The sequence below is a fragment of the Salvelinus namaycush genome, chromosome 13, assembly GCF_016432855.1.
Source record: "Salvelinus namaycush isolate Seneca chromosome 13, SaNama_1.0, whole genome shotgun sequence".
In the NCBI taxonomy this organism is placed as follows: domain Eukaryota; kingdom Metazoa; phylum Chordata; class Actinopteri; order Salmoniformes; family Salmonidae; genus Salvelinus; species Salvelinus namaycush.
In genome coordinates, this window is record NC_052319.1 from 34,045,765 (window position 1) to 34,173,369 (window position 127,605).

At 43.1% G+C, this 127,605-nt stretch overlaps 6 protein-coding genes and 1 non-coding gene across 13 annotated transcripts; 4 read left to right on the forward strand and 3 right to left on the reverse strand.

Annotated features, from left to right (window-relative positions):
- Positions 1 to 6,524: 6,524 nt before the first annotated feature.
- On the forward strand, positions 6,525 to 43,062 carry LOC120058104 (collagen alpha-2(IV) chain-like). Its single transcript, XM_039006579.1, has 44 exons — positions 6,525 to 6,548; positions 7,014 to 7,148; positions 7,270 to 7,314; positions 7,464 to 7,580; positions 8,477 to 8,545; positions 9,343 to 9,378; positions 13,887 to 13,940; positions 14,066 to 14,101; positions 14,193 to 14,234; positions 14,383 to 14,454; positions 14,566 to 14,610; positions 14,742 to 14,789; positions 14,914 to 14,949; positions 15,493 to 15,537; positions 15,674 to 15,737; positions 15,979 to 16,098; positions 16,332 to 16,481; positions 16,954 to 17,028; positions 17,115 to 17,266; positions 17,880 to 17,952; positions 19,316 to 19,422; positions 19,910 to 20,093; positions 20,719 to 20,769; positions 21,156 to 21,230; positions 21,332 to 21,430; positions 23,246 to 23,467; positions 28,750 to 28,911; positions 29,008 to 29,178; positions 29,911 to 30,054; positions 30,181 to 30,306; positions 30,446 to 30,627; positions 30,772 to 30,835; positions 32,884 to 32,958; positions 38,060 to 38,167; positions 38,276 to 38,383; positions 38,493 to 38,690; positions 38,798 to 38,914; positions 39,051 to 39,212; positions 39,555 to 39,653; positions 39,787 to 39,933; positions 40,101 to 40,217; positions 40,643 to 40,834; positions 41,056 to 41,342; positions 41,596 to 43,062. The coding sequence occupies exons 1-44, from the start codon at positions 6,525 to 6,527 to the stop codon at positions 41,848 to 41,850; spliced, it is 4,890 nt and encodes a 1,629-aa protein (XP_038862507.1). The 3' UTR covers positions 41,851 to 43,062.
- Positions 43,063 to 43,110: 48 nt separating this feature from the next.
- Positions 43,111 to 59,962, reverse strand: LOC120058460 (ras-related protein Rab-20-like). The gene is made up of 2 exons (XM_039007126.1): positions 59,496 to 59,962; positions 43,111 to 44,266 (listed from the first exon to the last, which is right to left on the reverse strand). Exons 1-2 carry the CDS (start codon positions 59,761 to 59,763, stop codon positions 43,674 to 43,676), a joined length of 861 nt encoding a protein of 286 aa, XP_038863054.1. The 5' UTR covers positions 59,764 to 59,962; the 3' UTR covers positions 43,111 to 43,673.
- Positions 59,963 to 62,798: 2,836 nt separating this feature from the next.
- Positions 62,799 to 72,416, forward strand: LOC120058461 (ATP-dependent (S)-NAD(P)H-hydrate dehydratase-like). 4 transcript variants are annotated; one of them, XM_039007128.1, is made up of 12 exons: positions 62,800 to 63,151; positions 63,254 to 64,247; positions 68,137 to 68,589; positions 68,800 to 68,947; positions 69,115 to 69,160; positions 69,255 to 69,343; positions 69,437 to 69,545; positions 69,639 to 69,689; positions 69,781 to 69,885; positions 69,966 to 70,086; positions 70,194 to 70,314; positions 70,479 to 71,436. In XM_039007128.1, exons 2-12 carry the CDS (start codon positions 63,764 to 63,766, stop codon positions 70,627 to 70,629), a joined length of 1,878 nt encoding a protein of 625 aa, XP_038863056.1. In that variant the 5' UTR covers positions 62,800 to 63,151; positions 63,254 to 63,763; the 3' UTR covers positions 70,630 to 71,436. The 4 variants fall into 4 exon arrangements, with proteins under 4 accessions (XP_038863058.1, XP_038863056.1, XP_038863059.1 ...); XM_039007131.1 differs by having other exon boundaries at positions 63,814 to 64,247; XM_039007130.1 differs by lacking the exon at positions 70,479 to 71,436 and adding an exon at positions 72,333 to 72,416 and having other exon boundaries at positions 62,799 to 64,247.
- Positions 71,556 to 80,594, forward strand: LOC120058462 (inhibitor of growth protein 1-like). 2 transcript variants are annotated; one of them, XM_039007132.1, is made up of 4 exons: positions 71,556 to 71,980; positions 72,333 to 72,497; positions 72,909 to 73,057; positions 79,746 to 80,594. In XM_039007132.1, the coding sequence occupies exons 2-4, from the start codon at positions 72,359 to 72,361 to the stop codon at positions 80,379 to 80,381; spliced, it is 924 nt and encodes a 307-aa protein (XP_038863060.1). In that variant the 5' UTR covers positions 71,556 to 71,980; positions 72,333 to 72,358; the 3' UTR covers positions 80,382 to 80,594. The 2 variants fall into 2 exon arrangements, with proteins under 2 accessions (XP_038863060.1, XP_038863061.1); XM_039007133.1 differs by lacking the exon at positions 71,556 to 71,980 and adding an exon at positions 71,987 to 72,176.
- A 650-nt stretch (positions 80,595 to 81,244) lies between these two features.
- On the reverse strand, positions 81,245 to 84,943 carry LOC120058463 (ubiquitin-conjugating enzyme E2 A-like). 2 transcript variants are annotated; one of them, XM_039007134.1, is made up of 6 exons: positions 84,546 to 84,939; positions 83,809 to 83,889; positions 82,839 to 82,864; positions 82,487 to 82,576; positions 82,292 to 82,380; positions 81,245 to 82,071 (listed from the first exon to the last, which is right to left on the reverse strand). In XM_039007134.1, exons 1-6 carry the CDS (start codon positions 84,587 to 84,589, stop codon positions 81,943 to 81,945), a joined length of 459 nt encoding a protein of 152 aa, XP_038863062.1. In that variant the 5' UTR covers positions 84,590 to 84,939; the 3' UTR covers positions 81,245 to 81,942. The 2 variants fall into 2 exon arrangements, with proteins under 2 accessions (XP_038863062.1, XP_038863063.1); XM_039007135.1 differs by lacking the exon at positions 83,809 to 83,889 and having other exon boundaries at positions 84,546 to 84,943.
- Positions 84,944 to 88,381: 3,438 nt separating this feature from the next.
- Positions 88,382 to 114,924, reverse strand: ankrd10b (ankyrin repeat domain 10b). Of its 2 annotated transcripts, XM_039007136.1 has the most exons (6): positions 114,562 to 114,924; positions 111,813 to 111,965; positions 109,362 to 109,453; positions 93,574 to 93,842; positions 92,819 to 92,941; positions 88,382 to 89,754 (listed from the first exon to the last, which is right to left on the reverse strand). In XM_039007136.1, exons 1-6 carry the CDS (start codon positions 114,757 to 114,759, stop codon positions 89,483 to 89,485), a joined length of 1,107 nt encoding a protein of 368 aa, XP_038863064.1. In that variant the 5' UTR covers positions 114,760 to 114,924; the 3' UTR covers positions 88,382 to 89,482. The 2 variants fall into 2 exon arrangements, with proteins under 2 accessions (XP_038863064.1, XP_038863065.1); XM_039007137.1 differs by lacking the exon at positions 88,382 to 89,754 and having other exon boundaries at positions 91,101 to 92,941.
- A 1,594-nt stretch (positions 114,925 to 116,518) lies between these two features.
- On the forward strand, positions 116,519 to 116,682 carry LOC120058583. The gene has a single exon (XR_005478034.1). It is a non-coding gene; the product is annotated as a U1 spliceosomal RNA (small nuclear RNA).
- The last annotated feature ends 10,923 nt before the right edge of the window (positions 116,683 to 127,605 follow it).

The following is a 127,605-nucleotide window of genomic DNA, read 5'->3' on the forward strand; positions in this document are numbered from 1 at the left end:
GAAACAGCAGAGTGAGCACCCCCCTATTCACATCGACGGGACAGCAGTGGAGAAGGTGGGAAGTTTCGAGTTCTTCAGCGTACACATCACGGACAAACTGAAATGGTCCACCCACACAGACAGTGTGTTGAAGAAGGCGGATCGTTAAGTGTTATTAAAGAGGCTGAAGAAATTTGTCTTGTCACATAAAACCTTCACAAACTTCTACAGATGCACAATTGAGAGCATCCTGTCAGGCTGTATCACCACCTGGTACAGCAACTGCACCGCCCACAACCGCAGGGTTCTCCAGAGGGTGGTGCGGTCTGAACAACACATCACCAGGGGCAAACTACCTGCCCTCCAGGACACCTACATCACCCGATGTCACAGAAAGGGCAAAAAGATAATCAAGGACAACAACCACCCAAGCCACTGCCTGTTCACCCCGCTACCATCCAGAAGGCGAGGTCAGTACAGGTGCATCAAAGCTGGGACCAAGAGACTACAAAATAGTTTATATCTCAAGGCCATCAGACTGTTAAACAGCCATCACTAACACAGAGAGGCTGCTGCCTACATACAGACTTGAAATCATTGGCCACTCTAACAAATGGATCACTAGTCACTTTATTAATGCCACTTTAAGAATGATGTTTACATATCTTGCACTACTCATCCCAGATGTATATACTGTATTTTATGCCATCTATTGCATCTTGTCTATGCCGGTCGGTCATGGCCCATCTATGTATTTATATTCTTATTTCTTCCGTTTACTTAGATTTGTGGGTATTAGGTAGTTGTTGTGGAATTGTTAGATTACATGTTAGATATTGCTGCACTCTCGGAACTAGAAGCACAAGCATTTCGCTACACTCGCAATAACATCTGCCAACCATGTGTATGTGACCAATAAAATGTGATTTGATTTTAAATGTGAAAGTCAAGGGGTATGAATACTTTCTGAAGACACTATAGAGGAAGATTCCCACATGCTATCCCATCCATCTTATTCTGGTCGTATCCTCCCATTGGGCAGTGTAGATTTCCTCACTCACTGTGAATTATATAGCAGACCATAAGGTATTAAGACTGTATCATTTATCATGTTGGAAAATAATCGATTTAATAGATTACAATTATGGACAAATACAGTTGAAGTCGGAAGTTTACATACACTTAGGTTGGAGTCATTAAAACTCGTTTTTCAACCACTCCACAAATTTCTTGTTAAAAACTATGGTTTTGGCAAGTATGTTAGGACATCTACTTTGTGCATGACACAAGTAATTTTTCCAACAATTGTTTACAGACAGATTGTTTCACTCATAATTCACTGTGTCACAATTCCAGTGGGTCAGAAGTTTACATACACTAAGTTGACTGTGCCTTTCAACAGCTTGGAAAATTCCAGAAAATGATGTCATGGCTTTAGAAGCTTCTGATAGGCTAATTGACATAATTTGAGTCAATTAGAGGTGTGCCTGTGGATGTATCTCAAGGCCTACCTTCAAACTCAGTGCCTCTTTGCTTGACATCATGGGAAAATCAAAAGAAATCAGCTAAGACCTCAGAAAAAAAATTGGAGACCTCCACAAGTCTGGTTCATCCTTGGGAGCAATTTCCAAACGTCTGAAGGTACCACGTTCATCTGTACAAACAATAATACGCAAGTATAAATACGATGGGGCCACGCAGCCATCAAACCGCTCAGGAAGGAGACACGTTCTGTTTCCTAGAAATGAACGTACTTTGGTGTGAAAAGTGCAAATCAATCCCAGAATAACAGCAAAGGACCTTGTGAAGATTCTGGAGGAAACAGGTACAAAAGTATCTATATCCACAGTAAAAACAAGTCCTATATCGCTCAGCAAGGAAGAAGCCACTGCTCCAAAACCGCCATAAAAAAAGCCAGACTACGGTTTGCAACTGCACATGGGGACAAAGATCGTACTTTTTGGAGAAAAGTCCTCTGGTCTGATGAAACAAAATTAGAACTGTTTGGCCATAATGACCATCATTATATTTGGAGGAAAAAGGGGGAGGCTTGCAAGCCCGAAGAACACCATCCCAACCGTGAAGCACGGGGGTGGCAGCATCATGTTGTGGTGGTGCTTTGCTGCAGGAGGGACTGGTGCACTTAACAAAATAGATGGCATCATGTGGAGGGAAAATTATGTGGATATATTGAAGCAACATCGCAAGACATCAATCAGGAAGTTAAAGCATGGTTGCAAATGGGTCTTCCAAATGGACAGTGACCCCAAGCACACTTCCAAAGTCATGGCAAAATGGCTTAAGGACAACAAAGTCAAGGTATTGGAGTGGCCATCACAACTCCCTAACCTCAATCCTATAGAAAATTTGTGGGCAGAACTGAAAAAGCGTGTGCGAGCAAGGAGGCCTACAAACCTGACTCCGTTACACCCGCTCTGTCAGCAGGAATGGGCCAAAATTCACCCAGCTTATTGTGGGAAGCTTGTGAAGGCTACCCGAAACGTTTGACCCAAGTTAAACAATTTAAAGGCAATGCTAACAAATACTAATTGAGTGTATGTTAACTTCTGACCCACTGGGAATGTGATGAAAGAAATAAAAGCTTAAATAAATCATTCTCTCTACTATTATTCTGACATTTCGCATTCTTAAAATAAAATTGTGATCATAACTGACCTTAGACGGGGAATTTTTGCTAGGATTAAATGTCAGGAATTGTGAAAAACTGAGTTTAAATGTATTTGGCTAAGGTGTATGTAAACTTCTGAGTTCAACTGTATATGATAGGGTATTTCATGTGTTTGTCAAAATCAAATCAATTTTTTTTGTCACATACACATGGTTAGCAGATGTTAATGCGAGTGTAGCGAAATGCTTGTGCTTCTAGTTCCGACCATGCAGTAATATCTAACAAGTAATCTAACCTAACAATTCCACAACTACTGCCTTATACACACAAGTGTAAAGGAATGAATACGAATATGTACATAAAAATATATGAATGAGTGATGCCCAAACGGCATAGGCAAGATGCAGTAGATGGTATAGAGTACAGTATATACATATGAGATGAGTAATGTAGGGTATGAACATTATATAAAGCCAGCTTCCGGCACCGACAGAGATGGCCGCCTCGCTTCGCGTTCCTAGGAAACTATGCAGTATTTTGTTTTTTTATTTCTTACACCGTTACCCCAGAAAATCTTAGGTTTTATTGTGTGTGTGTGTGTGTGTGTGTGTGTGTGTGTGTGTGTGTGTGTGTGTGTGTGTGTGTGTGTGTGTGTGTGTGTGTGTGTGTGTGTGTGTGTGTGTGTGTGTGTGTGTGTGTGTGTGTGTGTGTGTGTGTGTGTGTGTCTGTAAGTCAGAACATATACAGGATACATATGCAGGATTTGACATGTTCCCAGGCAGAGTTACCAGAAATAAAGGACTGTATACCATCATTCAGATAAGAGGTAGCCCATAGCTCATAGGAGTCAAACACAGTTGATTTTTATTTTACAGTAAAGTTTAGTCTCCCATAAACACTGGATGGCAGAAGAGAGTAGTGGTTGACTATGCGTAACTTTACAAAGCTCAAGAAGAAAGACATGTCTCTCTCTTATGGCCATAGGTTGATACCACAAAGTCATAACCAAGGTTTTGGGTGTTTCCAGTTCTCTCTGAAGTTATGCTTGGCAGTTTAAATTAGACTGCTGGCATAGGCAAGGATATGTAGCAGAGGAGGCTGGTGGGAGGAGCTCAGTGTAATGGCTGGAATGGAATCAATGGAACGGAGTCAAACACATTGTTTCCATGTGTTTCATGTGTTTAGTACCATTCCATTGAATCCATTCCAACCATTACACTGAGCCGTCCTCATATAGCTCCTTCCACCAGCCTCCTGTGATATGTAGTCTATGCATCTATATACAGTGCATTCGGAAAGTATTCAGACCCCTTCACTTTTTCCACATTTTGTTACGTTACAGCCTTATTCTAAAATGGATTCAATAAAAAAAATCCCACATTAATCTAGACACAATACCCCATAATGACAAAGCGAAAATATGTTCTTAGAAATACCTGGTTTACATAAGTATTCAGATCCTTTGCTATGACTCGCAATTGAGCTCAGGTGCATCCTGTTTCCATTGATCATCCTTGAGATGTTTCTACAACTTGATTGAAATACACCTTTGGTAAATTCAATTGATTGGACATAATTTGGAAAGGCTGTATATATAAGATCCCACAGTTGACAGTGTTATCAGAGCAAAAACCAAGCCATGAGGTCAAAGGAATTGTCCATAGGGCTCTGAGACAAGATTGTGTCGAGGCAAAGATCTGTGGAAAGGTACCAAAACATTTCTGCAGCATTGAAGGACCCCAAGAACACAGCGGCCTCCATCAATCTTAAATGGAAGAAGTTTTGAACCACCAAGACTCTTCCTGGAGCTCGGGGGAGAAGGGCTTTGGTCAGGGAGGTGACCAAGAACCCTATGGTAACTCTGACTGAGCTCCAGAGTTCCTCTGTGGAGATGAGAGAACCTTCCAGAGGGACAACCATTTCTGCAGCACTCCACCAATCAGGCCTTTATGGTAGAGTGGCCAGACGGAAGCCACTCGTCAGTAAAAGGCACATGACAGCCCGCTTGGAGTTTGCCAAAAGGCACCTAAAGCACTCTCAAACCATGAGAAATAAGATTATCTGGTCTGATGAAACCAAGATTGAACTCTTTTGCCTAATTGCCAAGTGTCACGTCTGGAGGAAACCTTGTACCATCCCTACAGTGAAGCATGGTGGTGGCAGCATCATGCTGAAGGGATGCTTTTCAGCGACAGGGACTGGGAGACTAGTCAGGATCGAGGAAAATATGAAAGGAGCAAAGTACAAAGAGATCCCTGATGAAAACCTGCTCCAGAGCTCTCAGGACCTCAGACAGGGGTGAAGGTTCACATTCCAACAGGACAATGACCCTAAGCACACAGCCAAGACAACACAGGAGTGGCTTCGAGACAAGTCTCTGAATGTCCTTGAATGGCCCAGCCAGAGCCCAGACTTCAACCCTATCAAACATCTCTGGAGAGACCTGAATATAGCTGTGCAGTGACGCTCCCCATCCAACCTAACCTTGAGAAGATCTGCAGAGAAGAATGGGAGAAACTAATGGGAGAAATTTTCCAAGCTTGTAGCGTCAAACCCAATAAGACTCGAGGCTGTAATCACTGCCGAAGGTGTTTCAACAATGTACTGAGAAAAAGGGTCTGAATACTTATGTAAATGTGATTTTTCATTTTTTATTCTTTATAAATTTGCAAAAATGTAAAAAACCTGTTTTTGCTTTGTCATTACGGGGTATTGTGTGTAGATTGATGATGGGAAAAAAACAATTGAATCAATTTTAGAATAAGGCTGTAATGTAACAAAATGTGGAAAAAGTCAAAGGGTCTGAATACTTTCCGAATGCAGTGTATGTCACAGAGCTGGAATCCGTGCCTTATATTCTGACCTACCTTATTAAATAACCAGAATTTGGAAACGGTTTATTGATTAAGTCTTAAGCTACCCGACTTCCTTGAATTCCTTTCAACTCCTAAATGTTTGTTCCTTTCACCGTGCTCGGGAAGGGGTGTGTCCACCAGAGCTGTGGTCGGGAGCGCCAATTATCATGGTCTTATTCCCCTGCTCAGATGTTGTATGCGTCAACCAGTGGTTGTGTGTTATGTCATCAACTGTGCCGTTGGGCACCAGATTGCTATAACATATGTTGTGGTTAGCTGATACGTAAAATATCTATCCAGGCGGTGTAAGATCTGGCATGCGTCAGCAACGTCTGAGCAGAGGAACACGAGGGTAATGTGTGTGCGTGGTAATGCAATTGCTAAATCCCAAGGGAGAGAGAAATGTGTACCCTGGCTTATTTGTGCTTAATGCAAGGTTCTACATAATAATAATAATAATAATAATTGTGATGTATATATTTATGTTAATTGAGAAATTGTTACCTGAATATAATGATTGTGATTTCATGCCTTTGTGGAAAGCATTGGTTTATAATTGGTGCTAATGGTATGGTCAAGGTGGGAGGTAGGCCAATGCCAGCCAGGGAGGCTAGAAAATACATTTCTGTCTAGGCCAACAGTGTTCTATCAGGGATGATTTAGGTCTTCTTCAGAGCTGTGTTTTAGTAATTGATTACTTTCAGTTAATCCGAGTTTATGTTTCTAGTCAAATGTCTACGTCCTGTTGCAAATAGATTTACATAGTGTACATTATTTTGGCGCCTTATTCCCACTTTGCTGAAAAAGCTCTCACCCTTAGTCCATGGGCCAGAGGGACAAATTTCACGTATTTGTCAACTTTGTGGTGGCAAAGTCTAATGATGATTTTCATTTAGTCTGACCCGGTGTCCACTAGATAGCACAGCCACAAGTAAAAGTGTGCTGTATCATAAACATGTTTTTTGTCTTATTGTAAGGTTAGGGTTAGGCATAAGGTTAGCAGTGTGGTTAAGGTAAAGGTTTAAAATGACATTTTAAGAAGAGAAATTGTAAGAATAAGCATGGTTTATGACTTTGTGGCTGTGGTAACTAGTGACCACCGAACTACCTGGGCTATTGAATCCATCTCTCTGCTTCCTCACTGTTCCCCCAGTCTAAACAGTGTTTCTCCACCTAGGCTTTTAGTAATGCCAGAAAACCACCACTGGGTGGAGTCTCACCCCCCCCCCCCCCCCCCCTGCGACATGTTTAGCTGCTGTAGATGTTCATATCATTTGACAGCCAACTCATTATGTAGGAGAAGTTGCATTGTTGTGGTGCTTTAACCTCTATTCAATACTAAACCCCCAGTTACCTGCCTGTAAGGCGAGTGAATGGCGTTTCTATGTTATTTTTATAGCATCAACTGGTGAGTTTAAACACTCTTTTCATCACATATACATTTGAATGTTAATGTCTCCATCCCCCAATGTATTTCTTGTCTCTCCTCTGTCTTTTGATGAACATGTCTGTCCTCTGTCTGTTGATTAACAAGTCTCTCTCTTCCTCAGGGCCAGCCTGGTCTTCTTGGTTCTCAGGGCCCCCAGGGGCCTTCAGGACGTCTAGGGGACCCAGGAGTCCAGGGAGTCCAGGGAGAGAAGGGCGACAGGGGCAGAGGAGGCATCATCGGCCCCAAGGGTGCTGTGGTGAGGAACACTGACTGGAGAATTATTCTCTAGAGATCTCAGACACCGGCCTGGTAGTATGTCCACTCATCGAGTTTTGGTATGGACTTATATAAAGTGAGTGTTTTTCCTTTCTCCGCAGGGGATGACTGGTGTTCCTGGGTTTTCCGGGTTGGACGGTATTCCTGTAAGTGGGATTAAGATGTTTCACTCCAAAAACAGATAAATAACAGACACACATGCCAAAAAAAACTTATGCTGTTGTTTTGTTTATTCTTTAAGAACTGTACTGATGTTGTTAAGGATACTCATGAACTCCTCCATGTCATCATCCAGGGCCACCCAGGACAGGCTGGGCCTCGTGGGAAACCTGGAGCAGACGGGTGCAACGGAACACACGGAGACTCAGGGTCGGCAGGTCAACCAGGCTACGATGGCCAGCCCGGGTATAATGTACGTATGATCCCAGTTGATGTCACCAGAGATGTTTGTAGAGAAAGAATCAAGGTTTCCACCTTGTAGCCTCAGATATTGATTAACTTCCTTTCTTTATATTTTCTCTTTTAATTGTGTACCCATCCCCCCCCCCTCTCTCTCTCTCTCTCTCTCTCTCTCTCTCTCTCTCTCTCTCTCTCTCTCTCTCTCTCTCTCTCTCTCTCTCTCTCTCTCTCTCTCCGTATCTCTCTCTCTCTCTCTCCGTAATCTCTCTCTCTCTCTCTCCGTCTCTCTCTCTCCGTCTCTCTCTCTCCGTCTCTCTCTCCGTCTCTCTCCGTCTCTCTCCTTCTCTCTCTCTCTCTCGCTCTCTCTCTCTCTCTCTCTCTCTCTCTCTCTCTCTCCGTATAACCTCTCTCTCTCACCGTATAACCTCTCTCTCTCTCCGTCTCTCTCTCTCCGTCTCTCTCTCTCCGTCTCTCTCTCTCCGTCTCTCTCTCCGTCTCTCTCTCCGTCTCTCTCCGTCTCTCTCTCTCCTTCTCTCTCTCTCGCTCTCTCTCGCTCGCTCGCTCTCTCTCTCTCTCTCTCTCTCTCCTTCTCTATCTCTCTCTCTATCTCTCTCTCTCTGTCTATCTCTCTCTCTATCTCTCTCTCTCTCTGTCTCTCTCTCTCTCTCTCTGTCTCTCTCTCCATCTCTCTCCGTCTCTCTCTCCGTCTCTCTCTCTCTCCGTCTCTCTCTCTCTCCGTCTCTCTCTCTCTCCATCTCTCTATCTCTCCATCTCTCTCTCTCTCTTCGTTTCTCTCTCTATCTGTCTCTCGCTCTCGCTCTCTCTCTCTCCATCTCTCTCTCTCTCTCTGTCTCTCTCTCTCTCCGTCTCTCTCTTTCTCTCTCTCTCCCTCTCCGTCTCTCTCCACAGGGTCAGGCGGGCAGGAAGGGACAGAAGGGAGACACTCTGGAGCTGAGTGTGTTCATGGAGCACTTCAGGGTGAGAGGAGAGGGCTGGAGGACTGTGGAATAGATCTGATATAGTATTACATACAGTAGTATCACCTCTGTCAGCGCTGTATGAGCGCTGTGTGACCTCTGTGTCCATAGTAAAGGCTGTTTTAAATGGAACATCATGTCAGTTGGGCCAGTAACCAAAATGACGCTGGATAAAATACCCGAGCCGATAAGGTGAAAAATCTGTAGATGTGCCCTTGAGCAAGGCACTTAACCCTAATTTGCTCCAGGGGCGCTGTACTACTATGGCTGACCCTGTAAAACAGCACATTTCACTGCACCTATCCAGTGTACGTGACTGCTTTTCGCATGGCACCGACTGGTAAGACGCTTCAGGAGGGTGGTCACATGTACGTGCTAGCAAGGCAGAGGTCCCGGGAGGAAATGGTACTCGCTAAGCAAGCAGTGTGACATCCTTTACACTGGTGCCGTAATCCTGATCTACAGTTGCGCTCAGCTCAACGCTGGGGTCGCTGTTGAGTAAGTTTGAGGGGTGATTGTAGCACATAGGGATGTGTGCAACTTCCTCCTCAGCCTGAAGTGTCACCACTTGCTCCAGTGAATAGCTAGCTTTTAATGTGGCGCCGACTGGTAAGACGCTTCAGGAGGGCGGTCATGTGTGCTAGCAAGGCAGAGGTCCTGAGTTTGCGCCAGGTATGGGCCGAATCAGGAGGAAGTGGTACTCGCTAAGCAAGCAGCGTGACGTCCATTACACACTCATGATGTACTCTTGTATTCTACAAACAAACAACCTCTTCTCTCTGTGTGACTTTTCTAAAGGGAGATTCAGGGCTGCCCGGATATCCTGGATTAGTTGTGAGTATATTTACATTGACTGCTGCTACTCACTGTTTATCATCTAATCATCTATACATAGTCACTGTACTACACTCTACATGTACACATTACCTCTACTAACTTGTACCCCTACCTACATGTACACATGACCTCGACTAACCTGTACCCCTACCTACATGTACACATTACCTCAACTAACCTGTACCCCTACTTACATGTACATATGACCTCGAATAAACCTGTACCCCTACCTACATGTACACATTACCTCGACTAACCTGTACCGCTACCTACATGTACACATTATCTCAACTAACCTGTACCCCTACCTACAATTACACATTACCTCAACTAACCTGTACCCCTACTTACATGTACATATGACCTCGAATAAACCTGTACCCCTACCTACATGTACACATTACCTCAACTAACCTGTACCCCTACCTACATGTACACATTACCTCGACTAACCTGTACCCCTACCTACATGCACACATTACCTCAACTAACCTGTACCCCTACCTACATGTACACATTACCTCAACTAACCTGTACCCCTACCTACATGTACACATTACCTTGACTAACCTGTACCCCTACCTACATGTACACATTACCTCAACTAACCTGTACCCCTACCTACATGTACACATTACCTCAACTAACCTGTACCCCTACTTACATGTACACATGACCTCGAATAAACCTGTACCCCTACCTACATGCACACATTACCTCAACTAACCTGTACCCCTACCTACATGTATACATTACCTCAACTAACCTGTACCCCTACTTACATGTACATATGACCTCGAATAAACCTGTACCCCTACCTACATGTACACATTACCTCAACTAACCTGTACCCCTACCTACATGTATACATTACCTCAACTAACCTGTACCCCTACTTACATGTACACATGACCTCGAATAAACCTGTACCCCTACCTACATGCACACATTACCTCAACTAACCTGTACCCCTACCTACATGTACACATTACCTCGACTAACCTGTACCCCTACCTACATGTACACATTACCTCGACTAACCTGTAACCCTACCTACATGTACACATTACCTCAACTAACCTGTACCCCTACCTACATGTACACATTACCTCAACTAACCTGTACCCCTACTTACATGTACATATGACCTCGAATAAACCTGTACCCCTACCTACATGCACACATTACCTCAACTAACATGTATCCCTACCTACATGTACACATTACCTCGACTAACCTGTACCCCTACCTACATGTACACATTACCTCAACTAACCTGTACCCCTACCTACATGTACACATGACCTCGACTACCCTGTACCCCTACTTACATGTACATATGACCTCAAATAAACCTGTACCCCTACGTACATGTACACATTACCTCAACTAACCTGTACCCCTACCTACATGTACACATTACCTCTACTAACCGGTACCCCTACCTACATTTACACATTACCTCAACTAACCTGTACCCCTACTTACATGTACATATGACCTCGAATAAACCTGTACCCCTACCTACATGTACACATTACCTCAACTAACCTGTACCCCTACCTACATGTAAACATTACCTCGACTAACCTGTACCCCTACCTACATGTACACATAACCTCTACTAACCTGTACCCCTACCTAGATGTACACATTACCTCGACTAACCTGTACCCCTACCTACATGTACACATTACCTCAACTAACCTGTACCCCTACCTACATGTACACATAACCTCTACTAACCTGTACCCCTACCTACATCCACACATTACCTCAACTAACCTGTACCCCTACCTACAATTACACATTACCTCAACTAACCTGTACCCCTACTTACATGTACATATGACCTCGAATAAACCTGTACCCCTACCTACATGTACACATTACCTCAACTAACCTGTACCCCTACCTACATGTAAACATTACCTCGACTAACCTGTACCCCTACCTACATGTACACATTACCTCGACTAACCTGTACCCCTACCTACATGCACACATTACCTCAACTAACCTGTACCCCTACCTACATGTACACATTACCTCAACTAACCTGTACCCCTACCTACAATTACACATTACCTTGACTAACCTGTACCCCTACCTACATGTACACATTACCTCAACTAACCTGTACCCCTACTTACATGCACACATTACCTCAACTAACCTGTACCCCTACCTACATGTACACATTACCTCTACTAACCTGTACCCCTACCTAGATGTACACATTACCTCAACTAACCTGTACCCCTACTTACATGTACATATGACCTCGAATAAACCTGTACCCCTACCTACATGTACACATTACCTCAACTAACCTGTACCCCTACCTACATGTATACATTACCTCAACTAACCTGTACCCCTACTTACATGTACACATGACCTCGAATAAACCTGTACCCCTACCTACATGCACACATTACCTTAACTAACCTGTACCCCTAACTACATGTACACATTACCTCGACTAACCTGTACCCCTACCTACATGTACACATTACCTCGACTAACCTGTAACCCTACCTACATGTACACATTACCTCAACTAACCTGTACCCCTACCTACATGTACACATTACCTCAACTAACCTGTACCCCTACTTACATGTACATATGACCTTGAATAAACCTGTACCCCTACCTACATGCACACATTACCTCAACTAACATGTATCCCTACCTACATGTACACATTACCTCGACTAACCTGTACCCCTACCTACATGTACACATTACCTCAACTAACCTGTACCCCTACCTACATGTACACATGACCTCGACTACCCTGTACCCCTACTTACATGTACATATGACCTCAAATAAACCTGTACCCCTACGTACATGTACACATTACCTCAACTAACCTGTACCCCTACCTACATGTACACATTACCTCTACTAACCGGTACCCCTACCTACATTTACACATTACCTCAACTAACCTGTACCCCTACTTACATGTACATATGACCTCGAATAAACCTGTACCCCTACCTACATGTACACATTACCTCAACTAACCTGTACCCCTACCTACATGTAAACATTACCTCGACTAACCTGTACCCCTACCTACATGTACACATAACCTCTACTAACCTGTACCCCTACCTACATGTACACATAACCTCTACTAACCTGTACCCCTACCTACATCCACACATTACCTCAACTAACCTGTACCCCTACCTACAATTACACATTACCTCAACTAACCTGTACCCCTACTTACATGTACATATGACCTCGAATAAACCTGTACCCCTACCTACATGTACACATTACCTCAACTAACCTGTACCCCTACCTACATGTACACATTACCTCGACTAACCTGTACCCCTACCTACATGTACACATTACCTCAACTAACCTGTACCCCTACTTACATGCACACATTACCTCAACTAACCTGTACCCCTACCTACATGTACACATTACCTCTACTAACCTGTACCCCTACCTACATGTACATATTACTTCAACTAACCTGTACCCCTACCTACATGTACATATGACCTCGAATAAACCTGTACCCCTACCTACATGCACACATTACCTCAACTAACATGTATCCCTACCTACATGTACACATTACCTCGACTAACCTGTACCCCTACCTACATGCACACATTACCTCAACTAACCTGTACCCCTACCTACATGTACACATAACCTCGACTAACCTGTACCCCTACCTACATGTACACATAACCTCTACAAACCTGTACCCCTACCTACAATTACACATTACCTCAACTAACCTGTACCCCTACCTACATGCACACATTACCTCAACTAACCTGTACCCCTACCTACATGTACACATTACCTGGAATAAACCTGTACCCCTACCTACATGTACACATAACCTCAACTAACCTGTACCCCTACCTACATGTACACATTACCTCAACTAACCTGTACCCCCACCTACATGCACACATTACCTCAACTAACCTGTACCCCTACCTACATGTACATATGACCTCGAATAAACCTGTACCCCTACCTACATGTACACATTACCTCAACTAACCTGTACCCCTACTTACATGTACACATAACCTCTACTAACCTGTACCCCTACCTACATGTACACATTACCTCAACTAACCTGTACCCCTACCTACATGTACATATGACCTCGAATAAACCTGTACCCCCGCACATTTACTTGGTACCAGGCCCCTTGTATATAGCCTCGTAATTGTTATGTAATTCTACTGTGTTACGTATAATTTTTACTTTATTTTATTGAGTAATTATTTTCTTAACTATATTTCTTGAACTGCACTTTTGGTTAAGGGCTTGTAAGTAAGCATTTCACGGTATTCAGCGCATGTGACAAATAACATTTGATTTGATTATGACGCCGTCGCCTTTCCCTGTCACTTTAACGTTATGGTACAAGATAGCCAGCATATTATACTATTGATATACTACATGTTATAAATTGCATTGCACTCTGACGTTCTCTCTCTCAGGGTCCTCAGGGTTACCCAGGTCGGTCTGGCTACAGAGGACTCCCGGGACCACAGGTTAGTGGTGTGTGTGTGTTTAGTGTGTGCATGCGTGTGAATGCATTGCTGTACCTTATACCATATACAACCTTCTGTGACATACTCTGTACTAGATACCTAATCATTCTTCTGGTTTGTCTCAGGGCCCACGAGGGTATCCTGGTCTTCCTGGGCCAAAGGTAAGGTCTATGTTTCATCTCTCGTACACAGCTAGTGAATGAGATAAACAGAATTCTAAGGATGTTTTAACCTGGTGTGTTTCCTGCTCAGGGCACCATGACCAAAGTGTTGAAAGGGGTCAAAGGAGAACCTGTGAGTGGCTACAGGCACTTTTATTAGATTTGTATATAGTTTCTACTGCCCAGCACTTCATGTGTTTGACTACAAAAAATAATGATTTGTCAATGCTGTCCTCATCTCTGCTGTAATTTTCTCACTGCACTTCCCTCTCTGTCCACAGGGTGATGCTGGAAAGCCTGGTCCCCAAGGGAACTCCACCCATTCCCAGATCGGTCCATTTACTGGACCCAATGTCAGTACAGCTCCACACTCCACTTTAATATGTTCAAAAACATACAATTAATATGGATGTTTTCCCAGTGATTTTGATTGTGTGTTGACTGAATCACTGCTCTGACTCCAGGGCATAAAGGGTGAGAAAGGGTTGAAAGGTGATACTGGTCCTGAGGTAAGTGACCTCTCCTCTCCTGTAGTCTTTATAACACCATGCTTCATCCTAACATGTGTAGTCACAATGGGACATGTTAGCACTGTAGATTATTGTTGACTAACTCATCTATGTTATCTGTTTCTTATCAGGCTGACAACAAAGGAGAGACTGGTGTTATAGGGATGCCTGGACAACGGGTTAGTATCATACAAATATTATACATACATTATACTGTATGCATTGCACATAAACATATTAACCTGCCCCCTGTCACTGCTTGTGACATACTGACCTGTTGAATGTTTATGTGTGTTCTTTCAGGGCATCGCTGGTCGGGATGGAGAGCAAGGACTGAGGGTATGAGTGTGTAGCCAAACAATGCCAAGACCTCTATATAATTCAGTGGAGGCTGCTGAGGGTAGGACGGCTCATAATAATGGCTGGAATGGAATGGTATCAAACAAAGTCATTTGATTCCATTCACTCCATTCCAGCCATAACAGACAGTTCCAGATATTATTATGAACCGTCCTCCCCTCATCAGCCTCCACTGATATAATTACACTAGAATGTTTGGTCTATGCATAGGTTTGTAGGGGCCAATAGAGGTGTTGCAGTTGCATCTTTATTCCTCTTGATGGTGCTGTTAAACACTTTGTCTAACTATCCCCCTTCCCTCCCCCTCTCTATTCATCTCTCTCTCTCTCTCTATTCATCTCTCTCTCTCTCTCTCTCTCTCTCTCTCTCTCTCTCTCTCTCTCTCTCTCTTTCTCTCTTTCTCTCTCTCTCTCTCTCTCTCTCTCTCTCTCTCTCTCTCTCTCTCTCTCTCTCTCTCTCTCTCCTGCTTCCTCCCTCCCTCCTGCTTCCTATCTTCCTCAATTCCTTTCTCTCTGTCTCCAGGGGGACCTGGGAGAACCAGGACTGATGGGCAGAGATGGTCAAAAGGTGGTCCTACAGTTAATACTCACATCAAAACACTGTTTTGAGCTTTGAGACACTAGTCCATTATAAACGTTCATTCAAATCCTTACACACAGAAACTATATAGTAGGTTTTAACAGATGGGTGTTGTGGCCTTTAGGGTGCCAGAGGAGAACCAGGGGAGCTGATTTATGATGATGGTCCCTCAGGAGGGCGGGACAGAGGTATGATTAACCAATCAAATCATCAATCATTTTTCTATCAACGAGTCAATTTTCATTCAAGTCAATCAGCTACACTCTCAACAAGTCTATCAATATACAGTATTGTCTTACTCCAGGTAGTCAACCTTTCATTGAATATGGGAGTTTTTATATTATGTTCCTTACTGTTATATTGTTATAACATTGATTGTTATATAGATATTGATTGGTGTCCATTTTGGGGTTGGGGTGGGTGGTGTAGTTGGTCCCCCTGGTCCTCCTGGACAGCTGGGTCCCCAGGGCCAGAGGGGTCTACAGGGGGAGAAAGGTATTCCAGGCCGCGCTGGACCTCCTGCCAGGAAGGATCATGATCAACAACAAGGTCAGTGCCAAACCCTCACTTATCCAGTCAGTGATCCGTAGTGTTACTTAGCTAGTAGATTTGTCTATTGCACTTACTATAATGTTAGAATAACAATTTTTTAAACTCTATTGTTAACAAGTCTTAAAACAAGATGATGTATGGTGTAGTTGTGTTTTGTGTTTTTCAAACGTTTGGTTTCCTCAGTAATCATTCATCCTCTCCTATCTCCCTCATCTTCTATGTTCCAACAGTGGTGGATCTGTGGGGTCCGTTCGGAGAGCCGGGGGTAAAGGGAGAGATGGGCGCACCAGGAGAGCTAGGTATCCCTGCCCTCAGCCCCGGACCCCCAGGTATCAATGGCCTGCCTGGGCTCGGGGGCCCACCCGGACCACCAGGATCATGTGAGTGTGGACATGAAAGAGATTAATGTTGATATTTTATTAAAATGTTGATATTTAAAGTAACTGTCCAGTGTTTCCAGATTTCTGTGAAAGATGACATATCATTAATTACAATATAACATAAAACATTTTTATTAAGTATGTTAAAAAGCTTTCCTGTGTTTGAATGATGTGGGTGTATTCCAGTCAATAAAAATATGAATGCGGGTAGACCGCTGATTGGCTAGCTCAGCCGACATCATGTTCTATGAGGAAATAGCAAGCATTTTTTAAATGGTCTGCTTGAGATACATGTTTGAGGTGGCGTTTCTAAATGGGGGTTTTTCTCTCCAATTCATACTTTGGCCACAAATACAAGTATAGTCAACAAAATGATTTGGGAGTTGACAGAATATTAACTTTTAAAAGTAAGATTTTTACTGGACAGTTACTTTAAGGATTGTTGTGGAGTGTGTGTATGTCTTAATATCAGCAGGGGCGGACTTCTACAGGGGATTTTCAGGGCAGAGAGGGCGGCCAGGCTCTGCGGGAAGAAAAGGACTGAAAGGTGCGTGTTCACAACGTAATGTGCATTTCTGCACTATGATCACGTTATGTGTTACAGTATAGCTGATCGGAATGTGTGTGTCTTAGGTGATCACGGGTTGTGCGAGTGCAACATTGTGCATTCCCCTCCGGGCCTGCCCGGCCCTGCTGGTAGCCAAGGCGACCCTGGAATGAGTGGCGAGGTTGGTCGGCAGGGAGAGTCAGGAGAGCCAGGACCCCGAGGTGTCATCGGACTGCCTGTAAGAACAACTAACACCACCTTAGCTTGACAACATCTACCTCACAACAAATATGCACTCACTCACACACCCACACACACAGACATATGCACATATACATTAATGCTACACACACACACACACACACACACACACACACACACACACACACACACACACACACACACACACACACACACACACACACACACACACACACACACACACACTGCTGCTGACACCACACCTGCTGCTACCAGACTTATTATGATTGCTAAATACTCCACAATTTAACACTTGCCCCCCAATCCTTCTTCCTCAAAACATGTGTAAATATTGGACTATAAATGGTGTATTTTTTGTCTTATACTTATGCTAAAATGTTTATTCTATGCTAGTGAGGCATTTACTCTATGTTCGTATTATTTCTTGTTGTCGAGAAGGAACCTGCAAATAAACATTTCTTTGGACGATGTATAGCATGTGTATCCCGTACATACAACTAATAAAACTTGAAACTTACAATAGGGCAACATTCATCATAAACACCCTTGTCTTTCTTAACTTGTCCATCAAATTCTCTCACTGGCTTCCTAATCCCTTACTCTATGCCCCCTCTCTCCCTCCTCCTCAGGGGTTCCCTGGTGCCACAGGACAACCGGGTCCAAAGGGCAGGAAGGGCGAGTTAATTCAGGCCAAAGAGAAAGGTGAAGTATTCTTATTCACTTTCTTTTCACACACTTGTACACCCTTTATACAGTGGTGAGTGTGACACACCATTATGCATGTAAGTCACAGGAGGTTGGTGGCACCTTAATTGGGAGAACGGGCTCGTGTTAACTTCTTGCCGCACGGATCCCTTTAGCGGGATCATTTTCGTAAACAACCGCTGAATTGCAGAGCGCCAAATTCAAAAATAATACTAAAAATATTTATAATCATGAAATCACAAGTGAAATATACCAAAACACAGCTTCGCTTGTTGTTAATCCACCTATCGTGTCAGATTTTGAAAATATGCTTTACAGCGAAAGCAATCCAAGCGTTTGTGAGTTTATCAATCACTAGACAAAACAGTAAGAACAGCTAGCCTCAAATTAGCTTGGTCACGAAAGTCAGAAAAGCAATAAAATGAATCGCTTACCTTTGATAATCTTCGGATGTTTGCACTCACGAGACTCCCAGTTACACAATAAATGTTATTTTTGTTCGATAAAGATTAGTTTTATAACCAAAAACCGCCATTTGGTTTGCGCGTTATGTTCAGAAAACCACAGGCTCGTTCCGGTCCTGAAAGGCCGGAATAATTCCAAAAAGGAAAATTCCAAAAAGTATCCGTAATGTTCGTAGAAACATGTCAAACGTTTTTTATAATCAATCCTCAGGTTGTTTTTAACATACATAATCGATAATATTTCAACCGGACGGTAACCTATTCAATACTACAGAGAAAGAAAATGTCGAGCTACATCTCTCGCGCGCAGGAACTAATCAAAGGACACCTGACGCGTTTTGAAAAATCTCTCTCATTTTTCAAAATAAAAGCTTGAAACTATGTCTAAAGCCTGGTCACAGCCTGAGGAAGCCATTGGAAAAGGAATCTGGTTGATACCCCTTTAAATGGAGGAGGGGCAGGCAACGGAACAGGGATTTTTCCAAATAAAAGGCACTTCCGGGTTGGATTTCCTCAGGTTTTCGCCTGCAAAATCAGTTCTGTTATACTCACAGACAATATTTTGACAGTTTTGGAAACTTTAGAGTGTTTTCTATCCTAATCTGTCAATTATATGCATATTCTAGCATCTGGACCTGAGAAATAGCCCGTTTACCTTGGGAACGTTATTTTTCCAAACATAAAAATTCTGCCCCCTAGCTGAAAGAAGTTAATAACTGGAGCGGAATAGGTGGAATGGTATCAGATACATCAAACACATGGTTTCCATGGTTTCCATGTTTGATACCATTCCATTTGCACCATTCCAGCCATTATTATAAGCTGTCCTCCCCTCATCAGCCTCCACTGGTGTAAGTGTATGTGTAAACTAGTGTGTTTGTGTGGGAACTCTACAGGATATGCCGGCGACCCAGGAGACCCAGGTGCGACAGGTGACCCAGGAATGCAGGGCTTCCCTGGGCCTATTGGGATCAATGGACTCCCTGGGAATCGTGGTCCTTCAGTAAGAACTCCCTACACTCATCGAAAGAAACGCGCTATCTAGAACCTAAAAGGGTTCTTCGGCTGTTGCCATAGGAGAACCTTTTGAAGAAGAATTTTTGGTTCCAGGTAGAACCTTTATGGTTCCAGGTATAACCTTTTTGGGTTCCATGTAGAACCCTTTGCACAGAAGGAAACCAAAAGGGTTCTAACTGGAACCAAAAAGGGTTCTACCTGGAACCAAAAAGGGTGTTCCTATGGGACAGCCAAAGAACTCCTTTGGAACCCTTTTTTCTAAGAGTGTACAGTCTCTCTTTCCCACCTCACAGTGTCACCACTTACATTCAGATATACTGAATATACTGAATTCAAACATTATAAGCACTAGATATCTACTTTATTTTTGTATTGATAATAATAGCTGTTTAAGGCAATGCAGCTGTGTAGATCTTTAGCATAACACTGAGGGATATGTTCTGAATATATGTATCCTGTGTTCTCTGTTCTAGGGAGATGCACCTGCTGGGCTCACTGGAGAAAAAGGTTATCAGGGCCGGCCGGGTCTGCCTGGGTTGTTGGGACAGATGGGAGAACCAGGACGGGTTCTAGGTGCCACTAAAGGGGTCCGAGGGTTGCAAGGCGATGATGGGGAGCGGGGTCATGCTGGTATCGAAGGTCGAGCTGGAGATCCAGGTGTGTTACCCTCTCCCTCTTCTGTCTTTCTCTCTCTCTTTCCCAGTCACTCTGACTCCTTCTGTCTCTCTCTCTCCCTCTCTTTCCAAATCACTCTCTCCTTCTGTCTTTATCTCTCTTGCGCATTCTCTCCGTCCCTATCTATCCTTCTCTCTCTCTCTCTCTCTCTCTCTCTCTCTCTCTCTCTCTCTCTCTCTCTCTCTCTCTCTCTCTCTCTCTCTCTCTCTCTCTCTCTCTCTCTCTCTCTCTCTCTCTCTCTCTCTCTCTCTCTCTCTCTCTCTCTCTCTCTCTCTCTCTCTCTCTCTCTCTCTCTCTCTCTCCTTTTATCTCTCTCCACTTCCGCTATTTGTGGGAACAACAGAAAGACTAGTTGCAGTTGTGGACTCCAAGGCCTTGTCATGAATGGGGGTGTGCGAGAAGTTCTTATACCCTTGTGTCCATGATCAAAATTATTCTTCCACCTTCATCTTTCCTCACCTCTCTCTCCAGACGGGCCCTGATGCAGTCCGTCTGCATCCCTCAATCCAGCCACAACAGTAAATGTTTTTTCTAACCCTTATTTTGAATGCATCTCTTTTTCTTTCTATCTCTCTCTCTCCAATCTCTCTCTCATTGCCATTGAAAGGAGTGTCTGGCTGTAGTCTGAGAGGAGATGGAGAACAGAATGACATCACAGGTAGCTGGACTAACAGCATTTTGATCAAGTTACTCTCCTTCACGACTGGTGCTTTGCTTCCATAGCCTTTGTGTCTTGGGTTAGCTTCCAGTCACTGTGTATAGAGTTAGAGTTAAATGCAGGTTTTTTAATGGTGTTTTTGTAACTGGTTTCTCCCCTCATAGTCTCATCTTCGGTTAGTTGGCTAATATGTATGTTATTTAATTTTTTCTATGCTCTGATTCCCAATCCACACTGAGCAACTGTATTGTCGAACCAATGCAAAAAGCAGGCAAAACCACTGAAGTGTGCAGTAGAGCAGTGAAGCAGCAGATCCAAAATGGCTGCTGTGAGAACCGTTCTTCTAGTAATTGTTGATACAATCTCTGTGTTATTTTTTTACTCAGGTGATTGCGATGCCATACCCGGACCACCCGGTATGCCAGGACCACCAGGACCCCACGGGTTAGAAGGTTTCCTAGGTAAGCTTTTAGCTTTTAGAATGAAAAACAGAAAATGTGTCATATGCCCTGTTTTTTTCCTGTCAAGATCCAAATTGTATGTCCTTTTGTCTGTGCTTCAGGTCTCCCAGGTCAAAAAGGATCAACAGGTCTACTTGGAGATAACGGGGCCAAAGGAGAGATAGGAGATCAAGGCAGAGGAGGGTCACCTGGATATCCAGGTGATGATTTTGCTGCTTTAACTGTTATACTAGGCTGTGTTTACAATGGCGAAAGAGCTGATCTGATTGGTCAAAAGACCATTTACTGGAAAAAAGATCAGAATTGGGCTGCCTGTGTAAATACCATGGCATTGTTGAATACTAATTTCTGATTGGCTTGAAGGGCATTCTAGAGCGTGTATTATACACATAGCATCAGAACAGATCACAGGTACATTTACTCCCACTTGTAATGGATGCAGGGACCGATTTAGGCTTGGAACATTTGCGCCTTTCCTACGCATTTCTCAGTATTTGGTATTCAGACATACATTATTCAGTCACGTAACGTGCTCTGTAGGTGTGGCTACCTTTTGCTCTCTGAATACATTTTATTAAACTGCTGAAAACCCTCCCATTTGCTGGCCAACAGATTTTCTGGTGGAGTTTTCATTCAATGGGGTTTTCAGTACATTTATCTTATACCATCCCTTTAAGTATGGTGTTCAGAATCGACAGATTCGCGAGAATATATTGAAAGAATGGGTTCAGAATATAGGGATCAATGAAAGAAATCCATCTAAATATATGCATATTCTTCTCCGTTTCAGCACCAATTGGTACATTTTAAAATACTCTGATCTTGTAGGGTATTTAGGGTTAGAAAAGTATTTATGAATCATAAAAAGACAGGTTTGGAGAGACTTTATGCACAAAATATATTGATGAATCAAAAATACAGTGGTTCTGAAAGTTGCCATATTCAGTTGTTCAACCCATAGTAGTGTTGGAAGATTAGTGTACATCAAATTATAATAGGGAGAATACTGTAAATTAGTAGGCTGTACCCTCGTCTATTGCCTGCACTAACCATCGGGTTCAAACTGTTACGGCTTGGTCTGCGCTCCGCTCCATAATGATTTAATTGGCATACATGTCTTTAAAAAATATATATTATCAGCTGTTACTAATGATTCTCAGCAACAACCATACGGCCGTGACGGCATTTACAGAGGAAGCAAATGAAGGTAAACAAAACAATGAAATTAAATGGAATGATAATGTATACCAATTGGAGGGGACTAACAGTAAATTGGCAGTTGAATATTTGTGGTTATTAGGCCTACTGATGGTTGATACTGATAGTGACTAATATTTAACATGATAGAAATAGGAAACAGAGAAAGTCGGGGTAGCCATATAATTTAGACATTCGATAGTGCCCATCCCTGCAAGTTAAAAGGCTGTACAATTTAAATGCTGCATAATGGCACAGCATTTAATAAACTTTACTATGGGAAACGTTTCAGTTTGCTGCCATATGACTGGTTTCACATTTGTCTCCAGAAATTATAAGGTAATACAGATCTAAAACAAGTGTAATTTATATTTATAATTCCCTTATCCAAATGGATTACTCATTTACCTAACTCTTATCAATAGCTTTTATCAAGTTGTAAATGACAGTGCATGGTTAGTGGTGTTATTTCTATAGGAAGAAAGTAGATGCTTTTTCCACTTGGAACAGGTAGGTTCGCTAGACGTTATTCATGGTTTCCTCGTCCGTGAAGGTGGTGCAATTATTACGGAATGAAGTCAAGGTCCGAGTATCTGTAGACAGACCTACACCACACCTTCATTTATTCGATCACCAACCCAAACGAATAGCTGGTGAGTAGCATGCTATTCTCATGCTTAAGTTCTAGGTCAGAATACACATAGAAAGAAAAGTGCATAAGAAGGGAATTACGTTTACACACACTTAACTTTGGTCGGAATCCGCCCCTAGTACTTTAATACTGGTGGTAGTTCTAATGGTCTGGTCCTCTCGCCCAGGTTCTAGGGGCCTCCATGGAGACTTGGGTCAGCGCGGCTCAAAGGGTAATTCTGGAACCCAAGGTCTGCCAGGTCAACAGGGTCGGAACGGGGAGCCAGGAGAGAAGGGACCTCACGGGGAGATCTGGGGAGCGTCGACCGGACAACCTGGAGAAGTGGGTCTTCCTGGAGAGCAGGGACCTAAAGGGTTCAGCGGAGAGCCTGGAAACGAGGGCTACCCAGGTGGGTACTAATACCATAACAAACTACAATTTCTCCACCTTTTCAAGAGTGCATTTGGAAAGTATTCAGACCCTTTCCCTTTTCCCACATTTTGTTACTTTACAGCGTTACTCTAAAATTGATTTTAAAATGTTTTTGCCTCATCAGTCTACACATAATACCCCTTAATGACAAAGCAAAAACAGGTTTTTAGAATTTTTGGCAAATGTATTCAAAATAAAAACAGAAATACATTGTTTACATAAGTATTCAGACCCTTTGCTAAGAGACTCAAAATTTGAGCTCAGGTGCATCCTGTTTCCATTGATCATCCTTGAGATGTTTCTACAACTTGATTGGAGCCCACCTGTGGTAAATTTAATTGATTGGACATGATTTGGAAAGGCACACACCTGTCTATATAAGATCCCACAGTTGACAGTGCATGTCAGAGCAAAAACCAAGCCATGAGGTCGAAGGAATTGTCAGTAGAGCTCCGAGATAGGATTGTGTCGAGGCACAGATCTGGGGAAAGGTAGCAAAAAATGTCTGCTATATAGAAGGTGCCCAAGAACACATTGGCCTCCTTCATTCTTAAATGGAAGAAGTTTGGAACCACCAAGACTCTTCCTAGAGCTGGCCGCCCAGCCAAACTGAGCAATCGGGGGAGAAGGGCCTTGGTCAGGGAGGTGACCAAGAACCCGATGGTCACTCTGAAAGAGCTCCAGAGTTCCTCTGCGGAGATGGGAGAACCTTCCAGAAGGACAACCATCTCTGCAGCATTCCACCAAACAGGCCTTTATGGTAGAGTGGCCAGACGGAAGCCACTCCTCAGTAAAAGGCACATGACAGCCCGCTTGGAGTTTGCCAAAAGGCACCTAAAGGACTCTCAGACTATAAGAAAAAAGATTCTCTGGTTGATGAAACCAAGAATGAACTCTTTGGCCTCAATGCCAAGCGTTACGTCTGGAGGAAACCTGGCACCATCCCTACGGTGAAGCATTCTTCGGGTCGGCAGGTAGCCTAGTGGTTAGAGCATTGGGCCAGTAACCGAAAGGTTGCTGGAACGAATCCCCGAGCTGAGAAGGTAAAAATCTGTCGTTCTGCCCCTGAACAAGGCAGTTAACCCACTGTTTCCCGGTAGGCCGTCATTGTAAATAGGAATTTGTTCTTAAATTACTTGCCTAGTTAAATAAAGGTCAAATAAAAAAAATGCTGGTGGCAGCATCATGCTGTGGGGATGTTTTTCAGCTGCAGGGACTTTGAGACTAGTCAGGACCTCAGACTGGGGCTAAGGTTTACCTTCCAACAGGACAATGACCCTCAACACACAGCCAAGACAACGCAGGAGTGGCTTCGGGACAAGTCTCTGACTGTTCTTGAGTCGCCCAGCCAGAGCTCGGACTTGAACCCGATCGAATATCTCTGGAGAGACCTGAAAATAGCTGTGCAGCAACGCTCCCCATCCAACCTGACAGAGCTTGAGAGGATCTGCAGAGAAGAATGGGAGAAACTCCCCAAAAACAGGTGTGCCAAGCTTGTAGCGTCATACACAAGAATACTCGAGGCTGTAATGTGCTTCAATAAAGTACTGAGTAAATGGTCTGAATACTTATTTAAATGTGATACTCTGAATGGCACTGGAGGGGATGGCTGCCGTTTTACGGGCTCCTAACCAACTGTGCTATTTTGTTAGTTTTTTCGCGTTTGGTTTTTTACTTATTTTGTACGTAATGTTGCTGCTACCGTCTCTTATGACCGAAAACAACTTCTGGACATCAGAACAGCGATTACTCACCTCGAACTGGACAAAGATTTTATATTTAATGAGTCCGACGCGAAGGATGTACTGCTTTCTCGGGAACGGGCCCAAATCCCCATCATTTGCGTGAATAAAAAACAGAGGTCGGGGCTGCATTCTGAGAATTTGTAGGCGAGTGAGTAAACCTCCACTACTATCCGTTTTATTGGCCAACGTGCAATCATTGAAAAACAAACTGGATGATATACGATCAAGACTATCCTAACAACGGGACATTAAAAACTGTAATATCTTATGTTTCATCGAGTTGTGGCTGAACGACGACACGGATAATATAGAGCTGGCGGGATTTTCTATGTATCGGCTGGACAGAGAAGCTATGTCTGGTAAGAGAAGGGGCGGGGTGTGTGTCTATTTGTCAATAACAGCTGGTGCGCGATGTCTGATATTAAAGAAGTCTTGAGGTATTGCTCGCATGAGGTAGAGTACCTTATGATAAGCTGTAGAACACACTATCTACCAAGACAGTTCTCATCTATATTCTTCGTAGCGTCTATTTACCACTACAAACCAATGCTGGCACTAAGCCCACACTCAATCAGCTGTATAAGGTCATAAGCAAACAGGAAAATGCTCATCTATAAGTGGCGCTCCTAGTGGCCGGGGACTTTAATGCAGACAAACTTAAATCCATTTGACCTCATTTCTACCAGCATGTCTAGACCACCTTTACTCCACACACAGAGACACATACAAAGCTCTCCCTCGCAATCCATTTGGCAAATCTCACCATAATTATGTCCTCCTGATTCCTGCTTACAAGCAAAAACTAAAGCAGGAAGTACCAGTGACTCGCTCAATACGGAAGTGGTCAGATGACACGTATGCTACGCTACAGGACTGTTTTGCTAGCACAGACTGGAATATGTTCCGGGATTCGTCCAATGGCATTGAGGAGTATACCACCTCAGTCACCGGCTTCATCAATAAGTGCATCGACAACATCATCCCCACAGTGACCGTACGTACATATCCCAACCAGAAGCCATGGATTACAGGAAACATCCGCATCGAGCTAAAGGCTGGAGCTGCCTCTTTCAAGGAGCGGGACACTAATCCAATCTCTTATAAGAAATGTTGCTACTCCCTCAGACGAACCATCAAACAGACAAAGCGTCAATATAGGATTAAGATTGAATTCTACTGCCTTCCGAGTGGCGCGGTGGTCTAAGGCACTGCATCGCAGTGCTAGGTGTGCCACTAGAGATCCTGGTTCGAGTCCAGGCTCTTTCGCAGCCGGCCGCGACCGGGAGACCCATGGGGCGGCGCACAATTGGCCCAGCGTCGTCCGGGTTAAGGGAGGGTTTGGCCGGCAGGGATGTTCTTGTCCCATCGCGCTCTAGCGACTCCTGTTGCCGGCCGTGCACAATGCACGCTGACACGGTCGCCAGGTGTACGGTGTTTCCTCTGACATATTGGTGCGGCTGGCTTCCGGGTTACTCGAGCGTTGTGTCAAGAAGCAGTGCGGCTTGGCTGGGTTGTGTTTCGGAGGACGCACAGCTCTCGACCTTCGCCTCTCCCGAGTCCGTATGGGAGTTGCAGAGATGAGACAAGACTCTAACTACTGTACCAATTGGATACCACAAAATAAAAAAATAAAAAATAAGGGGGTACAAAATTATAATTTTTTTAATATATTGAATCCTACTACATCGTCTCTGACGCTCGTCGGATGTGGCAGGGCTTGAAAACTATTACGGACCACAAAGGGAAACCCAGCCGCGGGCTGCCCAGTGACATGAGCCTACCAGACGAGCTAAATGCCTTTTATGCTTGCTTTGAGGCAAGCAACACTGACGCATGCATGAGAGCACCAGCTGTTCCGGACGACTATGTGATAACACTCTCGGCAGCCGATGTGAGCAAGACCATTAAACAGGTCAACATTCACGAAGCCGCGGGGCCAGACGGATTACCATGACGTGTACGCAAAGCATGCGCGGACCAACTGGAAAGTGTCTTCACTGACATTTTCAACCTCTCCCCTAGATGTTTCAAGCAGACCACCATAGTCCCTGTGCCCAAGGAAGCGAAGGTAACCTGCCTAAATGATTACCGCCCCGTAGCACTCACGTCGGTAGCAATGAAGTGCTTTGAAAGGCTGGTCATGGCTCATCCCGGATACCCTAAATCCACTCCAATTTGCATACCGCCCCAACAGATCCACAGATGACGCAATCTCAATCACACTCCACACTGCCCTTTCCCACCTGGACAAAAGGAACACCTATGTGAGAATGCTGTTCATTGACTACAGCTCAGCGTTCAACACCATAGTACCCACAAAGCTCATCACTATGCTAAAGACTTTGAGACTACAACGATGAGACAGCCTATAGGAGAGGTCAGAGGACTGGCAGTGTGGTGCCAGGACAACAACCTCTCCCTCAACGTGAGCAAGACAAAGGAGCTGATCGTGGACTACAGGAAAAGGTGGGCCGAACAGGCCCCCATTAACATTGACAGGGCCGAGAGTTTCAAGTTCCTTGGTGTCCACATCACCAACGAACTATCATGGTCCAAACACACCTAGACAGTTAGGAAGAGGGCACTACAACACCTTTTTCCCCTCAGGAGATTTGGCATGGGTCCACAGATCCTCAAAAAAATCTATGGCTGCAGCATCGAGAGCATCATGACCGGTTGTATGGCAACTGCTCGGCATCTGATCGTAAGGCGCACTACAGAGGGTAGTGTGTATGGCCCAGTACATCACTGGGGCCAAGCTTCCTGCCATCTAGGACCTATATACTAGGCGATGTCAGAGGAAAGCCCAAAAAATTGTCAAAGACTCAAGTCACCCAAGTCATAGACTGTTCTCTCTACTACCACACGGCAAGCGGTACCGGAGCACCAAGTCTAGGACCAAAAGGCTCCTTAGCAGCTTCTACCCCAAAGCCATACGACTGCTGAACAATTAATCAAATGGCCACCCGGACTATTTACATTGACACCCCCCCTATTTGTTTTTACACTGCTGCTACTCGCTGTTTATTATCTATGCATAGTCACTTTACCCCTACTTACATGTACAAATGACCTCGACTAACACATTGACTCGGTACCAGTACCCCCTGTATATAGCCTCGTTATTGTTATTTTATTGTGTTACTTAAAAAAATATATATACTTTACTTGATTTGGTAAATATTTTCTTAACTCTTTCTTGAACAGCATTGTTGGTTAAGGGCTTGTAAAGTAAGCATTTCACCTGTTGTATTCGGCGCATATGACAAATAAAGTTTGATTTTATATTTCTGTTTTTTATTTTTAATACATTTGCAAAAAAATCTAAAAACCTGTTTTTACTTTGTCATTATGGGGTATTGTGTGTGTAGATTGATGAGGGGGGAAAACTATTTAATCCATTTTAGAATAAGGCTGTAATGTAATAAAATGTGGAAAAAGTCAAGGGGTCTGAATACTTTCCGAATGCACTGTATAGTTATTGTAATGGCCTCGCTCTGCCCTTCTCTCTTAGGGATGGGTGGCATGCCTGGTATGATTGGGTTCAAGGGTGACGTAGGTCCTTCAGGTCTGCAGGGGGAGCAAGGAGGACCGGGAGCTGCTGGGAAGTATGGCTGGCCAGGTGTACCCGGACCGGCTGGTGTCCCTGGACCAACAGGAAGCACCGGACAACCAGGTCAGAAACATGACTGACTAACTTCTCTTTCTTAACTTTTTTTCTGTTTGCTTTGAAGAGATAGAACCTAATACACTGTGTATGTGTCTCTTCCAGGTTTGAGCGGAAACAGGGGTGATCAGGGGGACCCTGGCACACCAGGGCCCATAGGACTGAAGGGGACACTGGGGGAGTTTGGTAGTCAGGGCGCTGAGGGAAACACCGGAGACCAGGGTGACCCCGGAGTGCCAGGACCTACAGGACACTCTGGCCTGCCAGGGTTCAAGGGTAAGTTATTATACACAGTGGAGTCATGTTCTGTGCAATGTTCTACTTATAGAGTTAGTGGTCATATATGGTCAGACTCTCACAGTCCACATGTCATTTTCTAATGAATAGTTGATATGAAGATGCGATGTCACACTACAGTTTTGCAGTGAGGAATGAAATACACTGAGTATACAAACATTAGGAACACCTGCTCTTTCCATGAAATAGACTGACCAGGTGAATCCAGGGGGAAGCTATCATCCCATATTGATGTCACTTATTAAATCCACTTCAATCAATGTAGATGAAGGGGAGGAGACAGGTTAAAGAAGGATTTTTAAACATTGAGACACTTGAGACATGGATTGTGTATGTGTACCATTCAAAATATTGTTGTGCCTTTCTGAATGGGTTATGGTAGTAGGTGCCAGGGGCACCGGTTTGAGTGTGTCAAGAACTGCAACGCTACTGGGGTTTTCATGCTCAACAGTTTCCAATGTGTATCAAGAATGGTCCACTACCCAAAGAACATCCAGCCAACTTGACACAACTGTGGGAAGCATTGGAGTCAACATGGGCCAGTATTGTAGAGTCTATGCCTCGACGAATTTAGGCTTTTCTGAGGTCCAAAGGGGGTGCAACTCAATATTTGGAAGGTGTTCTTAATGTTTGGTATACGCAGTGTATATCATAACTAGATGCTGATGTGAGGACTATCCTCCTGACTTGAGATGTCACTTCCTGTTCCAGGTATCAAAGGGTCTCGTGGCATGTCAGGGTTTGGAGGAATGCCTGGTGTGTCAGGCCTGAAGGGCTTCTCTGGACAGAAAGGAGAGACTGGCAATCCCGGCGAATTTGGACAGAAAGGAAACATGGGCGACTATGGTTCAAAGGGTGAGACTGAACTGCCATTAGAATTGTGTGTGTTTCTGTGCTCTACTGCTCTCTTTCCGTCCCTCACTTTCTCTTTCGATCCTTTTATCTGATTTGACACTCATTCTCACCCCCGCTGTCTCCTAGGTGACCGTGGTCTGAGGGGTCCAACTGGCGAGAAACCCCACATCTCTCGTCAGATCATCAAAGACATGAAGGGGACAAAAGGAGAAGATGGAACCACAGGACAGATCGGATTCACTGGACCCAGAGGTGAGTAGGGATATTCAGGCTTCATGCCCTCCCTATCCCCCCTCTCTTCTTCATTCACATTCTGCCCTCCTCATCCTCCTTTTCATTTCACTAGTCTCATTCTGATCCCCTCTTCACCTTCCCTCTCTCTCTTCCACAGGTCCTAAAGGTTTTCCCGGTGTTCCGGGAATGGAGGGCTACCACGGCATTCCCGGAGACCCCAGCGATGAGAAGGGTTTCCAAGGCAACCCAGGCGCGCAGGGACTTCCGGGGCCAAAAGGAATGCCTGGTCTGACAGGATCAAACGGAATCAGCGGCTTTCCCGGGATGTCTGGTCACAGGGTGAGACCATGTTGTCTGGTTCCCATTATGTCTCTGCTGCAGCCTGCACCTGTAGTTTTCATGCTAAACATGTTCAACGACCAGGTTAGAACAGACGGACATCTCTGTCCGATCTAATGCTGTATCTCTATGTGTGTTTTTCAGGGGAATAAAGGTAACCCCGGTGCCTACGGATCCTCAGGAGATCCAGGAGTGAAGGGTGTCAAAGGTATGACGCCCCCTGTCCGTCCCAAAACTCATGGAAACGTACAGTACCGTAGATGCCAGTAGTCATCCAAACTCCACTTTCCAGCAGTTTCAACTCAGTTAAATCTTGTCTTTGTTAACCTCTAACGCCTACCAAACCCGGATCCGGGATCCCCCCCAACACAAAAGCTGACTAGCATAGCCTAGCCTAAAGTTACAGGGATATCATAAAAAAAAATGTTCATGAAATCACAAGTCCAAGACACCAAATGAAAGATACAGATCTTGTGATTCAAGCCATCATCTCTGATTTGTAAAATGTTTTACAGGGAAGACACAATATGTAAATCTATTAGCTAACCACTGTTAGCAAAAGACAACAATTTTCTTACTCCACCATTTTCTTACTGCATCAGTAGCTATCACCAATTCGGCCAAATAAAGATATTGATAGCCACTAACCAAGAAAAAACCTCATTAGATGACAGTCTGATAACATATTTATGGTATAGGATAGGTTTTGTTAGAAAAATGTGCATATTTCAGGTATAAATCATAGTTTACAATTGCACCCACCATCACAACTCGACTAGAATAAATACACAGAGCAACGTGTATTACCTAATTACTAATCATAAAACATTTCTTAAAAATACACAGCTCACAGCAATGGAAAGACACAGATCTTGTGAATTCAGACAATATTTCAGATGTTCTAAGTGTTTTACAGCGAAAACACAATAAATCGTTATATTAGCATACCACATGTGCAAACGTTACCAGAGCATTGATTCTAGCCAAAGAGAGCGATAACGTAATCATCGCCAAAATATATTAATTTTTTCACTAACCTTCTCAGAATTCTTCAGATGACACTCCTGTAACATCATATTACAACATACATATAGAGTTTGTTCGAAAATGTGCATATTTAGCCACCAAAATCATGGTTAGACAATGAGAAAAGTAGCCCAGCTGGTCAGAAAATGTCGGGCGCCATATTAGACAGTGATCTAGTCTTATACATAAATACTCATAAACTTGACTAAAAAATACAGGGTGGACAGCGATTGATAGACAATTTAATTCTTAATACAATCGCTGAATTACATTTTTTAAATTATCCTTACTTTTCAATACAGGTTGCGCCAAGCGAAGCTATACCAAACAAAATGGCGGCATAAGCGTTTAACATTTTTCGACAGAAACACGATTTATCATCATAAATTGTTCTTACTATGAGCTGTTCTTCCATCAGAATCTTGGGCAATGAATCCTTTCTCCGGTCTAATCGTCTTTTGGTCGAAAGATCTCCTCTTGTCCGGTCGAAATGGTCACTAACGTTCACCATGCACTCGAAAAGTGCCCAGCGCTTCAAAGTGTATTACACAGAAATGCCATAAAATCGCCCTAAACGGATATAAATTGCTATAAAACGGTTCAAATTAACTACCTTATGATGTTTTTAACACCTATAACGAGTAAAAACATGACCGGAGAAATATTACTGGCTAAACAACCGCTTGGAAGGAGGCAAGTCCGACGTCCTTCGTGCGTCAGGCGCAGGCAGCAAAAGAAAGCTACTTCCGGTATTTGGTGTTTTATACAGGCCCTGATTGCGCAATCGACTCCATTCAAAGCGTCACCACGTACTGACATCCAGAGGAAGACGTAGGCAGTGTCTGTTTCTCCATAGCATTTACAGGGACATTACAACCGACCTGGGAACAGGGGCCAAGATGTCTGAAATCTCACTCCCTGTCATGAAAAGTGCTGTAGAAGGAGTTCTGTTTCACTCAGAGACAAAATTCCAACGGCTATAGAAACTAGAGAGTGTTTTCTATCCAATAATAATAATAATATGCATATTGTACGAGCAAGAATTGAGTAGGAAGCCGTTTAATCTGGAGCCCGATTTATGCTAAGTCGAAACAGCACCCCCTATATTCGCAAGAAGTTAAGCACTTGGACTCGAAGCTAAAGTCCCAGGCCTATTTAACAGTTCCACAGAAGAAAGAATGAGTAGTAAAAGGTACTTGCTGAAATACGTGTCATTGTTTCCTTTTCCAGGTGAGGGGGGTGCCGTAATCGACATGCCCGGATCCACAGGACTGAGGGGGCAGGATGGTTTCCCTGGGGTTCCAGGTGAGTCACTCATTCAGACTGGCTTCCTTCATTTGCACTAGGAACTACAGATGTTGTATCATAATTTCATCACTCTGTTGTCGCAGGAAATTCAAAGGAGCCTCTTGATTTACATGAATTCAATGAAAACCCGTAGTTCTCTTTCTCTCACTAGATATCACACCTAAACTATAGCTGTAGCCTATCAAAACTAATTTCCTGTTAGAAATAATCACTTTTTTATATACAGTACCAGTCAAAAGTTTGGACACACCTATTCATTCAAGGGTTTTTCTTTATTTTTACTATTTTCTACATTGTAGAATAATAGTGAAGACTTCAAAACTATGAAATAACACATATGGAATCATGTATTAACCAAAAAAGTGTATAACAAATCAAAATATATTTTATATTTGAGATTCTGCAAAGTAGCCACCCTTTGCCTTGATGACAGCTTTGCACACTCTTGGCATTCTCTCAACCAGCTTCATGAGGTAGTCAGCTGGAATGCATTTCAATGAACAGATGTGCCTTGTTAAAAGTTGTGGAATTTCTTTCCTTCGTTTGAGCCAATCAGTTGTGTTGTGACAAGGTAGGGGTGGTATACAGAAGATAGCACTATTTGGTAAAAGACCAAGTCCATATTATGGCAAGAACAGCTCAAATAAGCAAAGAGAAATTACAGTCTGTCATTACTTTAAGACATGAAGGTCAGTCAATCCAGAAAATGTCAAGAACTTTGAACGTTTTTCAAGTGCAGTCACAAAAACCATCAAGCACTATGATGAAACTGGCTGTCACGAGGACTGCAACAGGAAAGGAAGACCCAGAGTCAAATAAAATAAAATAAAATAGTATATGTCACATACGCCGAATACAACAGGTGTAGCCCTTACAGTAAAATGCTTACTTACAAGCCCTTAACCAACCATGCAGTTTTAAGAAAAATAGGTCTTAAGTAAAAAAATAGATAAGTAAAAAATGACAGTAGCGAGGCTATATACAGGGGAGTGCTGGCACAAAGTCCATGTGTGGTGGCACAGGTTAGTCAAGGTAATTGAGGTAATATGTACATGTAGGTAGAGTTATTAACATTTAACATTTACATTTAAGTCATTTAGCAGACGCTCTTATCCAGAGCGACTTACAAATTGGAAAGTTCATACATATTCATCCTATTCATCCTGGTCCCCCCGTGGGAATTGAACCCACAACCCTGGCGTTGCAAGCGCCATGCTCTACCAACTGAGCCACACGGGACCATTAAAGTGACTATGCATAGATAATAAACAAAGAGTAGCAGCAGCGTAAAAGAAGACAATGCAAATAGTCTGGGTATCCATTTGATTAGCTGTTCGGGAGTCTTATGGCTTGGGGGTAGAAGCTGTTAAGAAGCCTTTTGGACCTAGACTTTTAGGGCCTTCCTCTGACACCGCCTGGTGTAGAGGTCCTGGATGGCAGGAAGCTTGGCCCTAGTGCTGTACTGGGCCTTATGCACTACCCTCTGTAGTGCCTTGCGGTCGGAGGCCGAGCAGTTGCCATACCAGGCAGTGATACAACCAGTCAGGATGCTCTCGATGGTGCAGCTGTAGAACTTTTTGAGGATCTGAGGACCCATGCCAAATATTTTCATTCTCCTGAGGGGAAATAGGCTTTGTTGTGCCCTCTTCACAACTGTCTTGGTGTGTTTGGACCATGGTAGTTTGTTGGTGATGTGGACACCAAGGAACTTGAAACTTTCAACCTGCTCCACTACAGCCCTGTCGATGAGAATGGGGGCGTGCTTGGTCCTCATTTTCCTGTAGTCCACAATCATCTCCTTTGTCTTGATCACGTTGAGGGAGAGGTTGTTATCCTGGCACCACACGGCCAGGTCTCTGACCTTCTCCCTATAGGCTGTCCCATTGTTGTCGGTGATCAGGCCTACCATTGTTGTGTCGTCGGTGTTGGAATTGTGCCTGACCATGCAGTCATGAGTGAACAGGGCGTACAGCAGGGGACTGAGCATGCACCCCTGAGGGGCCCACGTGTTGAGGATCAGCGTGGCAGACATGTTGTTACCTACCCTTACCACCTGGGGGCGGCCAATCAGGAAGTCCAGGATCCAGTTGCAGAGGGAGGTGTTCAGTCCCAGGGTCCTTAGCTTAGTGATGAGCTTTGAGGGCAGTATGGTGTTGAACGCTGAACTGTAGTCAATGAATCGCCTTCTCACATAGGTGTTCCTTTTTTCCAGGTGGGAAAGGGCAGTGTGGAGTGCAAAAGAGTTTGCATCATCTGTGGATCTGTTGGGGCGGTATGCAAATTAGAGTGGGTCTAGGGTTTCTGGGACAATGGTGTTGATGTGAGCCATGACCAGCCTTTCAAAGCACTTCATGGGTTCAGACGTGAGTGCTACGGGGTCTGTAGTCATTTAGGCAGGTTACCTTAGTGTTCTTGGGCACAGGGACTATGGTGGTCTGCTTGAAACATGTTGGTATTACAGACTCAGTTAGGGACAGGTTGAAAATGTCAGTGAAGACACTTGCCAGTTGGTCAGGTCATGCTCGTAGTGTACACGTCCTGGTAACCCGTCTGACCCTGCGGCCTTGTGAATGTTGACCTGTTTAAAGGTCTTACTCACATCGGCCACGGAGAGCGTGATCACACAGTCGTCCGGAACGGCTGATGCTCTCTTGCATGCTTCAGTGTTGCTAGCCTCGAAGCGAGCATAGAAGTAATTTAGCTCATCTGGCAGGCTCGTATCACTGGGCAGCTCGCAGCTGTGCCTCCCTTTGTAGTCTGTAATAGTTTGCAAGCTATTCCGACGAGCGTCAGAGCCGGTGTAGTACGATTCAATCTTAATCCTGTATTGACGCTTTGCCTGTTTGATGGTTCGTCGGAGGGCATAGCGGGATTTCTTATAAGCTTCCGGATTAGAGTCTCTCTCCTTGAAAGCGGCAGCTCTACCCGGATGGCAGCTCAGTGCGGATGTTGCCTATAATCCATGGCTTCTGGTTGGGGTATGTATGTACAGTCACTGTGGGGACGACATCATCGATGCACTTATTGATGAAGCCAGTGACTGATGTGGTGTGCTCCTCAATGCCATCGGAAGAATCCCGGAACATATTGCAGTCTGTGCTAGCAAAATAGTCCTGTAGCTTAGCATCTGCGTCATCTGACCACTTCTTTATTGACCGAGTCACTGGTGCTTCCTGCTTTAGTTTTTTCTTGTAAGCAGGAATCAGGAGGATGGAATTATGGTCAGATTTGCGAAATGGAGGGCGAGGGACAGCTTTGTATGTGTATCTGTGTGTGGAGTAAAGGAGGTCTAGAGTTTTTTTTGGTTGCACATTTAACATGCTGGTAGAAATGAGGTAAAACGGATTTAAGCTTCCCTGCATTAAAGTCCCCGAACACTAGGAGCGCCGCCTCTGGATGAGCGTTTTCCTGTTTGCATATGGCCGTATACAGCTCATGGAGTGCGGTCTTAGTGCCAGCATCCGTTTGTGGTGGTAAATAGACAGCTACGAAGAATATAGATGAGAACTCTCTTGGTAAATAGTGTTGTCTACAGCTTCTCATGAGATACTCTACCTCAGGCGAGCAAAACCTTGAGACGTCCTTACTATAATATTTTGTCCACCAGCTGTTGTTTACAAATATACACAGACCGCCACCCTTTGTCTTACCGGAGGCGGCTGTTCTATCTTGCCGATGCAGCGTAAACCCTGCCAGCCACGACTCGGTGAAACATAAGATATTACAGTTTTTAATGTCCCGTTGGTAGGATATACGTGATCGTAGTTCGTCTATTTTGTTATCCAATGATTGTACGTTGGCCAATAGGACTGATGGTAGAGGCAAATTACCCATTCGCCGTCGAATCCTTACAAGGCACCCCGACCTACGTCCCCGATATCTCAGTCTCTTTCTCATGCGAATCTCAGGGATTTGAGCCTTGTTGGGTGTCTGAAGTAAATCCTTCTCGTCCGACTCGTGAAAGAAAAAATCTTTGTCCAGTACGAGGTGAGTAATCGCTGTCCTGATAACTAGAAGTTATTTTCGGTTATAAGAGGCGATGGCAGGAACATTATGTACAAAATAAGTTAGAAATAACGTGAAAAAACACACACAATAGCACAATTGGTTAGGAGACCGTAAAACAGCAACCATCTCCTCTGGCGCAATTTGACAATCTTGGTGTTCTCTGGCAAATGCCAAACGTCCTGCACGGTGTTGGGCTGTAAGCACAACCCCCACCTGTGGACGTCGGGCCCTCATACCACCCTCATGGAGTCTGTTTCTGACCGTTTGAGCAGACACATGCACATTTGTGGCCTGCTGGAGGTCATTTTGCAGGGCTCTGGCAGTGCTCCTCCTGCTCAAAGGCGGAGGTAGCGGTCCTGCTGCTGGGTTGTTGCCCTCCTACGGCCTCCTCCACGTCTCCTGATGTACTGGCCTGTCTCCTGGTAGCGCCTCCATGCTCTGGACACTACGCTGACAGACACAGCAAACCTTCTTGCCACAGCTCGCATTGATGTGTCATCCTGGATGAGCTGCACTACCTGAGCCACTTGTGTGGGTTGTAGACTCCGTCTCATGCTACCACTAGAGTGAGAGCACCGCCAGCATTCAAAAGTGACCAAAACATCAGCCAGGAAGCATAGGAACTGAGAAGTGGTCTGTGGTCACCACCTGCAGAATCACTCCTTTATTGGGGGTGTCTTGCTAATTGCCTATAATTTCCACCTTTTGTCTATTCCATTTGCACAACAGCATGTGAAATTTATTGTTAATCAGTGTTGCTTCCTAAGTGGACAGTTTGATTTCACAGAAGTGTGATTGACTTGGAGTTACATTGTGTTGTTTAAGTGTTCCCTTTATTTTTTTGAGCAGTGTATAATCTATCATCCTGCTTCAGGATTATTTTACTCCTGCTACAAAACTGGTCAAATTAAGATCCTACATCTGCATGGACTGGTGAGAGCAAATACCTGGTAGGCCTCCACCATATTGCTTTTACCTATTCTATGTTATCAGATCAGTGCAGATGAAGAAAATGAGTCTACTTAAGATGCTCTCTGAGAAGTGTTACCATGGTAACAGTGTTCCTGATGCCCTCTGTCTCTCCCTACAGGTCAGAAGGGCTACATTGGGAATCTGGGAGACAGGGGCGGTGGAGGTTTCCATGGTATTGAGGGCATGAAGGGCGTGCCAGGTGAACCTGGCACAGGAGGACCTATAGGTAAGAGACTTGACTTCCTGCTCTGTTGCTCACATTATTAGAATGAGTGTCATTCATTGCCTGTGTCTGACTGTTACCTGTCTGACTCTCTGTGGTTGTTGTCTCCAGGATCTAATGGTCAACAAGGGTTTCCAGGCAACCAGGGTACGAAGGGATGGCCTGGGGTTCCCGGAGAATCAGGCACACATGGACAACCAGGTTTCCCCGGACAGAGAGGTACACACACACGCACGCACGCACGCACGCACACACACACACACACACGGGTGTGCACATACACAAAACCTTTGCCTTAACACTGTGTTTGATCTGCTCCTCTCTGCAGGTTTCCCGGGACTAAAGGGTATATTCGGACTGGATGGGCTGAAGGGTCAGAAGGGCATCCCCGGACTTCCAGGTCAGGATAACTTTGGAACCCCAGGTGACCCCGGTGCTAAGGGAGCGAGGGGAGAGACAGGTATACCCAACTCCGAGGTCGGGACACCCGGATCGCTGGGTTTGAAGGGAGTTCAAGGACAACCAGGTTAGTCACTGCTCCTAAAGAAACATTGCATATTTTTGTTGCAAAGTTTGGAGGACATTTTGTGTTTTATAGTGTCTAACACCTCCCTCTTCTCTTCTTGTCCTTAGGTGACCAGGGCCAGGTGGGACCCCCAGGGTTTCAGGGCCCCCAAGGGCCACAGGGCACCTCAGACAGACCCGGACCATCAGGAGAACCTGGCTTCCCTGGACCCAAAGGACTGCCAGGTGGAGTAGACAATGACGGAGTGGAATGTGTAGATTTAGAGTAGATTGACTGAGTTTTTATCCTCTGGGATGTGTAGTGTGTGAAGTGTTTTGTGTGTGTATTTGGTGTGCTAATAATGGTTGTTTTGTTTTGCAGGTTTCCCTGGGCCCCGTGGTTTCCCTGGTGAGCCCTCTCAATATGGAGAGAAGGGTTTAGCTGGCCAGTATGGCATCACTGGATTCCCTGGTCTGAAAGGAAAGCAGGGGGATCAGGGACCATCAGGATACAAAGGACAGAGCGGAGTGTCTGGGAAGAAAGGTGCGGATCATATACTCTTAGAACAAAAGATGCTATCTAGAACCTAAAAGGGTTCTTTGGCTGTCCCCGTAGGATAACAAAACATCATTCTGGATTCTTTTTGTAATTCCTACATGGAACCAAAAAGGGTTACCCTATGGGGAAATCCGAAGAATCCTTTTTGAACCCTTTTTCATAAGAGTGTAGGATTATAGTATAGATTATAGTATAGAGTAGAAATTCCAAAATACAATCCAGAATTATGTTTTGTTATCTGTTTCACTTTTGACAGACAGGGAATATTGAGCTGTTTAATATTTCACTGAAACAGTAAAAGTAACAGCCATGGCTTTTGTCGCAAAGGTGTGAAGGGAGGTCAAGGGATGATGGGATTTCCTGGTAGGTCTGGTTTCCAAGGAGACCGAGGTCCTTCCGGCCCAAAAGGAAGTACTGGACTCACAGGTAAGGATGTCATCTCACTCTGTTTGATATCACTCTGCACATCACTATAATTCACCTGAAAATCACCTACATTATCATGAAAGTTGCCTGTTTCTCACGTACGAACTGTGTGTGGCCTGGTCTGGTCCTGCAGGTTATCCAGGAGCCCCAGGTAACCAGGGCCCAGCCCCACTACCCCCCAGGATGCCAGGAGAGAGGGGTGCTCCAGGTCCTCAGGGTATCCGAGGACCGGAGGGGGTACGAGGGGAAAGCGGCCCGAAAGGACCCCCTGGAGATCCAGGTAGGAGAATGTGTTACAGTGTTGTTGTATTGTTGTCAATATAATAGACTGTTCTATATACAGTTGCTTCTGTGGGATTAGCTAACTTTTCTCTGACCTTTTTTCCCCCCATTTTCCTACTTCCTTACCCCTTAAACTTTACCCCTATTCCCCATCTCCCCCTCCAGGCTACTTCGGGCCCCAGGGGCAGAAGGGGATGCCAGGGGTGGGTGGCAGACCAGGTACCCCTGGGTACCGTGGGAATGTTGGAGGGAGGGGCCATCTTGGTCTGCAGGGCATGGAAGGTAGGTACAGTATGGCAGGTGTGCCAGGGCAACGGGGCATATTAGAATTACAGCACTCAGGCCTGGATTAAGAGAGGGAGATGGGGAGATGGTTTCCCCCCTCTTTGGACCAAAGAGTGTTATTGGTCTGAATGAGCCACTAGTATATTATGAGAGAAATGACCCATGGCCTGTAGTGATTATTAGTTCTGTAATTAGCTTACTGATAAAGGGATTTTAGGATGCTGATCTGAAACAAATTAAATCCACTATTCCATTTACTGTTTTTATGGTGGTGTGATTTATTAGACCCGGAAATGTTATGTTTTTAATGTAAATACATTTTAACCACACAAACATTTAGAAAAAAAACCAGACAAAAACATTGCACATGTTTTATATATAACGCACAGATGCATTTGAACCTCTCTCTCTCTGACCCCTAGGTCACCGTGGTAACCCAGGTACTACAGGGTTGCATGGCATGCCGGGCCGCAGTGTGAGCGTGGGATACCTGCTGGTGAAGCACAGCCAATCAGAGCAGACCCCCATGTGCCCCGTGGGCATGTCGAAGCTGTGGGACGGCTACAGTCTGCTGTACTTCGAGGGCCAGGAGAAGGCCCACAACCAGGACCTAGGTGAGAAAGAGATAAGAAAAACTAAAAGACAGGAAATTCAAATAAACACCACATGATTATTGGGTTATACTCGTATCTATTCAGATTTGATTGGCAGATAGAACAAGTAAGGATGTCTCAAGTTTGCCTGTAGTGGCTATAGCTTAGCGTCATCATTTTATATGAATACATTTGTTGGTTAATTGATTAATCGGTTGATTGAATTGATCTGTCGATCCCAGGTCTGGCGGGCTCCTGCCTCCCTCGTTTCAACACCATGCCCTTCCTGTACTGCAACCCCGGAGACGTCTGCTACTACGCCAGCCGCAACGACAAATCATATTGGCTGTCCACCACCGCGCCCCTTCCCATGATGCCTGTGGAGGAAGGTGATATCAAACCCTACATCAGCCGCTGCTCTGTGTGCGAAGCTCCGTCCGTTGCCATCGCCGTGCACAGCCAGGATATTACCATCCCACAATGCCCTGCTGGCTGGCGCAGCTTATGGATTGGCTACTCCTTCCTCATGGTGAGTCTCTTTGCTTACTTATCTACACGATCTGAAGTGCCCTCCTCTCCTTGTCTCCCATTCTTCATCTCTACTGATCTGAAAACGCAGGACAGGTGAAAGCAATATGATTGAAGCCTACTGGGAATTTGCTTTAATCTGTTCAGCTCTTTCATGTCAGGGAATATAAATTCCATAGGTAGGAAGTTGAATAAGACGTTCGTATCAGTGTTCATACCTCTTACCCCTTCCTCTCATCCCCCTTTCCCCCCAGCACACGGCAGCAGGTGACGAGGGTGGGGGTCAGTCTCTGTCGTCTCCTGGTTCCTGTCTGGAGGACTTCCGTACCACGCCCTTCATCGAGTGTAACGGGGCCAAGGGCACCTGCCACTACTTCGCCAACAAACACAGCTTCTGGCTCACCTCCATCGAACAGTCCTTCCATGCCGAGCCTGCCTCAGAGACCCTGAAAGCAGGCCAGCTCCTCTCACGCATCAGCCGTTGTCAGGTCTGCATGAAGAACTTGTGACCTGGCTCACCCGAAGTCTCCGTTGACCCTGTGATGTAACTTCCTGTGACCATACCCCCCTGCCAAACAATTCAGGTAGTTATTGCCTTCGGTCTCAGGCACAGATCTAGGTTTAGCTTACCCTCCCCAATTCCTAACTGTAGCCATGAAGCAGAAACGCAAAACTAACCTTAGATCAGCATCTATGGGGCAGCTTCATCCTACTCCCCCGAACCTTGGCTTGTGAGGACTGAAGGACTGTGTGAACGCTTCAAGTGGAGAGAAATGTGCTGTGTTAAGAAAAAAATCCCTGCCATAAAGTCAACAGCGATATGAAATATACATGTAAATGCTCTTTTTAATTGTTTGTCCTATTTGTTATGGTGCTCTCTCTAACTTATTACCTCAGCTATAATTATACACCAAACATGTTTAACTGACCATACCAAGAACATACAGCTGAAACAACCAAAGATGCCCGTGTGTACACACTGCTTCAGTTATCAAATTATTTACTAAATTGATTGTGTGTACTGCTTCAGTTAATACGTTTAAAAAAAAAATGTGTTTGTTTTATTCAGGTATAAGTGCTATTGCCACTTCACTAATACTGACCCTCAACCAATTACATCGTGTTCGCACATAACATAAGAGCCACTGTGCAAACTGTTGCCTGTGTTTGTTCGCTATATATCAACTGTATGTATGTATGTATGTATCAATATATTTTACAGCTCTTACCCAAATCTTACATTCACACATTGCTTCGATCACAAAATGCACTGATTTACATCTGCTGAATGAACTTAATTTGCTCATAACTAAAAACATTGTTTTACCCATGACAAAACATTTTCCCCAGTATACATTCTTCATATGAACAGTCAGCTCAGTCTCTGCTGGAATCAAGCCAGCACAGAAATGCCAACGACTCTGTCCAAAGTCTAAGCTACGAGGACTGGTTGAACAAAAATCTGGTCAGCGATCCCTCCAGAGCATTTATTTGTTTATCACATTCTAGGTCCTAGGAAGTAGTCTGTGTTGAATTGGCCATTAAAAGAATAACACCAGTTTTATATTGCACATTTCCAGCCACTTCTATCCACTTCAGATGAACGGCTTTATTTGGCCATTTGTTCAATGTAATTATGTTGAATACCATTAGGTGCTATGAATCCATAGAAATGTATTGTAATGGTGTCATAACTAAAATAAATTGTTTTGTTTGTTGTACTTGATTGTTGAATTTGCATTGACCTTCACACCTCAGCTCAAACTACATCACGATTTCAAAATGAGAATCTTTATTATGGTATCATCTTTGAAAATATCAAGCACGTTTAAAATGTGTCTTACATATAATGCACATTGTCCAGTGTAGTTAGGTGCAGATGAAATGTAAAAAAGGATGTAATAAAATAAAACATGTAACAGAACGTACCAATGCAAACAAAGCTGATTGTTAAACATTTAAAAACATCCTTACAATAAGATTAATTTCACAATTCAGTGTGCCCACCCTGGTAGTCAAACAATTCATGCTGTTGAACAAAAAAGGCATGTGACATTCTCATTCAAGAAAATAATCTGTGATTGATTTCTAAACAGTCCATTTACAAACTACACACCATTTTGGCCAGAACTCAATTACATGCACATCAGAGCCTCAGAAATCCAAGAACTCCTTACTCCATAACAATCCTCGGCATCTCATTGGAAGAATAATGATTGAAAGTATGTGTATCAAATCGGTCAACGCTGACAAATCTTAGAATCTCTTGGGAGAGCAACATGGAGATGGCATGAAAACTCCTCTTTACGATCAGTCTAAAACTCGGTAGTCCCTAGCAGCAGGCGGCCCTGGGCCGTTTCCCTGCCCCGCTGCACTCATCCAGGTCCACGGTGGGTGATCCCTCTCTCTCAGTCCTCTTCCTGATGATGGAGGGCAGCACCATGTCAAACAGAGCCTCAAACAGAGGGTCCACGTTATAGCCCGTCTTGGCACTGGTCTCAAAGCACATCTTCTCAGCAGGCAGGCTGTTAGTCTCCTCCATACCCTTGTATCTCAGGATCCTCCCATACAACGCCACTGCATCCTCCCGGCTCACCTGCTTGTTGACCGACACCCCCGACAGGGAGACGGGAGAGGCTGGAGGGGTGGGGCAGGCAGAAGGCACCCTGGGCCTCTCCCCGTCCTCCTCTCTCTGGTCCTCGGTCAGGCCGTCTTGGGTGGCTCCCAGCTGTGCCTGGAGGTCTGTGAGGTCGGCCTTGTTGCCCACGATGGCGTAGATGCAGTCATGATTGGCAGTGTCGGTCAGGGACAGGAAGCGCTCCTCCAGCTCAGCCAGACTCTGCCAGTTGGTCACATCGTAGGTGAGGATGACAGCAGCAGCGCCCCGGCAGTACATGGAGCCCAGCCCGTGGAACTGCTCCCGACCTGGGGGACACACCGGAAAGAATGATCAGAACACGTTAAGCACATAGGAGAGTAGTTGCATACACAAGAGTCAAAATATATTCATGATTGTGTTCTTATATAGACCAATGAATGTCAAGTAAAAGGCAAAAACGACCACAGACAAATTCACAAGCTTAATATAAATGGGCTTCCAAACTACAGGTAGCCAAGAGAGAGCGAGAGAGCGAATAGCTGAAAAACAAAAGCAACCATTGTTGTAGAAATATGCAAGAGCTCTTCAGTGTGTGTTTGTTTAAGTAAAGCGATTTTATCTTGGAGACTTCGTTCTGAACACTCCACCGTCACAGCCAAAATATGTGCAAAAATACAGGGAACCTTTGAACAAGGTCCAAATTAAATGTTTCACAGGTTGTAAGATACAGTATGTCCAGTAATTAAACCTTAGGCCTGAGTATCCAGGAGTAGCCTGCCTGACATAAAAACCCACCAAATAAGGAGAGCCAACTGAGCTGAAATCGAGTATGCTGACAGACATATCCCTAGGGTCAACCGAGTTAGGGGAGGGGAAGATTGTTGTTTGAAAGAACTTTCTCCAGGGTAAAAAGTCAGTGCGGGGCAGTGGGGCTAGGGTCCTATTCTGCCCAGAAACAGACAGTATGAAGCAGGGTAAAAGACAATACATCTGCTGGGAGGAGGGCCTGTCAGGATGACAAGTGCTGATCATGGACACACTAAACCACACCCCTCCCCCCTTGGTGTGTCTGTACAGCATGAGTCAACACTGCAGGGTTATATTAGGTCCAGTGAGTAGGTTATGGGTGAGTGGGCGGTTGAATCATATGCCGTCACCCTGACCCGCTACACAGTCACCTCCCTGTCATGTGACTGAGCAGCCGCCGGCGACTGGCTGTGTAACTTCTACAGGAAGTTGAACTATGTAAAGGTGTAAATTTCCAGGATTGTAATTGTCGGTTTATTAGAAATACTACTATAACCTAACGTAGCTTGAAAGAAACGCCTGAAACTAGATCCCCCACATTCTGGTCTTGATGACAATAAAAAATGATAATAGGCGGCGGAGCATATTCTCTTCAGCACTGCTCAACCAATCCTGAAAACCGTAACGTTCAGTTGTTTACGAGCCCACTGAGGCTACTACCACCTGAAGAAGTGACGTTGAATGGCATAGAATTCTACGTCAGGCAGAAATGAGTGTTTGGGTCAGGAAAGTTTCCTCTCATGACCTCTACTAGCCAGAATGCGGTTACATTCAGCTATTATTTACATAGTGCATGTGATGCACTGAGTCAACAGGTAGAAAAGACAAGCGACAGAACCTACCGGCACAGCAAAAAGTTAGGTAAACACTTTCCTGTGGATACGCCAGCTCCACCTCCTACCGTCAAAAGGCCCAACAGCATGTACAGGTAAAGTGTTAGTGTGGACACTATATAAATAATTACATTGAATATGTATTGTACTTACCTGCAGTATAGTATGATTGCTATTCATGTGTGCATGGTTACTATTGGAATTGACCTTGACCTTTCCTCTGAGGTCATCACCCAGAGTCGGATCTGTACAAGGCGACTATCACACGTTGATTGGGCTGTGTCGCTTTGCTGCATTTGTACGCCTTTAATTTCTTAGGTTGAAAATAAAGGAAATTAATATAGGCGCAGCAGCACCTCTTCAACCTCAGGAGGCTGAAGAAATTCGGCTTGTCACCAAAAGCACACAAACTTTTACAGATGCACAATCGAGAGCATCCTGTCGGGCTGTATCACCGCCTGGTACGGCAACTGCTCCGCCCACAACCGTAAGGCTCTCCAGAGGGTAGTGAGGTCTGCACAACGCATCACCGGGGGCAAACTACCTGCCCTCCAGGACACCTACACCACCCGATGTCACAGGAAGGCCAAAAAGATCAAGGACAACAACCACCCGAGCCACTGCCTGTTCACCCCGCTATCATCCAGAAGGCGAGGTCAGTACAGGTGCATCAAAGCGGGGACCGAGAGACTGAAAAACAGCTTATATCTCAAGGCCATCAGACTGTTAAACAGCCATCACTAACATTGAGTGGCTACTGCCATACATGTAAAAAATGTATCACTTGCCACTTTAAACAATGCCACTTAATATAATGTTTACATACACTACATTACGCATCTCATATGTATATACTGTACTCGATACCATCTACTGCATCTTGGTTATTACTGCATTGTCGGAACTAGAAGCACAAGCATTGCCACACTCGCATTAACATCTGCTAACCATGTGTATGTGACAAATAACATTTGATTTGAGATGGAGGTTGCCATGGGGGACTCTGCCTCTTATCAGTGAGGAGACTTTGTCTTATTGCTTTTTGTTCTATGTTGCTCTGTCTGTATGCTACGTCTTGCTTGTCCTATGTTGCTATGTCTTGTTCTATGTTGCTATTGTCTATATTGTAATTGTTTTTAATAACCTGCCCAGGGACTGCGGTTGAAAATTAGCCAGGTGGCTAAAACCGGCACTTTTACTGAAACGTTGATTAATGTGCACTGTCCCTGTAAAAATAAACTCAAACTCAACCTACAAACAAATGTGGGGCTCAAAACAGGCCTCAGCCCTCACACCAGCAGGGATCAGACTGCGTACGTATACCGGGGAGACCATACCATTGCTGGGGCCTCTGGAGGTGAAAGGGAATGGGCCTAGTTTACTAGGGTGTGACTGGCTCACCAAAATACAACTGCACTTGTTGAGAAACACACACGAGTGCCTGAGGATGTCACTCAAACGTACCCTGAGATTTTCAAAGATGAACTGGGCACACTGCAGGGCACTGCAGTTAAGCTGTTCGTGGATCACTAGGCAGAGCCTCGCTTTTTCAAACCCAGGACAGTGCCTTACGCCATGAAAAAGAAAGGAGGGAGTTGGAGCAGCAGCAAGAAACTAACCCATTCAGTTCTCCCGCTGGGCAGCTCCAATCGTTCCCGTTCTGAAAAGTGACGGCACTGTGTATATGTGGGGACTACAAACTCACCATCAACAGCGACGCTTGCTGGAGGCAAGACGTTCTCAAAGCTTGACATGAGTCATGCCTACCAACAGTTCCTCCTGGACAAGGACTCAAGAGTGTCACAGACAAGACGCACAAAGGCTTGTTCAGGTACAACCGCTTGGTTTTCGGAGTGGCGTCCAGTCCAGCCATTTTCCAGAGGACAATCTGCTGCATGGGATCCCTCATGTAGCAGCATACCTGGACGACATCCTGGTTACAGGTGAGACGTAGGAGGAGAACAGCCATCTGGACCAGGTGATAAAGAGATTCTCCGAGGCAGGGCTGCGCCTGAAGCGTTGCAAGTGCACATTCCAAGTAGTGTGTGACATACACTACCGTTCAAAAGTTTAGGATCACTTAGAAATGTCCTTATTTTTGAAAGAAAATCAGTTTTTGTCCATTAAAGTAACATCAAATTGGTCAGAAACAGTGTAGACATTGTTAATGTTGTAAATGGCTATTGTAGCTGGAAAACAGCTGATTTATGGAATATCTACATAGGTGTACAGAAGCCCATTATCAGCAACCATCACTCCTGTGTTCCAATGGCACGTTGTGTTAGCTAATCCAAGTTTCATTTTAAAAGGCTAATTGATCATTAGAAAACCCTTTTTCAAATATGTTAGCAAAGCTGAAAACTGTTGTTCTGATTACAGAAGCAATTAAACTGGCCTTCTTTAGACTAGTTGAGTATCTGGAGCGTCAGCATTTGTGGGTTTGATTACAGGCTCAAAATGTCCAGAAACAAAAATAACTTTAAGCATTAAGAGATACTGGAGGAGTGCTTGATGCCATCTGTCAAGCATGGTGGAGGCAATGTGATGGTCTGGGGGTGGTAAAGTGAGAGATTTGTACAGGGTAAAATGGATCTTGAAGGAGGAAGGCTATCACTCCATTTTGCAATGCCATGTCATACCCTGTGGACAGCGCTTAATTGGAGCCAATTTCCTCCTACAACAGGACATTGACCCAAAGCGACACTCCAAACTACGCAATAACTATTTAGGGAAGAAGCAGTCAGCTGGTATTGTTTCTATAATGGACTGGCCAGCACAGTCACTGGATCTCAACCCTACTGAGCTGTTGTGGGAGCAGCTTGAACGTATGGTACGTAAGAAGTGCCCATCAAACCAATACAACTTGTGGGAGGTGCTTCAGGAAGCACGGGGTGAAATCTCTAGAATGGCAAAGGTCTGCAAGGCTGTAATTTCTGCAAATGGAGGATTCTTTGATGAAAGCGAAGTTTGAAGGACACAATTATTTAAATTAAAAATCATTATTTATAAACCTTGTCAATGTCTTGACTATATTTCCTATTCATTTTGCAACTAATTTCATGTGTTTTCATGGAAAACAAGGACATTTCTAAGTGACCACAAACGTTTGAACGGTAGTGTACCTAGGTCACAAGATCACAGTGCAGGGCCTGTCCTGTGGAGGACAAAGTCAGCACAATCAAGGATGCTACAAATCCCAAGAACATGTCTGAGCGCAGGTCATTCCTGGACATGGTGAACTACTATGGTAAGTTACTCCCTGATCTGTCAACAGTGTTGGCTCTACTTTTTCAGCTGCGCCACAAAGAACGTAAATGATAGTGGGGACCAGCTCAAGAGAAAGCTTTCCAGGAAGTGAAAGCATTACTACAATTAGCACAACTGCTGGTTCATTTTGACCAAGACATCATTCTGTCATGCGACGCCTCGCCCTACGGCGTCGGGGCAGTACTCTGTCAGATGGAGAACGGATCAGACACACCCATTGGATTTTCATCAGGCACACTGACGAGTGCTGAGAAGGGTTATTCATTTAGACAAGGAAGGTCTGGCCATAGTCTTTGCTGTGAAACGCTTTCATCAGTACCTCCACGGTCATCTTTTCACCATATGCACTGACCACAAACCACTGAAGAGCCTATTCAGTGAATCAAGATGCATTCCTCCTTAGCGGAGCGGGCTGTGCAGATACTGAAAGAGGGGCTCAAAGGGATGACTGGAAGAACAATCACAACTAAGCTCTCTCGGTTCTTGTTCCATTACCGCATCACGCCACAAACAGGACAGGCTCCAGCTTAGATGTCCAAAAGCTCACCTGGATCTACTGCGTCGGGATATCAAAGCACGAGTGGAACGGAAGCAGGAGAAACAAAAAGAGACTTCACCACCACGCGAGGGCGAGACAGTTAAAACCCAATGACACCGTCTACATCCACAACTTCAGAAGCAGCCAGCACTGGTTGCCAGGTATCATTCTGAGTCAGTGGTCCAGTCTCCTTCGTGGTGAAACTGACTGATGGTCGAGTCATACGCAGACACCAGGACCACATCCGCCTGCGCTATGACAAAGAAAATACCATGTTTTCAGATGGAACAGCTGCGGGTGGTAGTATACAAGTTGAAATCCCACAGGAAACAGTATCTGAGGAAAAGCGGCATTCAGTGGTTTCAGCAGAGGGTGATGGAATTTCACAAACACCCAACTCGCTCCTGTGCTCCTCAGACCCATCGCCACTGGGAGACGCCTTACCTGTGTCTCGTGACACACCAGGAGTACTGCGCAGATCACAGCGTAGTCACAAGCCTTCTGAAAGACTAACTCTGTAGTTGAGACAGAGACTCATGGTGTTAGTGTCTGTGTGGAACAGCAGACCTAGTTGAAAATAAATAAGGGCTGTCATATTGTTTACATTTACAGTAACACTAGCAGAAGTTCTAAAGTGTTGTGAAGAAAAAAGAAAACACTGATGTGGTTTACTGGTCAACCTTATGTTTATTTCCTCACAGGAGGTATTGAAATTAAAGGGGGGAGAAGTGTTGGTGTGGACACTATATAAATAATTACATTGAATATGTATTGTACTTACCTGCAGTATAGTATGATTGCTATTCATGTGTGCATGGTTATTGGCATTGACCGTGGCCTTTTCCCTTTGATGAGGTCATCACCCAGAGTCGGATCTGTACAAGGCGACTATCACACGTTGAGTGGGCTGTATCGCTTTGCTGCATTTGTAAATCTTTTATTTCTTAGATTGAAAATAAAGGAAAGTAATATAGAAATGCGTGTGGGCATTCCTTGTCAAGTTACTACAAGTGTAAATATAATTGTATTAAACATTCTGCCTTGTAGAGACTATGGAGCCCTCTACAGCGACTTCTTTCAGACTGATATCCATGGAGTAACCATGGTAACAGTCTCATGTTTAGACAACCACATCCTTTGGTTGAAGTGAGACTGAATGTGTGGACAAGTGTACGTGTGAGTAGTAGGTGTTTGGGAGTATGCGTTCGTTTTTACATTTGTACTGTTGGCTATACTAAAAAGCTAACCCTCCCCAAGCGTCATAACATGAGTCCGCTGTAAAAAAAAAAAAAAAAAAGTCACAGTAGGAACACCCATTGGGTACAGAGGGAACCAATCTTGTGATGTTCCCCTTTCATTTGTTTGGTTTGTGATATCATAGACTTGGCTGACATTCATTCATTGTTTTCAATGATTGCAGAATCAAAGCCGTTTCACCAGTCTGGGTATACCATGCTGTACGGAATTCACACACCGCTCTAGAATGTAGTGAAATGCAGGTAAATTCAAGAGCATGCTACTAAATTAATGTCTGAGTCTATTTCTTAGCCTATATTATGAATCACATACAATTAATCATTAGATTGTACAAAAGTGTTGATTAAATAAGGGCATTAGTTTGTTGTGATCGTTACTAGTTTAGACTACACAGCTCTTGGTTGTGTCTCCTCATATTTCAGCGTTGGGAGTTGGTAACATTGAGGTATTTCCACACTTTGGACCAATCAAAATCAACTTGATACAAGAAATTCACAATGAAAACTGAAACAAAAAATGTCAGGGAGAGTAGATATTGAAATTCAGTCTTAGTTTGTGTGTGTGTGTGTGTATTAGAGGTCGACCGATTATGATTTTTCAACGCCGATACCGATTATTGGAGGACCAAAAAAGCCGATACCGATTAATCAGCCGATTTTTTTAATATGTATTTGTAATAATGACAATTACAACAATACTGAATGAACACTTATTTTAACTTAATATAATACATCAATAAAATCAATTTAGCCTCAAATAAATAATGAAACATGTTCAATTTGGTTTAAATAATGCAAAAACAAAGTGTTGGAGTAGAAAGTAAAAGTGCAATATGTGCCATGTAAGAAAGCTAACGTTTAAGTTCCTTGCTCAGAACATGAGAAAGCTGGTGGTTCCTTTTAACATGAGTCTTCAATATTCCCAGGTAAGAAGTTTTAGGTTGTAGTTATTATAGGACTATCTCTCTATACGATTTGTATTTCATATACCTTTGACTATTGGATGTTCTTATAGGCACTTTAGTATTGCCAGTGTAACAGTATAGCTTCCGTCCCTCTCCTCGCTCCTACCTGGGCTCGAACCAGGAACACATCGACAACAGCCACCCTCGAAGCAGCGTTACCCATGCAGAGCAAGGGGAACAACTACTCCAAGTCTCAGAGCGAGTGACGTTTGAAACACTATTAGCGCGCACCCCGCTAACTAGCTAGCCATTTCACATCAGTTACACCAGCCTAATCTCGGGAGTTGATAGGTCATAAACAGCACAAGGCTTGAAGCATTGCATAGAGCTGCTGGCAAAAACGCACGAAAGTGCTGTTTGAATGAATGCTTACGAGCCTGCTGGTGCCTACCATCGCTCAGTCAGACTGCTCTATCAAATCATAGACTTAATTATAACACACAGAAATAGGAGCCTTAGGTCATTAATATGGTCGAATCCGGAAACTATCATCTCAAACAAAACGTTTATACTTTCAGTGAAATACGGAACCGTTCCGTATTTTATCTAACGGGTGGCATCCATAAGTCTAAATATTCCTGTTACATTGCACAACCTTCAATGTTATGTAATAATTACGTAAAATTATGGCAAATTAGTTCGCAATGAGCCAGGCGGCCCAAACTGTTGCATATACCCTGACTCTGCGGGCAATGAACGCAAGAGAAGTGACACAATTTCACCTGGTTAATATTACCTGCTAACCAGGATTTATTTTAGCTAAATATGTAGGTTTAAAAATATATACTAATGTGTATTGATTTTAAGAAAGGCATTGATGTTTATGGTTAGGTACACGTTGGAGCAACGACAGTCCTTTTTCACGAATGCATATAATCGATTCAGTGCGCAATGCAGGACACGCTAGATAAACTAGTAATATCATCAACCATGTGTAGTTATAACTAGTGATTATGATTGATTGATTTTTTATAAGATAAGTTTAATGCTAGCTAGCAACTTACCTTGGCTTCTTACTGCATTCGCATAACAGGCAGCCTCCTCCTGGGGCAGGTGGTTAGAGCGTTGGACTAGTTAACCGTAAGGTTGCAAGATTGAATCCCTGAGCTGACAAGGTAAACATCTGTGGTTCTGCCCCTGAACAAGGCAGTTAACCCACCGTTCCTAGGCCGTCATTGAATATAAGAATGTGTTCTTAACTGACTTGCCTAGTTAAATAAAAGGTGTAAAAAAATATATATATATATAAATAAAAATCGGCAAAATCGGAGTCCAAAATTACCGATTTCCGATTGTTATGAAAACTTGAAATTGGCCCCAATTAAAATCGGCCATTCCAATTAATCGGTCGACCTCTAGTGTGTATATATGTGTAAATATTTGTATGAACATTACAAGATTCAATAACTGACAAACTGAACAAGTTCCCTGTATCCCTGAACAAAGGGGGAGGGTCAAAATCAAAAGTAACATTGAGCTCTGGGGTGGCCACCAGCTGCATTAAGTACTGCAGTGCATCGCCTCATGGACTGCACCAGATTTGACAGTTCTTGCTGTGAGATGTTAACCCACTCTTCCACCAAGGCACCTGCAAGTTCGCAGACATTTCTGGGGGGGGGGGGGGGGGGTGGCCCTGGCCATCACCGTCCGATCCAACAGGTCCCAAGTGTGCTCAATGGGATTGAGAACCAGGCTCTTCGCTGGCCTTGGTAGAACACTGACATTCCTGTCTTGCAGGAAATCATGTACAGAACGAGCAGTATGGCTGGTGGCATTGTCATGCTGGAGGGTCATGTCAGGATGAGCCTGCAGGAAGGGTACCACATGAGGGAGGAGAATGTCTTCCCTGTAACGCACAGCATTGAGATTGCCTGCAATGACAAGCTCAGTCCGATGATGCTGTGACACATCGCCACAGACCATGACAGACCCTCCACCTCCAAATCGATCCCGCTCCAGAGTACAGGCCTCGGTGTAATGCTCATTCCTTTGACGATAAACGCGAATCCAACCATCACCCCTGGTGAGACAAAACCGAGACTCGTCAGTGAAGAGCACTTTTGCCAGTCAGGTCTGGTCCAGCAATGGTGGGTTTGTGCCCATAGGCGATGTTGTTGCCGGTGATGTCTGATGAGGACCTGCGTTACAACAGGCCTACAAGCCCTCAGTCCAGCCTCTCTCAGCTGATTGTGGACAGTCTGGGCACTGATGGAGGAATTATGCATTCCTGGTGTAACTCGGGCAGTTGTTGCCATCCTGTACCTGTCCCGCAGGTGTGAAGTTCGGATGTACCTATCCTGTGCAGGTGTTGTTACACGTGGTCTGCCACTGCAAGGATGATCAGCTGTCCGTTCTGTCTCCCTGTAGTGCTGTCTTAGGCGTCTCACAGTCCGGACATTGCAATTTATTGCCCTGGCTACATCTGCAATCCTCATGTCTCCCTGCAGCATGCCTAAGGCACATTCACGCAGATGAGCAGGGACCCTGGACATATTTCATTTGGTGTTTTTCAGAGTCAGTAGAAAGGCTTCTTTAGTGTGCTAAGTTTTCATAACTGTGACCTTAATTGCCTACCATCTGTAAGCTGTTAATGAACACCTGTAAGCTGTTAGTGTCTTTAGGACCATTCCACAGGTGTATGTTCATTAATTGTTTATGGTTCATTGAACAAGCATGGTAAACAGTGTTTAAACCCTTTACAATGAAGATCAGTTTTGGAACACTAAGCCCTTGACTGCCTTCACCAGGTGGCTGTGTTACAAGTGGTTTGCTTTTGAACAATAAGTCACCTGACTACAGCCATCTAGTTTTGAACCAAGAAGAAGACAAGGAGTAGGCAAGAAGGAGTCGACCGGGATGGGCGAGAGGAATGTCCAGTTGGCCCGAAAAGCATGGTAAATTAACGTTACTGAGTGTCAAGCCAGCTAGCTTGGCTACAACGGATAAAGTCGAGTTGGCTATTTAGCAGCGTTTTACAGCCATATCGGTTTTACTCTATTTTGTTTCCCACAGATTTTATTTAGAAATAGCACATTATCACACACAAACATGCAGCCACTAGCTAGCTTGCCAGTTGACGTTCTGACCATGGAGCCGTGACAGTTCGATTAAGCAGCGACCACTTTGTGACCATAATGACATTATATATTCACTATAATCATGCTAAATTTTGAGTAAAACTTCAGTATCGTTTGAACTATACTGAACAAAAATAAATGCAACATGTAGTGTGGGTTGCATGTTTCATGAACTGAAAAAAAAAGATCAAAAAAGTTCCATTAGCAAAAACAGCCAAAAATGTTATGCCCAAATTTGTTAACATCCCTGTTAGTGAGCATTTCTCCCTTGTCAAGATAATCCATCCATCTGTTGTTTTGGAGAATTTGGGAGTAGTATTTCTGTCTGTAATAAAGCCCTTTTGAGGGGAAACTGGGCCTGGCTCCCCAGTGGGTGGGCCTGGCTGCCCAGTACACCCCTGCCCAGTCATGTGAAATCCATAGATTAGGACCTAATGAGCTTATTTCAATTGACCAATTTCCTTAAATGAACTAACTCAGCAAAAACTTTGAAATTGTTTGAGAGATAGATGATAGTCCAAACACGATTGTATTTCTGATGCAATTCTCTATTGAATGAACATATCTCCATAAACATTGAATGAAATAAGCATTTTATGCTTGAACACCCTACGTGGGCAGAGATTTGAGGATTTGGGTGAAGTTACAACATCTGAGCCCTACTATTTTCTGTCAATCATCCACTCCCAAACAGTTTATGCCTTAATTGCACAATCATATAACTAGATCAACTTCCTATTTTAACCTCATGTGGACATAGCACTGTGACTGAGTCAGAAAGCGAAGCCCTTTACTGTAACCCTAACCCAGTGAGTGACTAAAGACAACAGCATCCTGCAGAGAGGTCATGGGGATATGGAGCAGGGACGGAAAATAGTGTTTATGTGCCTCAGTGGTTTGTGGCTAAGTGGTTTTTCTACCTTTCTAAACCAACATCAGACAGTCACTTGACTGGAGTTAGGCCTAAACCCCATACGACAATGCTGTGAATGTAAATTAAACACACTCATTTGAGCATTTTGTCACCAGTTTCTTGCGGTAAGTTGACCAAAATCATGTTGCTAATGGTCATTATATCCCATTGTAGTGTCATATGACCAAGTCACCTTTCTTTTAGCTGCCGTGAATGATAAGTGCACAAGTCTACTTTTAGAGTTATTATCAAAATTCGTAAGAATTACAAAGTGAAAATGGATTCAAAATGGTCAACCTCTGCTGGTGATTTGCAGAATGTGCATTGATACAAGTAAAAAGAGGCCTGTGATTGGTTACATTGCCTACTGTGCCAATTTCTCTGTATAAAATGGGCCATAACTTCAAAAAGTAGCAGAGATCCCACTTTGGAACATTGATATGCCCATAGAGTATATTATGTTCAACAGTATCATGAAACTTTTGCAGAATCAAAAATGTTCTCAATATTCATAAATTAATGCAAAACCAAATATTACTTAAATCAAAATACTACTCATATTACAGAGCAAGCGGTAAAGCGTCATATGACACCAATTCAGGCTTTGTAGCACTTACAGATGAAACACTACGGAGTCTTAAAGGAGGCTTGGGTAAGCCCAAAATGTTATAAATTTGCCAAATAATTTCTCAATTATAGATTTAGATATAAATGTCAAATATAAGTCAAGAATCCTTCCTACAAAAAGGAGCATTCTAAGGATTACTTTTCTATAAAATATCCCAAATCATGGTCTATTTTTGTCTAGAGTTCGTAAGGAAATCGCTAAATAGAAGTTCACTGACTCTTGGTAAATATGGACCCAGGATGGTCAAAATGTAGGTCATATATCCGGACGTCACATCTCCCCTGTTATTATAGAATATATCAGAAAGTGCCAATTTGATACAGATAACCAAACCAATTCCTGTCATTATTTCCAGGTTACAACCTATGATGAGAGCCTGGGGGCTTTCAAAAACACTGAATGTAGAGTTCAGGCCTGTGTGTCTTTCTGAAAAATTTCAGGTCTAAACAACCAAAACCTCATTCAATGAAACTCTGGTGAATTCAATATCGTAATTAAGTCACGATTGCATAATGCATTACGTGCACCACCTCTAGACTTGTGCAACTGTGATTGGGTAACCCTGAGATGGCAGTCTATGATTGGGTAACACAGGAATAAACCGATTGTCATCATTACAAAATGTTGACTTGATTTGTTGCATTTTGTCTCTTTATAATCAACTGGTCCTTGATTTTGTACATTTGGTAAAAATCATTCAAAATCAACAGTGTTGGCTGTTGGGTATTGCCCCCAGCCTTTCCAGAAGATGCCGACCCTACCATTACGCTTGTTTACACTGAGGTCGGAAGGTAAACATGGTTAACCTACATTAAGACACCGTGGATGCAATGATGGGATATGCCACTGTACTACAAATTTGACCTTTATCCACACTGCTCTATCGAGTAGATTAAAATAGTTCCAGTTTTCCATGAAAACTGCCTTTTTGTCCTCATGCGAGGCAGCAGTAGGCATATCAGCCATTAGGAAATGACACATCACGTTCAACAACAAAAAGGAGCTGATTGGCTGACACTGCCATTCCAAAATGGCTGCGGTGGCTACTGCTAGCTACTCTATGTATACACACACAAAAGTAGGTGGACACCCCTTCAAATTAGTTGAGTCGGCCATTTCAGGCACACCTTTTGCTGACAGGTGTATAAGATCGAGCACAAAGCCATGCAATCTCCATAGACAAACATTTCACAGTAGAATTGCCTTACTGAAGAGCTCAGACTTTCAACGTGGCACAGTCATAGGATGTCACCTTCCCAACAAGTCAGATCGTTGCCCTGCTAGAGCTGCCCCGGGCAACTGTAATTGCTGTTATTGTGAAGTGGAAACATTCAGGAGCAACAACGGCTCAGCCGCGAAGTGGTAGGCCACACAAGCTCACAGAACGGGACCAGAGTGCTGATGCGTGTAGAGCCTAAAAATCATCTGTCCTCGGTTTCAACACTCACTACCGAGTTCCAAAGTGCCTCGAAGCAACGTCAGCACAATAACTATTTGTCAGGAGCTTCATGAAATGGGTTTCCATGGCCAAGCAGCCACACACAAGCCTAAGATCACCATGCGCAAAGCCAATAGTCGGCTGGAGTGGTGTAAAGCGTGCCGCCATTGGACTCTGGAGCAGTGGAAACACGTTCTCTGGAGTGATGAATCCCACTTCACCATCTGGCAGTCCGACAGACGAATCTGGGTTTGGCAGATGCCAGGAGTAAGCTACCTGCCTGAATGCAGTGTCAACTGTAATGTTTGGTGGAGGAGGAATAATGGTCTGGGGCTATTTTACATGGTTCAGGCTAGGCCCCTTAGTTCCAGAAGGGAAATCTTGACACTACAGCATACAATGACCTAGACGATTCTGTGCTTCCAACTTTGTGGCAACAGTTTGGGGAAAGTACTTTCCTGTTTCAGCATGACAATTCCCCCTGTGCACAAAGCAAGACCCATACAGAAATGGTTTGATGAGATCGGTGTGGAAGAACTTGACTGACCTGCACAGAGCCCTGACCTCAACCCCATCGGGATGAATTGGAACGCCGACTGCGAGCCATGTCTAATCGCCCAACATCAGTGCCCAACCTTACTAATGCTGTTGTGGCTGAATAGAAGCAAGTACCCATAAAAATGTTCCAACATCTAGTGGAAAGCCTAGGGGGGGAACAAACTCCATATTAATGTCAATGATTTTGGATTGAGATGTTTGACGAGCAGGTGTCCACATACTTTTGGTCATGTCTTGTAGCATGATGACGAAAAGGGCAGTTCTCCTTTAAAACAAACAGTAGTTCAAATCTTCTCTATGCATCAGTACGGATAACTAACATGGAGTACAGTGGCATATCCCGTCGCTGCATTGAGGTAGGTTTTCCAACTCATATCTCGCTCTGGCACCACAGTGTCTTAATGTAACCATGACTGCCATCTGACCCTAGTGTAGCTCAGTGTAAACAAGCGTAATGGTAGGGTCGGTATCTTCTGGCAACCCCCAGCCCAATGCCTAACACCAGATCTTGAATGATATATATAGCCTAACCTTTCATGAATGTAGCAATATAAAATGTAATGTTACTGTCCCTGAGCATTAGATAACGTTGTGCTATAATCATGTGCTATAACCTCATCCACATTGCCAACTACAACATGATATGGGTTTTGGGGAATGAATGAATTAGCCATGATTTCAAGGCAATTTTATTGACTCTGCACAATATGATCTAGTCAAAACGTAATAGGCATCGACTTGTCTGACATTGTGATTCTTGTTCAGTAGTTTATTTAAACTGGTAAACCAGATCACTAATCTAACACTCAGGCATGAAAGGAGCTGTACAGGCCAAACAACCCTTAGGTGGTGTAGTCACATGCTCTCCACAAGTCAACACTAGAAATCATCAACAGAGCTGACCATTGTAAAGAGCCTACGGGGCTCCCAAGTGGCACAGCGCTCTAAGACACTGCATCTCAGTGGTAGAGAGGAGTCACTACAGACCCTGGTTCGATTCCAGGCTGTATCACAACCGGCCGTGATTGGGAGTCCCATAGGGCGGCAAACAATTGGCCCAGCGTCGTACGTGTTTGGCTGGGGTAGCAGTCATTGTAAATAAGAATGTGTTCTTAACTGACTTGCCTAATTATATTAAATAATTTCAGGCTACACTGATTTTTAAACGTGTAGAGGTTCTTTAAAACAGGCGTGGAGATCAAACATTGAGGAAACTAAAGTCTAAGACTTACTAAACGAGCCCTTACTCATAACAGTCAATATTGAACACCTTACCAGCAGTGTCCCAAATGGAGATATTGTAGGGTCCCCATTGTTTGAGGAAAAACGCCCCTCCGACGGTGCTGATGGTGTCTTTAAATTTCTTCTCCGTGTACCTGTGAAGCAGCGAGGTCTTCCCAACGTTCATGTCGCCCAGAATGACAACTTTGACGTCGGGCTTCCTCATCTTGGAAAGTTCGGGCATGGTTCTTGACCCGCGCCGCTTGGCAATCCTCCTCAGCGGTCTAGCAGAGACACACTCAATGCTGTACTTCACTTTCATTTAAAAGCACTAGTTTACAGATAAAGTGCACGTTGTCATTTTGACATCAACCGATTAAAACCCACCGAAATCGCCCTGGGTGTTCGATATAATTCAAGCGATTAAACAATCAACATCTCGATATAACAAACACGTCACGTTAGACGACCACAGCTCTTCCCTCTCTCTCGTCCACTTGTTGAAAGTGAACTTCAAAAATTGTGATGAAACCGGACGTTGATTTAAAAGCTTGAAGGGTCATGGTTAGAAGGGATACAGCTTTTGTCAAATTGATGTCAGATTACATTTTTACATAGAAGATTAGGAGAATTTACGCAGCAGGTGATGAGAATTAACGTACCAGGTTAAGAGAATCATGTTACGGAGGGTCATGGATAGGGTCATGGATAGAAGGGATCCAGATTTAGTCAAATTAACATCAGATTTTACTTTTCATAGCAGGTTAGGAGAATTTAAAGGAAAACTCCACCGAAAACTATATTTTGGTATTTGTTTCATTTGTCCATTGATATGTAACTTTCAAAATACAGAAATCATCCCAGTATGATTCATTTTGCATCATATGATGCTTTTTCGTTGGAGTTTCTTTTAAGTATGGAGGACCAAAGCTGACTTGATCAGAATTAAATGGATAAATAAATGCACACATAAATAGATAAATACAGTACCAGTCAAAAGTGTGGACACACCTACACATTCAACGGTTTTTCTTTATTTAACTATTTTCTACATTGTAGAATAATGGTGAAGACATCAAAACTATGAAATAAAACATATGGAATCATGTAGTAACCAAAAAGAAGTGTTAAACAAATTCTTCAAAGTAGCCACCCTTTGCCTTGATGACAGCTTTGCACACTCTTGGAATTCTCTCAACCAGCTTCATGAGGAATGTTTTTCCAACAGTCTTGAAGGAGTTCCCACATATGCTAAGCACTTGTTGGCTACTTTTTCTTCACTCTGCGGTCCAACTCGTCCCAAACCATCCCAATTAGGTTAAGGTCGGGTGATTGTGGGGGCCATGTCTTCTGATGCAGCACTCAATCACTCTCCTTCTTGGTCGTCAATGGCCCTTACACAGCCTGGAGGTGTGTTGGGTCATTGTCCTGTTGAAAAACAAATTAAAGTCCCACTAAGCACAAACCAGATGGGAATGCGTATCGTTACAGAATGCTGTGGTAGCCATGCTGGTTAAGTGTGCCTTGAATTCTAAATAAATCAAAGACAGTGTCACCAGCAAAGCATCCCCACACCATCACACCTCCTCCTCTCACATTTGGACTCATCAGACCAAAGGACAGATTTCCACCGGTCTAATGTCTAATGCTCGTGTTTCTTGGCCCAAGCAAGTCTCTTCTTATTATTGTTGTCCTTTAGTAGTGGTTTCTTTGCAGCAATTTGACTATGAAGGCCTGATTCACGCAGTCTCCTCTGAACAGTTGATGTTGAAATGTGTCTGTTACTTGAACTCCGTGAAGGATTTATTTGGGCTGCAATCCGAGGTGCAATTAACTCTAATGAACTTATTCTCTTCAGCAGAAGTAACTCTGGGTCTTCCTTTCCTGTGGTGGTGCTCATGAGAGCCAGTTTCATCATGGAGACAGTTTTGGCGACTGCACTTGAAGAAACGTTAAAAGTTCTTGAAATGTTCCGCATTGACAGACCTTCATGTCTTAAAGTAATCATGGACTGTAGTTTCTCTTTGCTTATTTGAGCTGTTCTTGCTATATGTACTTGGTCTTTTACCAAATAGGGCTATCTTCTGTATACCACCACTACCTTGTCACAACACAACTGATTGGCTAAAATGCATTAAGAAGGAAAGAAATTACACAAATGAACTTTTAACAAGGCACACCTGTTAATTGAAATGCATTCCAGGTGACTACCTCATGAATCTGGTTGAGAGAATGCCAAGAGTGTGCAAAGCTGTCATCAAGGCAAAGGGTGGCTACTTTGATGAATCTCAAATCTAAAATATATTTTGATTTGTTTAACACTTTTTTGATTCCATGTGTTATTTCATAGTTTTGATATCTTCACTATTATTCTGCAATGTAGAAAATAGTAAAAATAAAGAAAAACCCTGGAATCAGTTGGTGTGTCCAAACTTTTGACTGGTACTGTATATTCCCCCTCAGGAGACTGAAAAGATTTGGCATGGGACCCCAGATCCTCAAAAGGTTCTACAGCTGCACCATCGAGAGCATCCTGACTGGTTGCATCACTGCCTGGTATGTCAACTGCTCGGCCTCCGACCGCAAGGCACTACTGAGGGTAGACTGTATGGCTGGGGCCAAGCTTCCTGCCATCCAGGACCTCTATACCAGTCGGGTAAAGAGGAAGGCCCTAAAAATTGTCAAAGACTCCAGCCACCCTAGTCATAGACTGTTCTCTCTGCTATTGCACGGCAAGTGGTACCGGAGCGCCAAGTCTAAGTCCAAGAGGCTTCTAAACAGCTTCTACCCCCAAGCCATAAGACTCCTGAACATCTAGTCAAATGGCTACCCAGACTATTCACCTTGTCCCCGCTCCCCTCTCCACACCACTACCACTCTACATTGTTATCTATGCATAGTAACTTCAATTATCTCTACCTACATGTACATACTACCTCAACGACAGTGCCCCCGCACATTGACTCTGTACCGGCACCCCCATGTATATATCTTTTTTTTTTACTGCTGCTCTTTAATTACTTGTTACATTTGATCTCTTATTCCTAACATTCTTTTTTTTAAACTGTGCTGTCGGTTAGGGGCTCATAAGTAAGCATTTCACTGTAAGGTCTACACCTGTTGTATTCGGCGCATGTGACTAATACGATTTGATATTATACTGTATATTATATAGCTCTAGAGGCCTCTAGTGGCCTTCAGGCCATTTTAGCATGAAAAGTGCCATTGAGGACTTCCACCATTTTAATGTAGTCAACTGGGTGGAATGTCAAACTTTATTGGCTGATCCCTCCTGATAACCCTGTAGGATTCATGTCCAACCGGGTCATCAGGAGGGATCAGCCAATCGTGAAGAAGAAAATTAACTACTTCAAAATGGAGATCGCTGTCAGACCTATAATGGCACAGATATAAAGATAAGTCCTTTATTTAGCTCTATGCTCCTCTCAACACACTTCCTGTTTTTGTTTGGATCTTTTAGCGCCTCTCATCCCAGTGAAGCGTCTATCTATTCTATTTTCAGCAGTAACTCACAATTCGTGTGTAAGTAAGAACTGTTAGTGTGCGCGCGCTACCTCATTACACGCTTTTACCTACGGCCTCTAATAGGCTCGCAAGAGCATGACCGAATCATGCAAACATGGAACTTGGATATTTGATTGTCTTTTGCCTCTACTGTTCTACTGTCGATTGCTGTAACCTATATGAAGGTAAAGTGGAAACAACAAATACTGTACTGCTTAAAAACATTTTTTTTACGTCGCTGTCACTTTTTATACACCACAATCCCTGACGCGAACTATTTCCTTTAGGACCCAGTGGAGCTCTGCGAGCTAATCCCTGTGATGTAGTACACATGCTGTCCCTGACGGTTGTTTTAGGTCAGTGCTATTCGGAATCCTTGGGACGTCCCTACCTTAAACCCTAACTTAACCATTTTGCATTTCAACTTCAATGGGGGGTAGTGACGTCCCAAGGATCCCAGATATCAAGGACCGTTTGTTTTGCGGTACTCGAGTGTATGGTGGGGGCCCATAATCAGTTTTGCAGACACTAATCTCCATTGTATGACAGTGCATTGTCTGAAAAACAACATCTGGCTGCTGAATGTGCGCCATCCATGTCGAGGTAAAATGTTACCTGGTCGTTATAGCCTTTCTTAGTCAGGCTCTGAATGTCGAGGTTTGATACAGGTTCCTGCTGCTAGCTAGCTAACGTTCGTCTTGTTCACCAGCTGACTTGCTAACATTTCTTGGTGTTCTGACTGTACTGCATGCTTTAAAAGATAAATTACGCATCAGTTGTTCTCGCACCTGATAATTATGCTTGCCAATTCAACACGGGGCTTTCTCTGGTCGGATGTCGAAACCAGAACCTTGCTGAATATCTGGGGGGAGCCGGACATCCAGGCGGCGTTGGGCGGCAACTTCCGAAACAGTCATGTCTACCGCGACGTCGCCCGAAGTTTGGGAATTATGGGATTCGAAAGAACCTCAGAGCAGTGTAGGGTGCGAATCAAAAGCCTGAAAAGGCAGTTTATCCTGGCCAAGGAGGGCAACCTGAGGAACAATGGACAATACCACAAAATCTGCAAGTTCTATGACGCCATGGAGAGGATACTAAGCAGCCGTCCCCAGATTGACCCCCAGGAGTTGTTAGACAGTGGGGCCGTGGGGGATGAGACCGAGGAGGAAGTGGACACAGACCCTCCACAGGACCCATACATGGAGAGCACAGGGGAATGCTCCTACCCAGAGACCCAAGTGAAGCTCGAATACCCTCCCATCCCTGTGACAGTAGGAAATAGTAAGTACCATTAGTATGGCATGTCGTTACATTGTTATTATATGGATTATTTTGCAAATACAGGCCTTTTTTGTGTCACAGGGTTAGATTTTTAAGATACAATGTTAATTTAGATTTATTATTTCACATCCATTAAGTAGAGACTAAAATAACCGTAACTTATTTTTCAGCTTTCAATGTTTCATTTGATTTCCTAAAGCATTTAATGTCTGGATTTCACAGTTTTTGCATGGTTTTTGCCCTGTCTCATACTGACTTTTGCAATTCTGGTATGTATTACACTTACAGAAGTCTTGATAATTAGAAATATTGATAATTAGAAATATTTAATGCACCTGATTAGAAAAGAGTAAAATGGAAACTATATAAACTCAGCAAAAAAAGAAACGTCCTCTCACTGTCAACTGCGTTTATTTTCAGCAAAGTTAACATGTGTAAATATTTGTATGAACATAACAAGATTCAACAACTGAGACATAAACTAAACAAGTTCCACAGACATGTGACTAACAGAAATGGAATAATGTGTCCCTGAACAAAGGGGGGGTCAAAATCAAAAGTAACAGTCAGTATCTGGTGTGGCCACCAGCTGCATTAAGTACTGCAGTGCATCTCCTCCTCATGGACTGCACCAGATTTGCCAGTTCTTGCTGTGAGATGTTACCTCACTCTTCCAACAAGGCACCTGCAAGTTCCCGGACATTTCTGGGGGGGAATGGCCCTGGCCCTCACCCTCCGATCCAACAGGTCCCAGACGTGCTCAATGGGATTGAGATCCAGGCTCTTCGCTGGCTATGGCAGAACACTGACATTCCGGTCTTGCAGGAAATCACGCACAGAACGAGTAGTATGGCTGGTGGCATTGTCATGCTGGAGGGTCATGTCAAGATGAGCCTGCAGGAAGGGTACCACATGAGGGAGGAGGAGAGGTCTTCCCTGCGTTGAGATTGCCTGCAATGACAACAAGCTCAGGCCGATGATGCTGTGACACACCACCCCAGACCATGACGGACCCTCCACCTCCAAATCAATCCCGCTCCAGAGTACAGGCCTCGGTGTAACGGTCGTTCCTTAGACGATAAACGCGAATCCGACCATCACCCCTGGTGAGACAAAACCAATACTCGTCAGTGAAAAGCACTTTTTTGCCAGTCCTGTCTGGTCCGGCGATGGTGGGTTTGTGCCCATAGGCAACGTTGTTGCCGTTGATGTCTGGTGATACCTGTCCCGCAGGTGTGATGTTCAGATATACCGATTTGGTGCAGGTGTTGTTACACGTGGTCTGCCACTGCGAGGACGATCAGCTGTCCGTCCTGTCTCCCTGTAGTGCTGTCTTCGGCGTCTCACAGTACGGTTATTGCAATTTATTGCCCTGGCCACATCTGCAGTCCTCATGCCTCCCTGCAGCATGCATAAGGCACGTTCACGCACATGAGCAGGGACCCTGGGCATCTTTCGTTTGGTGTTTTTCCAGAGTCAGTAGAAAGGCCTCTTTAGTGTCCTAAGTTTTCATAACTGTGACCTTAAGCTGTTAGTGTCTTAACGACCGTTCCACAGGTGTATGTTCATTAATTATTTATGGTTCATTGAACAAGCAAGGTAAACAGTGTTTAAACCCTTTACAATGAAGAGCTGTGAAGTTATTAGGATTTTTATTAATTATCTTTGATAGACAGGGTCCTGAAAAAGGGACCTTTCTTTTTTGCTGAGTTGAGATATTAGATGAGCATAAGCCATTTGTTACTTTAAAAAAAAAAGAAAACACTACAGTAGTCTCTAAGTATTGTCATTACCACCATGACAAGCAAATTACATGATTGTTTTTTTTAAAGTTTGTGTATTTGGTTATTATGGATATGAATAGAGACAGTGGAGCTCATGGGGGGAGATTCAGAGTTTGATGCCAGGAAATGACAGAAAATAAAGGTAAATATGTTTTGAGATATTGTACGTCATTACCAAATAGGCTATAATTTCATCAAATAATTATTTAGGATACATTGTATGCTTGCTGTTCAACTTCATGCTAGAATCCCTGCTATTTATGACCAAATACTGTAAAAATGTAATTCCCACCACATAATGAACTGTGATGGTAAGGACAATATGGTGGTAATGACAATGTATTAGTCATCTCTCCAAAGTTGTCTCCCACCTTCATGGGTTGAATACATCTGCCACTGTCTCTCATGTTGTAAGTGATGGACCAACCACACAGTACAGATCCAAGAATAATTTATTTCACAATTCCATTTCAACTGGGCTTTCAGAAGATCACATGGGATTTTTTGTAGGCTGGACATGGGAAAGGTACTGCGGATGAAATCGGTCCAGCTGTGAAGAGAAGTTGATTCCATGGTGGCAAGAGGAAAGGTCCTTCAGAATGGAAGGGTTCTACGAGGAACTTTCCAACGAGCAGTCAAATGTGAAGCTCTTTTACGTCACAGAGCAAGAGATTGAGAAAATTGATCTCCTGCTTCCAGATCGTACTGAGACGATCCGTGGAACAATGAAAATACACCAGGTAATATGTAAAAATATATAGATTTGTAATTACAAAATGTAGATCAAATTGTAGATTTTCAAATCACTATCTTTTCATTCTAAGTCATTTAAGTGTTTACTGAAGCTGTTAACAGAATGTGTTAGATTTCCTGTATATTCATCAATTTAAGAAATCTTATATGTTGTTTACAGATCGTCACTGCCATTCCAGGACAAATCACATGGAGAGTTCTAAGTTGTTGGTGCTCAACTCCACATCTGTGATTGTTTTGGCCCACAGACCGTGATAATTCAACAGAGGCAGTCAAAGCACAATCTTCACTTCAACCTGCACAGCACCATAACTATCTCCTAGTGCAAAACTGCCCATTGCAGACATACATGAGAGACTGATTGGAAAGTGGTGTGTTGTGAAATATCATGAAGACCCTTACCTTGGTATTATACAAGATGTTGATGCAGAGAGCAGTGCTCTAGTCAAGACGATGAGTCGTGTGAGAGCAAACGGATTATTTTGGCCAACGAGAGAGGAAATTGTATGGTACCAACCAGAGAATGTGCTTGGGCTTGTCCCTGAACCTCATCCAGTGACAAAACGGCATATGATGCCTGCTGGCGCAGTCTGGGAGGAAATTTGCTCTCTCGTTAAGTAATAGAGAGCATAATCTTGAGTGAGCACATACCTGTCTCATGAGTCTGAATCAATAGACTGCAGCCAGTGAACAACAATTTGTTTAATGTCGACTAGTGTTTAGAACCTTGTAGGTGCCTAATGCTTTGAATCCAACAATTGTTCTAAAATATGCTTTAAGTTCTTGAGGCATGTAACCTTTTGTTTTTTGAGGTTTTGAATGGTGTGTTCTATATCTTCAATAAAATGAAACATGTACAACTGTGACATTCAAAATGTTTTATGGTATTTTTCAGCAGTTTTTATATGAAATGTAATTTCCACCACACTGTCATTACCATCACGGTACATATTTTTTAGGAAAATGTGTATTAAATTACTATTGATGATGATTCCCATATGTGAACCTTTATATGCTTGTTCTTAAGATATTAAGATGTTGATGTGGTAAATGCATGTTTCTGAGTATCATCAAGGCATATATGGACAATTTTATGATGTGGTGGTAATGACATTTCCTCTCAGGTATTTGTGGAAACCTATAAACAATCTTTATATTCTTAAATAGTTTGGTCTCAGCTACTATTTGATCTTGTTTCCAGATAGAGTGAAGAAAATATTCAGATAGATTAAAAAAAACTGTTTCATTTTCAAAAACATCCAAAAAGTGCCCGTATTTGCAAAATCAACCATATCAAGTATACCGATACTACCACAGTGGCAGCTCTCAAACCTCCATCCACTCCTCAACAGGCACTACAGTCAGACAGATCAGCAGCCAGTCAGCTGGTGGGCCATCCTCCAAACGGCCCAAGAAGCGGCACGCCGACCTGGCCCTGGACAGTGTGACGAAGCGGCTCCTGGAGCAGAGTGCCGAGGCTGAGCAGAGCTTCTACCAGATGGAGGAGCAGCGTCTGCAAGCCGAGGACCGCCGGCGAGAAGCCAAACATGCCCGCGAGCTCCACATGCTCCAGGTGTTGGGACAGATGTTCTCCAGCATCGCCACCAGGAACCCTGTCGCCACAGCTACCGCAAACACAGCAATGCCACCTGCTCTGAATACCATGGAGTCCACCATACAGCCCGGTGTGCCCATGTCCAGCCAAATGAGGCGTGGTCGGTCGAGTCACCGCCAAGTCCGCTCGCCCCAGTCCCAGGCTGAGTGGCCCAGCTACCACAGTCAACCACAGTCCAACGCAGGTTTAGGTATTTGCTTCTCTTACTCAGTTGGCCTGTGTTTAACCAATGGCCAGCTCTGGTGAGACTGCTTGTCGACAAGCAGGTCAAACATAACTGAATAAGGCTGAAACAGACCCACAAAGACATCTAGGCTGAACTAAATGCACACACAAGCAGTTAGCGCAGGGAAGTGACAAGTTTTAAGTAAACTCTGAATACTTCTATTTCCTCTTTCAGTCCTTGAGCGCTCCTTCTCCCATGGGACAGCAGCACGCCGAGGAATGGATGATATCCTTCCGCTGGTGAAGAATATAGTCCCTCCGCTGACGTCTAAAAAGCACAAAGGCCAAGATGGGCGGATTGGGATTATTGGGGGATGTCAGGAGTAAGTTATCCAAGTGACCCAGCCCCACCTTTAACTTGGATTTCTAAATGAAGGTTTTCTGGAGTATACCCATATTGTGTGAGGTACCAAAGATATTCTAAAATGTTCTTCTTGTATCCTTCTTTCGTTCCATCCTTCTTTCTGATTATTTTTCTTGTCATGGTAAGGTATACAGGAGCTCCGTACTTTGCTGCTATCTCTGCATTGAAAGTGGTAAGCACAAAGTAGCTTTCTTGGTCCTGTGTCATTTTTTACTCTGGTGGAGACATTGATATGACAACAAAACCTCTGCTGTATCACTTCCCAGGGGGCTGACCTGTCACACGTATTCTGCACTAAAACTGCAGCGACAGTGATCAAATCCTACAGTCCGGAGCTCATAGTTCATCCTGTTCTGTAAGTTCTGTCTAGGAATGGAAGCCTATTTGTAAGCAGTGTGCATATAATGGATGTCTTTGTTGATGATAACTGTGTTAATATTATCTATAGGGACAGCCCCGATGCAGTGGAGGAGATAGAGAAATGGCTCCCCAGACTCCACTGCCTGGTGGTGGGCCCAGGGCTGGGCAGAGACGAAATGCTGCTGAAAAACGCCAAGGCACATGGGACACTGAACACACACACACACAGTCAATTTTAGTTGACAGTTGACATATTAGCAATGTTTTCATGACTCTTTTTTTCTCTTCAGGAAGTAATTGAGAAGTCCAAAGCAAGAGATATCCCTATAGTTATTGATGCAGTAAGTACTGTACACAAAACATATTTTCACTTTGTTAATAGATTTAGATTTCTTCATAAAGATGTGCAGTGATTGTGTGTTGCACTAATAGGACGGGCTGTGGCTGGTTGCTCAGCAACCATCAGTCATCCAAGGGTACCAGAAGGGCATCCTCACTCCCAACTACATGGAATTCACCCAGTTGTATGAGGCTATGGTGAGTCTGCCAGTTCAGCTCTCTGTGTGTGTGTGTGTTGTGTGTTTATCATTATCCTACTGTCTGTCTGTCTTTTTCAGCACCATGAGCCTCTGGATAGCAGTGACCATCAGAGGAGTGCCATGGAGCTCAGTGTTGCCATGGGCAACCTGACTGTGGTGCTCAAGGGGGAAGAAGACCTTATCACTGACGGCAACAAGGGTTAGTGTCTGTCACGCACACACGCACAGCTACACTTAGACTAAATGCTACATTCACACATATTCCTGTAAAGCTCTGACTGTGTCCTGTGTCTCTGTGGCGTTCAGTGATCTTGTGCAGACAGGAGGGCAGCGGGCGTAGGTGTGGGGGACAAGGAGACCTCCTATCTGGCTCTCTGGGAGTGCTGGCACACTGGGCATATACCTCCTCAGCAGACATGACCAAAAGGTACCATATTCATTAACATTATGTGCTTATACACTGACATGGCCAAAATGAATATAGTTCTATGAGAACATTAGAAGGGGCTGCCATTGTTACTTAGTTGGCCTAATTTTACAGTTTATTTGTCATTGCTGTAACTGTAATGTGTTCTCCAATCTCTGCCTCAGTGTGAACCCGTCAGTGGTGGCAGCGTTCGGGGCCTGTTCTCTGACCAGACAGTGTAACAGACAGGCCTTTCACAAACATGGCCGAGCCACCACCACCACAGACATGATCCAGGAGATCAGCTCCGCCTTCAAAAAACTATTTGAGAGCTGAGAACGGTCTACAGGGGCCCAAGATACTCACATACGTACTGTGCATACATGCATACATACTGTACATAGACATAACGACACGCTCTTCCATGGGAATCCTGAGAATCCATTCTCTATAATCATTGACATTGGGCCAAAGAGCCCAACTATCAAAGATGTTGTCAAAACTTTTCAGATCTTTTAGCTGTAGCTAGTCTGTACCTCCAGACAGGAAAGCTAAGCCCGGGATTCAATCCGTAATTTCCAATTGAGCCGACGTTGCAGTTTATTTTTACCACGATTGCATTGTTCGAGATCCTGTGATCGTTATTGAATCTCGACCTAAGACTGTTTAATCAACAAGAAATAATACAAGAAGTAGGGCTCCAACATATGAAACCACTTCTAGTCTATTGGTGCTAAATAAACTAGACTTTAATGATTTTTAAATGGATAAAGAAAAGGTGTCTGAAATATTCCCTCTGCTCTGGAGTCTGTTTAATGTTCCTCAAAGTGCCTTGTTGGCTTTTAAAATGTTGACAGCCAGCACTTCAGTATTAAAGGGGCACACAAGGCTGAGCTAAGATTATTATACATCAATATTATTAGACTACCTAACAGACTTCTAACAGTACACATACTGTGTAGCACATTTAATAATACCTGATGATTTACAGCATAGAATTCTCTGTGATTTCCTTCCAGACAGTTAATCCTATTCCATCATGACATTCCTATCTTTACTGACAGTGTGGCACCGGTGTGGTCTCCTGTTTTTGTCATAAACATCTTTTACATTGTAAATATTAAAATGTTGATTGAGAGTTCACTTCTTTGTTCTGTCTTCTACCTCCCTCACAGTGTTGCACAGAGTTAGATTATCCAATGTATCAATGATAACTGTCAGCTCAAACAGTGTGAAATGTCTGCGATGGAGAGAAACTTTGTTTACATTTTAAATAATTGCCATTCTGTCATACTGCCACCAGAGGGCGCATACATTGTATTTCCGATATGGCGGGTTATCGCCTTCATAACATCAGAGCAAAACTGTGGAACTGTATCAAGCTAAGATGTAACATCAAGCATGTCAGGCATCAATCATTTTCACAAGATCTGCATAATTGTAAACTAAATGCATTAAAACAATAGACATTAAAAACAGATTAAAACGTCGTTGCCGAAAAAGTATCTTCACAAAAAAAAATTCGTCCATTGTCAAGTTTGTTTCACAGGATGCGCATGCGCTAAATAAACCGGTTCAACTCAAGTTTACCGTTCTTCACGCTCGAATTAATGCACCGTTAGAATATTCTCCAGTTGGATTGAATACATTGTATGAGCTTCAGTAAACGGAAAATATAACGTTTCTGGTGAGTAAAAATGGGTCGTTTGCATTGCTTCATTATCGTGTTCAGACAGTAATCAGTGTGAAGCCTGTAACGACGTTACTGCTACTAGCTAACTAATGGTAGCTGGTTCGCTAACACAGTAGGCTCAAAGAGCTAGCTTCCTCCTGTTAAACGTTAGGTAGCGGGACTAGTTTTCATGGATACGGTAAGGGAAAAGGTCAGCTCAAACGTAAAAGAGATTGCAAATATGTTTTTTTTTATTCGTCCAACGTGTACTGTAGGATTATGAGTTTCGGATGTTCTGTGTGCCATAATATTGTAGAAGAAGAAGGATGTTGTTCTGTGTAACAAATGTTTCCTTTTTTGTGGACAGCTTTGTGTGGACATTGACAGACGAGAATGCTAAATCCGGCTAACGGCGATCCGGTCCACGTCGTTACAAATTATGTGGAAGAATATTTGGACTTGGTCGAATCACTGCCTTTCGACCTACAGAGGAGTGTGTCGCTTATGAAGGAAATTGATGCGAAATATCAAGGTAAATCGTTCGTTTCATCCACTGACCAACTTTGCTAGCTACCTGCTAGGTAACGTTAATCAATATAGCTAACGTTAGTTTACATAACTGCTAATTACTAGTCTGTTAATAACCTAGCTAGGTGAAGTTACGCTGCTAGTTTCTAGCAGTAACGTTAGCTGGTTACTGGCATCCAGATACAAGCTAGCTAGCCTGTGCATCTTTTGATTAGGTTACAATTGGAATAGAATAGTAGACACCTTTTTATGTCAAATTAAACTATTATTTTCAAGTTATGTAAATGTATTTAGCTTACTAGAGTATTACACGTTTGTTTAGTTCCATAATAAAACTGCCCTTCCATCCACTACGCTATCTATGGGCCATGTTTGTTACATCTCTTGCATCCTTTGTTTTTTCCCCCTGCCTCAGATGGCCTGCAAGAGCTGGATGATGCTTATGAGCGCTACAGTCGGGAGTCCGACCCTCTCCAGCGGCATAGACTTCAGCTGGCCATCCAAAGAGCTCTTATCCACAGCCAGGAGCTGGGAGATGAGAAGATCCAGATTGCTGGGCAGATGGTGCGTGCACTTGGCTGGCTGGCTGCCTGTATTATTGTTTATGGACAAAAGTGTCTTCCCTTTTTATATGAACTTTGCTTAAACCTCTTTTTCATTTTTTGCCTAAAATAACATACCAAAATCTAACTGCCTGTAGCTCAGGCCCTGAAGCAAGGATATGCATATTATTGATACCATTTGGAAGGAAACACTTTGAAGTTTGTGGAAATGTGAAAGAATGTAGGAGAATATAACACATTAGATCTGGCAAAAGAAAAAAATAACTGTTTTTTGTATTTTTTTTGTACCATCTTTGAAATGCAATAGAAAGGGCATAATGAATTATTCTAGCCCAGGTGCAATTCTGACTTTGGCCACTATGGCAGCACTGTATGTGCAAAGTTTGAGTGATGCAGTGAAATCTTGCATATCTATTCAAAATGTTGTATCAAGACTGCCCAAATGTGCCTAGTTCGTTTATTCATACATTTTCAAGTTCATAATTGTGCACTCTCCTCAAACAATAGCATGGTATTCTTTCACTCTAATAGCTACTGTAAATTGTCAGTGCAGTTGATTGATTGCCCGCCATCTATCTTCTGAGCTCGTGCTACTAGGTGACCTAAACTGGGACATGCTTAACACCCTGGCCATCCTATAATCTAAGCTTGATGCCCTCAATCTCACACAAATTATCAATGAACCTACCAGGTACAACTCCAAATCCGTAAACACAGGCACCCTCATTAAACACCTCTGCTGTTTTCAATCAAGATCTCAGCGATCACTGCCTCATTGCCTGCATCCGTAATGGGTCTTCGACCAAACGATCACCCCTCATCACTGTCAAACGCTCCCAAAAACACTTCTGCGAGCAGGCCTTTCTAATCGACCTGGCCGGGGTATCCTGGAATGACATTGACCTCATCCCGTCAGTAGATGATGCCTGGCTATTCTTTAAAAGTGCCTTCCTCACCATCTTAAATAATCATGCCCCATTCAAAAGAAATTTGAACTAGGAATAGATATAGTCCTTGGTTCACTCCAGACCTGTCTGCCCTTGACCAGCACAAAAACATCCTGTGGCGTTCTGCATTAGCCGCGAATAGCCCCCGTGATATGCAACTTTTCAGGGAAGTTAGGAACAAATATACACAGGCAGTTAGGAAAGCTAAGGCTACCTTTTTCAAACAGAAATTTGCATCCTGTAGTACTAACTCAAAAAAGTTCTGGGACACTGTAAAGTCCATGGAGAATAAGAGCACCTCCTCCCAGCTGCCCACTGCTCTGAGGCTAGGAAACACTGTCACCACCGATAAATCCACTATAATTGAGAATTTCAATAAGCATTTCTCTACGCCTGGCCCTGCTTTCCACCTGGCTACCCCTACCCTGGTCAACTGCCCGGCACCCTCGACAGCAACCCGCCAAAGCCCCCTCCATTTCTCCTTCACCCAAATCCAGATAGCTGATGTTCTGAAAGAGCTGCAAAATCTGGACCCCTACAAATCAGCCGGGCTAGACAATCTGGACCCTCTTTCTAAAATGATCTGCCGAAATTGTTGCAACCCCTATTACTAGCCTGTTCAACCTCTCTTTTGTATTGTCTGAGATTCCCAAAGATTGGAAAGCTGCCGCGGTCATCCCCCTCTTCAAAGGGGGTGACACTCTAGACCCAAACTGCTACAGACCTATATCCTACCCTGTCTTTCTAAGGTCTTCGAACGCCAAGTTAACAAACAGATTACCGACCATTTCGAATCCCACCGTACCTTCTACGCTATGCAATCTGGTTTCCGAGCTGGTCATGGGTGCACCTCAGCCACGCTCAAGGTCCTAAACAATATCATAACCGCCATCGATAAAAGACATTACTGCGCAGCCGTATTCATCGACCTGGCCAAGGCTTTCGACTCTGTCAATCACCACATTCTTATTGGCAGACTCGACAGCCTTGGTTTCTCAAATGATTGCCTTGCCTGGTTTACCAACTACTTCTCTGATAGAGTTCAGTGTGTCAAATCGGAGGGCCTGTTGTCCGGACCTCCGGCAGTCTCTGGGGGTGCCACAGGGTTCAGTCCTCGGGCCGACTCTCTTCTCTGTATACATCAATGATGTCGCTCTTGCTGCTGGTGATTCTCTGATACACCTCTACGCAGACAACACCATTCTGTATACTTCTGGCCCCTCTTTGGACACTGTTAACTAACCTCGAGATGAGCTTCAATGCCATACATCACTCCTTCCGTGGCCTCCGAATGCTCTTAAACGCAAGTAAAACTAAATGCATGCTATTCAACCGATCACTGCCCGCACCTGCTCGCCCGTCTACTACTCTGGACGGTTCTGACTTAGAATATGGGGACAACTACAAATACCTAGGTGTCTGGTTAGACTGTAAACTCTCCTTCCAGACTCACATTAAGCATCTCCAATCCAAAATTAAATCTAGAATCGGCTTCCTATATCGCAAGAAAGCATCCTTCACTCATGCTGCCAAACATACCCTCGTAAAACTGACCATCCTACCGATCCTCGACTTCGGCGATGTCATCTATAAAATATCCTCCAACACTCTACTCAACAGACTGCATCCAGTTTATCACAGTGCCATCCGTTTTGTCACCAAAGCCCCATACACTATCCACCATTGCGACCTGTATGCTCTCATTGGTTGGCCCTCGCTTCATACTCGTCGCCAAACCCACTGGCTACAGGTTATCTACAAGTCTCTGCTAGGTAAAGCCCCGCCATCTCACCTCACTGGTCACCATAGCAGTACCCACTCGTAGCACGTGCTCCAGCAGGTATATCTCACTGGTCACCCCCAAAGCCAATTCCTCCTTTGGTCGTCTTTCCTTCCAGTTCTCTGCTGCCAATGACTGGAACGAACTGCAAAAATCTCTGAAGCTGGAAACATTTATCTCCCTCACTAGCTTTAAGCACCAGCTGTCAGAGCAGCTCACAGATTAATGCACCTGTACATAGCCCATCTATAATTTAGCCCAAACAACTACCTCTTCCCCATACTGTATTTATTTATTTATTTTACACCCCATTATTTCTATCTCTACTTTGCACATTCTTCCACTGCAAATCTACCATTCCAGTGTTTTACTTGCTATATTGTATTTACCTCGCCACTATGGCCTTTTTTGCCTTTACCGCCCTTATCTCACCTCATTTGCTCACATTGTATATAGACTTATTTTTCTACTGTATTATTGACTGGTATGTTTTGTTTATTCCATGTGTAACTCTGTGTTGTTGAATGTGTCGAATTGCTATGCTTTATCTTGGCCAGGTCGCAGTTGCAAATGAGAACTTGTTTTCAACTAGCCTACCTGGTTAAATAAAGGTGAAATTATTATATATATATATATATATTTTTTTTTTAAAGTTAGATTAACAAGAATTTTAACTTTCTGCCCATATCAGATATGTATATGTCCTGGAAATCTTTTTTTGTTTCTTACAACCTCATGCTAATCACATCAGCCTACGTTAGCTCAACCGTCCCACGGACAGGACACCAATCCTGAAGAAGTTTGATTTTCCAACTTGAAAAGCAATAATATTGATGGATGAGGCTGCAACAAAGCCCATATTGGTCACTCTCCTTGACCAACTTACAGTACCAGTCAAAAGTATGGACACATACTCGTTCAAGGGGTTTTCTTTATTTCTACTATTTTCTACATTGTAGAATAATAGTGAAGACATCAAAACTATGAAATAACACACCTGGAATCATGTAGTAACCAACAAAGTATTAAACAAATCGAAATATATTTTAGATTCTTCAAAGTAGCCACCCTTTGCCTTGATGACAGCTTTGCACACGCTTGTCATTCTCTCAACCAGCTTCACCTGGAATGCTTTTCCAACAGTCTTGAAGGAATTCCCACATAAGCTGTGCACTTGTTGGCTGCTTTTCCTTAACTCTGCGGTCCAACTCATCCCAACCATATCAATTGGGTTGAGGTCCGGTGATTGTAGAGGCCAGGTCATCTGATGCAGCACTCCATCACTCTCCTTGGTCAAATAGCCCTTACACAGCCTGGAGGTGTGTTTTGGTCATTGTCCTGTTGAAAAACAAATGATAGTCCCACTTAGGGCTAAGCGATATGGCCAAAACATATCACGCTATTTGTAAAAAATATTTTTTAAATGTATTTTTTGTATTTGACGGTGTTTTTAGTTTTGAATAATAACAGTTCTACGTTTGCTATATGAGTAGTGAGTGATCCTAGGGTGGCAACACATACATTCTAAGTGATTTCAATGAGTCTTTCTCCATTCTGATTGATTTATACTGTTCAATTCAACTTCAACCAAAACAAATTTCAGCACTTATCACTTCTGCATTTCCTGCACTCAGTTGCAGTGGTGGAAAAAGTACCCAATTATCATACTTGAGTAAAAGTAAAGATACATTAATAGAAAATTACTCAAGTTAACATGAGTCACCCAGTAAAATAGTACTTGAGTAAAAGTCTAAAAGTATTTGGTTTTAAATATACTTAAGTATCAAAAGTAAATGTAATTGATAAAATGTACTTAAGTATCAAAGTAAAAGTATAAATAATGCAAATTCCTTATATTAAGCAAACCAGATGGCACCATTTTCTTGTTTTTTTTATTTACAGATAGCCAGGGGCACACTCCAACACTCAGCCATAATTTACAAACAAAGCATTTGTGTTTAGTGAATCCTCCAGATCAGAGGCATTAGATGACCAGGGATATTCTCTTGACAATTGTGTGAATTGGACCATTTTCCTGTCCTGCTAAGCATTCAAAATGTAACGAGTACTTTTACGTGTCAGGGAAAATGTATGGAGTAAAAATTAAAGTATTTTCTTTGGGAATGTAGTGAAGTAAAAATAAAGTACATATACCAAAAAAAGACTTAAGTAGTACTTGAAAGTATTTTTACTTAGGTACTTTACACCACTGCTCAATTGAGAATTCCCACACTGCCACATAGGGCTGCATGTTATGGGCAAATAATCTAGGACTCATTTTTAACCAAATGTTGCAATTGTGATTTGACTTGCGAATTAGAGCAAAACTGTTGGAATCTTTGAAATAGAATGACTTTTCTAATTCTATAGTTAGAATATAATAGTGGGCACTTTGAATACAGTGTTTGAGATGACCACGAATTAAAATGCCAGGGAGGCGTTATTGTGACAGGGTAGGAACTAAAGTTTTGATAAGTGTTTCCTAGGGGACCCTATAAGCTTTGGCTACATTGCATGTTTTCTCTTAGCTACTTAAAGTAGCTAACATTCTTGCTTTGCATATTCCTCTTTGATTTAGAAGATGCTGTTGCACAAACAACATGATTTAGGTCTACGCCATCACCTGTATTAGCTAGCTACGTTTGCTCTTACTCAGTAGCTATTAGCATTAGCGGCTAACAATTAGCGTCTCACAAGATTTAGGGCAACTTGCTAAGAAAAGACAAACTAGCTGTTTGCTGATGTAAGAAACAAACGGATAGTGTCATTATAGAACGCTAGTTGATTTATATTTATAAGCAAAGTGAAAACAATATTGTTGCATGTGCTGCATTGACCATGCAGACTGAACGCAAGTGTCTCGTGGTTGAGGAAAGTCAAATCCGCTCCTTCAGTGACAGGGGGCGTGGCTAAGTGTGTAAAGTGGCACGGAGAAAAGGGCCGAGATGACTCAAGTAGCGAAGTAAACTATAAAAATTAACATTACACATGGCGTATCACATTTAACAAACCAAACATTCAAATATTGGTTTAGAAGTTAAAGTAAAAACCCAAACTGGTCCCTGCATCAATACTGGTATATCATAAAATGCGGTATACGTGCAAACCAGATGGGATGGCTTATCGCTGCATAATGATATGGAAGCCATGCTTGTTAAGTGTGCCTTGAATTCATCAGACCGTGTCACCAGCAAAGCACCATCACACCACCTCCTCCATGCATCACTGTGGGAACCACACATGCGGAGATCATCCGTTCACCTACTCTGCATCTCATAAACACAAGGGTTGGAAACAAGAAATCTCAAATTTGGACTCATCAGACCAAAGTACAGATTTCCATCTTGGCCCAAGCAAGTCTCTTATTGGTGTCATTTTAGTAGTTTCTTTGCAGCAATTGACAGTCGATGTTGAGATATCTGTTGAACCCTGAAGGATTTATTTGTGCTGCAATTTCTGAGGCTGGTAACTCTAGTGAACTTATCCTCTGCAGCAGAGGTAATTCTGGGTCTTCCTTTCCTGTGGCGGTCCTCATGAGAGCCAGTTTCATCATAGCGCTTGATGGCTTTTGCGACTGCACTTGAAGAAACTTTCAAAGTTCCTGACATTTTCCGCATTGACTAACCTTCATGTCTTAAAGTAATGATGGACTGTCGTTTCTCTTTGCTTATTTGAGCTGTTCTTGCGATAATATGGACTTGGTCTTTAGCCATATTTGGAAATCTTCTGTGTAACAACTGATTGGCTCAAATGAACTAACAAGGCACACCTGTTAGTTAACTGGAATGAATTTCAATTAACTCATTAACCTTGTTGAGAGATTGCCAATATTGTCCAAAGCAAAGAATGGCTACTTTGAAGAATCTCAAATATATAATATGTCACCCCACTGATCAAAACCCACAGTGTGTATAAGTGTTAATATATATATATATACATACACTCACTCTGTACTGTTCCAGGTGGAGTTGGTGGAGAACTGTAGCAGGCAGGTGGACTGGCATTCTGAGCTCCTCCAAGCTTCCAAGGAGAACCCTGATACCCATGTATCCACATCAACTGCCATGACGACGACCGCAGCCTCCATAGTGCCGTCGGCAGAAACAACAACTCCGGGCAAAGCGGGTCACCATGACAAGAGGCGTGACGAGGTGACGCCGTGCTCAGTCGGCGGGGGGGACAAGTCTGGCGGGAAACGGTCACGGCGGCAGAAAAGCGGAGAGAATTGGGAGAGCTGTGGAAGCATGGGTCATGTTGATGAGGTGGGCATGGGGGTGCCCAGAGAGAAGAGGGCCAAAACGTTGTCGTCCAAGAAGAAGAAGAGGTCAAAGGGGAAGTCAGAGAGGGTGGTGTCACCCCTAGACCTGCCCATTGACCCAGACGAGCCCACCTACTGCCTGTGTGAACAGGTATCCTACGGCGAGATGATTGGCTGTGATAACGACGAGTGTCTCATCGAGTGGTTCCACTTCTCCTGTGTGGCGCTGCATCACAAGCCCAAGGGGAAGTGGTTCTGCCCCAAATGCAGGGGCGAGAATGAGAAGACAATGGACAAGGCCCTAGAGAGGGCGAAGAAGGAAAGGGCCTACAACAGGTAGCTTCTCTACCTAGCCCAGCGGACATGTTAGGTTAGTTTTTTTCTACTCCCAATGCTGTTTGAAAATGAATTGGAAAGAGGGACTTATTTAAGTAAATGCTGTACTGGAAGATGGACATCCTGGTTCACAGCATAATGTAATACAGATTATTTCATCTAATATCTACACCAATGATTGTTGACGCTGCTGTATCATGCATGCAACCATAATGCTCCTCCGAACAAATAAAACATTTAATCCAAGATTGCGCAATACATCTGAACTTCCTGTTGAATTGTCTTCACGTGTGTATGTACTGAGACGTGACATTACTGATAGGACTGCCCTAGCTAAATGCATTGTAGATGATTAAATTGGATTGTTGAGTGCGTGACATCAAATCCCCTTGGCAACGGGCCTGTGTTCGTGAGGACTTTCACTTGACACCGGTAAGGTGAATTAAATGTATCTAGTCCAACGGTAGTATTAAATCAAATGTATTTGTAAGCCCATTTTACATCAATGTCAAAATGCTATATAGAAACCTAGCCTAAAACCCCAAACATCCTTACCAAGGGGTTCTGCAAATGACATCTCCCCCTCTTTTTGACTGGCAGTATGCAAAGAGCAAAGCAACAACTCATGTGTACACAATTACTCCATGCGGTTCTGCAATTGTGATTGCCTTTAGATGTGTAGAGTTCTCATTAAGGTTTGCTTCAATATTGTGTGTTGAATGAGGTTAACAGATGCATGAACTTTGAAGCTAGTTTCACAGATCGCTGATATCACATTATTTGCCACAAAGCTAAATAGAGTGGATTGATGTTTACTGTAGGGAGCACAAGGTTTACTGTCGGTGTCCAAGAGAAACAGTACTACGGTCAAAGTAAAGGTAGTTTTGCCTTTATTTACAAGTGCTGGAAAAAATGACATGAACAACCAGTGCAAAATCTGTACATAAATCCAGATGTATGTTTTCCTATATACATTGAGGGTACTGAACAACATGAATGCACTCACTGTCATGCATGTAACAGAGCTCACAACACAGCAAAGACATGGGTTAAGCTTGTGGGTCTGATTCTCAATCAGGGTGTTTAGGATGAACACGGGCAGCAATTGTCCAAAGAAAGGTAGAGCTTGATAGCTCAGATGCTGCTTTGTAAAATTAGCTTGATATAAAGTAAGGGGAGCACACCAAAGAAGGAACCTACAAGCTAGGTTATCATAATTGATATTTCTTCCAAACATTAAACAAATCAGTCCAACTCATTTGTTTCAGTGAAGGTATGAGGCAAGGTAATTGACATCCAAAAATGGTCTTCAATTGAAGAGCGTGGTGGCAAAGGCAAGATTCAGCACATACGTCCTGATAGGCCAAAATGAGAGGGGAAAATACAAAAATAAAATAAAACAATCACTCCAAGCGTGTCAGAAAAAAAGAGGTTCTACAAGGGAAGGGAGAGGTAAAGTGCATAAAAGCTTAAAAATAAAAAATAAATTAAGATGTACTCCACTAGAACTCGAGTCACACAGCTCAGTGCTGGGGACAGAGGAGGACAGAAGGGAGAGGGTCTGGTCAACTGTCCCTCCAGCTTTGTTCTACAATGGCCGACACACGCTTCTCGTACTCCCTCTTGTTTTCCTGGTAAAGCTGGGCCGCCTGACTGTTGGCCGGACTGTTGGGGTTTGGTTCGTCTAGCAGGGACTGGAAGGAGGGAAGGGAGAGAGGGGTGATAGGCCAACAGTGTAGATGAGACAAGCATTCTACAGCACAGGGAGTGTGGCATAACAGTGGGAATATGCACCATGACTTATGGCACTTCAGTATGGGAAGTCTAAGGTCTGTTGTGGCTTATCTCTGCTCTGTCGCAGTAGGACTAAATGTTGACAGGAGGATGCATGGAAAACATGATACATTTGTCTACCTGGATAGAGGTAAGAATGGATGATACGTCATAGGTTGGACTCCATCGATTCTGTAGAATGTCCAGACATATACTCCCATCTGCATACACTGTAAATAAAATGGAAGGGTAAAAATAGTGTTAATCTTTGTAGGCAATACAAATATAATACATTCATTATCAGAATGTTTTGCTACTTTCGTTGTGACAACATACCATTTGGATGAAACATCTTTGACACAAATCGCACTGTGGGGGGTTTGTTGGGGTATTCTTCTGTGAACTCAACAGTGAGCTTAAATGTGCCTGGAACATATAAAAGATGGAGGGAAAATATGAATTAGAACCACGGCTAATATCACGCAACCAAGAATGTTAGAAAACATGTTTTTGCAATTACAGCTGTTGCATTATCTGCAATACCGCCGTTAAATAAAACAGGGAGTTGATGATTGGCTGCTCTAGCCTACTTCATGTGGAATTTATCAAATCAACAATTATGTCACACAAACCTTAACTGCACAGAGTATGCAAACACAAAGAATGGGGTGTACAGTGCTGTACTCACCATCCTCAAAAGGTGTCCCTTCTGGGCTGTAAAGGGAAATAAATACATTGAAAGTTTGTGTGTGCATGAAATATTCATGTGTCAGTTCCCCATAAATAAGTTATACGGATGAAGAAGGAACATTACAATGAGCAGATAATTCACTTGAAATTGTTGGTATCATTGGCCTAAAAAGGTCTTGACATGACCTGGCTCTCACAGAATGACCAATAACTAGCAAAGGCTGTTTCAGAACCCAAACTCAGCAATATTTGCTGATTGAGCATGGTGTTACATAGTCCTTTACCATGACTCTCACCCAGTTCCATGATATTACACAAGAGTCATTGGAAGAAGGCGTCTTCTGTACAGGGGAGTTTTGTTAGGAGCCCTGGCGCTAGGTCTGAACATTAACATGCATCACTTGCGGTACCGTTTTGGGAGCATAAGGACTATCTTTCATATCGGCGAGAAAAACACAAGTAGATACACACTTTTATAGGGTTAGAGTTCCCACACCGCCATAGCTCCATGTTAGAGCCTGTGTTTACTTAAGACAGAGCGACAACTTGTGGTATTTAGCATGCGCGGACACCTGTGTATAACGAAAGGCCGCCAGAAACGTGTTGTCACTGAAAAATACTGTCGGCTACAACTGTGATAAAGCCGGTGAAAACAGTATGTTAATTTTATTTTTAACATTTGTGTTAATACTTGTGATATAAAAGTAAAGGGCTTTATATTTCTTGAACCGTGTCGCAGTTGTGAATCGATTCACGTTTAAAAAATTAGTAGTTGGCTGTTTTCTCTGCCAGTCTACTGTTACCTCTGAAATGAACACAAGGTCCTTGGATCTTAAGGAGTAAAGGTAACGCTAGGCTCCTTATGAGTAGATCTTTTGCTAGGTGTTAATGTAATATTTGTACTTAACATATGTGACAGAGAACAGTCTGAATGTGCACATCGGACCGGTTGCGCTTTACCGTCTTACCCGAATATGACTGCATTCCACACCATGATGTTGTTTTCGGAAGGGGCACCACTGACGCCAGCCGGAGGGTCTTCTTGTAGCCTATGGGGGTCCGAGGAAAAAAACAACTTCCACGTTTCAAATTACTTGCTACCTAACTTAAGCACTTGTTAGCCCTATTTTCAAACTGATATCTGTAGTATATTACAAGTCGACACATTACTGAATTAGTGTACTCTTAACTTACTTGCAATATTATCAACCAATGCAGAAACCCTAGATTAGTGTTTAGCTAAAAGTCAGTCGTATTCATAAACGTTATGCATGATTTGATATGAAGTTCAAGGATGTCGCAAAAATATCCCTCGAAATATTAAACACAACCTGAGTAATTTTATGACGTCTAGTTAAACTTAGTTTCGTTTGCGAGTTAACTATGGTGACTCGCCTTGGAGAGAGCGAGTTGTTTTCTTAGCTAGCCAAGTAACGTTAGCTGGCTAGTCAAGTCTTGTAAGCAAGCTAGCTTTCTGACGAAATAAGTCGCTAATGTTTTAGGGTCGACTTTAGCGGCAGACTGTTGTGTAAAGCATCCGCAATTTTCAAAGGCAACATAGCAAATTTGTTCAACTAAATAAAACCCAAAATATCAAATAGACGGCTGGATGACTTGGTCGCGTTAGCTAGCTAGCCAAGTACCCTTAGCTGACAAGCTAGCTTCAGGCATATCATTAACCACCCGTGAAAAATGTTCAACTCACCGCTTAAAATCTCTCATCAGTCGTCTTCTTGCAGGAGTAGACATCGAAAACTAAATATATATAAAGGTAATACAAATAAATGTACTGTTTTGTTTACACTCAATTTCTTTATAATATAGCTAACTGGTTAATGTTGTGTTTACAACAACATTCAGTTCCTTTTTCGCTGTCGCTTCTGAAATCCTATCCTCCTACCCTAGCCGCTAGTGCGTGGTTTATTAGGCGATACCACTTCAGCAAATAGGCGACGTATCTTGTGTATTCTTCTTAAGTAAAACGATACATTAGATAATTTAGCTTTTAATGTATTTTTCCTTGAATGTGTTACTTCTTCCTTAAGTGTGTTAATTGAATGGCGTATGATGTATCAAAAAACAATGATTAATACGTGTCCAATTACATAGTCTCACCCTATTTTTCTTTTTTTCCCTTTGGCTTTGAGATCGTGTTTGACGGGGGGCGTGGTTACAATGACGTGGTGTTTGTATAGTGAGGTCAATAAATGTCCAGCGATCAAGGTCGGCCAGGCCTGGGCGACAGCTGACAAACGGGTGTTCTCACACGTGAACAGTGAGCAGTATATGGAGAGATCAGTCGTCTTCTTTCCGGAGTAGACATCGTAAACCAAATATATAAAGGTATTACAAATAAATGTACTGTTTTGTTCCAGGCTGTATCACAACCGGCCGTGATTGGGAGTCCCATAGGGCGGCGCACAATTGGCCCAGCGTCGTCCGGGTTTGTTCTTATTAACTGACTTGCCTAGTTAAATTTAAAAACAAGTTAGTGCTTGGCAAAGGAGTAAATCACTTTATACACCCAGCTATTAGGTAGCAGTTCAGTACAACATATTATAGCTGCCTGCATATTGTTGCATTCTGTTATGCATTCTTACCTGTATTCTTTCTATCCTGTGGTGTGTGATTATAAATTCTGAACATGTCAGGAGAATCATACCAGTACCAAGGGAATTATACTGAACAAAATAAATGCAACATGCAACAATATCCATCTTTTGTCACAAAAAAAAGGGGGCGTGGATCAGAAAACCAGTCAGTATCTGATGTGACCACCATTTGCCTCACGTAGCGCGAAACATCTCCTTTGCATCGAGTTGGTCAGGCTGTTGATTGTGGCCTATGGAATGTTGTCCCACTCATCTTCAATGGCCGTGCGGTGCGAAGTTGTCGTACAAGTAGATCCAGAGCACCCCCCCCCCCCCCCCCCCCCCACCACACACAAACAAAAAATTACAATCCAGAAGGTGCTCAATGGGTGACATGCCTGGTGAGTATGCAGGCCATGGAGGAACTGGGACATTTTCAGCTTCCAGGAATTGTGTACAGATCCTTGAGACATGGGGGCGTGCATTATCATGCTAAAACATGAGATGATGGCGGTCGATGAATGGCACGACAATAGGACTCAGGGTCTCGTCACAGTATCTTTGTGCATTCAAAATGCCATCGATAAAATACAATTGTGTTTATTGTCTGTAGCTTATGCCTGCCCATACCATAACCCCACGCCACCATGGGGCACTCTGTTCACAACATTGACATCAGAAAACCGCTCGCCCGCACAACGCCATACACATGGTCTGCGGTTGTGTCCCGGTTGGACGTACTGCCAAATTCTCTACAACAAGTTGGTGGCTTATGTTAGTGAAATGAAAATTCAATTCTCTGGCAACAGCTCTGGTGGACCTTCCTGCAGTCAGCATGCCATTTGCATGCACCATCAAAACTTGAGACATCTGTGTCATTGTGTTGTGACAAAACTGCACATTTTAGTGGCCTTTTATTGTCCCCAGCACAAGGTGCAGCTGTGTAATGATCATACTTCCTAAAGATTGGAACACGGCCACGGTCATCCACCCCCCCTCTTCAAAGGGGGAGACACTCTAGACCCAAACTGTTACAGACCTATATCCATCCTGCCCTGCCTTTCTAAAGTCTCCGAAAGCCAAGTGAACAAACAGATCACCGACCATTTCGAATCCCACCGTACCTACTCCGCTATGCAATCTGGTTTTCAAGCTGGTCACGGGTGCACCTCAGCCACGCTCAAGGTCCTAAACAATATCATAACCGCCATCGATAAAAGACAGTACTGTGCAGCCATCTTCATTGACCTGGCCAAGGCTTTCGACTCTGTCAATCACCACATTCTTATCGGCAGACTCAACAGCCTTGGTTTCTCTAATGACTGCCTCACCTGGTTCACCAACTACTTCTCTGACAGAGTTCAGTGTGTCAAATCGGAGGGCCTGTTGTCCGGACCTCTGGCAGTCTCTATGGGGGTGCCACAGGGTTCAGTTCTCGGGCCGACTCTTTTTCCGTATATATCAATGATGTCGCTCTTGCTGCGGGTGATTCTTTGATCCATCTCTACGCAGACAACACCATTCTGTATACATCTGGCCCTTCTTTGGACACTGTGTTAACAAACCTCCAAACGAGCTTCAACGCCATACAACACTCCTTCCGTGGCCTCCAACTGCTCTTAAATGCTAGTAAAACGAAATGCATGCTATTCAACCGATCGCTGCTCGCACCTACCCACCTGTCCATCACTACTCTGGACGGTTCTGACTTAGAATATGTGGACAACTACAAATACCTAGGTGTCTGGTTAGACTGTAAACTCTCCTTCCAGATTCACATTAAGCATCTCCAATCCAAAGATAAATCTAGAATCGGCTTCCTATTTCGCAATAAAGCCTCCTTCACTCATGCTGCCAAACATACCCTCGTAAAACTGACTATCCTAACGATCCTCGACTTCGGCGATGTCATTTACAAAATAGCCTCCAACACTCTACTCAGCAAATTGGATGCAGTCTATCACAGTGCCATCCGTTTTGTCACCAAAGCCCCATATACTACCCACCACTGCGACCTGTATGCTCTCGTTGGCTGGTCCTCGCTACATATTCGTTGCCAAACCCACTGGCTCCAGGTCATCTATAAGTCCTTGCTAGGTAAAGCTCCACCTTATCTCAGCTCACTGGGCACCATAGCAACACCCACCTGTAGCACACGCTCCAGCAGGTATATTTCACTGGTCACCATAGCAACACCCACCTGTAACACATGCTCCAGCAGGTATATTTCACTGGTCATCCCCAAAGCCAACATCTACTTTGACCTCCTTTCTTTCCAGTTCACTGCTGCCAATGATAGGAACGAATTGCAAAAATAACTTAAGTTGGAGACATATCTCCCTCACTAACTTTAAGCGTCAGCTGTCAGAGCAGCTTACAGATCGCTGCAGCTGTACACAGCCCATCTGTAAATAGCCCATCCAACCAACTACCTACCTCATCCCCATATTTGTTTTGTTTTTCTGCTCTTTTGCACACCAGTATTTCTACCTGCACATCCTCATCTGCACATATCACTCCAGTGTAAATTGCTAAATTGTAATTACTTCGCCACTATTGGCCTATTTATTGCCTTACCTCCTTCATTTGCACACACTGTATACAGATTTTTCTATTGTATTATTGACTGTACGATTGTTTATCCCATGTGTAACTGTTGTTTTTGTCGCACTGCTTTGCTTTATCTTGGCCAGGTCGCAGTTGTAAATGAGAACTTATTCTCAACTGGCCTACCTGGTTAAATAAAAATGTTTAATAAATAAATAAAAATGCTGTTTAATCAGCTTCTTGATATGCCACACCTGTCAAGTGGAAGGATTATCTTGGCAAAGGATAAATGCTCACTAGCAGGGATGTAAACATATTTTTGCACAAAATCTGAGAGAAATGTTTTTGTGCGTATGGAACATTTCTGGGATCTTTTATTTAATCTCATGAAACATGGGACCAACACTTTACAACACTTTATTTACCAAACACGGTTTATATTTTGGTACAGTGTACATAAAAAAGAGAAGTCGATTTGTCCCATTATCCACGGAGGCCTAGACCACACTGCGGATGTCAGCCAGGACACACATGCACGGGGACAGAGCATAAATCCATTGTCTGCAGTGTTCCCGTGCAGTTGCCAGGCACCTGGGTGGTCAAATGGTGTTGAATAACACTTACTATGCAACACAGGGACTTGTTGCAGTAAGTACAACTCAAACCCATGATTTAACAAATGGGTCATGTCATATGCAATCCAACAGAGGGTCCAGAGCACCCAGGGTCACTTCACTCAGTACAAAAAGTACATTGAAATGCCAATCCCATGTGTCCAATTTGGAAATTCAATTTCAGTTTACTTATTGAATAAACAGATTTTCAATCTTTATACGAGCCATAAAGGATACAGGATAGTAGTTCAATATCCTATCTGTATTTCAATGTCTTGTTCCCCATCCATTAGTGCATACAGTTACATCTGACAATTAGAAGAATAATCACATCTCAATGTGCTTTTAGGTCATTTAATTTATCAGGATACAGATGAACGAGGATTACAAAACAAAACCTGCCTCATAGTTAAAAGACATTCTTCAAACAAACAAGAGTTTCAAAGGTTGAGGCATTTCATTATTCAGAAAAACCCATCTCATTTGAGACATCTCACATAACACTTTCATTTACATTCAGGCTAGTTTTGACCCGAGGATAACTGAACAAACAGATGTATAAACATTAAGTTGAAAATAAAGAGAATGCAGTATATGCCTTAACTGTAGCTTTTTCTTTAGCCACTCAAAATTGACTTTTCACATCACAAAAAGGTATCACGAAACAAGTGACTGTTTTACAGAACATTTCATACCCATAAACTAAAAAAGTAAACACTCCCCTTTAGGAGAGATGGCCCTTCCCTTTACATAAATAAACAACACAATGACCATATAAAGAAGCAGCCACTCAACTCACTTCATGGTTTTAAGGCGTATGAATGCTTGCTTACATCAAGCATAAATGACAGGCAAACCGAGGGATGGCCTGACAATGGTATCCTTCCACCTTAGGAGCCGTGGTAGAGGAGCATGGTGCTGAACAGGGCATGGTTATACTGCTGATGGTTGTACTGCTGCTCTGCCTTCACCGATGTCTGGTGTTCCACCTGGCTGCCCGCGTTACCAGTGGCAACCATGTGCTCTGCTGCATCCCTGTAGACGTGGTGGGGGACGATGTCGGCAGGGGCGATGGTAGAGTCACACCCATTCAGGTGTGTTGGGGGGCAGTGCCTGTTTAAGGGGGTCCCCTCACACCCTAAACCTGCTTCTAGAGGGTCACCTGCCATTGGAAATGAGACACCTGGTCAAAATAATTTCAAATACTGTGTTTGCCAGTACGGGGCCACAACTTCATACTCAGAGATAAGCAAATATATACGAATTGATTTTGTTTTGCACAACTATTCCCCTTAGAGATGAACATTTCAGAAACTGTAAACCTGTGATTCAATCTATGCAGGAATTCAAATCGATAGGTTGCCAAATGGGTTCCAGAAAATTTTACATAATGTCGTTATCTTTCACCCTTGAACTTGATTGCATTGGGTCACATCCTGATTCACTGTACTCTTCCTGGTTATATTGACACACCAATCACTGCTCCTCCTCGGCACACTTCCCAAGTTTCTCCACCTTCCCCACTCCCATTGGTTCAGGCAAGATGAGACGATCAAAGTCCCTTATAGATGTCAACACAGATGACAACGTCATAAAACACCATGCTTAAGATGGTTTCAATGAGACATAATCATATAGTCCTAGAAACAAGAATTTAACATGCTGCCACCACTTGCTGTAATGGGGAATAATCCTAACAGGCTGACTGTCGCGTGCACGAGCGTTGCAATATAAAGTCAAGAGAAGAAAAAGCCTAGGAGAGATGACTAGAAACGATTCAGTTGACCGTTTGTGTGGATTAATTGTCGGAGTAGAGGACCTTGTGCATTTCAGGTAAAATAACTCAATGTTTATATCCCAGGACAAATTAGCTAGCAACAGCAAGCTAGCTAAATAGGACACATTAGCTAGCAAGTGCAAGCTAGCTAGCTAAATTGCCATAAATGTTTAATGCTTTTTGAACTGTCCCCAAATTAATGTAATTGGTTCAGTTTGTGTTGATATTTTAACCTGCGTGTTGTGATCGCGTTTGGTGTGGGTGGACAAAATACATTTATGCACGATGGCGCACGCGCGCAGTTGGGTTACCGGTTTGACCCATTACCACCAACGAGGAGATGGCACGTGGGTACCTGCTTCTATAAACCAAATGAGGAGATGGGAGAGGCAGGACTTGCAGCGCAATCTGCGTCACAATACAACTGACTTCTATTTTAGCCCTTGGCAACGCAGACGCTCGTTGGCGCGGGCGAGCAGTGTAGGTGCAATAATTGAAAAGTATAGATTTCCGAAATTATTTTGCAACGCTCACGCCGCGTAGTCAGCCTGTTAGAAACAAGACAGCACAACTGAGGGCCTGCCCAGCTATCTCAATATCACTAGAGGGCGCCAAACCTCCCAGTCATTCAGGGCACTTCAATTGAAAGATGAAATAGATTACTCCTCTGTGTTCAGACCAATGTTGAGATTCTTTCTCATGTACACAAAAAAAACAACGCCACCATCATGTTATTCAAAGGAATGAACATTTAATGAGTTTAAAAGTATACAAAACTACTCAGCACTGAGCATCAGAAGCTCTAATAAATGCAATCTACTCGTTAAATTTGTGATTCTGTACAGACTGAATAATAGTGCAGGGCAGATTCCTTGACAGAACAATTGTCCTTCATGTATGAAGCAGATGGATGGGAGGAGGGATTTTAAGTTTGAACAATATATTTACGAAGGTTCCTTTTCTTTTTTTTTCTCAAACGATTTCCAGCCTTAGGAAAGAGTAGCTTCCCCTTGTTTCGTGAAAATGGTAGCACTACTAATCACACTCATTTATCATATTTCAATATTTAACTTTTGTCATTAGTGAAGTTAGCAAAGCAATAGTACATTATAATACAACAAAACAAGCCAACACTTAGAAAAACAGTCAATATAAACTAAACCATTTAACACCACACAATAGGTACTAGGCTATACAGAAAAGCGTACAAAGTCCTCTCCTAGAAAATCAGAAAGAGAAGGGGCACTAGGAGTGTCTAACAGAACCAAAGTCTCCAGTCTGCTAGCTAACAGGACAGTGTCAGTTCAAATAGCACCTTGGAAATACCTAAAAGCTCACATAATATAGAAAAGCTGCATAGCGAAGGTTTATGTACTTTATATATTTATGTAAAGATATGCTTTGGCATAAGAGTTTTTGTATAAAAAAAACTAAATAGCTTTATAGCTACAGGACAAGAGTTAATACAAATGTTTCTCAGAGGGGAAAATTTAACTAATAAAACAAATATGCTTCATCTCATTACACTGAGGGTAGGAACATTCTCTAGTGGCCTCTTCATTCTGACATGAGATGGACAAATTCTGTGTTTTGCCCCTTATTGGGTGGAGCGGCGTCACAATGGCACCATTAAATACAGTACTCAGTAAACACATCACTGTCTAACTCATCATCATAAAAGGGCAGAATTCTGTCATTGCATATTCATGATGCAGAGGGAAACGTCAGTGCAGCCTCAATGACTTGAAGTCTAACCTTCTCCATAAACTGAGGCTTGTTTCAGTACATTGTTCCCACGGTGTGGGTGTTTCTACATTAAATAACTGTAATTATCATTTGACAACGTTATTACAGTTAACATTGTGCAATGTAGGGGAGGTGGAAGGATAATTGTGCAAAACAGAATTCAATCACCCTAAAAGGGGCTTTGCCAAAAACACGAGATTTTTTAACAAGAATTTTGTGAATCATTCAAAGCTACCAGTAAAACGAAACATAAAAAACAAATGTTTCTCTAGCGATTATGGTAGCAAGGCAATGTTTTTCATAACATGTAGGTACAATGTATACAAGTTATTTACACCCCTTTTTTTAGAACCGCAAGAGTATAACAATACCATGCCAAAAACCCAACAATACCATGCCAAAAACCCAACAATACCATGCAAAAAAAAGTAATGCCATCTGTTGGAAAACATGGCCAGAGAGGGCCTGGTGGACATTCTACCAAGATACAACCACTAGGAGGGTCAACACTCTTACTCAACACACTAAGGCCTCTACAGGTAGGCGTAGGAGTTAGTGCAGCGACAGGGGATCTGCATGGAGGCCACAGTGAAGATCTCTTGCTCCTTAGCGGCTGGGGTAGACACCTCCACTCCCCCCTGGCTCACCAGGCCTGGCACCGGCGCAGACCCATTCATCCCAAACGCAAAGGGTCCTGGCCCACCTGAGCTCACTGCCGGCGGCGCTGCTGACTCCATACTCTCCTGGTGCATGCTCTCCATCAGTACCTCTCCGACACCGCAGACCAACCCATTCCCGTTCAGCATCCCCAGCGGCAGGCACAGACCTGGTGAGAGCAGTGGATGAGCGTGTTGAACTACCATCAAGAACAGGACTAGATGAGAACACGACATACAGGGCAGAATACCCTACAGTCCCAAAGAGGTAATTCCATCATGCACAGCTGCCTGGGCATAAGGGGAGACTGATATTTAGCATGCTAGAATAATCAACCTCACTCAGTGAGTCCAAAGTCCAATTGTAGGCTTCATTCAGCAATAATCATCCACTGCCCCATTACCTGATACCCTGCAGCGTCAATCAACTTCCTGGCAACCGCTCACAATTCTACTCCAGAGTTTGCAGAAGTCCAATAAAACAAGCCATGCATTTACACATGCCAACATCAGAGGCCTGGCAAGCAGCCACGGGTAAGTCCCCTCCCATCCCTTTCTTCATACTGCTCATTGTAACGCTGCACAACTAAGGGAACAATAATGTATTCAACCAGATTCTCAATAGGCCAGCACTCAAAGGTTAATCCTGGTTTTACAACAGGAGTTTATGAGGTTTCGACACTTGATGCTTTATCACGTATAATTATGGAAAGTCATGAAAAACATTTATAATCTCCTCCCAGGTTTGATTAGGTTATTTTTTATAAAGTATAAAAAATGCTAACAAATGCAAAAACCTAACCTTCAGTTCTGGCCTTCTTGATTTGATTATCTTCCATGTTATCAAACGACCTCTTTCTATTTGGTGCCCCGTTAAGGAGGCTCCGCCCTTGAATGAGAGGGTGGGAGTGGCCTCCGTTCTGGATGGCACCATTCAGACCAAAGCCATTAAGCTGGGTCAGGTTCTGGTACCGCTGCAGGTTCTGGGCATTGGATAGTATCTCGGCACACTCGCGAAACCCCTGGGCATGGGCCAGGTCAGCAGCGGACAGCCCACTAGCGTTCCTCATACTGTGCAATAAGAGAAGATAGTGTTAGAGAAACCCACACCCTGCCATAGCCAGGGATCACACACATACACACACACACTTAATCTCACATACACACACAGGTCCCTGACTGCCTCTGCTAGTCTAACATCATCTCTGAGGGAGAGATGACGACTGATCCTATTAGATCATTTTTTGCCCTTTATTTATTATAATTTAAGGTTTTGGAAATAAAATACATTTTTAAATGACACGTAAATATGTCCACTGCAAGAGAACATGATAAACAACTGTTATACACACATTTGAATAATGCGTGAATCTCAAAACCAAAATCACTTCCACATCCCAGAAATAGTTTTGTTCAAAATGTCAAAATATTCCTTAGGTTGATTCCTGGTATCAAATGTCTGAAAGATTGAGCAGAAGAAATGTACGTCCTTGGAGATCATGGACTAGTTCAGTTCAAAGCCATCACAAAGAGGAATTTTTCGGTTTTGGATTGGTGACATCCCAAATTGGCACAGATTTCCAAAGGAAGACATTTCCTTCACATTAAAAGTTATGCAAGGTGGTGTCAATTCTTGACGTTCAGGTACAGAGATGTTGAGCAGGTTCAAAATCATGGTCAAGTTTACCTTGTGGAAAATGTATGTGCATGTATGTATCTATGAATGAGAGAATTTAAGAAAAGTGCCTTTGAAACTTTAGGTCTAAAAAAGCTGAATAATGACAATCTTGACAAAGTGAGTAGAAGAGACTGGCAACACAGGATCAAAGTTCTCTTTCTAAATATGGTCAAACTGCAGGCCACAGGACAGGCATTCAGAGGTCCTCCAACTCCTCATCGGTTAGGCACATATCAGGGGAAGCGGCCTTTTTCAGTTCATCCATGATGTCCATGTTTTGATGAGACAAAGAAAAGAAAAAAAGAGGGAAAAGACATGGAAAGGAAAAGCAAAAGAAGAAACGAACAGAATGGCAGCGTAATCTTCAAGGAACAAGAATGACCAAAGATGTCTTCTTTCTTCCAGGATAGGAAAGTGAAAAAGAGACTCGATGAGTTGGCGCTCAGTGCCACTCATTGTTTAAGATCATTTTTTTTTAAATGAAAACAGACATGTCATGGTGTCAAAGCGGCTGGCATCCAATCAGAAGGGCCCAATAAGGTTAAGAAAACACCATACCGTCCACGTTGGTATCGCAACAGACAACAACAATACCGATGGGTGATTTGGTCTCAGATTTAGGTGTGTGCATAACAGTCTGTTTAGTCATTTTCTGTTGCCGCTATAAACCTGTAATAAACATACAGTAGGACTTTATGAATGAGCAAACAGCAATGCAGTGAGCATGATTTCCATAATGCTTCTAGATATGCTATCCATAAGGCAAGGATGTCACTGGGTGGGTAACACTTCAGCGTATTAGCGTCACTCTTGCATCAGTGTTTGGGCGGCTCTCGGTCTGGATTTTTAAATTATTTTGTAAAAAAGGTGAAAGGGATAAGTGAGTGTCAAAGCAAATGAGTCTAAAATATAGTACTACTCTAACCTGGGTACTAAGCCAAATATAAAGCTATCAAATAGGGCCAGACCAAAAAGACCCGCTTCTAAGTAGGTCATAAACAAGTAAAGAATTGCCAGGTCACTGTTCCTGTCCTGGCATGCGTTGTAGCAGACCAAAAACATTCCCTTGTAAGGATAGAGGTCTGCGCTGCCATGGAACCGGTTCAATTCATTTCCTGGAAGTGTCTAGAAAAATACTCTAAGCAAACGGAGGCCATAAGCTTGACTGTCTGGATGCCAATTGCCCAAAATTTCTGCTGGCTGGCGGGAGAACAGTTCTACACTTGTTGTTTCTGAGGCTAAACACCATTGGATTCTGCAGCAAAATGATTGTGCAAGGCGAACAACCAGGTCTTTGTGAGGGGAAGAGGGTTGAAGCAGGCCTGTGTGTCAAGGAATGAACTTCTATTTGGAAATGAGAAAACGGGAACACTTGACCTTCTGTGGGCAGTGTGTGCCTCTCATAGATTCCAATGATGCACTAAGAACAAATGAAAACTGAGAAACTACCCTAGTGTTTTGTGTTGCTGTACGTGGTCGTCATCTTATGGATGTACTGTAGAAATATCAATTGTAAATATACATAAAGTGAAAGGTGCAGCAACCCAGTGACATCCAGGAAGTTATATACACACACTTCAGTTTAGATACGGTTCACTCATTCATAAACTCACTGCTTTGTTTCTCTTACACTCCCTATTACTATCTTAATGTGCAGTCAAACAAAAATACAAACAACGTGCTTGAGATCACATTTCTCTGTTGAATAAAAATAAAAAAAATCACATGATTAACTTGCATACATATTCCCCCCCTTCTGACCAAGTTTGAAAAAACAAAAATTAACGCTTCCAAGAGATTCTACCTTCAAGCAACAGCTGTGTTTATATAGAATGTTGTTGTGAGCATGTAGATTGACGGGTCTCACTAAGAGGAGTAACAATCATTCAGGGTGCCAGAGAATCTGAGACAACCAGTGTGGGGAACACAATGTGCACAAAGAACAAGACGCCAAGTATTCTGTTCTGGCTTCTCTGAGAAATAACCCATTTTTGTATAGGTAATCAGGTAACATTTCAACCCAACTCTGCAAGTGAATATGTTGAAGGGAGAAACAGGATATCGTTTATGATCAACCAAACTAAATGATACTATGTAGGTTATATGCAATGTGTACACATACAGTTAGAGACCCATCTTTCAGTCTATTTATATCTGAACTATGACCCAAATAATGAGGCGCTGATGAAAGAATTATCTTATTAGGAAGGAAATAGTCAGTCACTGAAAGGTCAGAGTTTAGAAATAATCCCACCAATAATCTCCCATTCTGTCCCACTTTGTTAAGGAGGAACAGTCTACAGCCTAACCCCTAACCTTCTGATCCAATCCCAGGCCTGGACCCACCCCCTGCTGTAACTAACAAAGACCAGATGTGTCATTAAAATATAGGGATTTTTTTTATTTTTAAAGGTAGTAACTCCACCTCCTTGAATTTGACTGATGTATTATGGATAAATTACACAGACTAAAGATCCTTTTAAGTTTGTTTTATATAGAAAAATAACGAAGAGTCAAACTGCAAACGTGTTCTTGTTTACAACAATAGTCTTTTTTTTTAGAGCACATGGGCTGTAAGAAGAAATCATGGAAATAACATTTCATTACAATAATTTGTAACCTTTATTTAACTAGACAAGTCAGTTAAGAACAAATTCTTATTTTCAATGACGGCCTACGCTGGCCAAATCCGGACAAAGCTGGACCAATAGTGTGCCGCAGTATGGGACTCCCAATCACGGCTGGATGTGATACAGCCTGAATTCAAACCAGGGTGTCTGTAGTGACGCTTCTAGCACAGATGCAGTGCCTTAGACTGCTGCGCCACTCGGGAGCCATAATTTGACCGTAATGTGTAATCAGATCCTGGAGTAACCGATGGGATAGCATACACCCAAAAGTACCAATGGCTGCAGGTAGACAGGTAGCCCAATACTGATATTTTTCCCACTAATTGGTATTTTGACCAGTCAGATCAGATCTTTTCACATTGGATATTTTTCAGATCTGTTGGTCAAAAGACCAATTAGTGAAGAGAGATATTACAATAGGGCTGCCTGTGGAAACATATCCAAAGTGACAGGTTGCTCCTCAGACTACCTTACGACGTTACATTAATGAGTGACATGTAATGTGATACGTAACGCTTTAACCATTCTTTTACCTGTACTACCATAATGGCCAAGCTTTCATCACCCCACACAGATCCTTTGTCAGTTATTGGGTGAAGAAAATAATGGAGCACTCTACATGTTATGAACAGACTGTAGCCCCCACCAATCTTCATTGAATATAACAGGGAACGGTCTGAAAATAAAGGAAACACTAGAGTAAATGAGGTTACAACGTATATTGTATACTAAGCATGTGTGGTTCCCGAGTTAAATAAGTAATTAACATCCCATCATGTTTAGGGTCATGTATAAAAAAGCTGGGCAGGCCCCCATAGGATGACAATGTCCCCATCCACAGGGCACGAGTGGTCACAATGGTTTGATGAGCATGAAAACCATATGCCATGGCTGTCTCAGTCAACCCAATTGAACAGATTCTGGAGCGACGCCTGAGACAGCGTTTTCCACCACCAACAAAACACCAAATTATGGAATTTCTCGTGGAAGAATGGTGTCACATCCCTCCAATAGAGTTCCAGACGCTTATAGAATCTATTCCAAGGTGCATTGAAGCTGTTCTGGCTCGTGGTGCCCAACACCTTATTAAGACACTTTATGTTGCCGTTTCCTTTATATGAAGTATATTAAAACATTTTCAGATAAACCACACGTTTACATAGTTTTTTCCCCTCAAATTCGATTACATTACATTCTGCATAATATGTAGAATAAATGTGTGACTGAAACACATGAAAGTAGTCAGAAAAAGAAGCCAACTACCAACATTTCTGGGAAACATTCTGTGATGCTCCTTTGTACACAAAGTGGTCCCCATTGCAAGGATGTCACTGTTTATCCTCTAACTACTCAGCCAACTGACATTTACTCCTGAGGTGCTGACCTGTTGCACACTCTACAACCACTGTGATTATTATTATTTGACCCTGCTGGTCATCTATGAACGTTTGAACATCTTGGCCATGTTCTCTTCTCTCCACCCAGCACAGCCAGAAGAGGACTGGCCACCCGTCATAGCCTGGTTCCTCTAAGTTTATTCCTAGATTCCTGCCGTTCTAGGGAGTTTTCCTAGCCACCGTGCATCTACAAATGCATTGCTTGCTGTTTGGGGTTTTAGGCAGGGTTTCTGTATAGCACGTTGTAACATCGGTTGAAGTAAAAATGGCTTTATAAATATATTTGATTGATTATCATTATGATGCCATGACAACGACAAAGGAGTTGGTTATAGCATAAACAGACTGGCATCCAGTCTGAAAAACCCTCAGTGAGACTAATTGAAGTGTTGGTGATAAATGTCCATTCACAAAAGCCAATGGAGGCATTGTGAACACCCCTTTAAGTAAATTGTCACAACTTCATTAATGAACCCTCAAACTGAATATCAGCTACATACATGACCTCCAGCTACTGAAATACAACTACTGAGACAGAGGGAAAATATATTTCACTGACAATTTTACTTTAATGTTTCAATTAATTATTGCACTTGAATGAGTTGGTAGACGACATTAGAATCTCAGCATTATTAGATGTATCATCAATTGGCATGTCAATAATGGCCCGTCAATAATGGCCTTTGACTCAAACCCAGTAATGGACAGTTAATCTATCCAGACGAAGCGTTATCTAATCTAAACCCTCAACTTCGGATCCTCAGCTGGAGTTCTGTCGTTTCACTTCTTAATTATGGAGATGGAGTAGTTTCTCTCTTCTTCTTCTTGTCCCTCTCCAACTCTATCAAAATCTCCAAGCGTCTCCATAGTAACCCCTCTATTTTGGCAACACTGTGCTCAGTGCTGTTAAAGCTTGATAATAATGTTGTATTTCCCTTCACAGGATCCGAGCCCCACTGTAGAGGCTCTATTTTAGTTACTCTTTCTGCATGTGTTGTCTGGTCTTTAAATAGGTCAATAAGCAATAGGAAATATCCCAGTCTCCTGTGAATTATATCTGGAGACAGGTCCCAAAAACATTGTTCCTGCACAATAAAAGGCATGTTTGGATGCAGTTAGCCTATGTTCTTTTTCATGTACTGATTAAATACTACATGGCAAGATTTTTTTTTAAATTTTGACTCAAGCATCTACAGTAATCCATTAATAAACTATGGCTAGTAAGTCAAGAGGACAATGTATTTTGTGCATTTGAATCAGATCTCACGTCCCTGAATATGGTAAAGGTGCCTTGAATTAAGACGGAATGTCCAATAAAAACACTTAGTTAAGTGGGTTTTTAATCCTGCAGTTTTCTTTTTGTTGCTTTCAGCTATGATTATTTTTCTGTCTCTGGTGTAACGCATCACATACCTCAGCAGGGGAGCCTATCGAATGACATGTCAGAGTTGGCATGGACAACGACAGGCTAATTGCTGTCTTGCTCAGGGAAAATCCTTTAGATAAGGGAGGCCTTGCATTTCCCCTCTTCCTCCCCCTGACTTCTAGCCCTCTACATTCCATCTCCAAACCTCTCACCACATCCCAGCACCTCTGCTCCCATTTGGTTCCTCTAGTGCAGCGGTTCCCAACATTTTCCGTTACGGGGACAACCAAATCACCATCAAAAGCTTGAGGACCAACATTCGTAGAGTCGCATAATTTTTTCAACATAACATTTAGTGAATTTTAGCAATCAATGTAATTATTAATTTGCATTGTGAAAAGTAATGTAAAATTGCTTAGAATACCACTAATACCCCCAACTGTTAAAATATGGAAGATATTTATTTTATTGCAGAAAACCTGCTGTACACCTCTGCAGACCGCAGGTTGGAAACCAGTGCTCTAGTGACAAAGTAATCAATCCACTTAATGTTTTGCTTTGCTGAAAAGTTTGATGAATCCATGGTTCAGGTCAGGGAGAGAGGGGGAAATTAAGGCCATCCTTATTTTAACCTCAACACACCCCATAATGATATCTACAATAATAAACAATCATAATGTCCTGTCAGTGAGACCCGTCACCTGTGTGTGAAATGCTGAAGAATGATACAGTACCTTGAAGAATCAGCCTGTTGGATTTGAAATGATCATGTCCGAATCTGAACAGTAAGTAAGGAAGCGTTAATTTCTCTTTTTAAATGCCTGGTATGCTTTGCTTTTGAGTTCTGAGCACACAGCCACTGTCTTCTGTTGCTAGCCTATCACCTTCAAGAGAGATCCTAAAATCATGCTGACCTGTGACTGATTAAAGCTCACTACTCAAATGGGTCCTACGGTTAGTTTACAAACAGAAACAAATAAATACAGGAACAGGTAATATTAAGCAAAGCATGCAGGTCTAAACATGTCTAAAGAAATTTACTTTTTAAAAATATTCATAAATTTCCTAGCATTAAAACCAATCACCGCAAGAAATACCTCAACAGTTTGCCAGTGTGTAGATAGGAAGCGATAGTGAGAACACTCAATGCCACAACAGTACGGCTATCCCAGGGAACGGGGCAGACTCTGCAGTGTCTATTCTCCCCCTTTTCTAGGATTACTTGAAAAAATCAAGTCATTTCGAATTCAATGGCTGCAAAACATTGAGACGTGGAGGTTTCTGAGTCTTATTTGTTAACAGTACAAAAGAAGAAGAGATCATAAAATTTTTCTGGAGTATTTCTTTCTTAATGCCACTTTCATAAGGGAAAAGGTGACAGAAGATCAGATAATCAAAACAGATCTTATGGTATCATAGGGTTAATACTGAAGGTGACATTCAAAAACAGAACAGTTTCTCTTCTACGCAGCAGAAATAGTATAGGCCCTATAAAAGGTATAATATGACAGTTATTCAGAACCATTATGACAGAATTGTTAGCATTATACAGTTAAATAGTTCAGGCACTGTTTGACCCTAGAGACTGTGCTACTCTGGACTATTCTCTATCCACTACCCTACCCGGAGTGATTTATCAACTACCTATGCTGAGCTTTCCCCCTAGAGGAGCTCATTGTAAAATCCTGAATGTGCTTGAGGCTCATGACAAGAAATCCAAAAGGAGAACGCAAAAGTGAAATAAAATAAAATATTGACGTGTTAAGCATCAAAACGATCTATGCATGTTATTAGGTATTCGAGGTTGACTGAACGTTTGTCAATTTTAATGGAGGACTATTTGAGTGAAACAAACTAATATAAATGTATATTAAGCATATATTTATACATTTTAATAAACTAGAATGTTTGTCCTGAAATTCCCTGAACAGAATGCTGCCGCCACTTGCTGCTTTTCTGCATGTATTGATGAAGATCTCAGATCGATGATACCAAGAGATTAGGTAAATTGTCCAATGTCATCTGGAAAAGGGCAGTAGTGTGTTAACGGGGAAATAAAAGACCTGAATCAAAAACGATAGAACACAACCAAGTCTGCAGGCTGAGATGTTTGCGCCGGATGATTCAAGATGATCAGGGCACAAGAAAAGCACGTGTCCAGAATAACGGGCTGCGGTTTTAATACACTGCCACTATCGAACCCCCCCAAAAAATTAGGTCATAGTCTTGCTATGTTGAACTTGAGTCTTGAAATGCAGAAAACACTATGCTAGATGGTTACAACTCTTCATTATGATAATCATGTTTCAGGCTAGTTGAGATGGTTCAGGGACAAACCCACAAACAAGGACACATTCCATGGCTTCAGAAAATGTCCATGCTCTGCATATTTGGGTCTATCTTAAAGAGAAGTCATTCTAGCTGCTCTTCATGTTGTGGTTTGAGAAGCTGAATAGGCTTGACCTCTGAAGTAAATAGTGTAGCCCAATGCAGCGGTATTGGTCAGTTAAATGGTAAGTCAGACTGGAAGGAGGGGGGGAGCAGACAAGAGCTCAAATCAGATGGAACGAGAAATCTCCCTCATTTTTTCTGGTTCGTAGACCAGACCTAGCTGCTATCACATTGGTGTCTATGGGAGAACCACCCATTAAGTAGACCAAAAATGTGAGAAGAAAATTAAATGGTAAACTGCCTGAGTTGGACATCTTCATTTATTCACCATCTTCGCTCAAAATGTCCAAGGAGAAGGTCAATCTAAGGTCAGGTGAAAGTCACAGCAAAGATCAGGAGGGGTTCCTCTTGAGGGGCGAGAAGCAGGAAGGGGAAAGAGTACTGGAGCAAAGTGGCAAAGCAGAAAAAGCACAGCGCAACAGCAGCCACGACAGCAACTTCTGTGATTGGTCAAGGTTCTCTTCTCTTCTGTGATTGGTCAAATGTCCTCTTCAGAAGTGAGAGAGAGAGCTCTGTTCATGAGACGCAGAGAGTAGTATGGTACAATAAATATCTATTAACAATTTGTGTAGCAGCAGCAGCAGCAATGTAGCTATATCCCCAAATGGGGACAAGTTTGACCAAGGAATATCAGATCAAATCCCTATTTGATTAAGGACAAAAAGGAAGTTATAGTATTAGTTCACACATATTAGTTCTAATTCTTTTGATATACTTTTAAAGATGGAGATGTATTTGGCTCAACGACTGAATGCGTCACAGTGAAAGGAAAAGGGATGGAAATGGTTGGGTGCATTTGAAAGTTCAAAATGTAATGTACTATTCAATATCATGATAAATGTATAGTTGGCAACAGTAAGAAAATGCTATATTTATGCATATGATTCAATTAGGATGTTCAATTATATTTGCCGCCGGTCAAAATAAGTCTTTACATGCGGCTTAATCTTACAAAAATAAACTATTTCCTTTGTCAGCTAATTAATTAGTTAATTTAAATTAAAAAGCTCCCCTCAAACAAACATTAATCTGGCTGGTGTAGACATAACTTCCAAAATTCAAAGGAAGCAGTTGTGTAAACCTGGCACCAGTCTGTGTGGGAATGTCTGCGTGCAACTGAGAGCTACGTTTACAGTAGAATTAGAGCTGGCGGGTGAACGGTAGGCCCAATAACGGCCTAATGTTGTTTGTAGAAGTTATTTAAAGCTAAATGCATTTATGTAGCATTGCCATTTATAGTAAATTTAATTTTTTAAAGGGCTTTAGTAATGTTCCATTTCAAACTAATACGCACATTTTATTTAGTCTGCATGCTTCAATGGGTCAATAGCACTAAAAAGGGTAAACATTACTATTAGACTAGCGCATCGACGCCCTGTCTCCTCTACAGCAGGTGGACATTGCCACCCATCTGATCAAGTTCAAATGAAGTGTTCAGTATTCTCTGATGATTCACAACATAAGCGAGAGCGCTTGCATACTCGACATGGCCAAAAGTATGTGGACAAGTGCTCACCCCCCTTTGCTGCTATAACAGCCTCCACTCTTCTGGGAAGGCTTTCCACTAGATGTTGGAACATTGCTGCAGGTCTTGATTCCATTCAGCCACAAGAGCATTAGTGAGGTCATGCACAGATGTTGGGCGATTAGACCTGGCTTGCAATCGGCTTTCCAATTCATTCCAAAGGTGTTCGATGGGGTTGAGGTCAGGGCTCTGTGCAGGCCAGTCAAGTTCTTCCACACCGATCGACAAACCATTTCTGTATGGACTTTCGCTTCGTGCACGGAGGCATTGTCATGCTGAAACAAGAAATGGCCTTTCCAAAACGGTTGCCTCAAAGTTGTAAGCACAGAATCGTCTACAATGAAGATTTCCCTTCACAGGCTTCCTGAGTGGCGCAGAGGTCTAAGGCTGCATTGCTTGACGCATCACTACAGCCACGGGTTCGATCCCAGGCTTTGTCACAGCCGAATGTGACTGGGAGACCCATGAGCGCGCGCACAATTGGCCCAGCATCGTTAGGGGAGGGTTTGGCCAGCTGGGATTTCCTTGTCCCATCGCGATCTAGTGAGTCCTTGTGGCGGGCCGGGCACCTGCAAGCTGCAAGTGTTTCCTCCGGCACATTGGTGTGGCTGGCTTCCGGGTTAAACTAACAGTGTGTCAAGAAGCAGCGCGGCTTGGCAGGGTTGTGTTTCGGAGGACGCATGGCCCTCGACCTTCGCCTCTCCAGAGTCCGTAGGGAGTTGCAGCAATGGGACAAGACTAACTACCAATTGGCTATCACAAAATTGGGGAGAAACGGGGTAAAAGTACAACAAAAATGTACAAAAAAATTAAGATTTCCCTTCAACACAACTAAGGGGCCTTGCCCAAACCATGAAAAACAGCCCCAGATCATTATTCCTCCTCCAAACTTTACAGTTGGCACTATGCATTCAGGCAGGTAGCGTTCTCCTGGCACCCGCCAAACCCAGATTCATCCGTTGGACTGTCAGATGGTGAAGCGTGATTCATCACGCCAGAGAACACGTTTCCCCTGCTCCAGAGTAATGGTGGCGAGCTTTACACCACTCCAGCAGACGCTTGGCATTGCGCATGGTGATCTTAGGCGTGTGTGCGGCCGTGGAAACCGTTATTGTGCTGACATTGCTTATAGAGGCAGTTTGGAACTCGTAGTGTTGCTGCAACCGAGCACAGATGATTTTTACATGCGCTTCAGCACTCGGCAGTCCTGTTCTGTGAGCTTGTGTGGCCTACCACTTGCTCCTAGATATTTCCACTTCACAATAACAGCACTTACAGTTGACCGGGGCAGCTCTAGCAGGGCATAAATTTGACAAACTGACTTGTTGAAAAGGTGGCAGCCTATGATGGTGCCATGTTGAAAGTCACTGAGCTCCTCCATACGAGCCATTCTACTGCCAATGTCTGTCTATGGAGATTGCATGGCTGTGTACTCAATTTTATACACCTGTCAGCAACGGGTGTGGCTGAAATAGCCGAAACCACTCATTTGAAGGGGTGTCCACATACACTACATGGCCAAAAGTATATTTTTTGCTCTTAATAGCATCGATACGCTAGATTTACTCAAACTATAGCTATCTTTAACACAGGAGGAAAACTAAGGCTATAGCCGGAGCCATACATATAAATCAATGGTTTCCATTTCAGTTTTATCAGCTCCATCTCTGGGAACTGAGCAGATGTGGAAGTAACCACAGAGCACAGGAGAAAATGGCTCCATCCAAACCCTGCGGAGATTAGTATTTTTACAACCTCTATAGTTTGTCTTTCAAAAGCCAAAATAAAAGCTGGTTTCATGTGGATTAGCCTACATTTTACAACCAGTTTGCTATTGGTTAAACCCTTGGGCCCTTTGAAGCACCATAGGTCAATGGAAGCATGCAGGGGACAAAACTACTGCTTGGTACTAACGAGACACGAGGCTAACATTAATATATATTTAAGGTTGTGATTCATTTTATTTTCACCTATAATTGCTAAGGTCATTTTCTAGACGGGGCAATATTTTTGAATTTGAGAATGTATTGTAAACAAAAAAATAATCTAATGCCATGAGCCTCCTGTCTAGTTTGCTTTCTCTGTTACTATAGAATGCTGGGCCATCAGAAACAGAACATGAGCTACAGCTGTCAAAGAAAACATGGTGACATCAAACAGTAACTCAAAACAGCTGTACAGTAGCATTTCTAGGACCTTTAGGGAAAAACAGTCATAAACAACTTTCAAAATAGTTCAGTAGCTGGCGACCAAATGCACATTTCATCAGAAGAATGAACATAATGTAGATGTCTCCCCCCCCCCCCCAACACCAGTGATTTTAAATGAAATTGACATACCAAGTTTTATTTTAGTTTTCTACCTGGGTTAACTATTACTATAACAATATTGGCTACATTTGTTGGCATTCGGGTTTGTGTGTCGTTCACAAAGACAAGCAAAACTATAGGCTCATTTAAGTGATACGTTTGGTTAGGTCGCAACTCTCTACTTGATGAGAATTATAAGAGTTGTCATAATGCCTGCCAGAAACTAAAGTACACTTCACCTCAATGCAGTATGGCATAACTCACTGTCTGTCAGCTTAAATAAGGAGTAGAGTAGCTTATGACCACCTGTAATAAGAGACGTTACATTTCACTAGTTCAGGGATGTAGACCTCAAGCGCTGCACTGTCCTGCTGGTTTCTGTTTCTCCCTGGCAATACATGTAGTTTAGTTTCTTCCTAATCAGAAAGGTTCTAGTAACAGAATATATCGTAAACCCAGGCAGTGTTAAAATAAACACATGGCATATAAACTCACTGGTAGTTTCTGGTGTGTGTTCGGGTTATGAATGACGGACAGCTGAAAATGTATACCGGTTGTCCCACAGATGAGACGGAAGAGGATTTAAAAACAACTATTTCTTACTCAAATTCCCTTGACAGAATTAAACTATGAATGTTTGTGTGCAATTTGTCCTCGAGACAGAAAAACATAAATCAATTAAAAATATATTTTTAAAAATCATTTAGCAACTCATTCAAAATCTGCTGTGAAATAATTAGATCCCTGTCAAACAGACCATCTCTGCTGGCTGCTGTCAACAATGCGTCTTGTCCATGCAAACAGATGTGTTCTTGTCAAGATTTTAAAACTACTCATTAAGTAGGATTCTAGTATCTCCGTCTACCTAAACACGATGGTACTTGGTCATACAATGAGGAACATCCTAAAACTGTTGGAAGCGCCATATTTGCAGGGCATGGTAGTGGCCTTTACTAAATACATGTACTAACTTTTCACTATCTGTGTGTGACTAGTATAAATAACATCAATCAATTCAGTTTGCCTCAGGCAGCATCTAACCTACAGAATAATTGACAGCAGAACAAATGCAGGCCTATATTAAAAATCCATCCGTTTTAAAAGGACAAAAAAAAAAAAATCTCCCTCAGACTGTCCATTTTACATCCGTCATCTGTGGGACACTGCAGGTATAGTCCACCCTCCCTATGAGATTAATCTCTGTTGACGTTTGGTGAGGCACTTTTTGTTTCAGACTACATAATCAACCCATTTACTTGTAAGGAGATAAAGTAGCTGGCACTGAGAACGTTAAGGAGCACATCCACAGTATGGCGAGCAGAGCCTCTCCTGTATCCTTTCTAATCACGTCAAACAGACCTTTTAAGTCTTGCAAGTTGAGTGAGTATGTAAGCTTTACGTCATACTGCAATTCCTCAGGTATATCAAATAGCACTCAACCAAAAGACAACAAACAGGACTGGCTGGTTTTATGTTTCTGAATGTGTCCATTTAGAAGTCAGAGTCTCTGGAAAACATACTGAGGGCGTGAGGGATTAACAACTGTTGGTGTCAACAATAACTCTTTCTTTTGTGGTTCCTTCTAGAGTTAAACAAACCTAAAATACTGCTGAACCACAAAAACACGTGTCTAGGGTGAGGTGTGCATGTGTGTAGTTCACATCAGTTAAACCACTCACCAGCTACCTGGAACCTTGGGCACCGGAGCTGACTGGCTGGTGTAGTTTCACTACCATCTGAGTGTTTGCCAAATCACCAAACAAGCTTTTATAAAATGGCAACAGCTTCCATCCTTGGTTCAGATCATGGCAGCCGTTGCACAGCATATCATTTTCTTCTCCATTACAAGGTTGGGAATTTCTCCTATTTATTTAAAATTTGAACTTATCTACTGACATTTTGAAAAGGGCAAGAACAGAGGAGGGCATTTAAGACAATTCATACTAATTCAGTATAACATCGTTTGGGTCAAAGAAAATAAGACGAGGAGTGAGGGCAGAAACTCATTAAGGGATGATGGGTTTTCAGTGTCACCTCCAAGCAAGTAAAAAGGATGTTTTGTTCAGATTTACGAGGATTTACCCTTTCCCCTCTCTGCGTTCATTCAACGAGGAAATGTGCATTTGGTCAGCCGCTACAACTATAGAAATACACTTACCAAATCAACATGTGAACAAAGAAGACAATGCTCTCAATTATACAAATCATAATATACAGTTTAAACAACATCCAAATAACATTTTCAATATGGTAAAGCTCACGGGTCACATTTGCAGGAGAACTCCATCAAAACTTTTTTTCCCTGTAAAGACACAGCTCCATGTTCAGATAGTGACTAGTCCTGAAGAGCGAGGTTCTCTCAGACAAGTTTAAGAATAGGGTCTCAAACACCTGACTAGGTCATGGAAAGGGACTGGGTATGCATGCTTTTGTTTCAACCCTGTGCACACACTCAGTGCACCTAATCATGCTCCAAACAGAATACCATGATTAGTTGAGTCAGGTGTGACTACAGGTCTGGAACAAAAGCTTGCACCACCAGTAACTCTCCAGGAATAGTTAGAATCCCTTGGTGTAGGTAGTGTTGTGAATTCAGATGGCCCAAACAGAGGCACAGCCAAGGAGAGTGGAGCAACATGATGGAATTCAGGTTGAAGTTAACAGGAATCTTTTATTGTTTCTTCATTTATCTGGAAATGTGTATCCCTCCAATGAAATGAATGGTTCTGCTGTCCTTGTCTGGTTCCTACAGTAACAGGACTTACACCGAGGTGGACATCTCAGCAACACAACTTTTCATAGCCGCAATTCCTGAGTAACTACTGACTAAGGACATAACTCATGAAATGACCTTGTAACAAAGTGTAAGTACAGGCAGCTATAGCGCTTACCATTGTTAAAGTTTTGAACATAAAATATAAAAAGTTACAAACATGGTATATCTCTGCATGCAGTTACTAGCTTGTTACAGGGTAACTGCACAGGTTATTCCACTGGTTGTGCCCGTGTTGTAATTCTACTTCCTTATCAGTCTAGAGAACCCAAGACCCATATAAAAAAAATACAGACCCATTTCCACAGTTTGAACATGGAGCACAGTGTCAACCGTACAAGAAAGTACAGGTTGCTTGAGTTTTGATGGAGTCCTCCTGTAAACGTTGTAGATATGGGAGATGTTGGATGTTACAGTGAGTGGAAGACCGAGCACACAGGGGGTGCAGTAGCTCGACTTACTCAGCTTTCGCCCCCTGAATCAGGAGAGCGTTGACACAGTCCAGACTGCCTGCACGGGCAGCCTTATGGATAGGAGTCTCACCAACATAGTCCTGAGAGAGAGACAGGAGATACACAGACAGAAATAAACATGTTACACCGTATTTACACAAACTGAATGAGTTGCTCACATTGGTTTCTAGTGCGGCAATAATATGCAGCCGGTTAATTAGCCTCACTCCCCTCTCCCAAACCAGGGTAGAGTGCTCCAGGGGCAGAGCCTGAACTCTTCACCCCAGCTACACAGCGGGCCACAGGCTGAGAGAAAGAGAGGGGGAGGGAGGAAGGTGGTAGAGAGGGAGGGCGGTGGCAAGGTAGTAAGAGCATTTTTCAAAATAGATCCCTCCTTCAGGAGAGAGAAAGTGAGAGAGGTGCTGAAGGAGGAGGAGGCAGACACAGAATTTTTCAAAACAAAATCCCTCCTTCATCCAGAGCCATATTTGTCCACACCCAGAGAATGTAGGATGGCTCTATTAAAACCACACAAGGGAGGGAGGGGTTAAAGGGCCAATGCAGCTGTTTTTATCTCAATATCAAATCATTTCTGGGGAAAAATGTAAAAGGAGCTTACTGTGAATTATTAAAATAAAAATTAAATAATATAATATATACAGTAATCCCTCGTTTATCGCGGGGGTTACGTTCCGAAAATGACCCGCGATAAGTGAAATCCGCGAAATAGAAAACTTTTTTTTTTTTTTACAATTAGCAACTATTACATGTATACAAATACAGTGACTCACGTGTAGGCCGTTTCACTGCTCTTCAGAGCGTTTCGTCGACATTATGGGTTTAGGAGATGTTCGAAATTACAAGATAATTTGGCCAACTTAATGTAAATTTGCCAAGCTGTTTCATGTACGTACACATAACTGCACGAGACGACAAAATGATAGCACAATTCGTAGCATGTTTTGATACAAGAAGCGGGAGTGAGTTTTTAGCGAATCAGAATGCAGAGCACAATGCACCAAAAAAAAAAAAAAAATGCATTATGAAAATCCGCGAAATAGCGAATCCGCGATAAGTGAACCGCGAAGTGGCGAGGGATCACTGTATATATATTTTATATAATGGTCACAGAAACAAAAATAGCTTCTTAGCAAAGAGCAATTTTCAAGCAAGAAATTTTGCTAGGACTGTCCGGTGAGGAGTGTGGAAATAAAACACAGGAATATCACCTTTTTGACTGCATTAGGCCTTTAAAAGAGGGTGATGTGTTTAATGCAGGGGAAACTGGATGGCTAATTTTCAAATGTGTTGGATCAGGAACATTTTAAAATGTAGGCTGTAACAGTGATGTGTTACAGCAAGCCAAGAGGAGATGCAGCTAAAAGTTATGTAATCGTGACCTACTAATCTGATTTCTCTGAGCGGTGCAGTGAAGCGTCAGAGATGGTCAGTGAAGTGTGTGTACACAAGACAGGAGCAGAAACGAAAGAGCATGACAGAAGAACACACACATTCTCACACGATGACGTCAAGTCTAAATGCAAACCCTATTGGCTTTTCACATGTAGATAAGCGTACAAGCACACATGCACACCAACTAGTAGCCTGGGGCTCAGACAGGCTTTTCAGTCTTTAATCCAACAACATGAGGGCAGAAGCAGGCTGTCTGGGGCTCTTCAAACACAGCGTTGAACAGGTATTAAGGACTCAATAACGACGATAGCCACAAAACAGAATCTCTTGCAAGTGCCTTGGTATTTATCCTCTCAACTGTCACATTGAATTTACTTATGTGTAACAGGCACTAGTCCAGAGGGGTCAAGGGTCAGGTCGAGTAGCACAAAGCCAGGATGATCCCTCTGATAGGATCAGTCTGAGCTCAGCCTCACTCTCTCACACACACACCTGTCATTTTCACTAGGTCTGCCCCCCTTTCCTCTAGGTACGGACATGCGTCAGGGTTTCCGCTAGGAAAACGTGGTGCAGGACATTTGACCAGCAACATTTTAATTTAACGGACCGATATGCATTGGGTTTTTTCTTGCGCTGTCTGACAGATTTTCCAAAGGCTCTGTATCTGTATGCTGTACATGTGTGATAAATAAGATACATAACAAATATACTGTGTACACACGCCAATTTAATTCCACTAAAGTATGCTAATTGACATATATACCAATTAGCATGACCAGTCAAATGCATTTCCATCAACTGAAATCAACTAAAATCAATGAATAGGCTAAAAAACATTTTACAATGGGATTTCTTCTCCCAGACAATTGGCCGCAAGCATTTTATTTAATCGGCTTTTCTATTAAATAAAGATTGGACAAAAGCCGGCTATTACCTGTTAACGAAAACCCTGCTGTGTGTGCGTGCACATAGACGTGTGCGTTTTGGTAAGTGTGTGTGTGTGTGTGTGTGTGTGTGTGTGTGTGTGTCCATCCATGTGCACTGTACCTGTCTGTTGATGTCAGCACCAGCTTGCAGCAGCCACAGCAGGCACTCTGGGTGGCCCCCAAATGCAGCGATGTGAGTGGGCGTCTGAGCAAACCTCGTGGTCACCGAGTTGACCCCACAGCCCACCTGCACCAGACGCGTCACACACTCCAACTGAGAGAGAAATTAATTTTATTACTAAATACCAATACAGTGGATTGAAAATACTCTGCTGTGTCTGTCCTGCCATGATGAGGTAATCCACAGTCCTTCAAGCAAAACATTATAGTGTAACAATAATTCAAAAGACAAAGGCCTACAGTATGACTACTTCCTGTAATCAAATCGCACCCTAGGGTTATTTTTACAGCCGGTACAATCACACCCAGTTAAGCACCACCAGAGTAATATAATAACGCATCAATTCTAACTAGCCTAGATGAGGTTTCCCAAATTCAGTCCTGGGACCCCCCCTGGGTGCACGTTTTGTTTTTCCCCTAGGACTACGCAGCGGATAAAAATCAACCACTGAGCAAAGGCAAAGTTTAGGTTGGTAAGCGAGTTGGTAAGTTAACTGGCTAGACTAAAAAATTTGAGCTGACATGGGCTTATTGAGGTACTGTCAGTGACTGACATAAGAGAAAGTGCTGATGCACAACCACATTTTGAAATTGCACCTTGTTTATTCTACTATTCTAACTTTCAACAGTAAGTTTAGACCCTACTGAGTTTCTAAACACACAGATACACATATACAGTACCAGTCAAAAGTTTGGACACACCTACTCATTCAAGGGTTTTTCTATATTTTTTTATATTTTCTACATTGTAGAATAATAGTGAAGACATCACAACTATGAAATAACGCATATGGAATCATGTAGTAACCAAAAAAAGTGTTAAATCAAAATATATTTTATATATGTTAGATTCTTCATTAACAACTGTTCGGGGGTGACTGCGTGAAATCGGGCCTTCGTGGTCTAATTGCTGAAAAGAAACCACTACTAAAGGACACCAATAAGAAGAAGAGACTTGCTTTGGCCAAGAAACACGAGCAATGGACATTAGACTGGTGAAAATCTGTCCTTTGGTCTGCTATACCAGCATGGCTACCACAGCATTCTGCAGCGATACGCCATCCCATCTGCTTTGCGCTTAGTGGGACTATCATTTGTTTTTCAACAGGACAATGACCCAACACACCTCCAGGCTGTGTAAAGGCTATTTGACCAAGAAGGAGAGTGATGAATGCTGCATCAGATGACCTGGCCTCCAAAATCACCCGAACTCAACCCAGTTGAGATGGTTTGGGATGAGTTGGACAGCAGAGTGAAGGAAAAGCAGCCAACACGTGCTCAGCATGTGTGGGATTTAAACTCCTTCAAGACTGTTGGAAAATCATTCCAGGTGAAGCTGGTTGAGAGAATGCCAAGAATGTGCAAAGCTGTCATCAAGGCAAAGGGTGGCTACTTTGAAGAATCTCAAATATATTTAGAATTGTTTAACACTGTTGGTTACTAGTTTTGATGTCTTCACTATTATTCTACAATGTAGAAAATATTTTTTTTAACTAAGAAAAACCCTTGAGTAGGTGTTCAAACTTTTGATAGATAGATCTACACACACACACTTTATCGGATCCGAGGGCATTCCAAAAGGGGGCCCACAGGCCGACGATTACGCATCCCTGCCCCATGCAAATACAAACTCAAGGCAGACCCTTAGATTGGCTTGAACAAATGTGTTTTCCTCCAGCAGTGCTGTAGCAGTGTCTGATGTAGCAGGACATTTAACACAGCGGTGTAACCTGGAAGTTGGCCATGCTCAATATTGTGTGTATATAGTGTTGGTGTGAGTTCCTCTTTTATGATCAACACAAGACAACTGCTTCTCACAAACACAAAATGCCTTGTGGTCAGTCATTAAGTGAGGCAGACCATGCCTGTGCTATTTTTAAAACCCTGCTGTTTCATCTAAACATCCATCCTTCCCATCCGGATACAGTAACTCAGGGTGAATCATGTTCACTCAGGAGCACAGAGGAGGCGACAGAGTCAATGGCTGATTGGATTTTAGAACCTATGCCTGGGGCTGAGATAGGCACACATCACTAACCAAGCAGGGACATGGACAGGGGGTGCTGTTTTCTGTTTGTTTGACATAGATACTACAATTGATACAGTGTCGCTATTGTTGTTGTACTTTACTCTGCTCTCTCAAAATGCATTAGTATTTAGTCAGTGATGAGGCTGATTTAAAACCATGCACACCTCGTCCTTCAGTTGACTTGTTTACAATGTGTATGTAAACACTTCCGCATGGGAAGGATCCCCGCGTGTTTATAAACTGCCTTTTTGGCGCGTTGCAGGTTATTGGTTCCCACCGCAACCAATAAACAATCGAGCCCGCCACAGATATAACAAATATTTGCCGTCGACGGCTGAAAGATATTCGTTGATTGCTTGATGGGAGTCTAGTCAGTCAGGCCATTACATTCTTCTGAGCTGGAGGCACAAGTCTGTTCATTTTCAACAGTCCCAATGTCAAATTTCACATCACACTAGCCTATAGAGAAAGAGCAGCCTACAAAGTACATGTTTCTAACCATTTCCTGGCAACAATTATCCAAATTATGGTACGTTACCTAGCGTTAGCTAGCTACGTGAATATGTATCATTCAGTGTCAGCCTGTATACTGAAAGTGGCTGGAGGCCTTGCCTCTTTTCTCTATAATTTCATTGTAAAAAAATATATATATATATTGTACCTTTCCGAAATGAGCAGCCCAATGTATTGGTGTCCAGCCGTAGAAAGAGTCCTCCACTGCTAGGTCCGCCGGGTTTGAGGTACACTGAAGAAGCGAGCACAACGCACCGATATCTCCATCCCTGCACGCCCGGTGGAGTGGGAAGCGAACGTTCAGAACCTCCTCACTTGAGAATCCCGACTCGATGCCCACCGACATTATCAAACGAATATAAAACACAATTTTTGCGAGAAAATAACAAGAAATGCCGTCTGTTTCCAAATTTTGTGATTGTGGTAATGTTTCGTTGAGTGCCTTTTCGTGAAGGCACACGCCAACCTGCCTGCTTGCTGCTGCTAACAATGAACACACAAATGGACAGCGATGACGTTCCAACCAACGCACTCAGAAATGAATCTTCTTGAGGCGAGCTGCAAATTCAGGAATGGAGTTTTGTACGCACGACCCGCCACTAAATTCACGCCTCTGATGCATTGCGATGCATTTACAAAAGTTATAGCTAGCAACAGCAAGAGTGACTGACACAATTATAAGTAACGTTAGGGGCTTTCATGTGGAACTGTCCACAACGTTGCTTATTGGCCTACTTTCACTGATCATTTTTAACAAACTTCTGTTCAATAATTGTCCTACTATTAATTGTTTTCCAACCACATCTGAATTTACTTTATGATGAAAAGCAAGGACAGTAGTGCAGAGTGATTTTGTCATACATAAATTCATAGAATTGAAATAATACAAAATTCAACTGATGCACAAACGTATTAGACATTGGTGTGATGTACTGCCACATTGTAAACCGTTTATATATATTTTTTTTTACAAAAATAGGCAACCCCTTTTGGGTTGTTTAGTTATTTATATATATTATTATTATTTTGTACAATTAGTAATTATAACATCTCGCGTGAGTAAAACAACTCTACTTAGGCCAATGAGTGCACCCACCTGATGAAGGGGGATAGTTTAGCATTTAAAAGTGTTCTTCTATTTAGTCTGGATAAAGAGCTTTAATCTTCATGATAACAATTAGCCAAAATGGCTGTATGTAGTTTAATGCATTGGTGGATGTGGTGGACAATTTAGGTGTACCCTACTTGTGGCCTGGCTATATCCGCCTACCTGCAAAAACTTAAAGTGAGTGATGTGCATGGTTTATGCATAAATACATGTAACACTTACTGCTAAGAAAAACGTTTATCCCGCTTACTATTGCTGTAATTTAGCCCCGCCTACTACTCTGTCTTGTTGTGGAGGAAGTAGTAGGCTACTGTGTCTCCACTGGGGTGTAGGTCCTCTTCCCCATATCTGGGGGTCGCTACTAGCTTCCAAGTCAAAATTAAAGCTAAACCCCACCTTTTTTCTAAAATTACCTTCTTTAAATTTGATTTCAAATCTTAACCACAACCACATTGCTAACCGTATGCCTAACCTTCAATGAAGACCAAAATGTTTACGATATAGACAATTTTGATTGTGTGGCTTTGGAATCTAGTGGAAACCGTATCTAGGGGTTGTATGCACATTGCCACCCTGTGGTCGATGGTCTAATTGCTACATGTTTTACTGAGCGCAGAACACAAGCGCGAGGAAACTACTATGCTTACAATGCCTGAATTGCTACGAAACATATATATTTGGTGTCATTCGTTTGGCTATGTGCACAAACGTGATTTCAGAATTTGGTACATCACCTACTTTTGTGATATCAGACTGCCGTTTAGATATTTAAAGGTAAATGTATCAGTAATGTATACCGTGTTACATCATGGGGAAATACGCGATACTAATATAATCTCATAAACAAAATTAATCGCATTTGCACCGCTCTTTCCGCAACTTCATTCATAAATGTCACGAAACCCCTGATCGATATGATGCGGTAAGTGGTAGTGGTAACCGTCAGCCGATAACATTTGTACTGAAAACAGTAGCTCTTCACCGACGTCACCAACTCATACTTACCTGGCAAGGGAGATACCGTGATCAAAAAGTCAGTTCACCCAGGGTGAGGATCAGCAATTGTACCCCGGCTGTACTGACCCCTGCGAATTTCCCAAATGTGGAAATCCCGATTGAATATTTTCTGGTAGTGTTGGACTGCGTTTGCGCTCTCCCCTGATGTGTTTGTCAAATAACATTTTATTGTCGGTGAGTGAGTACCTTATGTGATGCTACTTAAATCCTGAGTGTATCAATTCAAGGGGCTTTATTGGCATGGGAAACACATGTTAACATTGCCAAAGCAAGTGAAGTAGATAATATACAAAAGTGAAATAAACAAAAATGAACAGTAAACATTACACTCACAGAAGTTCCAAAATAATTAAGACATTACAAATGTCATATTATGTATATATACAGTGTTGTAACGATGTACAAATGGTTAGAGTACAAAAGGGAAAATAAATAAGCATAAATATGGGTTGTATTTACAATGGTGTTTGTTCTTCACTGGTTGACCTTTTCTTGTGGCAACAGGTCACAAATCTTGCTGCTGTGATGGCACACAGTGGTATTTCACCCAGAAAGATATGGGAGTTTTCAAATTCTTTGTGGATCTGTGTAATCTGGGGAAAATATGTGTCTCTAATATAGTCATACATTGGGCAGGAGGCTTTTAAATTTTTATTTCACTTTTATTTAACCAGGTAGGCCAGTTGAGAACAAATTCTCATTTACAACTGCGACCTGGCCAAGATAAAGCAAAGCAGTGCGACACAAACAACACAAAGTTACACATGGAATAAAGAAACATACAGTCAATAACACAATATAAAAAATCTATATACAGTGTGTGCAAATGAGGTAAGATTAGGGAGGTAAGGTACTAAATAGGCCGTAGTGGCGATTTCGCAATTAAACAGTGGAGTGATAGATGTGCAGAAGATGAATGTGCAAGTAGAGATACTGGGGTGCAAAGGAGCAAGATAAATAAATAACAATATGGGGATGAGGTAGTTGGATGGGCTATTTACAGATGGGCTATGTACAGATGGGCTATGTACAGGTGCAGTGATCTGTGAGCTGCTCTGACAGCTGGTGCTTAAAGTTAGTGAGGGAGATATGAGTCTCCAGCTTCAGTGATTTTTGCAATTTGTTCCAGTCATTGGCAGCAGAGAACTGTAAGGAAAGGCGACCAAATGAGGAATTGTCTTTGGGGGTGACCAGTGAAATATACCTGCTGGATCACATGCTACGGGTGGGTGCTGCTATGGTGACCAGTGAGCTGAGATAAGGCGGGGCTTTACCTAGCAAAGACTTGTAGATGACCTGGAGCCAGTGGGCTTGGCGACAAATATGAAGCGAGGGCCAGCCAATGAGAGCATACAGGTCGCAGTGGTGGGTAGTATATGGGGCTTTGGTGACAAAACGGATGGCACTGTGATAGACTGCATCCAATTTGCTGAGTAGAGTGTTGGAGGCTATTTTGTAAATGACATCGCCGAAGTCAAGGATCGGTAGGATAGTCAGTTTTACGAGGCTATGTTTGGCAGCATGAGTGAAGGATGCTTTGTTGCAAAATAGGAAGCCGATTATAGATTTAATTTTGGATTGCTTAATGCGAGTCTGGAAGGAGAGTTTACAGTCTAACCAGACACCTAGGTATTTGTAGTTGTCCCCATATTCTAAGTCAGAACCGTCCAGAGTAGTGATGCTGGACGGGCGGGCAGGTGCGGGCAGCGATCGGTTGAAGAGCATGCATTTAGTTTTACTTGCATTTAAGAGCAGTTGGAGGCCATGGAAGGAGAGTTGTATGGCATTGAAACTCGTCTGGAGGTTAGTTAACACAGTGTCCAAAGAAGGGCCAGAGGTATACAGAATGGTGTCGTCTGCGTAGAGGTGGATCAGAGAATCACCAGCAGCAAGAGCGACATCATTGATGTATACAGAGAAAAGAGTCGGCCCGAGAATTGAACCCTGTGGCACCCCCATAGAGACTGCCAGAGGTCCGGACAACAGGCCCTCTGATTTGACACACTGAACTCTGTCTGTGAAGTAGTTGGTGAACCAAGCAAGGCAATCATTTGAGAAACCAAGGCTGTTGAGTCTGCCGATAAGAATGTGGTGATTGACAGAGTCAAAAGCCTTGGTCAGTTCGATGAATACAGCTACACAGTATTGTCTTTTATCGATGGCGGTTATGATTTCATTTAGGACCTTGAGCGTGGCTGAGGTGCACCCATGACCAGCTCGAAAACCAGATTGCATAGCGGAGAAGGTATGGTGGGATTCGAAATGGTCGGTGATATGTTTGTTAACTTGGCTTTCGAAGACCTTAGAAAGGCAGGGTAGGATAGATATAGATCTGTAACAGTTTGGGTGTAGAGTGTCTCCCACTTTGAAGAGGGGGATGACCGCGGCAGCTTTCCAATCTTTGGGGATCTCAGACGATACGAAAGAGAGGTTGAACAGGCTAGTAATAGGGGTTGCAACAATTGCGGCGGATCATTTTAGAAAGAGAGGGTCCAGATTGTCTAGCCCAGCTGAGTTGTAGGGGACCAGATTTTGCAGCTCTTTCAGAAAATCTGATATCTGGATTTGGGTGAAGGAGAAGTGGGGGAGACTTGGGCAAGTTGCTGTGGGGGGTGCAGGGCTGTTGACCGGGGTAGGGGTAGCCAGGTGGAAAGCATGGCCAGCTTAGAAAAATACTTATTGAAATTCTCCATTATCGTGGATTTATCGGTGGTGTCACGATCGTCAAAGGGACTGAGAGAGGACCAAGGCGCAGCGCGTGGAAAGTACATCTTTTTTATTTAAAGAAGGAAAAAACAAAACAAAACAACCGTGAAGCTATAAATACAAAATGGTGCTGACACTGACCATTACACACTGACATAGACAATTCCCCACAAACAGCTAAAGCCTATGGTTGCCTTAAATATGGCTCCCAATCAGAGACAACAATAACCAGCTGTCTCTAATTGAGACCCAATTCAGGCAACCATAGACTTTCCTAGATACCTACACTCAACCATAGACACAGCTAGACTACTATACTAAACATAAACCCAACTACTCTAATAAACCCCCTAAACCTTACAACCACCCTAGACACTACAAAAAACACATACATTCCCCATGTCACACCCTGACCTAACTAAAATAATTAAGAAAACAAAGAATACTAAGGCCAGGGCGTGACAGGTGGTGACAGTGTCTCCTAGCCTCAGTGCAGTGGGCAGCTGGGAGGAGGTGTTCTTATTCTCCATGGACTTTATAGTGTCTTAGAACTTTTTTGAGTTTGTGCTACAGGTTAGGAAGTGCTCAGTTTCCACCTAATGTTGTGGGCAGTGTGGACATAGCCTGTCTTCTCTTGAGAGCCAGGTCTGCCTACGGCGGCCTTTCTCAATAGCAAGGCTATGCACACTGATTCTGTACATAGTCAAACCTTTCCTTAAGTTTGGGTCAGTCACAGTGGTCAGGTATTCTGCCACTGTGTACTCTCTGTTTAGGGCCAAATAGCCTTCTAGTTTGCTCTCTTTTTTTGTTAATTCTTTCCAATGTGTCAAGTAATTATCTTTTTGTTTTCTCATGATTCGGTTGGGTCTAATTGTGTTGCTGTCCTGGGCCTCTGTGGGGTCTGTTTGTGTTTGTGAACAGAGCCAGCTTGCTTAGGGGACTCTTCTCCAGGTTCATCTCTCTGTAGGTGATGGCTCTGTTATGGAAGGTTTGGGAATCGCTTCCTTTTAGGTGGTTGTAGAATTTAGCGGCTCTTTTCTGGATTTTGATAATTAGCAGGTATCGGCCTAATTCTGCTCTGCGTGCATTATTTGGTGTTCTACATTGTACACAGAGGATATTTTTGCATAATTCTGCATGCAGAATCTCAATTTGGGGTTTGTCCCATTTTATGAATTCTTGGTTGGTGAGCGGACCCCAGACCACACAACCATATAGAGCAATGGGTTCTATAACTGATTCAAGTATTTTTAGCCAAATCCTAATTTGTATGTCGAATTTTATGCTCCTTTTGATGGCATAGAATGCCCTTCTTGCCTTGTGTCTCAGGTCGTTCACAGCTTTGTGGAAGTTACCTGTGGCACTGATGTTAAGGCCAAGATATGTATCGTTTTTAGTGTGCTCTAGGGCAACGGTGTCTAGATGGAATATGTATTTGTGGTCCTGGCGACTGGACCTTTTTTGGAACACCATTACTTTGGTCTTACTGAGATTTACTGTCAGGGCCCAGGTCTGGCAGAATCTGTGCAGAAGATCTAGGTGCTGCTGTAGGCCCTCCTTGGTTGGTGACAGAAGCACCAGATCATCAGCAAACAGTAGACATTTGGCTTCAGATTCTAGTAGAGTGAGGCCGGGTGCTGCAGACTTTTCTAGTGCCCTCGCCAATTCGTTGATATATATGTTGAAGAGGGTGGGGCTTAAGCTGCATCCCTGTCTCACCCCACGGCCCTGTGGGAAGAAATGTGTGTTTTTTGCCTATTTTAACCGCACACTTGTTTGTGTACATGGATTTTATAATGTTGTATGTTTTTCCCCCAACACCACTTTCCATCAATTTGTATAGCAGACCCTCTTGCCAAATTGAGTTGAAGGCTTTTTTGAAATCAACAAAGCATGAGAAGACTTTGCCTTTGTTTTGGTTTGTTTGTTTGTCAATAAGGGTGTGCAGGGTGAATATGTGGTCTGTCGTACAATAATTTTGGTAAAAAGCCAATTTGACATTTGCTCAGTACATTGTTTTCACTGAGAAAATGTACAAGTCTGCTGTTAATGATAATGCAGAGGATTTTCCCAAGGCTGCTGTTGACGCATATCCCACGGTAGTTATTGGGGTCAAATTTATGTCCACTTTTGTGGATTGGGGTGATCAGTCCTTGGTTCCAAATATTGGGGAAGATGCCAGAGCTAAGGATGATGTTAAAGAGTTTTAGTATAGCCAATTGGAATTTGTTGTCTATATATTTGATCATTTCATTGAGGATACCATCAACACCACAGGCCTTTTTGGGTTGGAGGGTTTTTATTTTGTCCTGTAGTTCATTCAAGGTAATTGGAGAATCCAGTGGTTTCTGGTAGTCTTAAATAGTTGACTCTAAGATTTGTATTTGATCATGTATATGTTTTTGCTGTTTGTTCTTTGTTATAGAGCCAAAAAGATTGGAGAAGTGGTTTACCCATTTTGGATTGATAATTATTTGTGTTGTTGTTTGTTTAGTGTTTTCCAATTTTCCCAGAAGTGGTTAGAGCCTATGGATTCGTCAATTACATTGAGCTGATTTCTGACGTGCTGTTCCTTCTTTTTCCGTAGTGTATTTCTGTATTGTTTAGTGATTCACCATAGTGAAGGCGTAGACTCAGGTTTTCCGGGTCTCTATGTTTTTGGTTGGACAGGTTTCTCAATTTCTTTGTTAGATTTTTGCATTCTTCATCAAACCATTTGTCATTGTTGTTCATTTTCTTCGGTTTTCTATTTTAGATTTTTAGATTTGATAGGGAAGCTGAGAGGTCAAATATATATTTTCTACTGCCAAGTTTACACCTTCACTATTACAGTGGAAGGTTTTGTCCAGGAAGTTGTCTAAAAGGGATTGAATTTGTTGTTGCCTAATTGTTTTTTGGTAGGTTTCCAAACTACAATATGTCTTAATATTACTCAGTTCCTTTGGCTTTGATGCCTCATGATTGAGTATTGCTCTGTTCAAGTAGACTGTGATTTTGCTGTGGTCTGATAGGGGTGTAAGTGAGCTGACTGTGAACGCTCTGAGAGACTCTGGGTTGAGGTCAGTGATAAAGTAGTCTACAGTACTACTGCCAAGAGATGAGCTATAGGTGTACCTACCATAGGAGTGCCCTCGAAGCCTACCATTAACTTTGTACATACCCAGCACGCGACAGAGCTGCAGGAGTTGTGACTTGTTTTTGGCGTTTCACAGTATGGACATTGCAATTTATTGCCCTGGTCACATCTGCAGTCCTTATGCCTCCTTGCAGCATGCCTAAGGCACATTCACGCAGATGAGCAAGGGACCCTGGGCATCTTTCTTTTGGTGTTTTCAGAGTCAGTAGAAAGGCCTCTTTAGTGTCCTAAGTTTTCATAACTGTGACCTTAATTGCCTACCGTCATGTAAGCTGTTAGTGTCTTAACGACCGTTCCACAGGTGCATGTTCATTAATTGTTTATGGTTCATTGAACAAGTATGGGAAACAGTGTTTAAACCCTTTACAATGAAGATCTGTGAAGTTATTTGGATTTTAATGAATTATCTTTGAAAGACAGGGTCCTGAAAAAGTGACGTTTCTTTTTTTGCTGAGTTTAGGTAGCACACAGGAGGACATTTTTCTCTGTTAAGATAATTTCCTTTTGAATTTCTAGCCAAATGTAAAATGTTCCTGTTTTGATTAATTTAATGGAGTGAGTTAGGTCTGCTCTATACCAAATTAGCATTTTCCAAGATGGTGTAGCAGTCAGACTTCTTTGTCTTTTTGTCTCGTCCCATATATAAATCATTTAAATATTTTTCTTCGCATTCTTTTTAATAATTTCCCTAAACTTCAACTTCAAAATACTCTCCTGCAACCCGCCTCAATGTGGTGTGGATCTGTTTTTTTTCAAAAGTATTTCTATTTCCCTTCCGAACTGGAAGACCTCAACTGAAGCTAGCTAGCTAACTAGCTACCAGCTATCAGCTATCAGTCAGCTAACCACTGCTAGCAGTCATTAGCTAACCTTTAGCTCGGAAAGCTCTCGCCAGTTTGTACAATGCGTTTCAAACCAGAGCATACCGGACCTATTTTTCTCTCCATATCCCCGGATTCCTACCGCAAACTCTGAACATTTCATCTGGATCATGGCAGCTAGCAAACCGCAACCCGGGTTGACTACTCCTGGCTAATGTTTCCGTCCCGGAGCAAGCACCAACTAGCCTGGAGCTAGCCCATGCTAGAACCATCTTCCGGCTAGGGCTCCTGGGCTACTCCTGAAGCCCACTCTTCGGCTACAATATCCGGACCCCTTCTACTGCCGGTACGGGGCACGGAACCCCGCCGATCCTTCACGACTGGAATACCGACATAATCTGCCCGAGGATCCCAACAGGCGTGACGTCCCCTGAAGGCCCATTCTGCTAACTGCGGCCTACTAACTATCTAGAGCATATTGGACTGTTAGCTTATCCATCGGCCAGTTTCTATATCCATTTTGCCAATTGGACTTGGACCCCTCTGCTACTTGGAACCCTACTAATTCCACGACTGGTCTATTGACGTCACCACACGAGGAGGCAAAAACAGACTTTCCCCCATCACGACGTCCCTCTAAGGCCCTTCTGCTTGCTAGCCCCGGCCTGCTAACTGCTAGCTTGCTAGCCCCGGCCTACTAACTGTCTGAATCGCCGTGTCCCCAGCCAGCCCAACCACTCACTGGACCCATACGATAACTTGGCTACGCATGCCTCTCCTTACTGTCCTGGTTAGTGATTACTGTCTCATTTCACTGCAGAGCCTCTAGCCCTGCTCAATATGCCTTAACCAACCATGTTGTTCTACCTCCCACATATGCGATGAAATCACCTGGTTTAAACATCTCTAGAGACTATATCTCTCTCATCATTACTCAATGCCTAGGTTTACCTCCAATGTACTCTCTTCCTACCATACCTTTGTCTGTACATTATCCCTTGAATCTATGCTATCGTGCCCAGAAACCTGCTCCCTTTACTCTCTGTTACGAACGTGCTAGACGACCAGATCTTATAGCCTTTAGCCGTACCCTTGTTGTTGTTGGTCGTGTGGTTTGGCCTCAGGCCAGTAAGTGTGAGCAGAGCTTGCTCAGCAAGGCAGCGATCGAGCCAGGCTCTGCTCACACTTACTGGCCTGAGGCCAAACCACACGACCAACAACATTGGACACTTTATGAGACACAAAGCCTTCACTATCTCATCCTGGAATATCCAAGGCCTGAGGTCATCGGCCTTTGGCCTAAAGATTAGGAACCTGGACTTCATCAAAGAAATTGGAAATACAGGCATTGCCATCCTACAAGAAACCTGGTGTAGAGGAAACAGACCCATTGGTTGCCCTCTAGGTTACAGAGAGCTGGTAGTCCCATCCACCAAACTACCAGGTGTGAAACAAGGAAGGGACTCAGGGGGTATTTTTTTTATTTCATCTGGTACATGCCATTGGCTTGGGCTTGTGTAAGAGTGGGGTTTGGGCCTGTTTGCCTGCTCACGTCCTGGGTGTATGTGTGACTTTCATGTTGAGGCAGGAGTGGGGGGTATGGGGTGGGCAGGAGTGGCATAGGTCTGATCTGAGGGGGCCTAAATGGGGTGTAGGCATGGTTGACTTGGGGGGTGTTTATTGGTTGGGGTGGGGGTGTGTATGTGGCTGGTGTTGTTGTGGTCTGGATGTAGGTCTTCTCGGCATGGGTCCTCTATGTGTAGGTCCAGGGGGGGTCCCGCAGGTCTGGGAGAGTGTCTCGCTGGTCTGAGCGGGGTGTCTATTGATCTGTTGCTCCTGTGTGAAGTGTTGGGGATGCGTTTGAGAGCGATGTCCTTTAGAGTCCGGGCCAAGGTGGGCACTGCTGCCTTGTATAGGTGGACCTGGTCATAGATGCTGTTCACGTCCAGGGTGGAGTGGTGGGCCAGGAAAACATTTGGTTTTGAGGCACTGTCATGGGAATTACTTGCGTTTACCGGCTGTATGGTAGTAGGGTGGAAGTCTTTTCGTGGTAGCAGGGTGGAGATAACCACTTGTGCATTGGGGAAAGTAGAAGAATCTTTTTCAATCACTCCCTTCAGTGCTGTGGCCACCCTTTCCTGCTGTGTTCTCAGGTCATTTGTGCCTGTGTGTATTATTATGTGGCTAGGTGAACCTAGTTGGTCCTCAGACAGAAGGTCTAGGGCACGCTGGGTGTTTGGACACCATAGTTTAGACACACTGTGTTTGAGAAAAAGTTTTTTTTCTTGTACATATTTCCCATTTGAGTCCATAAGGAGTACAATCTGTGTCTTGTATATGTCCTCAGTGGGTGTGGGGGGGTTGTCAGGAGGGCTATCAGGGTGGCTGACAGGGGGGGTGCTCAGAGGGGGTGAGATCCTCTGGGCTTGGGGTTCTTAATTTGACTGCTGTGATGTCGACGCTATGGTCAGGGTCTGGTGTGGACTCTTCTGCTGTGGTTTCGAGACTTTTGTCGGGAGCTGAGGTGGGCTGTTCTGCTGGCTTCTCTGCAGGGGTGGCCACCTCTCTAGTGGGTTGATCTGTCACACGCCATCCCTCTCACCCTCTCCTCCAGCAGTCTGATCCTCTCCTCTAGTGCTCTGTTCTTCTCCTGCTCTTGCTTTTTATATTGAGGTTTTCTCACCACAGTCCAGAGTGCAGATGTCTCTCTCCACCTCCAGCTCTCCGGGTCTGGTTAAGGGGGTGTTGTTGTGCTGGACTGTTGTCTGGGTCTATGCTGACTGGAGTGTAATCACCTGCTGTTCCAGCTCCACCTGCCTTACCTCCAGCTGGGTAAATGTGTCCTTCATTTCAATGAGGGGGTAGTACTCTGTGCTGGGGGGTTGACTTTCAGCTTGGGGTTGCTCGTCTGTGGGGTTATATAATGAAGAGGTCTGGTCTGACCCGCTCGGGGTGTGGGTATCTTTCTCAAAGGAGAGCTTCTCCCGCTGGGCTAATTCTTTGATTAGGTGAAAGTCCAGCTGAAACTGTTTGTGATTGCCCTGCACCATTACTGTTCCAGACTTATAGAGATGTATATTAGCTGACTCAGAGTCCTCGTTGTCTAGTATCCTGAGTTTTCATTCCTCGTTAACACCCCCTCTCTTAACAGAGGGCTAGTGTGCTAATATAGCACTGTGCCATGCCAGGGGGTGGTTTGTGTGGAAGATGAGGTTGCTGATGTTCCCCATTTTTATAATAGTCAGTAAAAAGTGTCTCTTGATTTTCCATAAGGAGCTTAATTTTGTGATCTTTTTGTGCCTTATCATTCTTTACATACACAGGGTACTGTATTTTAATTACCAATGGCAGCTTCTAAGGCCTTTCCATTTGGTTTGAGTAGACTGTGCGACTCTCCTGCCATTGTTGGGCTGAAGGACTTTGACACCTCTCACTTGACACGTCAGTGCTAATTGAAGTTGTATCAAGCTTGGCAGCCTTCATTTAGCATTCAGTCCTTATAAAGTAATTGAATGTATTTTTCTTCTTGGCGTTTGGAAATAAAATAGGGCTTCAGACTAAACATTACTCACTCAGTTCCAGGTTGGATGGTGTTTTCAGGTTCCTGTTGTTTTCCAGAGCATTTGCTGTATGGCGTTGGAATAATAATCTTTGGTAGTTGTAAACCTTCCAGGTGATTCCGTCCAAAATCAGGTTGTAGGTTTTGAGTTTTGATTTGGAGTGAAGGTTATGTTGTAGAGGGTAGCATCCTGTATATGTTCCTGACAAAAAATCCAAGTTTATCTAACTCTCTTTTTTTATCTCACTCCTGTAGAAGTTAGAGGGGGGTGTAGTGCTCTCTGAACCAAATGTTTCCATTGCTCTTTATGGAACACAGTAAACTGGAGAATATACGCATTTTAATCAAAGACGGTGGGGTACACTGAGTATACCAAACATTAAGAACATATTCCTAATATTAAATGGCAACCCCGGATTTAACAAGTAACATCAATAAGGGACCATAGCTTTCACCTGGTCAGTCTTATGTCATGGAAAGAGCAGATATTCTTAATGTTTTGTATTCTCATTGTATATGCTGACTTCACCTCTTCCTCTCTGGGTTCATTTAGCAGATAGCCACAAAGGGGAATGGGTCAAATGCAATATTATTATGCTTTTGATATTAGCTTGTTCTATATGCAATGTAATATACATATGTTATTAGGCCGTGTCTAGACTTTACAGTTCATGCAGCTTTTGTACTCTGATAATGGAGTTCTGATCATGAAATTCCGAACACGCCTTGTGTCTACATTTAAACATGTCCACATTGTGTCTGTTCCCGGACTATATTCAAATGAAAGTATGCATTCTACAAACGATGGAAAAGGCAAAATACGACAACACAACAGTAGTTGATGA

Coding starts and splice junctions, on each gene's coding strand:
- LOC120058104 (XM_039006579.1), top strand. CDS start 6,525: ATGGTTTATGACTTTGTGGCTGTG. Junction 14,455..14,565: donor GTCCATTTACTGGACCCAAT/GTCAGTACAGCT, acceptor CTCTGACTCCAG/GGCATAAAGGGTGAGAAAGG. Junction 30,836..32,883: donor AGGAGTGAAGGGTGTCAAAG/GTATGACGCCCC, acceptor TTCCTTTTCCAG/GTGAGGGGGGTGCCGTAATC.
- LOC120058460 (XM_039007126.1), bottom strand. CDS start 59,763: ATGAAAGTGAAGTACAGCATTGAGTGTGTCTCTGCTAGACCGCTGAGG. Junction 44,267..59,495: donor CTCCATTTGGGACACTGCTG/GTAAGGTGTTCA, acceptor TGTGTCCCCCAG/GTCGGGAGCAGTTCCACGGG.
- LOC120058461 (XM_039007127.1), top strand. CDS start 63,764: ATGCTTGCCAATTCAACACGGGGCTTTCTCTGGTCGGATGTCGAAACC. Junction 68,590..68,799: donor ACAGTCCAACGCAGGTTTAG/GTATTTGCTTCT, acceptor TTCCTCTTTCAG/TCCTTGAGCGCTCCTTCTCC. Junction 69,886..69,965: donor CCCAGTTGTATGAGGCTATG/GTGAGTCTGCCA, acceptor TGTCTTTTTCAG/CACCATGAGCCTCTGGATAG.
- LOC120058462 (XM_039007132.1), top strand. CDS start 72,359: ATGCTAAATCCGGCTAACGGCGATCCGGTCCACGTCGTTACAAATTAT. Junction 72,498..72,908: donor AATTGATGCGAAATATCAAG/GTAAATCGTTCG, acceptor CCCCTGCCTCAG/ATGGCCTGCAAGAGCTGGAT. Junction 73,058..79,745: donor TCCAGATTGCTGGGCAGATG/GTGCGTGCACTT, acceptor GTACTGTTCCAG/GTGGAGTTGGTGGAGAACTG.
- LOC120058463 (XM_039007134.1), bottom strand. CDS start 84,589: ATGTCTACTCCTGCAAGAAGACGACTGATGAGAGATTTTAAGCG. Junction 82,381..82,486: donor AAAGATGTTTCATCCAAATG/GTATGTTGTCAC, acceptor TTTTATTTACAG/TGTATGCAGATGGGAGTATA. Junction 82,072..82,291: donor CCATTCTTACCTCTATCCAG/GTAGACAAATGT, acceptor CCCTCCTTCCAG/TCCCTGCTAGACGAACCAAA.
- ankrd10b (XM_039007136.1), bottom strand. CDS start 114,759: ATGTCGGTGGGCATCGAGTCGGGATTCTCAAGTGAGGAGGTTCTGAAC. Junction 93,843..109,361: donor ATTCAGGGGGCGAAAGCTGA/GTAAGTCGAGCT, acceptor CTTATTGCACAG/TATGAGGAACGCTAGTGGGC. Junction 89,755..92,818: donor GCCGCCGGCAGTGAGCTCAG/GTGGGCCAGGAC, acceptor TTCCAATGGCAG/GTGACCCTCTAGAAGCAGGT.